The 141,598-nt window shown below is 46.1% G+C and overlaps 2 protein-coding genes across 11 annotated transcripts; one reads left to right on the top strand and one right to left on the bottom strand.

Moving 5' to 3' along the window:
* The first annotated feature begins 34,796 nt into the window (after window positions 1-34,796).
* On the top strand, window positions 34,797-99,161 carry CHST13 (carbohydrate sulfotransferase 13). 2 transcript variants are annotated; one of them, XM_054838629.1, is made up of 7 exons: window positions 34,797-35,037; window positions 41,777-41,799; window positions 42,418-42,505; window positions 51,829-51,968; window positions 65,352-65,484; window positions 94,205-94,287; window positions 97,819-99,161. In XM_054838629.1, the coding sequence occupies exons 6-7, from the start codon at window positions 94,222-94,224 to the stop codon at window positions 98,662-98,664; spliced, it is 912 nt and encodes a 303-aa protein (XP_054694604.1). In that variant the 5' UTR covers window positions 34,797-35,037; window positions 41,777-41,799; window positions 42,418-42,505; window positions 51,829-51,968; window positions 65,352-65,484; window positions 94,205-94,221; the 3' UTR covers window positions 98,665-99,161. The 2 variants fall into 2 exon arrangements, with proteins under 2 accessions (XP_054694604.1, XP_054694603.1); XM_054838628.1 differs by lacking the exons at window positions 34,797-35,037; window positions 41,777-41,799; window positions 42,418-42,505; window positions 51,829-51,968; window positions 65,352-65,484 and adding an exon at window positions 67,385-67,623.
* Window positions 99,162-107,447: 8,286 nt separating this feature from the next.
* Window positions 107,448-134,477, bottom strand: SLC41A3 (solute carrier family 41 member 3). Of its 9 annotated transcripts, none has more exons than XM_054838408.1 (11): window positions 134,215-134,337; window positions 131,937-132,252; window positions 121,323-121,430; window positions 120,413-120,484; window positions 119,456-119,600; window positions 117,217-117,363; window positions 114,478-114,622; window positions 113,693-113,772; window positions 111,746-111,880; window positions 110,792-110,940; window positions 107,448-108,377 (listed from the first exon to the last, which is right to left on the bottom strand). In XM_054838408.1, exons 2-11 carry the CDS (start codon window positions 132,222-132,224, stop codon window positions 108,192-108,194), a joined length of 1,455 nt encoding a protein of 484 aa, XP_054694383.1. In that variant the 5' UTR covers window positions 132,225-132,252; window positions 134,215-134,337; the 3' UTR covers window positions 107,448-108,191. The 9 variants fall into 9 exon arrangements, with proteins under 9 accessions (XP_054694383.1, XP_054694382.1, XP_054694390.1 ...); XM_054838407.1 differs by lacking the exon at window positions 134,215-134,337 and adding an exon at window positions 133,329-133,483; XM_054838415.1 differs by lacking the exon at window positions 134,215-134,337 and adding an exon at window positions 133,329-133,480 and having other exon boundaries at window positions 132,218-132,252.
* Window positions 134,478-141,598: the final 7,121 nt, after the last annotated feature.

The raw sequence follows: 141,598 nt of genomic DNA, 5'->3' as shown, positions 1-141,598 counted from the left end.
AGGTAGCTCTATTGAATGTTTCTATCACTTCTATAGCAGTGACCTTAAGAGTGGCACTGTCAACATCGCATACCTGAAAATTTGCCTCTTAACAGGTCAGATGTTACAGTTTGAAGTAAAGTGGGTATAGTAGTAGTTTAGAAGTGACCTTAATCTCTTAAGTTGGAGTGGTTAAACTAGACACTCATCAGCTGTTTTAAAAAGTATGGGGAGATTAGGGTGGACAGCTAGTATCAGGTAATATGTTACAGAATTCACACAATCGGTACAGCTGAAATGAAACTTAGTAAACAATAAAGCATTCAGAAGGCTTTTGTATCATGAGATGGACAAGTTTACCTTGTGTAGCCATGGTATAGAAGAAGTGAAGGAGGAAACAAGTCAATGAATGGTAACTTCCTGAATTTACTATTAGTAAGCACTAATTGAGTTTTACTTCAAATTCAGATTTGATTTGCAGGTTCAAGATAATTGATGAATAATTACCACTTGCGTATCTGTAACTGTACTAATTGCAGATGTTCCATATGTCAAACTTGCCCAGGCTGTCAGCTCGCTCCAAGTGATACTTTACAAGCACTGAGCACTCTGTACACTTAGTCTTCAGCTTTAAACTCTCCAGTTAAAATATACAGTAAGTAGCTAATAGCAAGAGCAGTATTTTAAGTGAACATGTTGGTTGTGTTTCAGCAGGCTCACATGTAAAGTAAAAGGTGCCATGACAACAAGACATAGTTAAAAGCCAAACTTTTAAGCTCAATAGTAGGTGTTAAAGAAAAAGGTAGAATCTGAGAAGTAAAAACCTGTAACAGCCAACTAAATACCCCTGAATGTAGAGTCTGGCATTGTTTTTCCAATCTTTTTGTTTAATCTGTGACAGAATTAAATAAGTAGAATGGCTTCCTGCTTCAGTCTTTTCTAAAGGATCTATGTATTCTATGCCTGGAGTCTAGCTGTTATGTGACCCTAAACACTCAAGCTGTCAGCTCTCCCAAGTATTGGGGCCATATTGTTTCTCATTCTCAAAGCCCTCTTTTGCCCAGCACCTTTCAGGCTTCTTAGTAATGCATTATTTATAAAACTAAAGATAAATGTTAAAAATTGCAGGCCTGGTGTAGTGGCCAGGTGTGGGGAGAATGTCCTGATGTAGTTCTGAAAAGGCTTTGAGATAGCTTTTGCCTGTTTTCTTACATTGTGATTTCTACAGTTTCTGCTGGTCTGCCCTCTGACGAGAAACTTATGGAGAATGATGTACATTCCAGTGCAATGAGGTGTAACAGCTGGGTTGTTGGCTTGATAAAAGAAGTATGAGAAACAGACATCAGTTTACACAAGCTGATATGATCCTCTGTAGGCCAGGTAGTAAGCACTACTGCCTTCTCTACATGTATTTGCTTGAGTGACAAGAGTACACACTTAAAACTACAGGGAGAGTCTTTGATTGTTAAGCTATATAAGTAACACTTAAATTAATATCTGCTTATGTTGTCTTCAGTTTTCAAACTTGCTTTGATGGAAACTCAGCTAGTGCAGGTCTAACTGGGTTTAGAATGCTCTAAAACAATCTTTAGCTAACAAGGAACAGATGCCTTGTTCTGAAACTCATTTGCTCCAAATTGTTGGTGAGTTCAGTAGTACAGATGCTCAAGCAGTGACACTAAAGGCAAAATGGTGTGTTTACATTTGTGTTATCATAAATGTTGTTCACCAAATTCTGAAGGGGTCGTCTGTGTCCTTAAAGTACTCTGATATTTATTCATACTGTGATAGCAGGAACCTTTTATAGACTGCAGTTGAATCTGCTCTTAGCTGAAGCAATGTTTTGTCTATATCACTGATAATTATGGCACTCTGTATCTGGACTGTAGCTCTTGAAATATGAAACAGTGGATAAACAGCAAAGCTGTGTGGTTTTTTTAAATTATTGGTACAATTTATCCTTTGCAGGTCTAGGAGTGGTTATGATTATAGCTATTGTAAACATGGAAAACACTTCATCATCAAATTAATAGATGGCTTTCCACATAGCATGAATTTTAATTATATTTTGAGCACTGTAATTTGTCTTGAGTAACACGAGCAGCTAGTTGGCTCGTGCAAGAACTTTGGGGGCAACTTGGAGACAAAAGGGGGAGGTGAATGTTCTGTAATAAGCCAGAATAAGACATGAAATATTTTTCATGTGTAACTGTACTATTTAAAGCTTCAGATTCTCACTATTCCCCTTGGAGTGGCTTTTGACAAAGACTAAGTGTTTACCTTTCTTCAGCACATCTCAAATACTGGAAGTAAACTGAATTTTTTATATTTTTTTTTAGCTCTAAACTGGAGTTCCTGTATGTTTAAATCTTGCACTTGTCAAGTCTCTCCCTGAATATTGGCAAGGGAAAAATTCCTGGATGTGCCTTAAAAGAGGTGGGAACAGCAGAGGAAGGAAAGGTCAAGTGGTTTAATTAAAATAAACAAACAGTGGATCTAATGAAGCAAACCACTTTTTTGTGGGTTTGCAGCACTATATAATCTATTCTCAAGCTTGTAATTCAAGTAAATGAAGAGACAGGTTAAGAACTCCTTAAATGACCTTTTTAAATTGACAGTACACAGTGAGTGTGTTATGTGAGTGTATGTGATTGAACATCTTCACCCCCATTAAAGGTATATGAGCTCACAATTTGGAGCTGAGTTGCAAAGTTTCCAGTGCTGCCTCTAAAAATAGCAACCATCCTTTCAGATAATTTCTTTGCATGACAAAAACAGGGGCAGTCCTGTGCTCAAAAGTGTTATGACAAGATGTTTGGGAGGCAGCACTGGTTCCCTGTTAACTGGAAGGCAGAATAGAAAATACCATTTGTTTATTTTGCAGAGCCCATGTCACTGGTCTGCTGGTTACTTACTTTTGGACCAGCAAATATGACTAAGTTGTTTGTGTGTGCACTGTGGTGCTTCCTCTGCACGGGGAGAAATTATCCAGGTACCAAAACCAGCTGCATATGCGTCTACAGCAGATGTATCTGGGCAGGGAAGAAAGGAATGACTGTCTTATCTAGAGATTCAAGTAGAGATAGCAGAGTTTGGAGGGGGTTTTGAGCTATAATTTTTTTTACCAGTTTTTCTTTAAATAACTTTCCACTGGTATGATGCTTACAGTCCAGACATCATGGTGGTGAAAATGTAAAAAAAAAAATTATTTGATTTCTAAATATAAAAAGTTGTCTTAAAAAACCGAATTTTTGGAAGATTTAATTTGTAATAAACAAGGATTGTAATCAGTTTAGCAGCTTTGTTGTTTTGTCCACTGAATGGACACAAGTGCTGTTTCTGTAGTTGGTTAAAAAAGGTTTATTGCAGTCTCCTATTTTTTTCTGAAATGCGGGGGGGGGGGGGCATGTGTGTATCTGTAGTATCCTACAAGGATTTCTGTCTCCAAAGAAATTCACTTTGTCTCCCTTTCCCACTACACCCTGCCAGCAGAGTCCCCAGCTGTGATTGATTTGACTTGTCTGTTTCTGCTGCTCTGAGTAGTGTGCCTGCTAACTGTAGGCACATGTAAGTTGTAACTAAGTGGACTGAGAACCAAGGTTTTGTGAACCTAAGAGTGTCCGGGCAAGAAACTCCCTCTGAGTAGTACTTACACTGTTGTTGCTGCTTGCTTCTAACAGAGGCTGGTAGTTGTGGGTAGATGCTGGCACGGTTCACCACCTTCTTGCCTTGTAAAAATGTGACTCTTGGAAACCTGGCACTGACTTCCTTATGTAATCTTCCCTTTGACATGCTCTGACTTGGGGCTTGTGTAGTGTGTGGGCGGAGGACAACTTAGAGCACTGATGGGGTCTGAACTATTGCAGGTGGTGATTGAGTGGAGTCTTGGGCTGGCATTGTGTGTTGGCAGGGGAGAGAGCCCATGCTGGCAAAGCTTGGGCAGAAGGGGAATGAATTGGTGGGGGTGGGAAGGATTGGTTTCATCTGGGATTTTTCACCTACCTCTTCCTTTTTTCCCTCACCTCAAGCAGGAAGAAAAATCATGGTAGAACCTCTACCACCTTGTGGTTAAAACCCTGTGCAGGGGCTATATCAGCCAGGTTTGTTGCCAGGTAATGTCTGCTCCTTCCATCCTGTCTTTTCTGGGTGTAGGTAGTGATATCAGCAAATGAGTGGACCGGGAAGCTAAGATTTTACTATGCACTGTTCCCTCCCTTTGCAGGCAGAACTTCCCTTGGCCTGATTCACTCTGATCCTCTACCTATCCCCCTTGACAAAGATTATTGCCTACCCTGTGGGTTATGAGATCTTCCAGCCTCTCTCCCCAAAATAAGAGGCCCCATACTTTCCCTGGAGCAAATACCTCTACAAAACTGCCCTAATTCTCTTCCCCTTCCTCTGTCACTTTCCAGGCTTTCAGTTACAGCTGTCACCTCCCCATTGCATTTCTGCTGCTCTTGAATGTTAATTTTATTGACCCTTGACAATCCCTTCCCTCCTCCCAGCTGAGGAACAAGCTTTAGAAGGATTATTCTTCTTGAAGGTGATTAAAGGTGCTCCTTGATTGCCAGATTGGCATCTGCATAACATGCAAGGTCTCTGCTGGGCCAGAGAGGTGGAGAAAAAACCCTTGGGAAACAGGCCAACTGCCTCCCATGTTGGATGAAGCATCATTAAACAGCCCCTTCCCTTCAGGCTCCAATTTATCTCTCCCCTTTAGTAAAGGAGCTTCTAAATTAGGAAGCCTGAGATTCTGCTATCAAGATGTTCGCATTTAATTTAGTTCACATTCTGCAGGGGTTTAAGTTCACCTCACTGATCCTGACCTCAATCAGCAGGAAATACATGCTTTTAAAATGTATTTGTGTCTTGTACTTGGGTTTGCTTATTGGGGCAGTGACAGTAAAGGTTAGAACTGCACTTTGTCTTGCATCTATGGTGTGACTGTGTTGGTTACTTAACATCTCTGAGGATAAGCGTGTATTGCGTGAGTGAGAGGATTAGTTGTTTGCACAGCATTTTAAAGTTATAAAATGAGATGTGTTAAGAGCGATGTCACTGATGGGATCTGTTTCTGGCTGATCACCAGCAGTTGTGTTGGGTCTTGTTAGGCACCCTGTGAGAAACTGAATTCCTAGACTTCAAATTCTTATGAACAAGATGAGATGGGTTAACCCTGGCTGGCCACCAGCTGCCACCAAGCTGCTCGCTCTCTCTACCTCCTCACCAGGACCATGAAGAAAATACAACAAAAAAACCTCGTGGGTTGAGATAAGGACAGGAAGACCACCATCAATTACTGTCACAGGCAAAACAGACTCAACTTGGGGAAACCTAATTTAACTTACTGCCATTTGATACCAGAGTAAGATAGTCTTGTTTTTATTTCTTACTAAAACCACCTTCTTCCCTGGCTCAATTTCACTCCCAACTCTTCTACCTCCTCCCCAGTGGAATAGGGGGTTGTGGTCAGGTCATGATACTTCCATCTCAGCTGCTCCTTCCTCACGCTGTTCCCCTGCTCCGGCATGGAGTCCCTCCTAGGTGATACTGCTTCCCAAACTTCTCCAGCATGGGTCCTTCCCACAGACACTTAGGGTTACACTTCTGCCTTCAATCCCTTTTCTAATGTCAAGTACAAATAAGTAGTTAATGCTTTTGAGCTGGGATTTTATGGTTTGGCACTTTTCCTGTGGTCCTGCTACTGTCCACAAAATAGTATTAGTAGGGCAGAGCTGTTACGGTTAGTATCACACCATCTGTGCATTGCTCCAGTATTCCAAGAGTCTGTACTTGTAATCAGGGATTAAACTAGCTTTGCAATTCGTTCTGGTGGGATATGATAGCAAGCCTAGATTGCTCCTAAAAAATTGCAGAAGATTGAGCCTTGAGTTACTTCCTTCCAGTACAGCAGGAGAGACAGCTGTATTTGTCAGACATTGAGAAATCAATACATCTCAAAAGTCAAAAAGTTCTAAAGACAAGTTCCTGAGCAGAGTTTGGGCATGCTTCCCTAATGTGTTTGTTTTCTTCTGTAAAAAAACCAAGGTGGGTTTCAACACTCTTCTTGTTACCACTAATATTTTTTTAGTCATTTTTATGTGTAACAAAATAGGAGACAAAAAAACCCATCTCATTTCTAAACCTAACATAAACAAACTGGATTAGTTGCTTACACTTGTGCCATCCCTTATAAATATCTGTTACTTTGTTTCATTTGAGGTCTTTTTTTCTTTTTTTTTTTTTTTTGAGCTGTAATAGCTCAAGGAAATGGCAGCAGGGAGGGGGAAGCATAAGGCAAAGAACTGATTTAAATGCAGCTGTCCTCGAAAGCGCTTTGGTTTGTGTCAGGGAGCGAGCAATACATCGTGCAACAGAGGGGGGCCATGTTCATCTCTGACTTTGGGCAGCACTGTGGAACTCCCCGTCGCTGCCTCCTCTCCTGACTTGGTGGGCTAAGCTACGCGGAGTGCTCACCTTGCTCTCTTTTCATTGCTTCTGTGCTGTAAGTAGGTGATTAATACCCCGAAGATCAAAATTTTTTTTCCAGCTAGCCCTAAAAGCAGTAACATACAGTTAAAAACTTACTGATTTTCAAAGTGAAATATAAAAATGACAAGGTGGTTCTTGTATTAAATTGTTTCTTTATTCTTGTGGTTTCCTAAGTAACCCTTTTAGAGTGATGATACTTTAAATGCATTCATTAATTATTACAACATGAAAGATTATAAACTTTAATTTGAGGAGTTCTTACCTACCGGGAAAGAAACCGATAGTCTAATACTCTTTATTGTTGATTTGTGTTACACTACAATCAGTATGCTACTACCCTAATCTAAGCAAAGAGGAAATACTCCACGGAGCCCTTCTTCAGCTTCAGTTGTTGCTTTGTTTGTTTTGTTAGGTGAGCTTAAGTAGGCATTAAAGATCTTCTTTCCTGCCGAGCTGTTTCTCTTCAGAGATTCAGCAGTCAATGCAGAGAGCAGAATTAGTCTGTTTGAAAAGTCTGTACAGCTTGTATCCCTGAACTGCAGAAGACATCCTGAAGGAATGTTCTGCTCTCATTCAGTTCGTGGCACTCGTGTTTAAAGCTTTGTACAATTAGTGTAGAATAAGTAGTCAACGCTTCTGACTTATGAAGCCATAGGGCATCTCTGAAAAAAGCAGCTTGCATATTAATCTAACTTGATTTCTAGATTGTTACACAGGGTGTTGATTTTTTTGGATCTTAGTCTCACTCAAGGCAAAACAGAGGTGTTTACTCTCTTCCCAATTTCTAAGCTATGCCTTGTCAAACTCTGTTTGCAGGTACTGAAATGAGGCTTCTGTACAAGAGCAAAATGCATAAGCAAACTTTTGTCTTACGAGAGTATTTTTCCATGGTGGTGGTTCCTTTTCTGTATTGTGTGCTCTGAAGGTAAGATTAATTTATAGATGGAGGGCAAGCCCATGAATCCCGTATATAAGGCTGTAGTATCTGGCCTTTAGGCACCAAGAAAATGATGCAAAATAGCTGCAGCCTTTCTGCTGAAAGCCTTTTCTTGTTTTGGTTTTTTTTTTTCAGAACTAATAATACCATCACAAAAGAGTATCAATAAGGCCTTTTAAACTGCACTTTTATATATTCCATTGTAGTTTGCACAGATCTGATCTTACCAATGTTACTTTTAAATAAAACATAGCTTCAACACATGAACATCTGGTGTATGAGCATAGCTTACTGTCAGCATATTGAAACTTACTGATTTTTGTTGAATGTCACATCTGCTATGAAAGCACGGGGAATACACTATTTCAGCTTGTTTCTGCCCATCAGAGCACCATCTTTTTCTGTGCCTGTTCTTTGTACTCTGGTCTTCTTCCAAGGGCCCTGAAATGAAAAGAATATGCGCTGGAGTCCATGGGATGTACTTTTTCATCTACTTCACATTTTTGAGGCAACAGTGACATTATTTTACTGAGCTATCATTCTTTTAGATTGATCTGCTTTAATTCTAAGTGTGTCTGCTAGCGGTATCTGCTGTCATGTGCCAGATGACCACACCAGCTGTAGTCAGCTTTTCAACAGGGTCTGAGCAGAGGGGCAGGTATTGGAATCAATGACCCTCGTCCATTCGTCTTTCCTCTAATTTTCAGAAATAAAGCTCCTGTGAGTCTGTAAATACTGGAAACCAAAATGATGTATGATGTCGACTTCTTATGAATATGGATGTTGCTAGAACCTCTCCTTCAGCTCCAACTGCTAAGCAAGTCAGATTCTTCTCCTTTGTATATTAACATTTGACCTTGCAAAAGTGCTGTTACAAAAGGACATCCAGGATTCATTTTCTGGGAAAATAGCAAGTTACTAAGCTTAGGCAGCGAAGGCATTTGGCTGCTCAACAAATTGAACTTAGCGTGCCCTAACTCAGATATGTTTGTATTTTTCAATTATCTTCTCAAATACTTATGATAAGGTGTCAATGGTTTCAATTGCCTGTCACTTCCCAAGAATGTCGCCCATAAACTTATGCCTCTCAGATGTCTGAGGGGAAGTCTTTCTGATACACTCACTCTTAGGCTGACCCAAACCTTGCATTTGCTAATAAGCAGGAACATCTGGTTTTTACTGTCAAAACAAATGCTAAACATTAGAAAAATGTCAAGAGTTTATGATATCAGGTAAAAAGGTCTTGGGCATTTTTAAAACGTCTTTAAAGGTGTAAAAAACTCTCTAAGACACAGCTTCAGCTTCTAATTTTTTCTTTTGTCATTACAATTTTTTTTCCTTTATCCTGTGATTTCTCTGTGTTCTAATGGTGTTCTCATGAAAATAATTGGATGGAAGTATTCTTTATCTTCCTTAGAAATTAGTCTTAATTTGTGTGATTTGATATTTTTAATAAAAACAATAAAATCCTCAAATAAAAAGGGCTGTTTGCATGTGTCATGGACATACCTAGGCTGTCACATGTCTCCTTTTGTGCCCAAATACTTCATTTTTGTTTATCTTTAAATCCTTAGATGGGGCAGTGAGACGATAGCAGTGGACATAATGCCAAAGTTTTACAGGTGTTGGTGAAGAGATGAAACATTTGTTTGAATTTCAAGAGACTGGATGTGACTCTTTAAAGGAAAAATATTTATATAATGAACTTGTGAATTTCAGCATTAAAGGAGGATTTTTGGAGGTGCCGTGATCTCCCTGCTCACTAAGAGTTTAAAAATGCTAACACAAGGTCTTGCTTTTCAAGTCCTGCAGTCAGATTTGGTGCTGCTGTTGGGAGATACCTCCAGTTCATCCTTCTCAGCTCACAAGATGAAATTCATCTTGGCATGATTTCTGCTGTTAATTTGCATATGGGTTTTTATTAGACTGACTCCACTAAGTGTTTGGTGTTGTACTGCCAGCAAGGTCTATTGCCTTCTTTCAACAAGAATCTGACCACACTTGATCATTTCTCCTAACACTGTGAAGGTCAACTTTCGGGCTTCTGTTGACAGCATCCTCTTCTCTGACAGTATCTTTCATTTCCAAAACAGAAGGAAAAAACCTACCTTGCCCAAATAAAACAAGAGTTTTCAGAGTACTGCTTTTCTAAAACTGCTACTGTTTCAAATTTGGGAAGGAAAAAATATTTTTTGTGGAAGAAAGACTTATTCTAGGACTGGTTTTCATTAAGTGTCAGAAGAGCAAAACCGTGTTTGGCTAAACAGAGATAATGGAAAGAAATCTAAATGTTTCATATGATAACTACAGTAAGAATCTGCAGTCTTATAAGATTAATACAGTATCTAGCCACACAGCAAAAACTTGAGGCTTCTCCTACCCATCAATTCTAGTGGTAGTGTTATTTGGGAACAGGCATGTAATACCAAAACTGCATCCTATCCATCATTTAATTATTACTGATGCTTTACTTACACAAAAGTTCAGTATAAAAAGGGGCCTCTCCCATTAAAAGACCTCCCCATTAAGTTGTGAATACTTGTGCTGAAGCTGAGATATGCAATGGACTTTAAATTCACAGCAACAACAACAACAAAGAGGCTTGTAGCATATTTGCAGTGTATCTTGGCAGTAAAAAAAAAATAGCTTCTCCCTTTCTGAAGCATATGTAACTCATAAAATCTGAAAATTGCTTTGAAGCATTGGCCTTGTACAGAGCTATACTGTGTAATTGGCTTTTTCAAGAAACCTCTGCATCATACGCTTTAAGGTATGTACTAAGTGATTTAATAGGATATGTCATTTTTAATTATTGTGGAAGAGCATTCAGAAGTCTAAAAATGCAAGTCATGTCCTCTTGGCATTACCGCTTCTAAAAGCATTTTTATGTAACCTGCAGGAACTAGCACGGTATTTTTTTATCCTCTAAGTGCATGATAGTTTTACATTTTTGTGATCTGCAGGATGAGTTCAGTACATGATCCAAGGTAAATTAGTCTTAACTGAGCTCTCAGAAAAACTGCTGCCAGTTTCTGAGCTTAAATGGTCTAAAATTAGCTCAGCCAGGTCTACAATACATCACTGTCTTAGGACATTCTAGTTCTCTCCACCCTCCTAATATCTCATGCAGTATAATCTCTACTAATGGGGGAAGAAAAAGCCGTATCATTGTAATCGCCCCATCCATACCATAGCTGCATCTGATTCCAGTGACCAACTGTAGCAAATAATGATTTGGGGTTTTTTTCCTTATCTTGAGTTCTCAGCAAGTTATTGGAATTTTAAAATGACCCAAGAACCTCTTTACAGGAGAGGGTGATTTGCTTTGAAAGTGTCATGTGCAATTTAACCTGCAGACTATCGTAATTGACGTTAGCTACCTTTGACAGTTATTTCATGATTTTCTTTGCCATGTCTCCGCTCTAGCCCTATGTGGTGAAAGGATGCTGACACCTGACAAAGAAGAATCTGCTGTGCTGTTGTTCTCATTGCAGCTTCCAGGAGTTTGAATGGTTTTATCCAGTTTTAGATTTGTCAGTAATCCAGTCCACACAATGCAGGTGGAAAATGGAGCAGAGGAGTAGTGCCGGGAGCTGACAACAGGTTTGTGGATTTAATGGGAATTGCAAAACACTGAAATATCCTGTTCCAGAAAGGAGCCTAACACAGGTGCGGTTGGGTAAAGCTCTGAAGTTTTGGATGAGTAGTAGACTTGTCAAAGAAATGAAATGCCTGGGAAAGGTCCTTGCCAACAAAGTAGTCTCTTATTGCTTGTAGGAAGAAGCATGCCTTCCAACAAAGTTGGAATTGGCTGTCTTCTACTAGATTTGGTCTTTCATCATCTGCAACACTTCTATCAATGTTTGAAAGTTTCCAATACTTAAAAATGTATAAAGTGTATGCTGCTACCTGTTTAAGTGTGTCAGCTGGGGCAAGCTTCTAGCATAAAGTGGAATTGTAAGACTTCACTTGGAAATAACAAGGCCCGTTCTTCAGCAAAGGACTAGCTGAATGGAAGCTTGCTAATACAGACCTAGGGAATCCTTTTCCATTAATGAAGCTTCAACTTTACATTATAGTTTTCCCTTGCTATTTTTTTCTTTTTTTCATGGCTAGGATTAAAGCATTCCCTCTGCACCCAGACAAGATATGATCGCTCTGTATCCTTGCTCCCGTCCACCGTCAACTTTCTCTACTTTTACCCCAGTGGAACAACTCACTTTGGATGCTGTGGTACATCAGATCCTACGCAGCCAGGTACTGGTTTTACTTTTGCCCTTTCACACTGTATCTTGTTCAAAACGTTGCTTGTTTCAACTTCTGCCCTTAGTTGCTGATGTGTCTTGTTCAGCTGTCTCTTCTTCCTTTCTTGACAGAAGAAACACTAGAAAGATTGATTTCTAGCTGAAACTAGATTAGCTGATAGTGTGGGAATTTCCAGGCTCTTTTGTGATTACCTGTAAAGCACAGATTAGGTATGCAAGAGCCACTTAATCTTACCTGGGACAGGTAAGTATAAATATAAAGACAAAGAGGGTGAACGAGTGCTTGAATAGGAAAGCAAGAGTTACTGATTCTATGCTGTTGCTGCTTGCTTTCTCTGTAAGCCCTTGTACTTGTTACCTGAACCTGTTTACGGCAAATGAAGCGCTGAGAGTCTCAAATTAACCAAATACTTTAGCATCCCTTTGCTACGAACGTCATGTTATAGAAGAAGTTATTCTGTAAAAGCAGTGGCTTGTCTATTAAGGAAGCTGTGCTGTTGTAGCCTTGTGTGTTTCCCTCCCTAATACTATTACAAATACTCAGGTTTTTATGAGTTAATATAAGCTTTCACCTTGCTAATACTGCTGGACTAAATTAGAAGATACAAATACCAAATTGTAGCCTCATTGAAGATGAGGGAAACTGAAAAGAAAAAAGTTTTGATAAAAGAATAAGAGTCAGGAAATTCATTTCCATTTTAATAGGATTTTAGTTGCATTCTGAATATGCTTCAAGTGTAAATCCAGCACTTCAAAAGTTTGTATTATAAATAGGGTTGTATTTTCAGAGGAAGCATATGTGTTTTGTCTCCTGAAGCACTCCATCTATCATGTAGCACCTTGATAGCTGATTTGTGTATGCAAAGAGGATTGAGTGCATAATTGTTTATTTACATAGATTGCTGTGGGATTTGGAAATGCCACTAAAAGTTCAGAGTCCCTCTGTATTGTAAAGAGAGTTTGTTTAGGGTTATGTGAAGATGCATTAAATGGCTAATGTCTGTGGGAATAAGGCTAATCAGAGAGCTGTATTTGCATAAGCTGTAGTCACAGGCATCCAGTAGTCTTATCTGGTGCAAATACTCAAGCAAACACTGTTTAGTTTTATTTTCATTCTATTTCAAGACTAAATTTATAATTTCTCCCACAATCAAGTCATAAGGAAGAAAATCAGATAGCATGAGTTTCACTAAAAAAAAAAAAGCAATACTTTTTTCTCTCCAGACCCCTTAAGATCTTGTCTCCCCTAAGTAACAAAGCAAATACCGTTTCAGATAATGACTGAATTTTAAAACAGGTAGCATTTCCAGATAGATTGTTTTACTGTTTAATAAAAACAATTCCGATATCACTAAATTGTGATTCCTGTATAATATAATAGTGACTCTTAGATACTGTCATTTGCTTTGTAGTGGAGTCGATTACCAAAGGCTATTCTAATATGTTTCTAGGGAATCATCAAGTGATACAGAGAGACAATTCCATTATCTCATTTGTATCTCAGGGAGGAAAAATACAAAAAAAAAAAAAAAAAAAAAAGGATTGCATTTAAGATATAAAAGGTAGGCCAAATTGTTACAGCGCTCACAGTATGGACTGCTGTTTCTGCTCACTCTTTCTGTCATAGTAAGTTCTTATCTCCCTTTTCAACAGAAAAGCTTACTGCATTACTGCTGTAATTCTGGCTAGGGAAGCATCACTTCTGCTGGTGTGCTCAATGAGTTGCAAAATTTCAGTTAAAGCATCAGCACAACAGTTAATAGATGTCACTCATGCATAATGCGAAGGATTAGTTTGGATTAGCATCCCATTGATGTTTGTCTCTGGTGACTGGGCGCCTTGGACAGCTAGCGTGCGAACATTTTGCCGTACACAGGAAGACTGGGGATGGTGAGGTGACCTGCTCTGCTGCTTGTGCCTGCACCTGTGCAAGGTACCTCCCCTCTGTTTACAGTATCAAACCTATAGATCAAGATCTGGAGCACTGAGCAATAGACTGCCTTTCAAAGTCCTGTTGTCATTTCAAAAAGCTGTTACTCTGATCCTTTGGCAAGGTACATTCAGGAGTGCCATGGAGCAGGTGGAGAAGCAGTTAATGTGTTATGGAGTACCTGACATGTCCAACTGTGTCTTTCATTCCCAAGGAACCGAAGGCATTCCACAAGTGCACAAACTTCTTTTTTATCAGAGATAAAGAAACCTCCATCTCCTTCCCAGAGGCGAAGTTGCCAAAGCAAACCGGAGCAGGTCGGTCTGCTCTCTCTGGTTCCGATAGTTCTGTTCTCGTGGCTCCGATACGGATCTGTGGGTGGTAGAATCAGAGTCAAATCCCTTTTCCAGGAATTCAGAGCAGAGATTGGAAGGAACTGGGAACTCGAGGGAAAAAAAAACCCTCATCACTACATTACAGTAATATAGGCTGTGGATTTCTCTAAGTCTTTCCAGGTAGAATTATTTCTATTTTCTACTTTGTTGTAGATAGATTACTTAGTTGTCCGTGAGAATAAGATGGCTTTTAGGCTAAACATTAGGAATTGGGAAGCCTGACTCCATTCTTCTTCTCTTATCTAGCTTTGTAATGTTAGTCTTCTCACTTGTATTTAAAAAGCTGGGGGGAAAAGACCAAAACAAAACTACAAAAACAAACCAAAAGAAAACCCCACCCAAACCCAAAATGCACGTGTCTTGTCTCAAGAAGCCTGCTTAGGATGCTGTCCCAAATCCTCGCTGAATATGGACTTCCTGACTAACATTTTAATGAAAGATAGGTGAGTTGTAAAGAGTTTTGATGGCCTATGTGTCTCTAGTGAATTTTAGCACAATACTAGTCTTCTGTGCTCAAGAAATTAAAATCTAATGTGAATCCAGGGAAAGTTAAAGAGGGGAGCAATAATGCGGCTTCTCAAACTGAAGATATCCAACGTGAATAGCGGTAGCTTTGCCTTAGGAGTAAAGTGGCAGAAAGTAAGTGAAAGCTTGTTTACAGTAGGATTTTAGAGGTTGCTTTGCTGTTCCAACTTCTTCAGTAAATTAAGAACAAAGTATTGCTAAAGTGTGGCTCTGTTAGGATGCACAATTAGTGAGAATTGTGTTTAGTTCTCAGTAACTACTATATCTGCTAGATTTATTAACAAGTCAGTCATGCAGTCATGGCTTGTTAAGCCTGACCAGTATAGCTTACAGTGCATTGGGCACTAAGTGAAAATCCTGCTAGACAAATTCATTACTGTACCCTTATCACGGCAGTTCTCACTGCAATTCATGCTCTGCCCTCAGTAGTAACTCTGCAGCACCAGAAGTCTCAGAGGGTATGTAAAGGTGTATTAGAGGGCAATGGAGTTTAGCTCTGCATCCAAAAACTGCTGAAGAATTGTATTGATGGTTCATGAGAAATTACCAAGTACAAACTGCATCCTGTAAAAGCTGTTTTGCTGCTTATAAGAAAAGTTTATTAAATCATCTGTTTTCACTAAAATGAGTGTGTAGAAGCGGATTGCAAGTACAGGGCAGATCTATTTCATTGTTTGTCACTTCTTTTTAGTAGTGGTTTATTTTAAAAGGTACTGCACAAGCCCCTGCCTCTGAGTTTCATCTTCAGACACACCATAGATTTAAAAATTTTCTCCCAGAAAATGGTGAAAGAACTACTTATGTAGCGATAGGAAAAAAAACCAGAATCATTCTTCCTTCTTATACACGTGTACTAATATATACGTGCACTCATACACCCAGAGGTGTAATAATCCCTGTTTAGTTACCAGGGCTAGTGGGAGACTCGTGGTGGCCCTGGGCAGAGACTAAGGGGCAAGTGCATTGAATGACTCATTGCCTTATCTAACGTAGCTCTGTGGGGTCTCTGTGGAGCCCTAAGTAATTGTTATCTGACTCTTCCCTCTCCTGGAGCCAGTATTAAATTCAGAATCAATAAAGGAAGTTGCACCATAGCTTTGAATGAATAACGCAGTGATTTTGCAGCACTGTGTAGCTATTGAAAGCCAACAGTTTGTTATGATTCAGTGGGTGAAGAGACATTCACGCAGCGCGTGTTGTTCTCACATGCTTGGCAATGTGCACAGCTGAAGTTCACATAAGTTTACTACATCTTCATGATGAAATGAATGTTGGGAAGAATATTGCTGATTTAGACGTGGCTCTGCATAAATGGGTGTGACCCTGTTGGGATCCTAAAGGTACCAGGAGGCACATTGTGCAATCTGTGGGATCGTTGCACATGAAAAACTTGTTATAATATTCAAACCAAGAGCTCAGACTGAACAGGGCTGATCTCTCCAGGCATCAGGAAATGCTTGCTTTCTTGTACTGAGCACTCCTGGGCTTTATTGCAGTAGCAATCGGAGGTGTGAAGATGGAGATATGAGTTATAGTCACAATTACAGACACTCCATTTCCCTGAAAAGTTTATGGAGAGGGAAAATCACAGCATCATAGCAAAAGCAAGGGTATGCAGAAAAAGAAGGGTATGCACAAAAGTTATACTGAAGTTTGTGGCAGACCATAAAATTAAAACACTGAGGTAGAACTAAGGAGATTTTAACTAGAGCAAGATGAACATTTTCCAGCTAAATGAGCAGTCAGTAAGAGATGTGGACTTGTCAAAACTTAAGTGTTTCTTAGGAGCATACCAGCTATGTTGAAATTTGTGTCAGAAAAGAACCTAAAGAGCAGGATGATTTTTTTAATATTATTATTTTGTCCTGAGAAAGAAACTGCCCCATCGGTCAAGATTTCATCCGCAATGTGTGAAGTGCAACTACGCATCTTTGCGTTTTCTTATTCAGAGTGCTTGAATCTGAGTTTCCCTCATCCAAAATAGTTGGGAATTTTGGCTTTTCACTGTGTTTTAAGCACTGGCCTCATCAGCTTTCCTTTTCAAAGGGACATACAAGATCTTTAGAGTCATTAGAATTTGAAAGGGTGAAAATCCTCCCTTGTTCCTTGAAATACATAAATGAAAGAGTTGCATTGCCCATGCTGCTTGTACTAGGAGAAAAATACCTATGCTTTGACGGCTAAAAATCATTTGTAATTAAGGATAAATTTAGTCATGGCCAATTTATTAGACTTATTTGGTTTTGTGAGAAGATTGGGTTTTAGCTTTTTCTTTCCTCTCCCTGGTGTGCTGACCATGGCAATGTCGTTATATATTGTTATTAACGGTAATCATACATAACAACGCTTCACTCAAGGCGTGAGAAGACAGCAGTGTGAAACCAGAAAAACACATCAAGCTAAAAAGCGTTTCAGGCATTTACCCAGCCCTCTGTTGTTGTTCTGTGCTTTCTTGTGTGTTGCATTGGATTTGTTTACCTGTTTGGTTTGTTTTTTAAGCACCGAGTGTGCCAGGGCTTGCAGTTTGTCTGCTGAGTCCGTTCCTACCCTGATACAGCCCCCAGTAGACTGGGTGATGATTTTTGTGGGGAAAAACACCCAACATAATGACAGATCACTGCACTCCACTTGTGACTTATCCTGTATCTCTAGAAACGAGCAGAGACTGTGGCCTTCTCTAATGACTGAAACACAAGAATCATTTTCCCTGATATGGCATTCAACTATTACACTCAAAACCAACAAATACACTTATGTTACATGGATTCTGCAAAATGGAAAGTATCACGGTGTTTGGCAACCTTGTCCTCTAAAACTGATTACCTAAAGCACTCTTCTGAAGGTTTTGCTGTACACTTCCAGATTACCAGATGATCAGCAGCCGTGCTGCAAAGGTTTCTAGGTTCGTGACTGCATGTTTGGATGAAGTCAGCAATGGATGTTCCTCCTTAATCTTTTCTAGGCAGATTCGAGCTCCCTCTAATCGGGACCACGTAGCCATGTGAAGGCAGCCCGGAGCCTAAGCTGATACCTCCACCCTCTGAGTCCACCTTCTTCACTTGGATTCAATTCCACACTGGCCATAGCTCTCTGGCTCCTTCAACTTGTCCACAAAAGGGCTGGAGGCATGCAACGCTGCAACATACCCGGTATAAAGGGAACCGAATTACACCACCATCTTTCTGGGGCTTTTAGCTGTCTGAAAATATGCAGAAATACTTTAATTGCAGCAGGAGTAAATGTACATCCAGCATTCTGAGAATACTAATTTAACAATGTTCCCATCCTCACAAGGGCTTGAACAGCTAAAGTTTTCTGGGCAGGTGCCAAATGCAGGTAATGAATGGTTGTTAGCGCTTTGGAAATGCACAAAGCAAATGCTAAACACCAGTTACATTCTGCTACCCAAGTCACAAGCCTGCCTAGAGAACTGCCGGTGATAAATGTCCACAATTATAGTATATAAATACCAACAGGAGTTATTTAGGGTGGAACAAGGCAGGGCCACCTAGGAGTAATTAGGCAGACTTAAGGAGAAGAGAAAACTTCCTTGAGAGAGAACTTTTGACACTGACACACTTGACCAGAGAAATACTGACCATATGGGAAGGAATACTTTTGTCTAAGCCTCTGACAGGTTAAATTTAGTAATTTAGTATGAAAAGTATACCAAATGATTCATAGACCCACTGCATCCGAGGGCCGGATGAAGTGCTTCTCATTGCTTTCAAAATTGGAAATGGAGGCCACTCTTTCATTGCTGTTTTTGCTCTTCGTAGTACTTTGTTTGTGTAAGTCACTTGAGCATCTGCAAGAAGCTTAGTGATGCATGAGATGGGGAAAGGTTTAATATGTATCAATAGGCCCAACTGCATTTCCAAGCTGGATTTTCTCCGTGTGCAACAGCATCAAAAGTTTGTTAACAAGCAAGTACATTCCACTAATTTCTTTCATTTGTTCTCCTTATTGCTTTATTAGCAATTCCAGGATAATCTGTTTCAAACTAGTTTTACCATCCTTTTGCTGGATTAGTGATAGAACCATTATAATAAATCAGCTAAGGACACTGAAACACTTGAGGTCTGATCTCCTTTTGCACCTGGTGAGCGGATGTACAGTGTATGTACGGAAGCAGTACAGGCTGTAGGAAAAATATAGCAGCATCTGAACAGAAGGCATCCCTTCTCTTCATGAATTCCCTTAATTAGCTTGGCATAGAATTCGGTTGCCTTTCCTACAGGAAAAAAAAGTTTCTGCTCATTTATTCTTTGTTTTCTGAATACTACTGAAGTCATACCGTTTATATAAATGGGGGGGGGTTTCCCCAAAGAGGCCTGAAGTGTTTAAGCTTAATGCAGGCTGAGAGACAGGTCAATGAGTTAGGAGATTATTCCTGGGGAGAGGGAAGAATTTTTCTGGTCTGTGACAACACAAATTTGGCAGAGTATTTTGTAAGAAAGCAGAAAAGCTAGAGAAGGAGGTGAGTGACGATGAAAAAAGTGAATGAAGGGGTCGCAACGAGAACAGAAGGGGAGAAGCAAGCTGATATGTAAGGCCGTGGACCCGAGGTGCGGGAGCAACATTTGAAATGGGAGAAAATGGAAAGTTGGACACACAAACGTATCTGCTCCTTGACAGGACAGTACACTGGACACTGGCAAGCCCGTATAAAAGAGAGGCACTAAATCATCACGTGCAGGATTACGATGGACAAGCAACCAAAGCACGGGCTGCTCCTGACGGTCTATAACCACAGGACCTGCAGAGGAAGAAGACAGATCTTGTGTTCAAATGGTCGCATTCAAGTTAGCAATTCAGTTAGTTGTCTTTTATGGAGTCACTTTAGAGCCACCTGTGAGTCCTTTGAGTATGATTGACAATTACTGTGACTATTTGCTTTTCCATCTTGTGGATTGTGAAACTTTAATCAAAATTACTCTCAATATAATAAGCTTGCAAAAGCTGAATTCTTAATGGTTTTTTCCAACACTTTTACAATCTGATCAATCTTTAATAATGAGAGCCAGCTGAAAAAAAATACAATTTTCTATTCAGACAATGCAATTTCATCAAAAATGAATTATCTTAAGTGAATACATTGATTTAGATTAAATTTGATGGGGAAAATATCAAAATGAATAATTTTACCTTATTTCTTTCTGGCCATGTTGAAATATTTCATACTGGCATTTTATTCCTTTCATTTCAACTTCGATGATATTTACATTATTTTGATATTCCTATACTATTGCATATAAGAGTCTCAGTGATTCCAACTTGGTATGTTTTTTATTTGCACTGAAATAAATGTCAAAATGTTGGAATTTCCCGTGGGATGAGAATTGCACTTTCTGTTTACAATACAACGTGAAAAGAAATACTGTGCTCCAGAGTAAGTCTGACCTTACTACTTCTCAGCTCTGGAATGCCAGCCAATTTAATATCTGGATCAGAATTGTGTAATAAGATTTCTGAATGATTTATGCCAATCATCTTTTCATTATTTCCTCACCAATATTGGCAGTGGTAATTCCTCGTACACTAATGCATTTTTTCCATCCATCTAGATACAACTTATATGAAATAAGCTACAAAGGAGTCTCCTTGGAGCGTGGTTTCCAGTTTTAAAGATTGTTCAGATAGTTCATCTTTGTTGCTGAATTAAGTCCTATGCTGGTGAATGTATGATTTCTATAATCTCTGGTATTATCATCGAGATTTATTTTACAAAATGTTCTGCAGTGTTAATGAGTTTCAATCCATGTGAAGATAATGGCAATTGTTCTTATGTGCTTGCTCATAAAATATGATCTGAAAGCAATCAATGAGATGGTGAGACTTTCTTTAAAACAGCAGAATGTCAGTTAATTAGGAGGGGATTTCTTTTTTTATATTAAGCATATAACCTATCTTCATGTAAAGAAAGAAGGCTTCAACTTGTATTGAGGAAGTAATTAACACATTAGCTGAGAGTTAACCTGTTCAAATGGTGTTCCTGAAAGTAAAGGAAACTGAATACATTCTACGTTTGTTCATCAGAAATATGTCAATATAAAAATGTGTTTATTTGATACTTTCATGAAATAATAACAAGGTGTATAGACTCTTTCAGCAGCTTGTCTATTGGAGAGAAACTTAGGCAAACCCTGTGCAGCACCCTCTCTGAAACTTTGTCGGAGGTAAACTTCTTGATTAAAATGTTTAAATTTAGCTGTCTTAATTCAGGTCAGATTACCCTATCTTAAAGATGTAGTTTTTCATCTCTTAATAAGCTACCTTCTCTCAAAACACTGCCCAGAAGGTGAGATAATAGACTCCAACTTTCTTACGCGTCGTTAGTCCTGCTGGGTTCTCCTGTCTACCTGTTCTCGTAGGATGTACTTGGGAACCAGCAGTGCGACAAACGTAAGCAGCCTTACACAAAGCACAGATGGTGGCCAGAGCTTCCGTAATACTCTGCATTGCGCTCTCTAAACCTAAAGCAGCACACAGAGTAAACTGTTTTGTTATCAACAGAACCCGCTTGGTGATCTGAAAAACAGGCTGCTTCTATTTTGTTTCTCCAGTACGGATTTAGATGTGTTTGCTGATGCCTGCTGAGGGGTATGTGCCTGGTGGAAGTTTCCAGAGCACCTTGTGCATCCTACTCCACCAGAAATACTGCATGAAACCTGTTTGTAGAAACCCTGAGGGGCATATGCTGATTAAAGCCTCTGAAGTTTTGTCAGAAACAATGGAAAAAATCAGCATAAGTTTTTTGCTGTTTCTGTCATCTAATACAGAGTCAAACCTAAAAATGTTAAATTTATCTGTTTTTCTCTGATCAGAGTTACCCTATTTCTGTCTGCAGGGTAACTGGCCTGCCTTCCAAGAAAGAACAATTATTGCTCTGAAAAAAATGTTTCTGGCCTCTTCTGGGTACAGATTTTGTGTTCTTTTTATTTATTTCAAATATTACAACCTGGAAAGTTAGCCCACTGAGCAGGGACACCACAGGAATTCCTTTGCCATTTACAACTCCATCATCCTCTCTCTCCTCCTTGCTGCTTCGCTGCTGCGTGTCTGCTGGGATGAGCTGGTTCATGGTCAGGGCTGGGTGAGAGTGGGTCCGTTCTGCCTCGGGGGGAGGCCATTGGAGGATGGCTGTTTTGTGAAAACCTGCTCCTGAAAAATGTATTTACTAGATCAAAAACATGTTACCTTGGATTTTGTGCTATCTGACAGACTGATCTCATCGTAAAAACACTGTAAGAAAGTGGGTTAGTGAAGACGTTGTGTTGCTGGCTTTTAATATAATCCTTAGTAATTTTTTTATTCTTCTGAGTGGAATATTGTAATATATGTCGCTGTGTTTTGGATGCAATACTTGAAAATATTTTCAAGAAATCATAAAAGTAGCATCTCTCAAAAAACAACCTGCCTCTAAATTCAGGTCGTGCACTTTGTTTCACATGGAGCAAAATTTTGCAGCTAATACAAGCACGTTTGCTTGTTTCTGGTTGTTTGCCAAACTAAACCATCCATTACCTGACATGTCACTTGTACAGACAATCCGTGTGTGAACTGGGGTTTCTAGATACTGCTCTGGGTTCTGTAAACATAGACTTAACCGATTGTTTCAACGTTGTTTTCTTTGTCAAGAAGAGCTTAAACCCCATCCTCTGCTGGCAAGCTTCCCTCCTAATCGTAGCAAAGTAGCGTTGCTGATGTTATTGTAGTGTGGCTGATAGCGGTAGCGTTTTAAATGACAAGCTCTGCACAAGGCGCAGAAGAAAAGCCCCCGTGCTCTGGAACCTGCTGTATAAACAGATAAATGTATGTCGAGCATATAACCAGCGAGCCGGATCTTGCAGAGTAGTCACTTGTGGCTGTTACAGAAAGGATCTGTCGTCTTGTGCTGATGGAGTAACAGGCGAGGGGGGGATGCACCTAACGAAGGCAAAACCAGAGGCATGCAAGATGGACTGTCAAGCACGAGGATGTGAGCGGACGAATTCTGAGCAATTCTGAGGCAGAGCATGTGGATAAATATAATAAAAGATACCTAGTACTCAGGCAGGGCAGGGACATAAAGGTCTGGATTTGCAGGCAAAGATGGGAGGAGGGGAGGAAGCTTTGGGTACGATTGGTGCTGGGCGGGGAGTGAGGGGGGTTAATTATGCTCTTTGCAAAGAGTTGCAGCGGTGGGGTGGGGTTTGCTGGGGAAGTCGTAAAACATGAGAACAGCCAAAGGATAGGCAAACATTTTAGCTGCAAAATGTTGAAGGAAAACTAGGTACTTTTTAAAAAAATGGCGGTGGAGAAAAAAACAAAAGGAAGCGTGTATTAACAGTGGCGTGGATATGCCAAAAGAACGAATCAGAAGTCCTGAGACTGCACTGAGATTGTGAGCCTCAATGACAGGATAAATGCTTTATTTTTCCCATGCAAGCTGCCAGAAATAATAATTACGCTTAATTTATGGTTTTCATTTAAAGATATATTCAATAGTTCTCAAAAGACACTCCTATGTCCAAAAGCACATTCCACAAGCTCCTATCCCCTCTAGTAGGAGTAATTGTCCTCTTTTGTAACTTATAAAAACATGTTTGGTCTCCTCTCGTATCTGCCTTTGGTACACAAATTTAGCGAATGCAGACATTACTCTGCTGTTTGTTTTCTGGTGAGGTGAGTTACGATTACAACACAGGGGATGAGCACCTTACGTTGATACGATTTTTCTGCAAGTCACCATGAGGTAACGGGGAGCGTCTGTTTTAATGATCTTCACTGTTTAATTTTTTATTATGTTCAGCTGGTTTTTTTTATAGTGGTTGATTGAAGTTCACGGGGAAAGATGAATTCAAAAGACTTCAGGTTTCTTAGATCTGCTACAGCTTGCCAGTCACCCTGCCAAAATTATCCACTGCGTATTTCTTATAGTTCTGCGTGGTCTAAATTTAATTGACTGAAGATGAGAAGCATTATTAGGGCTCTGTCATTGCAGCCACGCTTCATACGTTTCACTAGCTGGAATGAGCAGTCGCTGGGTTTGTTTCTGACCTAATTCACAGTGATGTAAACCAGCAGTGATTTCACAGAAGAGGAAACAGATTTAGCTGGTGAGAAAGCAGAATTGGGCTCATTGCCGCTCCAGTAGCGCTCATTTACAGGTGAGTGAAAGAGTAAAGTCCGTTGTTAAAACACTAAATTTCAAGTATGTAGGAAGACAGGTACATCGCATAAGTTGTTCAGCTGATATAACAACATAATTCATCCTTTTATTTCACTGACTCTATTAAGACAATACTGAAAAAAAGAAAATAATCTGGGCTTTGCAGCCCAGCCTCCTTTATAATACCTAACTGTGTGACCAGAAGCAAAGGTCTAAAGATCAAAAAATGAACAGAGGTGTATTTAAGTTATGATAACTGGCAATGTTAATTTGATGTATTGAGATAGAATTCTAGTAGTCTCATTTTAGTAAATTCATGTAAATTAATTTATATGTTGATGTTTGGATTTGTCTGTGCATTGATTTATCAAGTATGTCTTGTTTATTAAATTCTTCTTACTGATAACAAACAATTACTACTTCAGGTACTTGATTTAAAACACGGTGGAGACCATTGTCAGCTGTTACTGTGCCATGAGTATAAATTAATACAGACCAGAAGTTTACGTGCCTTATACTTGCTCCACCAGATCAATATGTGAAGTAAGACTGTGGCATCCACCAGGATTGTGACAGGATCTCACCTGGAATACAAATGTACAGTACATGGCTGGCAGGACTTGGTTTTTTATGCGTATGATTTGTCTTACTAGCTGACTTTGGGAGAACAGAAGGCACTGTGATCTTAGTGGGAGCACGCAGGGAGAAGTCGAGGCTGTGATCCTGCCTCTGTTAAAATTGATTGCAATGTGATGGATTGGATCTCTCTCTAATTTGGGACCATCTCAAAAATTCCTGAGAGTCTTCCTGCAAAATGCAAATATGAGATTGAAACGGGGAGTCTGTGTGCTTATCCATTAGCAGTCTTTTTAGGCCTGTAAGACAGGAAGTAAAGAGGGACTGAGACACTTTAAACCAAAACCCTCACCAGACCAGAAATGTCCCGCTTCCAGTCAACACCAACAGTTAAATAACTCGAGAGCATTTAAAACAGTTGCTCGGACCGGAGAGCAGTAAGCATCTTTGCTCTCCTAGTTAAAGAAAACTCTGAGAAGTCACTGAAGAAGTACAAGAACGAACAGGGTACTTGTTAACAGACAAGTGAATAATTGTCCTCTGCCCTCGCAGATTGGAAGTGGTGGGTAGTGATTTGCTGCTGAGGAAGAGACGCAGTCGTGGTATGACATGGCACGCTGCTTTTCCAAATCAGATTTTCAATCTTATTGTATAAATATTATTAAACGAATGACTAAAAGTAAAGGGTCAAATTAAGGTTTGGAGTTTTCTTCCTTAATTACTTAGTTTCTTCCCTACTTGCTTCAATAGCTTTTACCTGACTGAGGTCAGCAAAAAGTTTAGTTGTACTTACAAGGTTGTTTCTTCCAAAATCATGAAATGTCTCCAATTTTCTCACAGAATTTGGGTTTATTTGCATAGTGTTTGCATCATATTTTCTTACACATTAGAATTTGCAAATTAGGATTTTCAAAATTTGGTCCAAATTCTGAAGAAAAAGACTCAGACTTGTCTTCTGACAGAATTTGTACCTTGGGCCCCTGGCCTTGGTGCTTGCAGAAGGACAAACCAATTATCAAACATTTCCAGTAATAAAGATTTCCGGTTTGCTTTAGCTTTTCTTTGCCTTTAAACATGTTTTTCTACTGTATTTTGTACTAATGATTTGTTGTTTTTTTCACAAGAGTGCTTGCAGAAGGCAAAGTTTAGCTAATAAACATGCAAATGTGTTCACAGGAAGGTTTGTGCCAGAAATTTTTATGGGTCGCTGTTCTGCTCTTGATTGAGTAAATCACGGTGGTTGCTCTGACTTTCTTCCTGTTTTCAAATTTGGTTAACCAGTGATGGAGCAGAAGAGAACTGGGGGAGAGGAAGGTTGTCAGCCCAACATCTACAGCAGGAAAGAAACATTAAAACAAAAGTCTCTCTGACTTTTCCCAAAACAGAAATCTACCTAACATGACTTTCCAGGTCTAATTTTAAATAGCCAACTGGAAGAAATTTCAGTGGATTCATGAGTAATTAATAGGCTTTAAAAAAAATGTTGCTGTGGTAAAATAATGTTTGGGAGACTTTTTGTGTGTGAAATTTTTTTCAGTTCTTTTTATCTCAAGAAATTAGTGAGCAAATTGTGTAATAGTGAAGCTTTACTGAAACGTGCTTCTCCATTTCAGGCTTTGTTATTTTACATACTTCTCACTTCTCTCAATAGCATTCTTCAGTTTCTTTATCTCTTTCTCTCCCTCCCCTTGGTCTTTGAAAGAAATATCTGTGGCACAGAACGCTTTAAGCACACAGTAGTCTCACTTATGGATTTTGAGTAATAAGAATGAAAAAATTCAAAGGTGTTATTGTGTTACGCTCCTACACTTACCTTCCACCAGCAAAGCTCAATATTGATTTAAGAGACTAAAGATGTGGACTGTGTGTACTGGTGCTGACCCCAGCATCACCTCACCCGTCCTCAGCCACGAGCTCACCCTTCCCTCTGCAGCATACGTAACCTGTGCAGGTGTTGCTGTAGGAGCCTGCTTCTGGCTCGTGTACGGGGGCAAACCCAGCCCTCATCTCTCCTCAGGACAAGGATCAAGAGCTCGGATTTAGTTCTTACGTTTTTTTTATGCCAGAGACAGAAATACAGCTTATTTCAGAGCTAGTTCAGCTCGTCAACGGGGAGAATACCACAGGTTACGTCACTCATGTAATATCCTCTACACCAAACACAGACTTTCCCTCCGTCCCCTCAAAATAAAATGAGTCTTAGAATCTGTATTGCCAAACATGAAATTATCCTGCAAGGAAGTGGAATATCAGGTCTGTATTCCCTAAAGTATTAAAGAAATTTGGGTCAGATTCAACAGGACAAATCTAAATGCTGTTGGGAAGATGTAATTAGATTTTTATACTTTTCTATACCTCTTTTATTTCTGAAAAGGCACATGGCTACTATTAGATCTCTCAGCAATAGTGTTTACAGCAAAAAAAAAAAAAAAGTTCAATTTGTGTGTAATAGGGAAACTTAATGCAGAAATCAATTTTTTTTAAGAGCTATTTAGACAGCACAGCAGGCCAAACAGAAAGACATCATTGTTGTGACTGACCTACAGACTACTTTTTTGGTAAAGAAAATTTGGCATGGTGATGCTTATTCTGTCAAAAGAAAAAGAACAAATGGAAACAAGACTGAAAATCTTATTAGTAAATATGCTGACAATGCCTCAAGCACCTACTTTTGCTACCTTGTGATGTGGTGGGGCTGTCTGTAGATCCAACTTGCTAAGAAATTTTCATTTAAGTATCAGTTGCTGTGATAACAGCATGAAGAGCAGATCAAATGGATGCCAGGACCAGATGGGTGTCTCTAAGAACTCCACGTATGTGAACGATTGGTGGTGATCCAATTCCAAAAGGTTATCAACACAAATTTGCACTGCAGCTGACTTAACGTTGCCTTCTCCAGGGGTCTGGACCTTATTTCTGGTCCCCAGGGGTTCTCATGAACTAGCGGCCCTGGGGTTTCATCAGAAGCTCACGGACTTCCCACAAAGGAAATGCTGGTGGATTAAGAGAAGTGATACAGTTTCATTCCCACATGTTTATGCTGCCTTCTCATTGTCTAGGGCTGGGCTGAGCTGAGCCTTGGGCTCTGTCAAAATGTTGAGTAATTATCACATGATAATCACACACTGCAGTTTCTCCCAGGCTTAATGTGATTTCTGCACCGTAGTTGCTTACAACCCACTTAAATTACACCCACGTGTAGTTTAACCAATATAACTTATTAGATTTAATTTTCTATGGTCAGAGCTGCGTTACGTACAAGGTTCATCGCAAATATTTGATCTTTACTGAGGTCTTTTTGGTTGTTTCTTTTGCATCTAAAACTGGCTTATTTGGTTCTTATGAATTGTTGAGTTAAAGTCATAATAATGATCTGGTGCTTACTGTTTAGCAAAATCCTGGGGTTTCCTTACTGTTTTGGAAGGTTTGGGTTTCTGTTTGGTTGTTGTTTTCCTGAGAAATGTGTGAAGGGAGTGTGTGTGTCGTGGTTTAGACACAGTTATGTGGGCTGGGCCAGTCAGCGTTCCAATTTTATCTGGAAAGGGGATGGGAGGCAACTCCTTAAACATTGCTTATTTCCCTTCCTCTCCAGCCTCCTAAATATGTTCCAACAGGCTGATTTGTTTAATCTCAATCCAATCTCAAGTATGTTGGTGGTTTTCAGAGAAATAATGCTATGTCAAAGATTTTGGGGTACGTGATAAAACAAGATCCTGCTGTTCTGTAGTCAACGCGTGTCCCTCGCCCCCTGGCCTGGCAGCAGCGTGTTGGCACTTCACAGCCATGCCCTTGGGTAGATAAGGAGGTGTGGATCTTGACTAAGAGGGGTTAAAGTCTACATTTTTAAAAATACATTTTATATTTGATAAAAATACATTGGAAGGCCATTCCCAGAATTGAGGAAAGTTCTCTTTTTTTCTCTTTAAATTGCTGCATACTTAATAATTTGGGGTATTCGCGTTAGGCAATTTATGCCTAGCTGTGCCTACGTGGGTATGTCATATCAAGTCGTCCCCTGGTCTTCAAGCCTATTGCTTCATGGCCTCACCAGAAGGTGTTCAGCCCATGCAAATGGCGACTCCTAACATTTTTTTGTCCCTAGTCAGCAAGTACAGTTCTAAAAATGTCTCTGGCAGGAGACAGGGAGTAAGACTCCGTATCAATTATACCCTGTCAGCTTTGCCAACCACTTAAAGCAATTAGATCTGAGAACATGCTGGCTAAATTAACATGGAGTGCATTCTTTCTTCCTGCACCTTGCTCGTCTGTATTAGGTTGTGTTGCAGCTGGAGATACACCACTAGCACAAGGTAGGCATCAGAGAACACGTTGTGCCTCCAGCAAGTGCTCCGGGCTGTTTGTGCAGGGCAGCCTCCCAGTTTCTCTGGTCGTGCTCAGCAGATTTGTCTGCCCATATCGCTGAAGTGAACCACAGTCTGCTGGTCCTCACAAGAGATGGGCTGTGCTCATCCACAAAGAGAAGTTTCAGAAGTGATTAATTCCTGTATTTTTAGCTTTATGCTTTGAACATATAGATGAAGAGAAAGTACTTGGCAAGAGATAAAAAGCTGGAGAGGTGCAGACTAAGAGAAACAGCAGAGCTCTGAAAAATCCCTGGAAGCAAACAGGGAGACCAGGGCACTTATGTGATGAGGTCGGTGAGAGAGACGGTAGAATAGTCTCTTTACGTACTTCTGGATTTGGAGCTGATCTCATCTGAATGCAGCAGATCTACACACAACTCAAAGCCTTGTAAGATCCACACCTTATGATGGAAATGGTAAGAGTCCAGCTTCAGTTTAGTATTTCCAAAGGGCCAGAGCTCAACCTGTGAGTTTTAGGCAGGCTGCCGACTCGGCTGGCTCAAGATGCCACCTCTGAGTGTTTGTCGGCAGGCTGAGCTGCCGTAGAGTGCACGTAGAGCCATGGTGTTTAAGTCCCCGTGGTAAAATGTTGCCTCATCTTCAACTGAGACTGGCTTTGCCTTTCTAAGGTTAATTTAGTTGTTGCTTGCTGAAGTTGTTCACTGCCTCGCAAATGGAATAAAATTACCAGGTGATGGATTCTTCCTGTGTCAATGTGATAAAAAATTATTCCCTGGAGAGGAATCCATACGCAGTGTCTGTGTCACTTAAAGCTCCATTCATGACCTATTTTGGAGAGCTGATGGGCCTTAGGTCTCCTGAGCCTCATCTAGTCTGGGATGAGTTGTATTCACAGGCAATTACTAAATCAGCATTAAGATTGTTTCGTAGATCGTCTTGATTCCTTGATCTTCCAGTGCAAGCAGTTCAATAAAGCTCTGGGCTGTTTAGAAGGATTTGCTGGCTCAGAGCCTTCTTGATAACACTCCTGCGCTTGTTTCCTGACTGCTTCTGAAGGTATCTTAGAAGCTTTTAAAAATTATCTTTGTATCTGGCTGTGCAGTTAGAGCTTGAAGTTTCTCGCTAGCATGTACAGATGTTTCTTGGATATTTGCAACCACTAGAAAATGGGAATGTGTAAAAAATCCTTCCCATTATAAGCTAATGGATCTTCCCTTTTCTTCAGATCTTTTTTTGTCCGTTTCCATCATCTGCAAAACATACTGCACCATGCTGTCAGTGAGCAGCCCTCAAGCAAAATGTATCCATCGCAGAAAATTAGGATAATCTGAATTTCTACAAGATTCAGATCTAGCTTTTTGAATCACTTAATGCTGACCTTTTCACAATGTTATAGAGCACCTGTGAATTGGAATAAATGCCCAAATAAATACACAAAGTTTATTCTATGTAAAAGGTAAAGAAGCAAGGCTTGCTATGTAGATCCAAATCTGAGTTGGAAAAAAAATCCCTCTAATTCTAACATCTATTTAAATGTTGTCTTGAGTTTGTCTTTTATTTCAAAAAATGTATTTGTTTTTACTTTCCACCATTCTCTGAAGTGGTTGCTGTCCATACACAACAGCGTTGGGCTATTTAGTGTGCAGAACCCAGGACAAATCACACTCTTTTCACTTTTGCACTGAATGAGCTGCTGAAAAAAGAAAATAGCAGCATCCTTTGGAGGAAAAATAAAGCAGGGAAGGGTAAAGCAGAAATGAGGCAGGGTTCTTAGGAGTCTTGATTTGGAGCTCTGCAAGCATATTCATACATAGCGAGGGAGGCTTTAACCTTAATAGTGTCCCCTTTTACTACGTTCATAAAATATTACTCCTCATATCTTTATCACGTTCATCCATTCATACCAAAAGGGAGAAGAAGCTGCTGTTGCTGGGGTCACTGACATTGACTCCTGCCTGGAAGGTTTCCCGGGAAGAGAATGTAGCGTATGAACAGTCATAATAAGGCAGACTAGAGGTCCATATAGCCTCTTACAGAGTCCGATATAGAGGAAATGAAAAGGACAGGGAAAGCATACCATGACAGTCTTCCAACACGTCTTCATAGCACCCAGCGTGCCGTAGCATTGCGGCTACTTGAGCTTTAACTAGGACCTCGGATGGATTTTTCTGTCTTGAGTTTGCCTAATTGCTGCTTGAACTTGTACTGCTGTGAAATACAAGAAATTGAATTCTGAATGAGCTGCTACATTCAGAAACATAAGAAGCAGTTCAGAGTAAAGAATTTATCCCAGCAGCTAAGCCTGCCACCATGTGCTAAATATACTTAAGAACAATCCTTTGCCGCAGATGGCTGGAGCTGGGTGGTCGGCAGTGGAAAGAAAGAAGAAAAGAACCTTGTGTGAAATCCGGAGCCAGGGCGCAAATTTTGCAAGAACAGCTATTCTGCTGGCCAAAGACTGGAAAATTTCACATCCTGCTTTACTAAAGAGACTTGCTTCCAAAGCAGGGATTACTGCCCACTGAAGAAAAGTGAACCTTTCATATTACACCCCCACAAAAAATGCATCTATCGATTAGGCTGTGCTTAACTGGCTTTTGAATAGGAATTTTCTTTGTGATGCACGTTGGGTTTCTGAAGAGAATTTCCTTGAAAATACTAGACACAGTAGCACTGACGTGTTTCTTCCCCATTCTCCTTCCAGCTAGTTCCCTGGTACCCTGCTCTATGTACAGCCCACTCACTAAACACACAAAACTAAACTGGAAAAGTAAATGATGCTTTCATTGTGAAAGTTCTCTGCTCGTTTCTGTAATTGCCATAGGTTTTGTTTTTTAAAAAAGAATCCGTATTTGCAAGTTTTTCATTGAAACTTAGATTTTGATGAAGGCAACGAAGAGAAATTTTCATGGAAGAAAAGGCCTTTTGATCAATTACAGTTACGAGGCTTCACTTACTCGTTATAGATCCTTTATTCAGCCTCTAATCTTTTTTCTAAGGAATATGGGAGAAAATTCTTACGTGTATTTTTATAGTACCAGATACTAATAACTAAGATCTAGCAAAATAAAAGATTCAGAATACTTTTTCAGAAGGATGTTATGGATGAAAGCAGTACGCAAGATGAAATATGCATGTCTCCTGGAAAGTAGATGGCTTGTAAGCCTTGAGTTTTACCTTTGCATTTTTAGTGTGAATTTTTTTTTTGCCTATTCTGATATAAAAAGGCATAACACAATATATTCCTGAGACTGTTTAGTACAGCTGATGGTTTCTCTTGTGTACCATTCACGTCTCACCTAAACATCATATTTGAATTTCACTCACTGATGGAAGAATATTTTTTCCAGTGAGACATTCACTGCCGTGAACTATTTTTTAGTATGTGCACCATTCAGGTGAGGATGTGTGAGCTGGAATCTCACGCTTTTGAGTGCAGACAAGGGTGGATTTCAATGGCATTTGGGGTTTTTTTTATAAACATCTTTCTTATAGGAATGATGATTTTTAAACATCCTGAAATCCTGTATTGCCACTACACAGCCTGATTAGTGCTCCGTCAGAAACCCTCATCGTCACGTTCCTAGACTCAACTCACAGCAGCAAAGAGTAAAATCAACTCAGGGATTACCTTTTCTTTATCCAAAGGAATGGTTGTGACAGACGATTTGAATAATCGCTGCGGCCAAAACTTGCAGGTGACAGGGATTTGGAAACTCCTAGGTTTGGAATCTCCCTTCGTTCTTCCTTTGTCAACTTATGTTTGGAGATGCAGCCTGAGGAACAGGTTTGTATGAAACCATTTTGCATTGCTGTACAAAGTGCAGCAGTGTGTCATGGGTGTCTTCCTCCAGCCCTGCACCCACTAGGTCAGAAAGCAGAAATGCTGATGAATCATGTTTGCTTTGGCAACCTCCTACTTGGGTTCCTTCTCCAACCTCTTCTCTGAGCTGGGTGCTTTTTCACACACAGGTGGGACAGCTGGCATCTACCAGAGCTTCATCATGCTTTTCTCTGCTCCTGCTGACATCTACTGGTAGAACAATCTCAGCTTGTGTCTTTGCAGAAGGTAGTTCAGATATACATCAACTTTAATATATGTACCTAAATGCAATGTAGAATTTATTAGTATAAAGGTTTCTATATTAGTTTGGGTTATTCTGTGAGCAAAGGAGGTAGATTTGTAGCAGGAAGGCAGGGTGCTTGACAATACTGAAATAAGAGCAGAATAAATCACTGCAGCGGGTTTTATAGGCAGCACTTCAGCTGAGCTATGAATAAGTGGGATTGTGCTATCGTCGCCTTGAAGGCTTTTTTGTGGCTTTGTTTAGTTTACTTGTTCTGCTTTCCTTACAAAAAGGATCTTTTGGTAGAAGGGGTCACACTATCAGAGGTTACTGAAAGCCAGGCTCGCTATGGGAAGCTGAGATGGTACTTTTTGCTTATAATCAATGCTTTCTGGCTTTGGCATGTCACAAGCTGTCAGTTTAGGGACCAAGGGTAAGGCATGCTTTTCTTTCTGCTAATGGCCTGTCTTATGTGCTTTTTTTTTTTTTTTTTGGTTTCTGACACTAAAAATTAATACCCTGATAGAGAGACCTTCAGAGTACACCAAGCAAAGAACAAGAAGTTGCAAGTGGAGGGGAAAAAAAGCCAAAAAATATTTTTTTGGCCTTTTTGGCAGCAAGGAAGTTGTATTGGGATAAGGCACAGACTTCATCAAAAAATAAAAATAGGTATTTAAGGATGATATCCCTGTCCACATTATTAGTGATAATATGTTTACTTTGGTCTATGAATTCAGAAGCAAAAGGCACTGTAATGATAATGATTTAGCTTTGGGGGCTTGAATTCTCTTCATGTGCCTGCAGCTGATTTGGCTTTACCCAGGGTTACGTCCTCTGCTTGTCCGTCTCTCATCTTTCCCATGTAAACTTGCGCAAGGCGCTATATGGCTCGGCTAGTGTTTGTGAGATTTTTGAGGAAGGGAAGGCATTTTTCTGCTGATATTAAAGTACTTGATTGAAGACCCAGCATGAACATTGTCCAAATTCTCTATGCCTTGCTCCTGAAAGACCTGAACTCACTGGGGATATTCATTGACAGAGGAGGAAAATCAAAGCTATATTCAAAATGCTTTCTAAATGCGACACCCCCTCTGCTCAAGAGCTGAACTCGGGCTTGCTCAGTTCTTCTGAACACATGCATCAATATTCACACAATTAAGCACAAGAGACCGGTCGTGTGATAAGTTTTTATCGATCCTGTTCTGAAGCTCTGGAAAAAGAATAGAAAAGGCTTTTAAGGTAGAAACAAAGGTATTCTCCATCGTCGTGAGGACTTGCGTTGGCAGGACATCCCCGGTGGTTTGTGCTTTTAATAAGTTCCTACAAAAGTCCTAAAGATGGTAGCTGAGAGAGAGTACTGCTAAGCACAGCAGAAGGGGAGATAAGAAATTTAAGCTCTCTGTATTCAGAGGTAAATTTGAAATAGCCAAGCACATTGATGGCCTGCTGAGAACTGGAGCTAAGACAGACTTCTGAATACTGTAAGGCAGATTTAGTGCCACGAGCAAGAAATTATCCTGGGCGGGGGGAAAATGGGATCATACAAGAGTCACAGAGTTCTGGAAGAGAAATTAAGATTTTAAGAAAAAGTTTCAGTCTGGTATATTTTCCTATATTTGTACATTTGACTTTGCAACAAGCAGACATAAAAACTCAACACAGATTTGGATTTTTGAGGAGACGTGAGATGTAAAATCCTCTTAGATTCTGTCTGATCTCATTTATAATAATAAGTAATTTAGATATGATTCTATAAAAATATACTTTAGAGCTATATTCCTACCTATTAAGCCGGATGTTGCTATGCTCACAGTATCAGTTCATTATACAATATATGCTTAAACTTGTCCTTTAATTATAGCTTAGAAGATTATATCCAGGAAGTTTACTAAACCAGGAAGTACTGGTCCCAGAAAGACACAAATGCCAAACCAAGAGTTTCCTCAGTGACGCAGGTACATACTATTGCAAATGTAGGTGTTTTTCCACAGCAATCTTCTCCATTTGCCACCATTGCTCTTGTGTAAGAGGCGAAAAAGCCCCGATGCACTTAGACTACAGTTGGGCAATGAAAGGATGATATGGCTAAAGAAAACTCACGGATGATGATAAAATAGAGAAAGTCACCTTAAACTGCTGCTTTACTGGGATGTGCCTGTTGGAATGAAGCCGTGTTGGAAAGGACTTCAAAAGTTTTGGTGTTTTACCTCTTAAGAAGAATAGTGTCTATATATGATTTTTTTTTTTTTGATATCTCAAAAGCAAATCCTACAGATTTCCTGAAATTGTCCATACCAACAGGGGACAGAAAAGAGGGGAAATGCTCCTGAGAAATGCTTGCAATAAGCAGAAGGTTCCTGTGATCCAGATGGACTGTTCCATCCTTGGACAGGTATTTTCCACAATTGTTATCTACTTGGTATATCTTATAGGGAATGACACACTTGTCGCTGGGCTGAGACTCTAATGACCTGTAGCAGGATAAATTACGCTGTACTCTCACACAATTATTTCCTTGAAATATGTTTATTTTTCTGTGCACGTAGACTAGGATCACAGGCTGGTTAAAGACACCAAGACTGTCTTGTGAGCGCATTTGGCTGCTCCTGCAGGCAAGGTCAGCTATTTCTGTTGTAGTTACACATAAATTAGTAGACTTAAGGATTCATTTTCACAGTGCAATTTATAAGAAAATTAATGAATCATCTCTTGATAGATATTTTAAAGGCGAATGAGAAACCTTTTGTAATTAAGTGCACTACAGTGCCTGTCTGTACTGACTGCCCTCAGACCCAGGCAGGCTGTAGGCCTGGGAACATGGGCACTGACCGATGTGCGGTGGCCAAGCCTGAATGTTTGCCTGTGTGTGGCCCCACCTGTGTTCCTTGTCCTCTTTCCCTGCCACAAATATTTACCTTGCTCCTCCTTCCTTTCATTTCTACGGGTAATTCCTTGCCACCTCCTTCCACTACCTGATAGTTTCCCTGTTGTCCTCTTGCCCATAAGGAGCAATCCAGCAGCAGGATTGCAGGGATGGGGCTCTTTCCCAATGTAGCGTGATCCTGAGAGGATCAGGTACCCTGCAGCAGGAGAATTTGAGCTTGCTTTCCACTAACACTTGTGACACCGACTGACCACCGTGTCACGTTGCGGTATCTTGGAAACCAGCTTATAAAAAAAATGTAAATTTAAATAGGGCCGTAGATCTGTTAAATTCAGTAACAACATAGTCCTGCAGTACAGGTCTCCATGGTGGGCACAGACGATGCTGCCACTTTTTACTTCACCGACCAAGAAAGATCAGTATTTTGTAAAGCCGTAGCAACTGACACGATGTAACTACGGGTACTAATTTTCCGGAAAGAGCAAGCTTTTGGCAGATGATTTTCCTGCAGTGCTGTTCGGCAGCCGGAAGGTGGGGCCCGGGTTTTGCTGGTTCATGGTGGTATGCTAATGGTTGCACGGGCACTCATCTCCGGGTTTACCAGGTGCAGTGGAGATAAAGCAGCAGCAGATTGCGGATTAAAGTTGCGAAAGTAAAACACTGGGAAATTAGAGGAGTTCATAGATCACTCTCAAAACTGAAGCTAGTAGGTCGGGAGGTCTCTTGGTACTGCTGGCGAAGGCTTGAACACCCGGGTGGCCGAGGTAAGAAATAGGGGAAAACAGAACTGCAGGGAACCGAACTGAAGCAAACTTTGTGTAGCTGTATCTGCCACTGCTTCTGAAACTCTTTGGGGCAGTAATTAACTGGGAACACTACGCTATACAGATTTCAGCTTAAAATGTATGTATTTTCTATGTTCACAGTAAGGAGCAGGCAAAGTCCAATAGAAAAGCTGCATTTGAATATAAGGCGAAACTTACTCATTTACATTTAGGTAAATTAAGATCAAAACCATGGAAGGCCTCCAACAGAGCTACTACGGGTTATTCTGTCGTAATTGTGAGCGGTCATCTCCAGTCTGTGAACAAACCGTGAGAGACTGTCTGAGATTCATCACATACAGGAGTAACAGTGGTACTTGGCAGCTTGCAGGAGGTTTTAATTCTAGGTTGATAAACACATAATCATGCCACAATAAAACTTAGAACAACACTGCTTTAGTACCCACAAAGAATTTTTTCCTTCCTTAAGCTGGTGCCTGGCTTTGGTGCAGTCTGGGCACATCTCTGTTTAGGAGCACATAGAAAAGGAGCATTCGGATGTTTGGAAAATTCCATAACTGCCCAGAAATATCTGCTCTGAGACAGCATTGCTATTAATTTATCAAGTATGCCACTAGGTTAGCATATGTATCTGCTCCAAATGAACCGAAACTGCTTATTTTGTAGTTTATAAAATTGCATCCCCTGAATGTACTCCCCAAAATAGCCTGCAGGTAAAGGTCTGTGCTAACACACGTGGTTAGTAGCATATCCTAAATAACAATGAACTTGGGTTCTTCCCCAGAGAAAGTAACTGTAGTCTTTCGCTAACTACACGATGGCACCAGCTCCTAAATATTTGTGTCCAGCATGTTACATGCTGCACCTGAGCCATTCTCAGCTACTGGGTCGAAAGATAATAATGAGATTGCTACAATAGTCAAGGGCTTTATCAGTCAGAGGTGTCATGAGAAGCCTTCCCCTCTGCCCTCATCCCCCACACCTGAGAATGTATAGATATATTGCACAACTCGCCTTAAAACCTACTGATAATTTACACAGCACTTTTGCCTGTCAGAATCAGGCCCTAGTAGGAATTACCGATGCCATACAAACTGTTATCTTCCTCTCTTACCCTCCCCCCCCCCCCAATTTGCAGGTGAAGAAGAGAATTAACATCCCATTTTTAGTTATCAGTGCCGTGATGCTAGTCCTGACATTGCTGCCGGTGCTATAAAAGCAGGTCAGTCTCCCTCAGGTTTGAGAGCCTAGTCTTTGGGAAGAGTAAGTAAAAGCACTCCTCTAAGTCAGGTAAGGTCCTTCCTTCTCAGCTCACTTTTAATTATAATTGCTACCGTCTTCTTTTCTTTGCGAGGGCTGCACATCCAGTTGGGGATCTGGCGAGCTGATCTCTGACAATATCAAATGTTCTCAGAACTCTTAATCGAAGGCAGCCCATGAAAGCACCCCGGGGAGCGCTTTATTCTCTGTGTTTAAAAGGACATGAAAGTACAATAGTTCTCTTTATATGGGTACAAAGCAGCCAATTGATCTTGTCAGTTTAATAAATAATACAATTGCTTCCATCAGACACTGTTAATAGACTCCTGTCTGGACTAATGTTGTACAGAATTGTACAAGTACAGAAATGTTATCTACCTCCGTCTGCCCTGGATCAACCACCTCCCCCTTTATCACCTAGAGGCAAAGCTTCCAGCAGTTGTCCCTGAAGGGCATCAGGTCCCCTGATCTTCATTTCTTTCTTCATTTTAATGCGTGTTCTTGGAAGAGACGAGCTAATTTCCTGATGCATCTGTTGTCTGGCTGGTTTGTAGCATCTGTACAGATTCAAAGAAGCCTGAGAATGTAAAATAGGCAGCAAGTTTGGGGGTTGTGTTTGTTTGGTTTTTTGTTTATTTTTTAATCATTCAATGCCGATGCGGTCTCAAGATGCAAAATTTGGATCATGCTTTTTAAACATTGCAAAGGTGCAGGGAAGCTTGCATGCAGCTTCTTACCTGGGGTATTATGAATACAAGGACCAGATATCAGCAAAATTGATACAAGGCTTTGGTTCCAGAAGCTCACAGCTCAGGGGTTTGGCATGTTTCTGGTTTGGTGCCAGCATACCCAGATCATGCCCTTCCACGAGTTTTCCACTCGGCGTTTTAAGTGGGCCCTGAGTTTTTGCATCATCAGCACTGCTTTTTAGGTGAGCATTAGATGGGATACAGACACACCAGTGTTCATTGAGAAAGTTATGCTTTGAGGATAGTTAATTTTACAGTAGTGACGAATTTTACATTTTTGCATCTTTATCTGCCTAAATATTTGTTGATATACATATGGTGGTTTTACGGAGATCTGTTTTTAGGTATATATATGTACACACATATGTATAAACCTAGTCTTTGCTGTCAGAATCCCCACATGTCGTTTCCCCAGATGACGAGAGACCAGACATGCCTCTCTAGGTGCTGCTGAGCTCTCCGACTCAGCCTGTCAAAGGAGATACTGTGAGTGAAAAGCTGACTGATCCCCTTCCTTGTGTTTGCAAGAAAAATACCTCTCATCTTAATGCTGGAATCAGTTATTCAATTGTTAACAACATTTTGTTTATCTGTAGTAATCTGAGTGAATAACGCAATGACCAGTGAGTAAAAAGAGCTGTTGTTGACAAGTTGTTTAGATTCTCTACACCTTGGTTGTCCCTGCGGTAAAAGGTAGGTGGTAACAGCGCCAGAACTCAAAGGGGCATTAGGAGGATAAATGCATGATTAACAGTGAGCTGCTCGGGTATTTCAGGTACTGGGAAAATATATGAAGCCAAGAGATTTGTATCTAAGCAGGAAGATATTCTGGTTGAGCAATGAGGTCCTACAGCATCAGAAGTCAACAGACTTGGGATTCTTTTGGATCAATGGGGAGAGCGTTTTCTGGGAATTGACTGCTTCATCCCAAAAGCCTTTTTGCCTGGATCCCTGTGTCATCAAGTCTGCTTGCATGATATTGCTTTTGAATTGTTGTTGCATTGCTTGCAGAGAAAATACTCACGCTGCTGCCCTCCTACTGACGAACTCAAATGTGTTTTATTTTAAATTCAAAACCTAATTGAAATCCAGATTCCTTCACTACTTTTAGATATAACTTCAGAAAGAAAAAAAACAGTCCTTTGAATAATAAAATGCTCATGTTGAAAATCAGTTTTCTTTACTCCCACATCCATTTTGAATTCAGGCTACTGTGTTTGAAGGATGAGACCAAATAATGCTTCTAAAGTCACAGCCGGTATTTGAAGGCAGCTCTGTGCTCTTCTTTGAGTGCTATTGATGCTTTCAGCTGTGGCATGAAAGACCTAGAACTCTGATCTCTGGTTTTGGCAAGTCAAGTCATTCAATTCAATTTCAGAACCACGCAGCTGTGAAGCTTTACAGTTTTTGATGTTTAAAAAGGTAGGGATTATTTCTGTTCCCTGTGATTTGTGAGCAACCGCTGCTTCTGTTAGCAAACCCAGGAAGAAACCTGTCTGTCTGATGTGCATGGACTGTTACTGATACCTGCGCAAACACCTGAGTAGATATTACACATCTGGCTGGCATGTCTGAGATCAAAGCGCTCTCTGATGCTCTGCTGCCCTTTGAACAGCATTTAATTGGCCATGAGACTACATTTTAGGACCCGGGACTGAGCTTTGCCTCCTCGGGTCACTGGGTGAATGCAGTTTAGGTCCGTAGGAAACTTGGTGGTGTGCTCAGCCTCCTTTCTACTGGAGAGAGGACTGTGTCGTTATTCCCATTGCTCTGGTTCTCTTACCTCCAGAGGGTCATGGTAAAGATGCTGAGTTTGCAGTCCCTGTTTTTTCTTATGGGGGGTTCCTGCAGGTTGATTGAAGCACATTAGCATGGACTGTTCAGTAGGGATACCCCAGGTGTCCTCTGCAGAGAAGATTTCAGGCAAACCTGGCCGGCCTTCCTGATCTTACAAGGCTTGTGCCAAACCCTTCAAAAACCCAGTTCCCTGGGGAGCAGAGAATAGCTTACGAGTGACGGGTGCTAGCCTGGGTATGAAGCTGGGATTGAGGGTGAACGGACAAAGCTGGCCTTGGCAGCTGCTCCTCACCTACTTCCTCCCGCCGTGGGACGGGGACATTATCTAGCAGCCTTTTGCCAACCAACTTTGTGCTGGTCCTGTCACGGAAGTCCCATTTGCACTGGAGAAGAGGCAGGGACTGGTTACTGACACAGCCTCTGCTGGCACTGGTGCCAACTGGGCCAGGGCTGGCTCCAGTCCAGAGCCTAATGGCCTCCTGAACTTAGCACTGAGCCCAGGCTAAGAGATGAGCCCTGAGCTTGGCGTTTAGTGCCTCACTAATGCAGACAACTCGCCTCCCATCCAGTTTGGACGATGGACGCAACTGGTGCGTGGCTGTCAGTCCACCCCAACAGCTAACCGCAATGTCCTGCATTTCCAGCACTGCAAACCAGCCTATGCCATGAGCTCACGTTTGGGGGCTTCTCCCCAGGGGATTTCGGTACACGTTCTTTTATTTTCATTAGAAATAGAGGTCATTTGGTTCAGCTGTCTGCCAAAACAAGTGGACAATTGGAGAGCTGGGATATGAACGCAGGCTCTGTTCTGCAATCAAAGCAGGCTCTTCAGGACGCTGTTCCCCCTCTACTAAATAATACAGCATTACAAGCGTGCCTGTGTTGGGCTGCTGTGCAGCACGCATCTTGCTGCAAAGACAGCAAAGCCAAACTGCTCTTTGCTGTACCAAGGGAGAAGCACAGTGCAGACTTTGCTCGTGGGTTAAGGCAGAGCGTTGGCCCTGGTTGTTTCCGCTCGCTACTGGAGGAAAAGGATCTGGCATTGTAGAGAGGGGCGTACCAGGTATTCTGTGCAGGAAAAATGGAGCGGCTGCATGCTAACCACACATGATGGACTGCCTGCTGCTAGCTGAAGTACTCTGTTGTGCTTTGTTACTGAGTAGCTCTCTGTGACTCATGACAAGAACGCTCTGCTGAGGATATTTATTGACTATACGGTGCAAAAAGCTGCTTAGGTCCTTCATGGATAGATCTGAGATCCAAGTCTCTTTTGTAATGATTTCACAGCCTGGACAGATGTTGGATGGATGCGTGGCAGGGAGGTGGGGGTGGTCAGAGCAATGTGAATTGGCAGTGGATGTCAGGACACTGACAGCACTCTGCACGTGACGGGTGTGAGGAAGAAGCGGGGGGGAGGGTGGAACATGGACAGATGTGCTATGGAAGGGAGAAAGCAGGGTCATCCCACAGGATGTCACTTCTGAGCAGGGGACTCTGCTGAGGCTCGGTTCGGCAGTATGCTGCACACCTGCTGTTTGCAGCCAAGTCTAAAGGCACCGAGGATATCAGTGCCTTGCAAGATTAAACTCTTTGATTCCAATCTCTTTAGCTGGAAAGCATGTTGTTTTATCTAATGCTTGTCTCTGTCTGTTTTAGGCTGTGGCGCCTGCTGAGAAAAGGTATGCATAATGAAATGATTAAATCACGCGTTTTCAAATAATCAAAGTCATGCTGTTTCAGCTATGCAGAAATCCTGTTCCTCTTATGAGACATCTAGCCAGATTCTGAATTTCTTTTGGACTTGATATTTCTTAGAAGGACTCTGAATAAAAAAGAGAATCTGGTTAGGGCCAGTTCTGCTCTCCTGTATGCCCAGGGCCAGATATGATCACATTCATATTCTTGTGTCGCTGCAGACAGAAAATAACTTTGCAGTCTGATTTTATGCTCTAAAGAAAATCATTCACACTGTGACAGCACTTCAAAATATTTCAATCCTTATTCTGTATATGCTGCTGGCTATGACTGCAGTGCAGAAAAAAAACCCACTTCGCTGAATCAGTAGTTATGGGAAGGGGTAAAGTTTCCAAATCACTCTTTTCCGTCTTGATTTAGTAACTAATCCCTCATTCCTGCTGTACCTCCAGTTTGAAATGTCTCCCCTGAAATTCTGCACTGCTCCAAGCTTTGGCATCCTTGACACACTTAATTGCTCAACACTGGTTAAATATTGTGCATGGTAAGGTAAGATGGTGCTACATATAGAATCACCTCCTAACTGTAGGAAATCTCCCTAGGGAAATGTACCCTGGAGCAGGTAGTGAAGGAATTGAATCAGAAAGACACTTATGCTCAGAGTCCAGAGACTCCTCCTCATCTACCAAGGTAAGGTCTCTTCTTAAAAGGATGCTTTCAAGGCTGATTGACCTAAAATGAAACCTTGTGCACTTTTTTGGGTGATGGGCATGTATATGTTCCCATGTTCTGCTGTTTGGGGTCACTCTTAGGAGCATGTGAGAAACCAGCTGAAAACAAACAGGAGCGATGTTATCAAAGAGGACTCTGACCTCCCAAGGTCATGGAGGTGACAGTGAACTGGTGGAGGTTAATAGGCTTATTTTAATGAAGGGACTGTATTTAGAGGGGAGGTGGCACAGCAAATACAAGAGGGCTGCACCATGAGATACTCAGGTTGATTTTCGCAGATCCTAAATACAGCCTCGGGGAGAAGAGCAGCGAACAAGTCCCTCCTCCTTCATAGTGCCACATTTAGGAAACTGAGTAACAATTGCACTCTAGCCAAGAAGGCAAAAAAATTTAATTGAATAGCAAAATATCAGATCTACATTTCAAACAGAGGAATTATCTTTCTGGGCCAAGCAGAAGAGTTTAATTTCGACAAAAGGAGTTATAAGAACTCATCTGCTTTACCATAATGGAAACTGTCACCACCAGTCTCATTTTAATTATGGAAGTGTTGCTCCAAGAGACTTCTGATCTGCACGTGCAGTTTTCCATCTCAAAACCGAAACATCCCAGACCAAATGACTCTTGCAGTTTCAGAGAGCCACACTTCTGCGCTGCAGTGAAAGGGCTGGAGCCCATACGGCTGCACTACTGGGATGCCACCCTTGTTCTGGCAGATCAGATACGGAAGACAATGTGGTGATAAGACAGAAGGCATTATGCCAGCAGAAAGCGTTAATCAGGGACATTGAAAATGGTAAACCTGAGTAGCTATAAGCAGACAGAAGATGGTGATGAAAGAAAAGGAAATAATCAAATTCTGCATTAAGACAGAGACAGCTTAGACGACTGCTTTCCTTTGCATTCATCTTCTAAAATGAATTTGCTAGTTTTACTCTAGATATGGATGACAGAGTTAAAAAAAGGCAACAAAAAATAAACAACCGTCCCCCCCCCAGCTTAGCAGCAGTGCAGAACAAACCCAGCGTGCAAAAAGCAAAGAGCAATTTCTTCTCTCCAGCTGAACAAAGCTGCATGGTCATGCCAGTTGCCTTCAGCTTTAAAATGCTTCTGCAGAGCAGAGCTTGCCACTATTCTCTTTTGCTCTGCCCAGTGTGACTCTTCGGGACAGGACACGATGCTGCCATGGAAAACCCCACCTTGACAGAAGAGCTCGACAGCTATTCACAGACCTCTCATGTGGAGCACAAACCTTTTCCCAACTAGGAGTTAATGTCACCAGTGCCAACGTTCGGCCTCTTCCTTGCAGAGTTCTGCCTCATTCACTTGGCTGCTTTACCTCCTACTTGAAACTAAAGCCTTAACTAGCAGTCAGGCAGGACGGAAGAGCTGTGTGGGGTTTAGAGTCTTCAGTACAATCTATTTGAAAAATGTCTGTTACTGAAAGGTGTAAAGCCTTTAGCAGTTCAAGAGTAGAACGACTTTGTGTAAATAACAAATTATACCAGTCCATATTGGTTTTTCTTGTATGAGCAATTCCCAGATCAAATGTGCTCTTTCAACAAGTCAAAAGGTGATATTTCTAACTGCAGTCACTCCAAACTCTGAGGAGCTAAAATGCAAGTTTTTCTTTCTCTGCTCCATCACTGCTGTAAATAAAAGCCTCACATTGAAGCCACACCTTACCATTTTGTTGCTGATCCATAAAGCTTACTTTTTAGAAAAGGAAAAAGCTTCCCAGCTCCATAAACCTGGCACGACTATGAAGAGCAATTTCACATTAAAGACATAGTTATGTGCAGTGTTTATCCTCCCAAGCATCCCAAGTGCGCTGGTGTATCATGCCCCCTGCTCCCACTCTCTGACCTACAGACTCAACTTCCAGGGGACAGGGGTCCATGAAGTCTCTACTCTTCTCACCAAGTCCGCTCTGCTTGAATCAGACAGTAACAGTGCATACAACATTGAAGAGAAACACAGAGCACAGTGGAGGAAGAGATGAAAATGCACAAGCCCTTGGGATCAGACGAGCCCACTGTCAAATTGGTACCTCTGTTCTTTATGCGCTGTTGGGCATTTAGATTTAATTCCCTCTGTTCCTCCCCGAGGCCCACCGAGGTGATCCTGCTTCTGCCAAGTGATCAGTGGCTGACGTTGCTTGTTTGAGATCTGCTGGCAAAGCCGACAGCAGTGATGTTTGCAGCTCTGCGCAGAGATGCAGGTTGAAAGGAGACCTGGAGTGGCCCCCACAACAAACTTGCAGTAGTGTCGCCTCAAGTAACGTTGTGCAGCCAAGATGACAGATTTTAGGAAATGAATGAATGTAACATTTATTCTTGAGGGCACTCTGGGAAGATTCTTAACATCTTTTTTTCACTAACAAGAACGACAAAATTGGCATTTCAAAATACAGAAACGATATCAAATACCAAAGGGACATCCTATTGAGAGAGAGGAAATCAAGTTGATTTGACTCCAGAAATCAAAATTGAATATTTTGAATGTTTCTCTCTGTACAACTGATATAATGTTTTTTTTAATATATATTTCCAAACAAAAACTACAGTTCGATTTTTTGGTTGGTTGGTTGGGTTTTTTTAAGTATTAATTCCATATCTTGGTCATGAAGGTGGAGTGAATGGTGCTAACTTTCATCTCAGACTTTCCTGAGGAAACAAACTTATCAACAAAGAGGTGATGGTGACCAGACCTGGACTAACAAAGCTCTAATATGGTACAGCACGTTGTCTGAACCTACGTCAGAGCCCAGCTCACTTTTTTTATCTGACCTTAACCTCACGTCCCTGTGCCAGACTGGTGGCACAGAGCCCCGTGGTTCCCAGGCTGCCATCAACAGCAGGGTTATCGATCAGCCTCAGATGTCCAGACCCCAGAGCAGAGTCATCCTGAAACCCTTCCATGGGAAGGAAACTAATTTTGAGCAATTCCTCTGTAACAAGTATAACTTAACAGCACTGCGTGCTTTTCTTGTGTGCGGCACAAGCCTTTCTGCCCCCCAGGGTTCCTTCCAGTCTTCTCCTGTTCCAGATCTCCCAGCCTTTCTGCACCTGCATCTCTTCTTTGAGCTCCTTCCTTCCCAGCAGGACCCGGGGAGGGGGTGGGGGGCTTGCATCCCTTTTTTCCTGATTCTTGTCAGTAAGAGGATGTCCTAGATACCAGGTTAGAGCTGAATACCAGACATCCTACGTCTGCAGGAAAAAGGGCACTGCGTGGTTATTTCCCCTGTCTCCGCTAAATGCGTTCTGCCCTTCGTATTCAAACAGAGCACTTGATCTTTCTTAGACAATTTATCTCTCTCATTCTTTCCTCTTACAGTCTCCCACAGCAAGGCCCCAAAAGTTATCTAATAAACATGGATGTTATGACATCCTCCCACAATAGCTCTAAATATCATTCAGGAAACACCACCTAATAAACGATATAATTACTGCAAAGATGAAAACCAGCACTCCTGAAAACACACAGTGAGTTGCTCTTTATCTTGTCGTACAAATTATTTCCATTTTTTTCTCGAGTGCTTTGTTTTGTCTTTGCTTTTCAGGCTCTCCTTTTTCCTCGTCACTTGTGATCATGTGCAAGAAATGTATATCTCCAGGCACAGAAATATAAAGCGCAGTTGTTCTGAGCTGCCACGGGAATGCAGGTCCACCCAGTTAATTTTTTCCCATTCTACTGGGTGGAGTGGCTCTGCAGATCCACTCATATACACACCCTTTCTTTTTTGGTCCTGTTAATTATTTTAAGCCACTCTTCAGGTTGGTAGCATAGCTTATTACTGTGGAAAATGGGCAGTTTCTCTCCTTCTGTGGTGACTAGTAAGTTATGAAAAGCTTTTTAGCTTGATTTATTCTGACTTCTGCCATGTCTTGCTGATTTATCTATTATGCTCTCAAATAAGGCCAATTAAACCCAGCAGTTAAACCAGACAGACAGAAGGCCATGCATTTCCCTACCCAAAAGGCATTTTTGAAACAAAAAGACTCGCTTTAAGCCAGTAAACGGTATCGTTTGCTTTGAACTAAGCACCATACAATTATTGTTGACTCTGTTGTCACGGGCCCATCGCATTATCACTCCGCTTTGCTTTGTTACCGCGTTCAGCCGAAGCAGTGAAATACAAAGGAGAAGGCTGCTCTGTCAAGTGCTTCAAGGATGGGATTGCTGAACGCTGTATTTTAATAATCTGCCTTGTTCGCATGAGCCGAGCCAGCCGCAGCCAAAGCAGAGAGCAGTTGTTGGCCAACCAAAACACAGCTGCTGTAGCTCATTTTGAAGTCTACCAGCCTTTCTGCTGTCCCTTTCAGAGATTAAGCTTAATCTTCTGTAGGCGAGGCTTATGTCACCTTATTCAAGAACAGTTTCACTGACAGCCTTGGAGTTTTTTTCCTCTTTGCCTCATATTTTGCGGTTTTGGCAGGGGAAACAGCTTTAATAGCAATGTACCCAGGCAAAAAGCGAAACTGTGTAAAACCTGTGTGGTTCTGCCACACAGCCAGCAGCCAGGCCACGCGAGCAGCCAGGGAATTCACAGGCTTTTGGAGAAAAATGAAAGCTGATATTCTGGTATGCTGTCAAACCCAGGTAAATCCAACCATTTTGTGTGATTTGGGCCGATGGGCACATGCACAAAACAGAAGCTGTGTTTTAATCTGAGTTTTATTTCCTTTTTTTTTTTTTTAATCTTTCTCCAAAACACAAGTAAAATTAAAGTGTGGGAGAGGAGGCAGTTGTCTAATCCGTATGGATCAAAATTTCATAAACTACTGAGTTGCAGCAAAATGAAGCAGCTGAGTCCCACCAGCCTGCCTCTTTCTGTGGCATCATCTGCGTTGCGCGAAAGCCAAATCAGAGTTATAAGTAACTCCGCTCCACTGCCAAGAACCTCGTCGCGTTGGTTTATCCAGAAGGGCTTCTGTACCAAAGATAGCCTCTGGCGTGTGGGTTACGTTTCAGGTCTGCTTTTAGGAGAGAGCTGCTCCAAGAGAAGCTGAATGTCTGTCTTCAGGTCTGTGATTATTGTAAAAGCCTGGATTTGAGCTTTTTTTACTGCCTGCGTGTCACAGCACTTTTCTAATGACCACTGGTTGCTGCCTCAGTCGAATAAGTTTCCCAGATTAACCAGGAAAAAGAGAAACCCTCCACCCTTGGTTCTTTTTCATTTTATAATTATCTGCTGTTTCTCTAGACTTACTCTTTTATCCTTATGTTTTGCTCTTGCCTGGATGTGCCCAGTGCCTTGCAATTAAAACAAAGCGGCTCTATATAGCTCACAATTTAAGATCACATGCTGCAAACCCTTGCTCGTTAGAGCAATCCCGCTGGAGTGAATAAGGCTGTTTCACATCAGCTCTGCTTGCCTGGTGAAGTTTAGTAGGTTCTGACCTTAAGTTGCATGTTTTAAAACGTCAGCAAAATGTTCTCTGACTCACTGTTAATAGTATAATTGCTAATCTGATGAATCTCTAAAAGAATAGGTCAAAATATGTTTATATAACAATCAGAAAACTTTCATTCCCAAAGGGAAGAACAGTTGTACTGTCAACATCACTTGTGTTTTGGCCTGGAGGTGTCCTATGTGCTGGCCAAAAAATAATAATTAAAGGGACATGGTCGACATAAAACTAAATTTATGGAAATTCCTTACCTGTGCTATTTGGCAATGCACTAGGGTGTTCAAAGTGAAGAGTTTCTTTTAAATAAGTTTGTTTTGCACCACTTTTAGGCTCTTTGTTCTTTCTGCAGTGCTTAGTTTTAAGTATAAAATCCAGTTTTTATGGTTTACACTTCTAGTTTGTGTTTGATCACTCAGTTTTTCTGTGCTGTATGTGTTCTGAATTTAAAAGACATCTGCTTCTCTTCAGCTGTATCCCCCACTGTCAGTCTTTGCTTCCTCCTGTTATATGCATGCTAAAATATTGCTGGCATGAATATGCAAGGAAAGTAAATGCAAAGCCAGCACCACAGATAATTGCTGATCCTTTTAAAGTGCCCAAACCTCTCATGAGGTCTTTGATGCAGAGGCTGTTAAGCAAGACAGACTAAGATTTGACTGCTCTTCTTGCAAGCAACAAGAACAAGCATCTGCAATTACTTTATGAAAACAACCACTGGTGAGAATTACAAATCAATACATGCAATGTGCTTGGTTTATTTTATTTTAATGAAACCCTGTTTCACGCAGCATTTGGAGATTCTCAGCTGCCTTGTTAGATCCCTGGCATCAAGGCACGGTGACAAAGGAGCGAGCCACCTCCTCTGCAGCCGGCATCATGTGGCAGATGCTGCAAGCGACCCTGCAAATTTTGCTGATTTATTTTTTGGTGTTTCCCTTGAATGGATGGTGTTGCAAGTTACTCACTGGAAATCACAACTCACTTGGTAGCCAAGTGTTTGCGAGTAAAATTGCAAGAGATCTGCATTTAAATTAAAAGAAAAAAAAATGTATAAAAATGCGTAATGCAGGCGTGACCCTCCTGCCAGCGTCAGATCGGGCCAGACAGAGGCCGAGCTGCGTTTTAGCATGCAGGTTGTATGGAGCAGACGTGCCCCGTCCAGATGTTGGCACCCTTCCACGCCGAGAGAGCCTCGGATGGAGCGGGGGGAGTCGACTTCCACCCCCACGCTTGTGTGCGGAGGGCTCCGACCCTCAGCACCAGGCTCAGCACCAGGCTCAGCACCACACTCACACAGCCCGACGGCCTCTGGCCTGGAGCCGACTTGCATCTGGCCAGCAAAAAACTCAGCCGGAGGAATTCATATCCATCTGCGCCCACGGCCCGTTACTGCTCAGGGTACAGTTTGAGGTTAAAGCTAAAACAATCCTTTTTCTAGGAACAATGCCCTGGGCAAGGCCTGTCTGATCCAGAAGATTTGATGTTCTCAAGAAAAAAGAAAAAAAAAAAAAATTCTTCAAAGCCATGCCTTTCCCCCACTTATAGGGGTTATAACAAAAAGGTCTTGTGATCTTACATGGTCAATCACAGCCCGAAGGCTGTGCAATAGCCTGCTCTGTCCGTGAACTCCTTGTAACAAGCACAGAGAGGGAGGAAAGCAGCCAAAAAGCAAAATGCCAGCAAAAGTGTAAGGTCAGCTTGAGTAGCGGATATACTTGAGAAAACCAGGGCCTGCTCGTACGGATTGCTCAAGCTGGGATGGAGGATCTGCGCACCAAACCGGTCGCTGCAGGGAGCCGTCCCTTTCTCTGCAACGGCAGCAGGGAGAATACAACCCAGACGAGGCCAGTGCACGCTTCCTGGGATTCACCAGCGCATTGTGAAATAAATACTAGAAATATTTCGGTTGTGTAAATGTTCAAGTGGGTCAAAAGCCAACGGAAAGTGCTCTGCGAGAGCCAGGCCAGTCGGCCCGACGTGGCTGGCAGTCAGCAGGCTTTGTAATCAGCAGATTAACGACCTCCAGAGAAACGTCCCCCCACTGATGATTTACATCTGACTGATTTCAGCCATACATTCCTCAGATGCGGTTCCTCTGAGTTTGCTGTGATCGGCAGGACGGCATGCGTTACGTGGGACATTTAGGGAAATTCGTTATGGCCGCGGCGCTGACGAGGGGGCGGCTGGGAGAGGCTCCCGGCAGAGCGGCACTGCTGGGGGGTAAACGCTTTTTCTCCCAAGCGCTGGGTGCTTTGTCATAGCTGTGTTGCTCCTTTTTGGATTTTTTTTTTATTTATTTAAATCTTTTTCAGCCTTGGTTTGTAATTCTTCAGGATAACTAGTTTGCTGTTTTTTTCTTCTAGAGCTTGGTAATTGCTTGGCTTCTTTCCAGTTGATGCTCCCCATGCACAAAGAGGGAAGTGTGCTCTTCTGTATTAGGGCTTTTAGATATATTCCTTCCCTTAAATGAAACCAAGAGGGGGGTTGTCTGCACTGCATTTTGGAGGGGTGACAGGGGGAGCCTACAATGCCCACGAGGTTCAAGGGTGAATCTAGACAAAATTACAGGCACACGCAGGGGATGTTTTCGGGAGTACGTGGCGCCTTTGTGGATCTGAACAGACTTGGCAGCTTAGCGCGGCGTCGGTACAGCTGCCGGGGGCTCGGTCCCTCCAGACACACGCAGGCGCTCTGCAGGAGAGGGTCCTGCTGCTCGTGGGCGGTGGGGGGGGATCGGAGAGCACACTCTGCTCTTGGCTGCTCTTTAAAGAGCAGCATAACCTCTCCGCAGATAGAGGTTGTCTTTGTACTAGAAATGGCATTATTCCCTATGTCAGTCAGCAGCATCCTGAGCAGGTTTGGATATTCCCTGATATAACAACTTGGGTTTGATCTGCACCGGACCCGGTCTCCTGCTGCAGCGGGCACGCTTGGGAAAGTGCAGCTTTTGGGGTTAGAGTGTTCCCAGCGTGGGGACAAAGCTCGGTGCATCTCTGCAAAATCCTCCTGCTCTCATAGTGAAGGCATGCTCCCCAGGAAGAATGCCTTATTGTCCTGAAATTTAGCTAGTTTCTCTGCAACATTTCATTTCTAATGTCGAAATGCTTATCCAAGCAGGCTGGCCTGAACAAAACCACTGTGAGAGCTTGTTTGGATTGAATTGTACACGTGCACAAGGGAGAACCTGATAAAATGATAAAAACCCAGGCTACGTACCCGTGCTCCTGTTTTGCTGCACTGATAATATAATATTTCCTGGGGCAAGTTGAAGCAAAGTAACAGGTTTACCCTTTACTCTGGAAGTGAACTTAAAGTGAACTTACACTCTGAGATGTGTAAGTAAAAGAACTCGAATGGAACAAAAAAAAAATTGGATTAGTAGTTGGAGGTACCTTGCAGGAGATAAGTTGTCAGGAGTCTAGCTGATTTAACATTAAAACCCAGAAAGCATAAGAGGCTGTAAGTTAGCCATGAGAGATCATTAACTTCCATCTCCTTTCACCTATGGAAAATTATTTTCCTCTCATTCTTCTGTTTTCTGGCCCCTTTGAATGTAATCAGATATAACTCAGCTTTTCAATTCAGTGAAACCTTTTAATCCTGCCTGTGTATGAAACACTTCATACCATAGTGTGGCACTTCGTAGTAAATTAAATTAACTCTTCTGTATACTCTTGAACTGTGAGAGACCCTCAATAAATAAAATAAATCTGCAAATAAAGAGAATTTAGTAGAAGGCTGAACGTTTTCCATTCACCTCAGAGAGATGGAGATCAGCGTTACCCTCACGTGCCTGTGTAGGTGCCTGTGTAGGTTCAGGCAGATGCCTGACTTCTCTGCAACTCTCTTTGTCTCCTTTTCCTTCAGAGCAAAACCTGCTGTCTTCTGAAAACATCCTGGAGACAGCGACTGCAGCTTGCCTGGCTGCTCCAGGCAGCCCCGCATCCCTTCCCATCCACGCACGGCGCTGCAGGAGGACTCCTCACACCTTCCGGGCAATTCTGCAGGTCAGTAAAACTGCCAGAAAAACCCTCCAGGTCCATGATACTCACATGGGATGGGTGTTCAGTACAAGCCAAGAGCAGGCTGCTTTTGATGGCAGTGTGCAAGCTTGCAGCGCAGGGGTTTCCCCGAGGGTTTCATTTTGGAGGGTTCCTCTGTCACAACATGGGGTGCTTTTTGGAGCGTGTGTTTGAAACCATTTGTCTTCCTGCAACGTGTGACCGCTGCTGCCCTAAGAGGGTGCAGGACAGGCAGGGATCACCTGCCAACAAACACCCTCAAATAAGTGATATCTGCTCATCCTCAGAGACTTCAGAGGCTTCAGCACTGAGCACATGGCTCTGCTGCACCACTAGCCTTCCCGGGAGGTGGGAGAGGGAGACTGGTTTGATAATAAACCTGGATGTCTCACAGAGAAGGTTCTCTAGATGGGGATTAGGAGGGAGCACAGAGTAACTTTTTGGAGTAAACTGCTAGGAATTAAGTCACCTCAATCCTCTGCTCTGCTCTGCCACTGACTCATTCTTCCATCACAGTCGAGTCACTTCACCTTGATGCAAGGATTGGTGAGAAAAGTCTGTCTCATGCCTTTCTAGTAATGGCTCGCTCTGCTTTCTAATTTGTCCATGTTCAGTTGTTGTGGAGTTATGGCTTTCATGTTTGAAGAGGATAGTGTGGGTTAGAAGTCCATGTTACAAGAGCCAAATGTGCAACAGAGGGTTTAAAATGGGAGTGAATATGTAATTGGTTAAAGAGTGAGTTAAATGGAAAGGAACCTGTGGTAGGGCACAGAACTCCATGTTCTCACCTCATCAGCACACAGAAGCGTTTATGGGGCTCCTACAAAGCTTTCCAGATTCATTCTATGCTTGGCTGCGTACTTTTTGCCATAAAGAGCCATAAATGCATCATGTTCCCCATGGCATTAATTTGTCTGGCAACATGGCCTCTTCTGAATCAAGTGTTATCATAGTGGCATCACTAAAACCCTTTTGGAGCACGCCATGAAGCACTGAGTACCGCTTTTGCAAAGCTGAAGTGTGGGGGGAACTGCTGACACCCCTGGGCCAGTGGGCTTTCCTCCTGCCTGCGCTGGCTTTGGGAAGTTCTGCTGAACGTGGGAGCAGAGCTCTGCGTTCACAGCTGCTTCCCTTTTGGTTTTACGCAGGACTCGTGCACGATGGTAAACTGGGAACAGAGCTTGCCAGTGAGTGTGGCTCTGGGGGACTGCTCTTACTTTGATAAGATGCTTGGGTGGACTCTTTTACACATTGTTTTGATGTCTGATGCCAAAGGGTATCGCCCTGCAAACTCCCATCCCAGTGAGTCTTCAGGGCTCTTCGTGTTTGAACTTGCTTTGACGATTCACCTGTCTTGCTTAGGTAATAGCTACAATATTCCTCTAGAATCTGGTTGAGGAATTTAAATTCAAAACCCAGGATGCTGTCATTATACTAATCTCTTTTTACTCAACTCCCAATCCAACTTGTAGGCTGGTGCACCCACTGTGTGCTCCTTCTGCGCACCACTGCTTTCCATCATCTCCTTCTCTAACCTCAGTCCCCTACACAGCTCTGCCTACGTCTTTATACAAACTATACCCACGCCTTCATCCTCAAGCTTCTAATGCAGAGAAGCCACAATACCTGTCTATAGACCCAGCGGTGTCCCCTGATGTTTCCACTCCTGGCTTCTGTCTTGGAATGGGTAATAAAAATGCTGCTCATTTCATCTTTATTAAGCTTTTCAAAAAGGCTTGGAAAATGAGATGCTGTCTATCTAGGGGGTCTCCAAATTCATAGGTTCAGTTGACTGCATGGATTAGAAACCACCTGGAGGGCTTTTTTTTGATCTGTGAAAATTTAAATTCAGCAACCAGTGTTTCCTCTGCAAGAGGGGGTGAAATTACCACCTCTCAATTCCAAGGAAAAAGCTGCTTTCCTTGACTTCCTTACAAAGCTTTAGGTGTTAGTGATTAACGGTATCAGCCTTCATTTCTGTCTTTGTCATCGCAATACCAGATTTTGTGCTTATGGTAAGTGATGCAGGTACACCACCTATTGTTAAAATAGACTAGTGCTTCCAGCAACAATAATTCATTTCAGCTGCTTATAGTTTTGCCAAATTGCAACTATTTGGGCTGAAACTTTCCAACCAGAGGTTGTCTGCTTCGTGCTGATTAATTTGCTTTAACTTTCAGCAAAAACGTTTCAGCTGTTCTATGACCAAGATTAAGGAGATGCGTTATTGAATGTTGTTCTTACTACTTACTGGGTTATGGTAGAGGTTTTTCTCCTTTTTGTAAAAGAAATCCTACCACCGACATGTGTTGGACTTGAAGCTTGTCATGTCTTGGATGTGCTTTCTGGTGTCAGGCAGGGCTGTCCTGAGAGCCAGTATGAAACAAGTGGTAAAATCACAGCCCGTTTCATTGCCTCCTGTTACAGTCTGTCTCCTGGATATCTTGCTTTCCCTGCTCCGGTCCTCTCTCCCACCTTCCAAGCCGAGTCGCTCGCTGCTGTCCCCTCTCTCCCTCTCTTCACCAAATCTACGCAGGGTCTCGCTTCTCCTTCCCCTCTGTATGGTAGGGCTGAATCCTTGCAAATCTGCCCTTGGGTCCCGAATGGGGGGACAGTGATACGAGAGCATCTCATGGTCAGATGTACCTTTCTGCCCTCCCTGAAGTCAGCAAATAGGCTGATTTTAGTTGATTGTATGAGTCTGGACAATCACATTTTGAACATTTCCCCGTTGTTACCACCCCTCTGGAGTCAGCCACCAAAACTGGGACATGATATTGCCTTTCCCACTTTCTCAATACCTCCCTGGCTGTCAGGTTCATTCTGCTCTCAGAGTACCGTTCTGGCACTCGCCTCTACCCAGACGTGTGTAGGGGTCCTGGGAACCAGGTAATTCAGAAGCTGAATTGGTACCAACTCCTGTACTGTCAGAAATGGCAACTTCTGCATCTGGAGAGGGTTTGGACACTGATCTCCTGGGAAATGCTTGTGCTAATTGGGTTTCTTCAGGTTTTTTTCAGATTGATGATTGATTTTGCAGCCAATATTCTTGAGGGCAGGTGGGTAGAAGGACTTTTTGCACAAAAGCAGATCTCTGAAGCTAGGTAAGGAAAGATCCCCCCCCGCTATTTTGCACTTAATATGATTTAAAGTTGGCAAGAAAGGCTTGATACAGGAGAACAGAGGTATTCACATCTGTCACTGCAACTAAAGGGAGCTTTCTCTGTCTGCAGCCCAGAAAGTCAGGTGCATTTGCTTTCACTGCCGCTGGATCTTTCACCAAAGTACTGTTTTTATAGCATTTGGTTCCCCAGCAGGATTTCCTGCTCTGGTTTCCATGAGATTAATTGTTTCAAAAGCTGGAGTGGATGGAAAGTTTTGTTGGCTATGTCCATATAGAAATACCACCACTTCTCTGTGCAGGAAAAGCTGATACTTTTAGCACTGCCATGTGTTCCTGTACAGTCTAATATTTCACTCAGCTGTTACATATTTTTACTTTATTCAGCCATTATTTAACACATTAAGGAAGCACATGAACTGGTTTCATGTTGCTATTGATTGATACCTTTTCCTTGATAATCTTCTCATAGTAATTTTTAAGTTTCACTGTCACATTCACAAATGTCAACATGCAGTTGCAGATCAGACTTCTTTGAACTCAGGACAGATATTTGAGACACTGCGTTCAAAAGGAGGAGATTTTGCTTTGTGTCATTCATTGCCATTCCTAGCCTGGGTCACAAAGGGTGGGATTTAGGATTATGTTTCTCTTTACTGTGCACTTGTCCTGGCTGATTGCAGAATACTTTTCAGAGTCTTCAGCTGAGAATGGTTTTGTTTTCTTGGCTTCTGCACAGTCCAGTTAAGATTTCATTGGAAAATATTAACTAGTAAAGTATATCCCTTCTTCAGCGAAAGCTGTAGCAACCACATAACTATAAATTCCTGTGTAGTCAAACAGTGGCTCACGAGATCCATGGACTCATGCCCACTTTGTCAAGCTTTGGAAATCTTGAGAGGAGGTCCTGGAAAGCCAGCATTGGTCTTGACTGCATGGCTGGCTGGTTTAGCACCGTGAATCTCTGTCGGGCTCTGCAGGAATAGTTTGGTTGGCTACAAACCAACTACCAGAGGAAATATAGCTAAGAGAGCCGAATAGGAGAGGACAGTAAAGCCACATATACGGCACTGCAGTGCGGATGAGAATTAACTGTCAGAATAACACAGCTTTATTACATTTTTTCCCCAATTCCTAATCTTTTCCTTGCATGAAGCCAGAGTTTATATTCTGGGCCAGCCATATATCTAGATAATGTATAATCATGGTTCTCTCTCATTGATTATCTTACCGCTCAGTTACAGCTGCTTTGCTGGGCAGGAGGAAGCTTTCCCACATGGTCTGTGGACATCATTAAAAAGCAACACGAGCTTGGTGCTTTCGGCCCGGAGGGATTTGATCCTCCTTCAGCACAGGGCTGATGCACAGCAGCAGCCACTGGATCTCACCAGCTTCGTGGTGCAAAGGGGAGTTCTGAATGGGGGGCCTCAGCCTCCACACACCATGCAAGCTTGGAGGAGGGCCATGTTGCAGTACTGATTTATATTTCATTCAGAGCATGTCCTTCTCTGCCACCCCTGCAATTTGAGCAGCACTTTTTTATTTCCTCATTAGTTATTAGGTATTTCTAGTCTTGCTTTGATAAAACCAGGAGGCTGGGGGTGGCTTTACATCCCCATCTCATGTTTGGGAGAACCCTCTGAAGGGCTGGAGGACTGCAGTACTGAATTGTTGGGCAGGGGCATTTCAGGACATAAGGCACAGAGAGGCTGACTGAAGCACTTTGTTCACGCTCCTCCACTCCATTAGCTCCAGGATGCCAAATGGAAGTAAAACAGAGCAAGCTTCAGTGCAGTTCTCAGTGCTTCGGGTTTTAAACAGTGCAACGTACACCTGAGCTACCTTGTACTGTGTCCGGCTGGTGTTTTCTGAACACGCCCCCATTGAAAGAGATAATTATGTTTTGTTCAAATTAATTTCTGAAGTTTGAAAAACGATTTCTTTTTAAGACTGCCCAGTTCACTGAATTGCACCTCTGCACAGTAGCATATTCAGTTTCTGCTGTAACCTGCTACTGCTGCTTTTAGCTGTAGCTTTAACCACAGAAATAACAGCCAAAAAAAAAACCAACCCTACTATTTGCTTCATTTTTTTTCAGTGACACTGGCTGCACTGTTAGTTGGAAAGAAAGTTTGGGGAAGGCATATGACTGTGCTTTCTTCCTCAGCTAAGAGAGGCATTTAAATTCTCTCTGGCTTTGCTGAAATCACAGTATTGCTGAGAACATCTGTAGAAAAGAATTAGCTTTTTCTCTCCCCCCTCCTCACTGAAAGCAAACTTCAGAGAAGGTCAGGCTCATGGGTCTTTCTCTGGATTATTTTAGCTACACTGAAAAGGGTAGAGCTGGAAATACAGCAACTGCTTACAAAGTACAGGAGCTAGCTGCCATCAATATATAGATTTGGTAGCAGTCAGACTGTTCTTTAACATTTTCAGCAGTGCTAACATTACAAGACAGGAGCTCTGAGAGAAGTCTGGCTCTGAGCAGTGCAGAGCATCAGTAACTCAGCCAGCCAGACTATCTGCGCTTAAACGGGAGGTCACCTTGCAGGTCCACCTCCTCCATGGTCCCCTGTGGGAGGGTGGACAGGCATATTCCCATGGACTGCAGCTGACTCGATGATCTTAAAGGTCTCTTCCAACCTAAATGATTCTATGATTCAGTGATTCTAAAAGCATTTGGAAACTAAGACTGGGACTCACAGGCTTGTTTCTGGGAGCACATGATGCAGAAACTCATGAATCATCACTCCATACTTAATATCTGCAAGCAGAGGCTAAAGCATTACCTGCAAACCTTTGATCTAAGTTGTTTGGGTGGCAGTCTACAGGGCTACTTGGGCTGTTTCTCCTGAATTAATTGTGGTACTAACAAGAGCTCCAGTCACAAATCCAATGCCGTGTCCCCTTCTGTCTATGATGGACTGTGCAAACACTGGACCAAAGTTCTTGCTTGAAAGATTTCTGTATAAAAGAAAGGAGCCAGCCAGCTGGGCTCTCTCTGCAGTGGCTCAGAGACTTGGAATGTGCTTTCCCCACTCCATACTAAGCTGATTTGGTAACTTTCCAGGACTAAACTTCTTGCAAAAGACACCTCTGGATAGAGTTTCTGGAGGAGGCAGACACCATGCCTCCTAGATATGCCTCCTAGACATTCTGGGTAGGTGGCTGTCTGATTTTAGCAGTGCTGGGGTTTACTAATGCAGGCATAATTCAATTAGGGCACCCAGAGGATTGGAGAAAAGCCTTTATTATTTTTAGTCTAAATAAAAATAGTATCTCAGGCTTCCTAGAATAGTGAAAACACAGAGAGTCATGGATGATGGCTGGACAAAGAATATTTATATGCTTTTTCAGCCAGGATTTCCATGAAATAGAAGCTGTTTAGGTTGGATTTGACCAGCCCTGTCATGTCTAGGCATATGCAATTAGTTCTCTATGCTTAAAATTGCAGTAACTAACCTGGGTTTGACTTTGTGGCAGTACGTGCAGGGTACAGCCTCACAAATGGTATTTAGATGATGATGATTATTTTAATCATACCCCTTCAGTAAACAAGAAACTCTGTTTCAGTCATGAGGGAATGCTTCAACAGTACTAAAGGGATTTAGGAACCTAAAGACTCATCTAAATGTGGTCAGTGAGGGCAGTACCTAAGTCACACAGGTTTCTTTGAAAACATTGCTCCATTCGTTGTCATCTTTCATTCTCCTCTTCCTCCAGGGCCAGGCTGCTTTGTTGTAGGGAGTCTCAGCAATGTCAGTATTTCTGGATGGTCTGGTTATGCTGTCAGGACACGGGGTGCTGAGGGGAGAAGAGACAGACTTGCCCAAGGTTCCCTGATGCAAGGGGGACAAGAACATACAGGAGCTCTGTTCCTGCCTATAACACAACGTTTTAAGGAGAAAGGGAACTTTCTCAGCATGCTCATTCTGTGGTTGAGGAGACTTTTATAGCATTGCTCTGACCACTGATGGCAATTTATGTTGTTATTTATAGGCTGGGGTATTTTTTTCCTTCCCTTTGTATTTGGAGCCACGTTAGATGGATGTGTGCACAACAGCAGCAAAGTGAACGCTGCAGGGCAGAGAGCACTCTCCAGCACGCAATGCCACCAGGCTGAGGAGCTGCTTCGTTTGGGCCACGAGCACTTCTCGCCACAGTACACCCCCTCACTCCACGCTCAGGGACAAATTTGCCTTTGCTGAGGCCTAGGGAGTTGGAGAATGAAACACCCCAGATCACAATCTTGTGCTCATTGCTGCTATGCTAAGAAAAGGGACTTTCCAGATGAGGTACTTAAACTAGAGTTTAGTTGAAGTCTCTCTCATGCTGTATCTTGGCTGCTGGTTGGTTGCAACTTCTGATCACAGGACCAGATCATTTGGTCCTGGGGTTCTGGTCATGAACAAGTCAACGTAAATAGACTGAAGTCCAGGAAACAGGACTTTTCACAGAAATTTCTGAGCAGTCTTTGCTACCTGCTCCGCTCCAAGGTTACCAGGCTTGTTGGTGCTATTGAGTCACACACTTCCAAGCAAATTAAGCCCAGCTTAGAATAAGCTGGTTTATACCTTTTGTGAAGGTATAAAAGCATACTGTTAACAAATTTCTTTCTATCAAATGTATGCATAGACTTCCTGGATGCGGTCCCTCGGCTGGGATAAAAATGAATACAGTCTCTGAGCAAATGCTTACAGCAGCCAAAGATCTAGCCTTTTCATTACAGGCTTCAAACTAACAGTTCTGGGCTTGCAAATATATCAGCAAAGGCGCTGTGCCTGTGTGGGCAAACACTCCCTCCCCCTTAGTTATCACCAGCTTCAGCCAAATGGTTTGAACAGCAAAGTCCTGAAATTGCCCTGAAATATGGAGAGATCTCCTGATGGCATCTCCAAGCCCCTGCTTCCCCATTTTGGGAATCTTTTGAATGCAAACTGTGCCCGGGCTCCAAGGAGAGAATTTCTTGTTCTGACAAGCTGTAACTATGGTAGCAAGGTCTGCACATGGTGCAGGTCTTGTGCCCATCTCACCTGCCACTGCTGGGCAGGTCCAATAGGACCTGAATGCAGACAGAGGCTTAACAGATCAAGGACTGGCCTCCCAAGTACCCTAGCAAGGTCACGACAGATTACTGTGAGGACTGGTGTTACCCAGTAATGCAGACTCCCCACCATGTTCCCCGCAGTTGTAGATGGTAGGAAACCAAGATGCAGGCTAGTTTCTCCTGTTCTAGAAGAGCTTCAGGGGAGCAGGTAATAAAACTCAACTCACTGGGTCTCCATGCATTGCAAAGTATTTGAGAGTTAGCTGCTACACCAAATAAACCTCTTCCCTTCCTTAGCCTTTGCCTGCCTCATCCAAGGGATTTCTGTCTGGGAAAAGGCCTTCCTGGACCAAGGCAGGAACCCCCCACAGGAGAGGAGGGCTGTCACAAACCTCTCCCATCCTCCACTCCAAATGCAAACTGTGCTCCTGCAAAATAGGTGTCTCTGCGTCCACGTGCATGAAAACAGCTCTTCTCATCGCCCCACAGAGTAAAGTGTGTGTACAGTGAGTGTTTGTTTTGTGAAGGGGTTTAGAAACAAACTTTGGACAGATGTTAGGCACTTCTGGTGCACAGCTGGAAGGCATCGCGATGTTACACTGATGAGTGCAGTGAAAGGGAGCTCGGTGGCGTGTTCATGCAGCTTTACTGTTTTTTAGAAGATGTTCATCAGTGTAACAAAAGCTGGCAGCTCCTCCACTGCCTGTTACTTGGCTTCGGTACCGCGGGTATCTTGTTTGCGATGCTACGATACTCAAAACAAAGAGATTTGTGTGATGCTCTGCTTTCGTAGAAGCTACCAGCAGCTCCCAGAGGCAGGCTGCCTGGCTGTTGTTTACATGGATGCTCTCCAGTGCTAGTGCCACCAGACTACCCAGTCAAAACATGCTGGCATGCGTGTGGCATTTCTACTCACCAGTCTGAGCCCAGCCACTTCCACCGGGGGAAGCTCTACATCCCCAGAGAGGATGTCCCAGTCCTGGCATGGATCTGGCCATCATGAGAAGGGCCTGTTTTCTTTGGAGAAGACTGGCTGTGACTTGTTTTTAATCCCAAACTCGGACAGTAGAGCAGTGCTCGTAATTCCCCAGGGACTTAAAGATTGCTGTGCCACACTGTGAGGTGATGCAGCAGGGCGTAGGCTGCAGTCAGGCTTTTCTGTCTGTTCAAAAAATTACAGGCTTGGGCCTTTGAGAGCCCATCCTGCCCTGAGGGATTTGGGTATATAACTATAGGAATATTTGTATTTCTTTTTCCCCACAATAGCATTCGATGTTATTTGTTGGGATTTGCATCACAAAATAAGAATGAGACAGAGGCTATTTTTACTAAATAGTGAATATTCAGTGGCCACCGATCCTAAGAAACCTGCAAGAGAAGGTAATTTGGGTCCCATGAAAAGTCTGGCAATGTACCTGCCCTGAGTTAGGTATTTGTGAGCCAGGTAAAACCCTATGGGCCCTGCCTCAGGAGTTTTTACCCTTCCCTTCAGAGCCCTCATGATGTTGCAGATACAGTTTTTCCTTGGAGGAACCAACATCTTAAGGAATGAGAAGGAGAAATTCCCACCTCCAGAGGGAAACTTGAAACACATGGTTTTCTTGCAAGACCTATTTGTGCTTGAAATGTTCAGACTCCTCTTTCCCAGCCACCAACACCAGACTGTAAGAAAGAGCACCGAGTATACAAGTCCCTGCTCTGTGCAAAGCTTTGCTCGCAGGAGATCTCTGTGACACAACAGAATAACTTCTCTCTCCATCACCTCTCTCTGAATTGTGTTTCCTTGCAATGCAGGAGAAGCTATGTATTGAGTTGTCCGCCATGCACCGACATATGATGGGCAGGACTATAGCGGTAGCTCGCTCCAGGGCTTTACAGGGTTCTGTTGAGCACAAGGGTCATTAGCTAACTCCCACCTCAGCCGTGCAGCAGCATTACAGCATCCCTTCCTCTTTGTATAACCCCGCGTGTAGCTGTTACAGGGACGGCAGACAGAGCTGACCAGTTGCGGCCAGCGCTTTGGGCAGCAGGGAGAGAGGCTGCGGCTTTCTGCTGGGAATGTGCAAGAAACAGCAGAGCACGAAGCAAACGCCGACCGCAGGAGTCTCACACTTCTAGTGGGAGGCTTGACAGGTTTGCTGCTCTTGCTGTCGGAAGTAACTGCTGTTCCCAACACTGTGCTAAGATCAAGGGCAATTGGCTTTCCAGTGTGTATCTGTAAACCACATCCCTTCCTCATACAAGCCTCTAAATCAGACATCGGCAGAGAACAAGCTCCCAGCTGGTAACAGTATATAAACTAATGAAATATAAATGCCTGGTACAAAAGGCAAACATGGTCCCTAGCTGCCACCACTAAATAAAATGGTTGATGGGGGCTTCCATCGTACCAACAGCATTTCCAGTAGATGCAAGCATTGCAGGGAGAGAGTAGTCCTCAGAGCCTGTAATTTCATTTGTTCCCATCACCACTGGTGCTTTTAAAAGAAAACAGCTGCTGCTGTTTTCTTCCTTTTTTTTTTTTAATTGTGGCTGCAAGAAAGTTAAATGAATGATTTCTTGAAATCTATTTTGACAGAGGCCACCATTTCATGATGAGAAGCGAGAGCCCAGTTTTTAGTTTCTTGGACTCTAGCAAGATTTCCCAGGAGATCAGGAGATAATTACAAAAGGATCTCTTGGAAGTGATTAGCATTTTGTTTGGGAACAGAACAGCCGGCAAGCTATGGAATTAGCCAGGTTACAATATTAACTACTCAGGACCAGATGCTATTTGCACTATCCTAACCCATAGTACTCTTTTCCTTACGAAGCATATGATCCTGCTTAACTTTAGGCAACGTATGCTGTCATACTCACCAAATGAGAGGGACTCCCCAGGTTGTGGAGCGTGTTTGGGATCGGCTGCTTACTGCCTGCCCTGTCCCCCTGAGCCCAAGGAGATTTCTCAAGGCATCGGTGCGACTTTCTATGAACAAGTGACAAAAGCTGGCCATAGATTTAAAAGATCCACCAAGTGCCTTTTTTATTATATGTACTTTTAATTCTCCAGTTACCTCTCCAGAGGTATTTAATGTAAATTCTACCTTTTATCCAACCTGTTTCTCTTATATACTGAGCCTGCAAACATTTACTCCAGCACTTAATGGTGAAAAGTCCACCCCAGCATGATTCTCTGCTGCTTTGAACTACGGCTGTTGTAAATCTGTGCAAAGTGGGCATGAACACTAGTGTTTTGATTAAATAATATTTGAAAACCCACATTCTGCAGGTGAAAAGGACTACAGGAGATGGTGGAAAATTCATGCACTGCTTGAGAAAGCAAGTGTTCCAGCTTGGTGATATTACCAGGATTGACCTTTCCCGGCTAATACAAAAATGTGACAGAACCAGGTGCCCTGCTTGTCTTTCAGGGCAAAATATATTGGGTCCCACTTATGACAAGGATGGTTCAGATAAGGTGGTAGGAAAACCTTTAGAGGGTTTGTAGAGCTGGAAGGGATTGCTTGGCAAGATCACAGGGTATCCATCTCTGGGAAAATTCCAGAATAAGCTGCACCTACAAGGTATCCATCTCTGGGAAAATTCCAGAATAAGCTGCACCTACATCTGCTCAAGTAGGGGATGAGCTGGGGCTTTGCAAGGTCCCTCTCAGCTGACGCATTTCAGTGATGCCATAAAATTTAAAACAAAGCATTGAGTATCAGGACGCGTTGGGGCTCATAGACATCCTGGAAGCAGGGTGATGTCTAATGCAGTGCTTAGAAAACAGAGAGGAGGTTACCCACAGTCATTTCTGTAAGTAGCTCCCCAGATGTTGGTTTCTGAAGAAAGCCAGTACTGCATCAGTGTAATTCCTTACATATCTGCCCAAGCCTTTGCTAGGTTGGTGAAATCTGGGGGCTCTGGCAGCAAACACAGTGTGCACTGGTGCCTGGCCACCAGCAGATGGAGGTCTCACCAGCATGAGGCCAGGGTAAACTATTCCCGTGGCATTCAGGCTCCAGAATTAAATAACTGGGTGCAGAAGCAAAATATGCCTAGAAAGGCTCCTTTTCACAGTAGCTGAAAAAACAAGACTTGTTGAGGAGTTAACAGATTCCTCAGTTTCCAGCTGAAACTAGCTGATGGTTAATTTCCATTCAACGTGGTCATCAGACCAAAGCTTGGAGTTAATCTCTCTCAGTGGCACCAAGGTCCTGGGAAACAGTGAGGCATTTGTGAGAAACCTGCTGAGAAGACAGTAACGAGCATTGCTAATGAGCCAGGAGGGAATCAAGTATGCGCTGCACCAAAGGCACAGCATCTTTCTGCAGGCAAAAAGCACTCCCTCTTCACCTACAAGTCAGAGGCAGTTCCAGGCCTTGGCAGTAACAAATAATTTATCTCCACATCGTGTTATTAGTGCCTTTTGACCATTATTCTTGGTTATCAATATTGCCTTTACAGTCATAAATAGCTCCAGCCATGGTCTGAACCCCACGGTGTGAGGCACTGTGCAGACAGGGAGCAGGATGGCCCTTCCACGGGGAGTTCACAGCCTGGCAGGGAAGGAACCGTTGCCAATCTCTAGAAAATACTCATTTCTCAATTCTTCCAATTAACCTGGCAAAGCGGCAGATTAAGAAAGCTAGGCTCAGTACTCGCCCACGGACAACTGCCACGCTCATTTCATATGTGCTGCTGAGTAGTTGTATTTTCATGTGCGCTTCATGCCTCAGTTATTCTCCAGTCACCAGTGGGGCTTGAGGAGGAAGAGAGGGGGCTTCTCCAATGCAGAATGAATCTGATGATTCCCTTAGAAATAGGCTTGGGATAATAATTTGGGAGTCTAAGAGCTTAAGCTTAATCCTCTGCCCGTCTACACCTCTCTTCTCAGGTAAGCACCAGTCACTGTTGTCTACCTTACGGGCTGGGGTTTTTTTCTTTTCTGTATGGCGGAGCTGCAGGGGAAGGGGGATGGTACTCTTGTGCCATCAGCATGTGGGACCAGGGAGTTTTCTCAGACACACAGAAGTAGGCAACAACAAAGCCCTGACCTCCCAGCAGCTGCTGTCATTGCCACCCAACAGGTCTTGCCATAATGTACCTCTTCCTCCTCTAAAGGGTGTTTTAGAATTGGAGCCGATCATACTTGCAGCTGAGTCCAAGTAGAATTCCTATAAAATCTTCATGGCATGCTTCCCCTTGCCTCATCTAGCCCTGCAGATCTGAACAGCACGTTCACCTCGGACTGTTGGAAGACCAGCCTTGCATATCTGATGTGATCACAGATGGCCCTGGCCCTGCCCTCTGGGTATGAAATACAGACAGCAGTCAGCAGGACTCAACAGGTCAGTGTCTGAGTTTCAACTGGGATGTTTAATTGTATTTTCTTTTAAAGGAATGCCCAACTATGGGTGAAGTTTGGTCACTTGGCACTGCTTTTATTTCTTCTGCTGAACCCAGGGAATTTGGGCTAAAGGGATGATTATTTTCCTTAGCTCCTCTGAGGACTTGGTCCATACGTTCCGGTGTTTCAGTACTGGGAGATGCAAATAGTGAAAAACTCACCTACTGTCTGAGTGCACCTTCCAGCTCCTGAAAAGCTACTGGAAGGGGGCTCCCACTGCCCGGGCTGGATATGTCCTCAGTCTCTGAACCTCACTCTGTTCCCTTGAGAGGTCCAAGGACAGCACCACCAGACTTCCCTTTTGCTGTAGTGGACACCCAGAGAACCACTCTAATGCTGACAAAACTGTTATGTCTTTATTCCCCTCTGAGGTTGCTGAAAGCCTCTTCAGAAACAAAACCAAAGGGAGGTCGCACTTTGTAGTGTGTCCCCCTCACAAGGGTAATGCCTGTAAGCAGAGACCAAAATGTATTCACACACACCAGTCCCTCCTCGCCACCTGGACTCAGCCAGTCCCTTTGCCCCTAGGGTCTCTCAGCCCGTCTTTGTGTGTAAGGCAGATCCCAGCTCTTTGCACACTCGCCACGGAGGCCAAAATCGCTGCACCACTTACAACAAAGCGCAACCCGCATCTGCAGAGCCATTCCCAGCCAGCAGCTGTGTCTGTCTCTCCCTGGTGGCAGGGGTTAAAGTCCCCGTTCCACACATCTGACAGGCACCGGGCTCAGGAGCGGAGGTTATCTTTCCAACTGGTTACTGCAGACACTGGTGTGACCTTGCAAGGAGGTGTAAGTATATTAGGGTCTCAGCTCTGGTCTCATTTCTATTGTCCCTCTCTAGACCATCCAAGAGGGACTTTAAAGAGCTGTGTAATTCCATGGTGATAACTCAGCTTGGCTTGCAAGGCACTCCAGCTTCCTTCTCTGCAATGAATTCCTTCTCCTGGTTTATTGTGCCCTAAATGATGGCAGAATGAAGGCCAGCATGTGCACACACCCAGGCTTGCTTTGTCATTCTCAGTGGCTCCTTCCTGAACTGTGCTTTTTTCCTTAAAGCTAAGTGTATCAGGGATGAAGAGAGAAGCAGTGATTGACTGTTGTCAGTCGGAATCCAGCTCTCAGCCTGACTTTCTAATTTAGCAAGCAGCCTTTGAGTAGATCTTGAGTGTTTTACAGAGGTGGGTCAACAGCATTACTGCTATTTCAAAACTGGGGCAACAGAAGCTCAGAGCTTTATTTGCCTGCAAGTACAGAGCCTGGAGGTTAGAGGACATGGTAAGAGAGCTTTGTGCTCTTGCTTTCCAAAAACACGCAGGGATGAGTAGAAATTATGTCCTCCTCCTAGATAACTTTATTGCGTGAGTTAAAATTAGTCAGAAGCATTATTGCTTTCAGTTAAAGTCTGCAGGGCCAGGGGGTTAGCGGAAAAAAAAATATATTTTAAGGCCACAAAACTTTGTGACGCTTACAAAGGACTGAGCGTTCTGAGAAAAGTCATCAGGAAACTTGCGAGCCCCGCCAGCACATCAGTAACTCTTCCCCTGCGAGGAGTTTTAAAGCCGTCACGGGAGTTTGGAAGGGAAGCGCGTGCTCCGAGCGCCGGCAGGGAGCGGACACGGCACCGGGCGAGGAAACCCCGCCAGCACCGCGCCGGCCCGGCCCCGCCGCCGCTCCCCCTCCTGCTGCCACCGCCGCTCGCCGGGGCTGGATGGGGCGAGCCGCGACGCGGCCGCCGGGCGCCGAGCGCCAGCCCCGGCGCTGCGGGGCACTCGGGGGACCAAGTTCCCCTTCCCGCGGCTGAGCCGCTCCGGTGTCACTTCCTGCCGGGGAGGCGAGGCGAGGCGGCCCCGGGCGAGGCGAGGCGGCCCCGGCCCCGGCCGCGGGGCGGGGCGCGGAGCGGCGCCCGGGGCGGCGTGGGGCCGGCGGGCGCTCGGCCGGGCCCTGTGGGCGCGGGGCGCTGCGCTGCGCCGCCGAGCCGCGGCGGAGGATGCGGAGGAGTCGGGCGCCGCGGCTGGCGCTGGCCGCCTGCCTCGGCTCGTTCCTGCTGGTCGTCTTCTACTTCCAGAGCGGCCTCAACCCAGGTGGGTCCGCCGCTCCCCCCGGCTCCGTGCCCCGGCTCGGGGTGCCTGCGCTCTCGGCGGGACCCCCCGGCGGGCCCGGCCGGTCCGTGGGACGGATTGCGGGGGGCTGGGTGCGGGCGTGCCGCGCCACGGAGCGGGTCGGGGTGCCGGGCACCGCGGTCAGCCCCTCGCCGGCTCCTAAAATCACTTCGATTGTCGGTGAGAGCCGGTCTGGTCCGGAGGGGCCGATCCACGGGGGAGTTTAAGTTCGGGTCAGCCGGTGAACTCGCCCGGAGGTTGTACGTTTCTCGGCGGAGACCATTGAACTTCGCTGTTGTGTTTGCTTGCAACGTGTGACCGACTTCTCATCACAGCGCTGGTGTTTTGCAGTGAAATTCATGTTTCATTTTAAAGCGAGCTTCTTTCGGGTGGCTGTCCCGTTCCGCGTCCCCGCGTTCAGAGAAAGCAGGGCGTGCAATTGTGTGCAGCTCTGAGGCGGTGCTGGGGTTAGGACAGACAGAGGAGCTGCGCTGTTCCACAAGTGCCTGTTTCACACCCAGGGCCACTAAAATTCCTGGGGAATCTGGTTGAATTGCTCAAGGGACTTCTGTAAGTGTGTGCTCTTAGAAATATCTTCCACATTGGGAAACAATTCAGCAATAACAGAACTAAAATATAAACAGTTTTGTACTGGAGAGGTTATTTATTTCCCTGCCTGCTTTGTGCTCTTTGGGGGAAATTAGCTCCTCTTTCCTAATAGATGTTATTGGGTAATTCCTGTAGTTTTAACAATGTACTAATGTTTTCTGATTACAGCAGCGATCCATCAATGGGGCCTTTAAAGTTACATCTTAAAATTCAGAAGACTGATTTGACTGAAACGTTAGTGGAATTTTATCAGTGTGGGCTAAATGAAATGCGATTTTCCTTTTATAGGGGCTGCTCCATCACTTTAATGTGTTTTTTCCTAAAAATACAAAAAGGCTTAACTTGCTGGCTGAATAAGATTGAAGAGGAGTTAGGTTTCGGCAAGCATTTGTTATTTCTAGAAGAGCACGTGAAGTTTGTCAAATGAATTCAGTAATCCCAGAAGACCGCAATCAGTATTGTATTACTTAGTAACTCTTTTTTTTAAAGAAACGATATATGCATCTTATTATAGTATTGGGACTGTTCAGTTAAAAGTGCAGCATTGAATCGGCTTTAATCTCCAGGGCTCCTAACAGAGAGACGATTGCATTTTACATTGGATTAGCTTTCTAGTATTTGACTGGAAAATGTGGCTCTTTTCAGGACTCTGGTTTTCAAAAAGAGACTTCTGTGTGTCTGAGTCAGCAGAACTTTCTGTGCTTACTTGACTTTAATCCCTTCATGATCTCAACACGGTTTCACTCAGAGTTCCCGTCAGGTCAGAGCAAACCAGGTGACGGTAATGGTGATGGCATCTCACAAGGGGTTTGGGGGATTTTGGGTCTGGAACGCTCCCTTGGGAGGTGCTGGCCAGCTGAGGCTTTGGAAAATGCAACACCCTTAATAGGCTGCAGATCTGTTGCCTTCATATGGAGCAAGTGTGATTTTTGAAAGGTCCTGTAGATGGTGACAGGTCTGGGGTAGGGATGCTGACCTGGTGGAAACCAGTGGTGTTTGTCACTCAGTGGAAGCCCGTTTGCGAGCGTGGTGAACACCCTCTGCAGATTTGCCCCTTAAAGGTTCACAAAAGAGGTGAATTAAAGTGATATTCATGTTCTGTAAAATCTGGTTATTTTCTAGCCAAATAGTTGTCACCCTGGGTCCAGCCTTCAGTTTTGTGCCATTTCTTTCCCTTATTATTTTTCAGTTTACAGTTTTTCCTCTCTTCTTTAGTTCTGTGAAAAACACACTAGCAGAGAAAAGGTCATTACCAAATACAGAAAAGAAACAAGCTAAAAATTGCTGCTGGTTTTTTTTTATCCCAAGGGAAAGCAAACTGAGGCCAATTACTTGAATTTTAGAAGTTACAAGTTACAATAATAGGTAAACAATTTGCAGACAAAAATGTCATCTTTAAAGTGATGGTTGCCTTGAGGTTATTTTGAGTTCTAGTTGTCTGGCGTAATTTCGTTTCTATATAATAATAAAGAAAAATGCTAGGAAAAGCAGCAGTGCCATGAGTTTTACCCGGGAGCAGTCAGATCCTTTTTTCTGTCTTTAGCAGGATTCCACAGGTCGTCTGTCCTGGGCCACCCACAGCCCATTACATGTCACGTGCTGAATTAATCCTTGCTAACGGCACGTAGAGATCGAACCATCCTGTGACCAGGACGAGGAATACAGCCTGAGAAGAAAGATGATATAACCATAAACCTTTAAGTTTGCGAGTGCTCAGGTCTCACTCATCTCGGGGAGCAGGACTTAACTCCTCCGTTTGCATTTCCCACTTTTCACTCCCCCCGGGCAGTTGTGGGCTGGAGCGGTTTGCACTGAACTCCATGGCTGTGCTGAAATAAGGCTTTCTTGTTCTGCCCTAGGAACACCCACACACCAGCGTGTGCTGAAATAACTCGGCTCCTAAATGCCGCTGAGTTGGTTATTTTGGTGCTGGGCTGAATGTGTTTGTACTGAAGTCGGTGGCAGAATCCCCCGTTGTACCTCCTGGAGGGAGAAATGGGCTCGGGTGTGTTTTTTTCCCACCTCGCTGGCGCTCAGGAGAGGTGAGACAAGTCTCAGTGCTCCCCAGGAGGAGCATCCACGTGTGGGTTTGTGTGCTTGAGCGTGCGCTGGCTTCATATCCCCAGTTGTTTGATGTTGGCTTTCCTTGCCTCTGGCTGTACCAGTGGGTGACCATGGGGGCTGCGGTCCTTGTCCCTGGCGGTGGGGTGCAGCTGCAGCACGTGCACTGTCCCCTGCTCACTTCGGGACGGTGATGACTGTCTGTCCTGTTGGCCTTCAGCTGTCTCCAGGCTCACAGACACACGGCCAGAGGCACAATATCTGCATCGCAGGAAGGTGTTAAAGTGATGCTGAGCAGACTGGCAGGTGGAGTTTACAAAGACTGCCACAGTGGGTAGCTACGGGGTTTGGCTGGAGCAGTCACCTTTAAGCATCTCCAGGCCCTCCTGCATCTGGACTGGTGATGTAGGCAGGTACAGTCAGCTCCCAGGAAAACCTCTTGCGATCTCAGCTTGGTGTTGGGAGTGATGTGGTCCATCGGGGGACTTGGCTGTGCTGGTGTGAACCCCCAGCCATCCAGGAGGTCCTGCCTGGCCTTGGCGTGATTGTCATCCATCTTCTGAGTTGATCTTCCTCTGCTGTTTCCTCCAGGGATGGCGCATCGTTAGTGGTGGCTATGCTGACTTCTGCACACCGTACATTTTCTGCATAGAGGAGGTGGGAATAAGCAGTGGGGCTCTCAGACAGTTGTTTCATCTAACTCCAATGGTAGCGTGTCTCGACTGGCACAGCGGTAAATGCTGGAGGCTGCCGATCCTTGTCTACATCAAAGATTTGGTCACTGCTGTTCTCAGGGGAACCACACTGATTTTAGCAACAGTGGGGGAGCTGAGGATGACTAGTACAGATGTGGGGTAGAGAGAACGGAGAATATCTGAAGGAGGCAGAGGGAGGTGAGGGGCAGGTGGTACGGCCCTGCGTTCATCTGTGTCCATGGTTTCTGCTGACCTTAATTAAAACTGCTGTGGGGCCATCCCAATCGTAGGTTTTTTGGGGAAACTGTGAGTAGGCAAATGGTGATGACATCCAGAGAGCTGGCAGTTTTCAGGCTGCTAGTGAGGGGCCAGAGGGATGTGTGCATGAACTTGCAGTCTCCTTAGCTGTTAATAAGCAGCTCCTCCATCCCAAAAGAACATATTTCCTAATGAGAGGCGACTGGGTGCTATACGAAGCATTTTACATAACCTTCCCCCTCTCGAAGCTTCCATCTCCTCTGACCAGTGTTATTTGAGAAGAAGTCCCCTTGCAGTCCAGGGGACAATCCCAGCAGTGTTTGGAGGAAGAGGCACCTTTGGGAGTCTGAGGCAAGGAGGGAGGCTGAGGTCATTCAGTCTGATCCCAAGAGACCCTTGCGTAAGGGGCGGGCTATTCCGTTCTTGCCCTGTCCTTCCTGTATCAAGTCCAGTGACTTGCGCGTGCTGGAGGTGACTGTGGGGGACAAGAGCAGACCTTGCACGAGGCAGCCAGTGGGATGGGGAGTGCTCCACTTCCTGTTGTTTCTGGTTTGTTCCAGCACTGAATCACCTTCTCCAATAAGAAGGAAGGAAAAACCCTCAATCTCAAAATGTTGCTTTATTTCTGCCCCGGTTCTGTCTGACTGCAGCATCCAGCTGTTGCTTCTTTCTAGCAGCACTTGTTTAACGCCGGCTTCTGCCCTCCCCATGTTCTTTCATGACCTGCTATCAGCATGAGTCGTTGGACTTCCGTGGGGTTTTGTGGGTTAGACATAGTCAGCCTTTGATCTGACTCTTTCACAAGAGATACCAGAACAAGGATCATAGTAGCACCAAGGTTGTGATACCCCTCCAGAAAGGTTTGCGGGCAGGAAAGCAGCAAGGTCCCTCTCTCCATCCTTATCTGCTCCTGCGTCAACCAGTTGGAGCTCCTCTGGGCACTGATAGAACAAAGCCTCCTCCAGCTTCTCCCGGAGTGGAAGAACCACTTCACCAGCCCAAGAGAGGAGGAATGGGGTGTTACAGGAACATGGGCAGCAATGCCAGAAGCCACACTACCGGCATGTAGCACGTGTCACAAGCAGAAACTGTGCCTCATCATTTTGGTGTGGTTAGCAGCCCTCTGATGTGCCAAAGTGGATATGGGAGATACCCATTGCCACCACTCCCTGCCAGTTTTGGGATGGTTTCTGTTGCACAGCCCAGCATCTCTCAGCACCGGCAGGTCCTGGAGAAGCTCTTGCTTCTGATCTTTGCAAATCTGGCCTTTCACGTTTTCTAGGCTATGCATCCAAAATCAGTGGTTACTGTTGTGAACTGTCAGTAAGCCCTGACCTTGTGCTTAAAGATTTTTCTCTTCGGGGGGGGGACACAAATCATTATAGACTGATAGAGATTACAGAGTTTCTAAGTGATTTGACTGAGGTCCCATGGAGCACTAGTCCCTGAACCTACAAATGCACCTACACCTAGCCTGAACAGACCTACTTACACACTTAGAAAGGGTTGTCAATCATTGGAGCAGGCTGCCCAGGGAAGTGGTGGAGTCACCATCCCTGGAGGTGTTTAAAAGACCCGTAGATGTGGTGCTTGAGGACATGGTTTAGTGGTGGAATTGGCAGTGTTAGGTTAACAGTTGGCCTTGATGATCTTAAAGGTCTTTTCCAGCCAAAACGATTCTATGATTCTATGATATTAGCAGATCTTTACAAACCAGAAATTTTTTTTCAGAACAGGAAAGAGCCTATTTTAGACCTCAGTTCCTCCCCATTGTTTAAATGTATTTTCAGCCTGAAATTCAGGCGCTGCCTTGGGACGTGAGCACAGTTTGGCCAGCGAAGGCTTTCTGAGACTGGGTCATGTTTGCAGCTGGCTGACACATGTCCTCAGCCTTCCAGATAACGAGGGCTACGCTGCCTTCGTCCTGGCTAACGCTGCAAGTGCGGGCAGGGATGTGAAATCTAAGAGGCCCTCTGAGATGGTGTTGCTTTTTCTGGTTTGTTTTGCTTGCTTTTGTCATGGGGCAGTTTTGCCTGGCTCGGATTCCCGGTCTCAGCACTGTGAAGCCCAGGATGCAGCCGTTGCCCTTTGAGGAGCCAGCGCACAAGTGCAGTGCTCAAAGTACAGCGACGTTTGCCAGCCGAGGCGTTGGGCAGCACAGGCTGGAAAGCCATCAGATCTCCCGTGTTTGAAGCAGATGTGAAATACTGTAGCCATGACCTGTCGTGGTGGAAAAATCTGCCTGGTCCAGTGCTGAGAGCAGGGCAGTAATGACGCCCATCTGCTCCGGAGGGCCAGGCTTTTCATGAGGAATGCTTTCTCTAGTCCTTCGTGGCTTTCTACAGTTTCCTGAGAATCTCTGATGCGTGTGAGAGGTTTGGGAGGGGGAAGGAGGGGGCTTAGCGTGCTGGGAGTTAACTCTGTGCCTGCAGGAGAGATTCCCGTCTCGGTGGCTCTGCCAGGTGGATCCAGCCTTTACTGGCCCCGCATCCCTCTGGCATCCCAGCCTGGCTGTTGCTCTCTGGCAGCACGTTGCACCTGAATTTTCTGCTTTGTTCCCACTCCTCAAAACCCAGCACTCCTATTTATCCTGCAAAGAGGACTCCACAAAAACATCTTCTGGGAGCAGCAGGACCTTTGCCTGTGTGTTGGTGCAGGAAGGACCTTCTGGTGATCATCAGACAGGTCTGAGGCTGGGAGATGCGCACTCATGCAGTGGCCGGGGCACTCCTGGGGGTGCTGGGGTTTATTAAGTGCTGGATTTTCTTTCTTGGTCCTTGCTTCCCACAAGCATCTGAATGGAGAGCATGACAAACCCTCCACCCTAATCCCAGTGCAAACACAGCTGTCTTCCCAGGACTCGCTGTCAGAAGCCAAGACACTGCAATGGCATTAGGTGCTTAACTCGCCTTACTCCCCCTCAGAGCTGAGTACCCAAAGAAGCGCTTAACTCCCCAGATACCTCTGTGGGGCCAAGGGGGGGACGTTTCACGTCCAGGCTTTGAGGCACAGCTGGGAAAATGCCCAAAACCTTCCTCGTTAAAAGGCAGTTAAAGACTATTAGCGATCTGAGAGGGAGGGAACATCTCACTAGCTCCGGTGGCCTGGAAGGACTGGGGTGAAATCGCCGTGCCTGGGTCCTTTGCACTGATGCTGAGAACAGAGACAAATGGAGCTCCCCTAAAGGTTGGGGGTATTTTTTTCCCCTCAGTAAAATTATTCGTAGGTGGAGGGGAGTGACTGGTGTCAGTGGAGGGTTGAACCCCATATTCCCAGCCTCTGCTGTTCAGTCTCCTCTCTCCCGTACGTATACGTGCACCTGCGGAGTTCGCGCTGCTGTAAACCGGGACACCCCGTCTCTGTCTCCTGTCTGGATCTGCAGCTTTGGGACAGGCCTATATTCAACTACAAGCCCTCTGCGATTTCCCTACTGTTTCGCGTGGATCTTTTAATTTTTCCCTTCTTCAAATACAACTGTCCCCTTGGCAGTAAAATCATTTCAGCAGGGCTGGATGGTAGGAGTTATTGCTAAATGCAGTACCTACCTGCGCCGCTGCCCTATGCGGATGTCCCCCTTCCCTGATGCTCATCTCCAGATGCCAGGATCCTTCACTGCTGGCTGTCATGGTTTACTGTACACAGCCCAGTTTTTGCTCTGTTGCAGGTTTGTACCCCATGTAATTCCAGTAAATTATCCAGTAAAATCAGTTGTAGAGCTCTGATAAATAGGGTTCAACCCCCAAATGTCTCCTTTGCAGCCTGGACTTGCTCTGTTCTCCATTTCCCAATTGCCCCTGGCTTCCCTTGGGAAGCCAAAGTCTCAGTCTAAGTCAAAGCCCTACGTGAGCAAAGGTGGGAAGAGTGAGTTGCTCTGTACCCCCAGGAGCTGGGTGGCCACTGCTCAAACTCCTCTTTCTGCATGTCCTTCACAGGAGATTGCCCAGCACAGGAGGTAGCACTGGGACGTGTGGTTTGATTTTGTTTCTCTTATAGTTTTAATGAGCCAGGGAGCAAAGCTGATGCTTCATTTATTGTGTTGGAAGGAAAGTGTGATGCTGTGAGGGAGTGCGCAGCGTGCATGAGAATGGGGAAGGGAAGGCGAGCGAAAGGACACGGTGTGAAAAGTGGCTCTGTGCGACTGAGGTCCTGCGCAGAATTGATGCCCAACATTCCCTGGTGCCAACTGCACCGCAAGCCTCGTGCTGTCAGGAGATGCGGCGTGCTGGCTGGTCAGCAAACAGGGGCTGCAGCGGCACCAGTCAGGCACTGGGATGTCTGCAGACTTTGCAGGAGGCACCACAGCTGGTTTCAGCAGCCACCAGTGCGTGTTCCCCTCTGCATGGAGCCAAGCAAGCCAAGGAGACCTAGTAACCAGACAAACCTGCAGCAGCTAATATCCTTGACTGCCACCCCACCATTTAACAGCCCCCAAATTTCTGCTCCCCTCTTGCTGGGCTGGATCTGGCAGAGTACAGTACTGTCCTGAAGCGTGCTTTCAAGGGGTGTTGATTGACCTACGGTCTTGAGCCCTGCAGACAGGACAGTGATTGCAAAACCAAACACGCTGCACACACGCTCCCCTGCAGTTGGCAAACATAGCTCAGCGTAAGCCCAGGCATTGCTGTCACTTGCCTTGGGCAGCTGCCTACAAAATGGCCTTTCGGTATGAAAAGTGGGATCTGGATCCCAGCTGCACCACTGGAGATCCATCTTGAAGCTGGTGCTATCCTGCTGACCCACCCAGCCTGGCAGGACATGTGGATGTGGGGACATCTTTACGCTGGCTTTCTGGTGGACAGGTTAGTGTGAGGCAAGCTGAGCTCTCCCCCAACATTTCTTTTGAACGCTGTCAAGCAGGTTTAATTTTTCCCGGGCCCTTTGCAGCAGCTCTTACTGGGGTGGCTGAGGTGAATGTGCTTTCTGAAGATCCCTGCCTTGTAACGCTTTGCAGCTCCCACCTTTTGAAGGCTCAGAGGCAAAGATCTGCAGAAGCCTCAATTTTGTTTCTAGATAGACCAGATCTTCCTTGCCTTGGAGAAGGAATTAAAAATCTGTTCAGCTTGCAGAAATCCATTCCCTTAAGCTTGCTGGGATGGCACTGAGCAGGTTTAGCTTTAGGGCATGGAGGCATCCAGCCTTGAGCCAGCCAGTGGGGAATTCCTGCAGCCTGGCAGAGGAACAGGCTGGTTGGCCTGGCTGCTCCTGTTTTCCTCATAGTCCCTCATAACTCTTAATATTTGAATGAGCTTTGATTAGATAAAACAGTCGTACATTTATGGGCAGGCAGACTGATGGGAATTTGGCTAGGAAGAGCTGGGAGTTGGTCTTTCCTGGGAGAACAAAGCAGTTTTTGTCCCCATTTGTTAGTACTGCAGCAGCTCTGTCACCCTTGGGTTCAGCAGCTACATCCGCAGCCGAGGTGGCTCATCACCACCTACCCATGCAGGAGAGCCTGGCCGCAAAACCCACATCCTTTGGCAGCCTATGCTGAGATGAAAATCACCATTTGGTATTAAAAATGGTTGAGGACCTGGTTTTGAGGGTGTGAGTGCACGTGGATTCAGTGTCTGCCTACTTTTGCTGTCCCACTTGCACACACTGCCCCGTGCAGTCTCCAGTCCTTCCCTGTGCAGCTGCATGAGCTTTACAGCTGGGATCTCCGAGCACCAGCCATTCCCAGCCACATGGACCAGCTCCCTCAAGCCCTGTTTGCCCCCTGTCAGCATGTCCTGCTTTCCCTCCACCTTATCAATGATCCTCCCTGATGCATTGGGGCAATGGAAGACAAATGCATCCAGTGTTCCCAGCGGTGCTGGTCTGCTTGATCACCGTCACCAAACCCGTGTGGTGGTGTGTCACATTGCGAAGCTGTTTCTGCAGCTGGGAGACGCTGCAAACCACACTGCCCCGGTGTCGTGCTTGGGTGAGTCTGTTACGTGGCCATGTAAACAAACTGTGGCTGAGCACAGGTGCTGAGGCCTGCTGTCCTGAAGAAGCACCCGATGCTGGTGAGACCCAGCTTTTTCATAATGGACTTAATTTTCATAGACTCCCCCAGAGCATTATCCAGAAGAGATCTTCTAATTTCTACCCAGAAGGTCTCTTCTGAAGGTGTCCTTGTCTCTGCAGTGGCTGAAGTGGCAGATCAATCTAGCCTGGACAGGCGCTGGCAGCTCTACCCATGGCGCGTGTGTGTGGAGGAGATGTGCCAGCGAACGTTTTGGACCTGCACGGCAGTGCACAGGGCATGTCGTGACTCATGGGTCCCTTCCCATCCCACGTCACCTCTGTGGTATGGAGGGATGCTGAGGCCACGAGTCCTGGCTTCTAGTCACAACAGTGCTCGCAGATTATTCTTCTCTTTGTAAATGCCACTTGATTAATAGCCCTCCTTCTCCTGGCTGCTCTCCCAGCCCTTCTGGGGAGGGAACAGCAGCAGCAGGTTTGAGCCATCCCCTGGAATGGTCTCTCCAGGAGCTGCTGTCCCTGAGGATTTGCAGCCTCACAGCTAATGTGAAACGTGACCCAAGCCTGCTCTCCGGCCAGATGTTGCCTCACTGCTCTGTGCCGTGCGTTACTGACCTTGCAGGAAGATGGGTAGTGTTGACATGAGGTTCAAAGGTGATGTTTGTTTGGAGCCCGGTGTGGGTGTCTCTGGGGCTGGCTCCTCTGTTCCGCAGAGCTTCCTTCAAGGCAGGGACCTGGGAAATTAGCACAAACTAATTGGAGGTCAGAAGCTCCTCAGCAATTCCCCATCCCCATTCTTATTGCGATGCCCTGCAAGCGTGCGGCTCTGCTCCCCCTCCCCTGGCCGCGGGGAGCGTCTCCACACGGTCGTGTTTCTTCATGGCACAGGAAGGCGGCAAGTTCAGTCCTGCGCACGTCTGCAGAGCCAGGCCGTTCCTTTTAGCGAGGGTGCAGGGGTAGCACATTCACAGCTGGGTCTTTTCCAAGTTTACTCCTGGCAGTATCAGACTGATTTCCTTTAGCTTGGCAGGATCAGCAGACACAGGCACTGTGAGACTGAAACTAGACTGATGGTGCTGGTGGAGTTTTGCTTCAGATGCCCATGAACGGCTGCTGCTGGATGGGTGTAGATGCAAGATTCCCGGTTCCCTTCCTCCTGAGGTCTCCATTAGACCTTCTTCATGCCCTGTAAAAAGGAAAGAGATGCCTTCAGAGCACCTGCTGCTAAGAGGCGTTCTCAGGGCTTAACCAGCATCAGGGAGATAAATCCAACAACCCCTCAGACAAGTTGCTACCAGTGATGCTGGATCTGTTGCACCTCAGTGCTGCAGTGACACTGGAGATGTTTGTATCCTCTGTTAAACATGCTGGCTGGGAAGACAGGGCTCTCTGGTGGCCTCAGGCAATGCCCACTGCTAACTACAGCAGAAGTAGGCACAAGGAGCTATGCAATGAGAAGTTATGTGCTGGAGATGGTTGTCCCTAGTCTCCAGCAGGCTGTAATTAGCTCCTGTTCTCCTCTGCAGGCTCATGCATCTCTTCAACACATTGTAAAGCCTCTTGCTCTGTGTGTTGTGGCAGTGAGTCTCACAGGTTAATGACCTGCTGTCACGTAGACGGGCAGGACACAGCCCCTCAGCTGCCCTGCTGAGAGTGGAGGGGCGCGAGCTGTGAAACAAAGCCGGGAAGGGAGCAGCTGTGTGCAAGGTGGTGTCTTGGGAAGGGTTTGCATTTGTTCCAAGATCTAGTTGTTGGGGTTTCATCAATTCCAGATGCGCGGAGCTGACAAGATGGGTTGAAACGTATTCAGCAGGCAAGTCGTTGAGCCATGCGATGTTAGGGAGACTTCATTTTTTCTTATCTGTGTAGGCAGCCTATGTGCAGAGGGCACAAACAGCATCTGCCCAAACCAGACCTGACTGCAGGCAGGTTTTGAGCAAGTCCAGCCCGATCCCCCAGCACCCTGGCCTGCCGCGGCCTCAGCAGCTGAGCAGAAGGCAGCAGGCTGGTGCAGATGGGCTCTTGGCTTGGTAGGTCCATGCGGCCGTCTGAGCCCAAGAGCTTTCTGCAGCCGTGGCTTGCCTGAGCCTGCCCCGGCGATGGGAGCCTGCTGGGGTGCAGACACCACCGCAGTGTGCAGGGGAGAGCTGCGTCTCTGGTGCAGCCTTGCCAGTTGAAAATCAGCCCCCCTGCATCCCAGCAGGGATCTCTGCCTCGGCGCTGCCAGTGCAAGCCCTTCTGCTGCAATTCCTGTCGAGCAGCAGACTGGAAAGGAGGAGTTTATTGACAAGGAATGGAAATGCTGGCAGTTCAGGCTTACATTATACATGCAAGCAGCCAGCCAGGGCCAGGAGAGCGACAGGCGTAATGGGGAAGAGAAATTGCTCTTGGAAAGCTTCTAGCTTGGCTTGTAGGAGGAATTAACCATATGAAAACAGAAGGTTGCATGGTACTTATGCACAGATATTTTATTTGCTCAGAGAGGCCATATTCTTGCTGGATACTGTTAATTTTCTGTTTCTTATAAAGATCCTAATCACAATCCTTGTGACAGCGGAGAGCTAGGCACGTTGCCCCAGTGAAATACATCCCCCCACCTCAAATGCTTGTGATCCTTCTATTAAACCTTCCTGGTAGCTACCTCAGGCTGGTACTAGGTGACCAGAGCCTCCTGCCACCAAGAGGACATGTGGGTTTAGGTGGAACCATTGAACGGGACAATGTCCAGGCTAGCTGCCGTTGGCTCTGGTCCTGCTCTGATCCCCAGAGCCGATGCTGTGGCATTTGGCAGGTTGCTTGAAGCAGCTGGATTCTTTCTTTGCCTCTCTGCATGATTTATTGTAAGCTAATCCTATAGCTGTCACCCTTTTCCATCACTTGATTAGCGTTTCCCTGGCTGATCCTTGACTCAAGTTGACTAAATTGGAATAAGAAAGCCTACAGTGAAAAACAGAGCCTGAGCTGTCGTCATCTCTGGGGAGGAGGGAGCCACAAAGCCGCGGGCCCGCTGTGCCCACCCCTGTGCCTGGGTATGGCTGGGGACACTGTGATGGTCCAAGAGGTGCAATCGGTGAGAAGTGCAGAAAAATTACCTTCAGAAACTTAAAGGCAAAGTAAGCTGTGTGAGAAAGGAGGAGTCGAGAGAGGAAAGAGCTTTCTTGAGGCTTTATAGAAAACAAGGAGCTTCCATATGTAATTTTAGTATCTTCCTAATGGCAATGGCAATAACTTCTTCCTAAGTGAACCGCCCAGGATCTTGAGCATCAAGAGTAACGCCCCAGTGGTTTTAAAGCATCTGCAGCAGCCAGATCTCTCAATCATAGTCGCTTCTGGAAGCAGCGACTGCCAGTCCCTACGCTGGCTTGAGTACAGCCAGCACTCACTCAACAGGAGTCATCTGGCTGAAGCCTGGACACACCAGGGATTTCAGGTTTCAGGAGTCTCTTCCAGGCAGTTGTTAAAGGCTGGGCAGTCTCCTGTTATGGGGGGAGGGAAAAAGGCAAAAAACAGTTAAAAAAAAGTTAGAAATATTATTATTTTCCTGCCCAGTGTGTGTGACATGCAGCAGAAATCTAAACTAGTGCAGGATGTTCAGACCCAATCTCATGTCGGGAGTTTAATGTTCTTTTTGTAGCAGCTTAAAAAAAACACATACATCTGACGACACCCCCTCAAACCCCTCAGCTGCCTTGTGGCTGCTGTCTGAGCAGTTGTGTACAGCATATGGAAGATGGAGTTGGCTGCAAACCCGTTAATGCTAAATCGTCTCTCAACTCCAGCGTTAACTGCAGAGTGCTGAGTTTGCACTGCAAATACGAAGCTCTGCGGGCTGGGTTTGTCGTCCAGGCACGAGAACCAAACACACACACGAGTCCATTGTCTCTTTTGACATGCAGGTGCTCCTGCTTGGGAAGTGTCCCTCCGAAGGGCGCTGGCGGGGGCTGCACGCAGAGTGACGCTGGCTTCACAGCAGCTGTGAGCGCTCGCATGCCTCAGATGGTGAGAAGTCAGCACCAGTTCTTGTTAAATCTGTAAGAGGATTAATAGAAATGGACAGTGGAGATTACATTGTCAGCAGTGCTTGCCGTGTTTCTTTGGAGTGCTTTCAGCAGAGCCCCCTCTTTTTTAGTGGTTTGGAGAAAAATACCAATAGCTCTGAATATTGGACCACTGCCCCCCTCCCATCCCACACCCCATGTGGCATTGAATGGGGCATGCAGGCTGTGGTGCGGCATTGGGTGATCTCGCCCAACATCCTGTCTCCAGTCGTGGTCTGTGCCAAAGAGACAGCAGACCCTGAGGAGTGAGAATGAAGAAGATGTCCATTGGAGAGGTATTTTCTGGAGCCTTTCAGTGGAGGACAGGGGCAGTGATGTGAAACAGGTCTTACTGTCACATTTCTGTGCCAGCCCTGTGTGTCACTGGTCAGGAAGTCCTGTTCAGGTGTGATTTTTTGGTCAGGATCTTGGTCGGGACATGTTTGAGCTAGAAGAGAAGGTACTGAAAAGTCGGTGACAAGGGGCAGTCAGCAGGAGACTGCGGTTGAGAAGGGGATCAGGTCAGCTGCAAGGCTGCTGCTTCTGTCTCGCCAACCCTTCAGGAGGCATCTGCCGTTGTTCCTTGGCACAGTGGCATTGCTTGCCCTACAAAGGTTGCCACAGCATTTGGAAGGCTGGGCTGAGGCATTTTCCTATGAAAGTCAATGCGTCTGTGATGAGCTGGATCCAGACGGAGAAACCTGAAGTCTGGTGGCACTTTGTGCTGGAGGCCAAATGAATGTCCCGTGGCTGTTGTCTGCAGTTTTATTGCATCCAACGTAAGTCATCAAGCATGGAAATGTTCATGGGTAGGTGACAGTCATGAACAAGGGGCAGTGCAACCCCGCACCAAGGAAGAAGGAGCATCCATCTGCCTTTCGCCAGCAGGCTGGAAACCATGGGAGTGCACTTAGGGCTCCTGGGCTGTCCTTATGCCTGTCTGCCCTCATATTTCGGTGTGTGAGGGCCCCGTACTGGGAGTAATTTGCACTTTGTGGACGGTGTAAGTGCCCCAATGTCAGACAGAGTGTAATGCAGCTCTGCTGCCACTCCGTCCCCGATGCTGCATGCCAGAGGCACTCCCGTCCCGTGAGCCCCAGGCACCGGGTCCCAGACAGCAGACAACTGTGTACAGACAGCAGAGATCTCACGCACAGGTGGAGGCAGGTGTGCTTGGGTTCTTGGTCCTGGTTCAGTTCCCTGAGGCTGTGCGTTTCCACCCCCAGACATTCACCACAACCACTGCTGCTTCTGGCAGGCTCGTCTGTTCCCTGTCTGGCTGGAACGAGAGCAGGACGTGTACTCACCCCTCTGCGTGGCTCTTCCCATCCATCACTTTCCATAGAGAATAGCTTAGGCCCTTCGTCCACACCCTGAATTAACATTTCCTGGAGGCATCACACCCCCTTGTCCCTCTATTGCCCATGGACCGATGCCTTCCAGCCAGCAGGGCACATCCCGAGAAGAGTGAATGATTTTTCCTGTTAAAGGCAGTGCGGCCCGTCGAATTATCCGATGTAAAACAGTGACTCATTGTCCCCTCTTAGAGTGTGTTTCTTGGCGAGAGGGAGACTGTCCTTAGTGCCAGGGAGCCTGGCTGCCGTTACCATCCAGTTGTGCCACACAGCCCCGGGGCTCTGGAGAAGCTGTGAGGTGGTGATTGCTGCAAACACAGGTATTATTTTTAGGGGGTGACACCTCCTTTCATCTCCTTCCCAGAGGAAGTCATCTTGGGCATTGAGGAGAGCCCATGCACAACTTGTAATGGTGCGGTCAGGGGATCCCCAATACCTTCAGATCTCTGTGTGTGTAGGAACTGCGTGGTTTGAGGATGGAAGTGCTGCAGAAGGGTTTGTCCCAGGGGACAGTAGCTGTGGAGCATGCGCATTTGGTGGAAGGAGATTGGAAAATGCTGCTTTCCTTCTTGTCTAGGAGATTTGTACAGCTGGGCCTCCTCAGAATGGGAAGCGTCACCTCAGAGGTCACTGCCTGTGGTACCTCTTCTGAGGGGCGTGACTGGGAAAGAGGTACTGAGGGTACCTCATCAGCAGAGACCTGGGCTGAAAACGGGGTGCTGGGATGGGGTGCCCCATCACCCTTCAAGATCGATCTGCGGCGGCTTGGAGTTGGCCTTAAGTAGCTTCCCAGAAAGACAAAAGAGTAATTTGGGGAAAAGAGGGAGATTTCCAGGGGAGGAGAGTCTGTGTGATAGCGGCTGGTAGGACCCCTCCATCAACTCCATGGGAATGGGACATGTTTTAGCCAGGTACTGGAGAAGAGGAAGAGGAAGGACCATTGTGCAGCCTTCATCCCTCCTCTGCACCGCTCCCTCATCTTGCCCTGAAATGGTATTTTATCAAGGCATCTATAACATCACTTCTGGGTGACCCTGGTGCCTGTGGTGCTGCAAAACCACCTTCTCCCATATGCAAATGTGTGCAGGTTCATCTGTCCGAGCTGATGGGAGAGGAGAGTTGTCTTTCCCTGCTGCAGGTCGTGGTGCCTGTTGTATGTGGGCTATTCCTTGTGTAAACCTCCTCATGTGCACGTCCTGTCTTGCCCCGCTCAGGTTTGCCTCCGAGCTGCTTTTATTTGTGGTTTTTCCCTTAGCTTTGTGGGTAACCTCCTTGCAACGCACCTCTGTTTAGCTCTCTGCAGTTTCTGAGTGCTGGGATGTGAGCGTGGGGGGGGTTAATTATTTGGTTTGGCTGTTTCAAAAGGGCTAGGGGGGATGGTAGAAAATGTGCAGTGGTGGAAAAAAAGCCTGAGCTAAGCTTTCAAGCATCCCCATGCTGCTGGGACTCAGTTCTGTCTGATCCAGCCAAGTTCAAGTCACTTGGTTGGTTTAATTTCTGCTGAATGAAAGAGCTTTAAGTCAGGACCACATGAACCCCTGACTGGAGCCTTCTCCCTTCCCGTGGGGAGCAGACCTGGCAGGCTGGGCTGCTGGTACCGGGGTGTCTCTGGGCACGATCCTGTACTTGGCTGATTCAGCAGGACCTCTAAACAAGGGCGTGTTGCACCACCTGAGCCAAAACTTCCAACAATCTGTTGCTCAGGTCCGAAGTGAGCAAGTACTTGTTTTCCAGCCCACCGTGTCGTGTGGGTGCTGTTGAGCCTTACACAAACTCACCGCAGCAGTCTTGTAGTGGTAAGAGAAATTAAATACCTTTCGTTAAGCCCTGTGATAGACAAGCAGATGAGCTTCAGACTCGTGTGCGTTTTACTCCCTATCCCTGTATTTTGGTTGTTCGTGCTCCTGGGGGTGTGTGACACCAGTGACAGCTGCCAGGCTGCTGCGATGCTCCTTGTGAGAGATGGCACTTGGCTGGAGCTGGGGCTTTGCCGTGGGGGATAACTGGGCTGACAACATCCAGGTGGTGGCTGTGCTTGAAAATAGAGTTGTACGGCCTAAAACCAAGCTACCTGGAGGCAGTTTCTGAGCCTGAGAGTTAGGATGCAGTGCTGGTGAGAGAAGACACTTATCCAGTGGTGTCAGAGGCACAGCTGAGCTTCCAGGTCCCATGCCAGTGCCTGAGGGCTGTGGCTCAGCTGGTGACACGGAGAGATGCCATTAGATCACATGGTGGTTTTGCAGGGGACAGGGACATGCCTGCCTGCTGACCTGCTCAAGGAAGCAGGATCACAGTGGTGACTCTAGTCCTGCCCTTCTGATATGCCACATTAGCCTGGCTGGGTTATCTGGGAAGCGCTTGCTGCAGGACCCCTGCAGGGGTACAACCAGCCACAGACCTCGGGCTCCCCTTGGAGGTCCTGTTCCTAACGCTCCCATTGCTTGTCCCTCCAGGGAGAGGTGTACAGGATCGGGACGTTAGTTGGGTCCTGGCACAGATGCGTGGGCACCCTGTGCAGTTCCTTCAGCCGTCCCTAACCAGTCAGCTCAGCGGTATCCTGCCCCTTGGCTCTGCTATAATGTGTGGAAATGCTCTGGAGCAGGCGAGGGGAAGGTCCTGCAGCTCCCCAGGATGCTCTGGGTTGTCGCTGTGCTGCAGGCAATGGCAGAGGAGCTGGCAGGGGCAGGTCTGATGGAGAACGGAGGATTATTCCCTTTCCCTAACAAGTGAGCCAAGACACTACGCCGCCTCTACCTCAGCAGAGAGAAATGCCGAACCAGCCAGCCCTTACCGAGGGTTGGCCCGCAGAGCAGAGGGCAGGCTGTCAGGAATAGGCCGGGTTATATATTACCGGCTTGTTTGTCAGCGGGGGAATATTGGAGGCGGACGGCAGCGGGTCTGCCTGTAACCACACTGCACGGGGCTGCGTTAGGTGGCAACCTATTGCCTGTGTCCACAGAACCTCCTGCACCTGCTGATGGGAACGAATGGTCACCTCTGTTCTGAGCCTCTGCAGGAGGCTGTTGTCACAATGCAGAACAGATGGAACAAGCCATAACTGGGGAGAAAAACACTGTGCAAAGAGAAGCAAAGATGGGAAAGGCCACAGAGGCATTTCCCAAGCTGCAGAGGATGTGGGTCTGGAACAAGAAATATACGTTTGTATTGTAAATATTAGAGCTACGGAGTTTTGTGAGTTGATGCCAGCTCCCCTCCATCACTCCTCCTGCTCACCACTTGCTGGCACAACCCCAGGATAAACAAAAGAGGTCAAATACAGCATTCACTCCAAAGGAACCTGTTGTCCGCCATGTGGAAGCTGTGTGAGGTGGGCTCAGCTGGGGCTGTCGCAGGTCAATATCTGAGCTCTCCCTCTTCTGTAATGCGACTGCTTGGCGAGCAGCGCTGTGCGCGTCTTCTGGTTGTTCTCCATAGGGCTGGTTACTTTTCGCCATTGCTTGTGCCCATCTGAACATTGCTGGTCATCTTGAAATGCTCCATCTCCCCAAAATGCTTCATCCTAGATGTGCTCTGCTGCCAAGTGTACCTGCCAGAATGTGGCGTGGGTGCTGCCCGCTACCTCTGAGCATGCCCAAGGGACACAATCTCCTACCCCCGAAGTATAAACAAAGTGCAGAGATACCCATCTGCTGTCTAGGGGACAAGCCTCAGCTCTGGAGATGTAGGAAAAGACTTGGCCTGCTATCTGGTAAGAGAGCCTTCCAAATCCGCTCAGCACCGGTGGCTCCCGCAGGCCCTCGGCAGAGGTCCGAAGGCTGCCAGGCAAGTCTGAAACGCCTCGGGCATCCCCTGGTTCTCTCGCCAACCCCCTGTATGCCCAGAAAGGCAGCGGTTGGGGCTGCACTGCAGAACAAGCACTTGCTTGAGGTCTTTGTACGCAGTCGTCGTGTTATTGTTTCACTTTTGGGGGCAGAACGGCTCCTGTCATGTCCTGCAGATTCAGGGATCAATGTTCTTAGCTGTGGCTGATGCGCTTGGCCCTCCCCCAGCGGGAGGTACAGCTCCGGCATTTGCATTGCCACTCTGCTGTGCAGCCTCAGCCAGGTCTCTGGCGTTTGCCATCCACCCCAGATTTCCCACGCTATGGCCTCAAAAGTCCTGTGCCCCACATCCAAAGTACTTGGGATGTTCCCTCTTCCCGTGCGAGCCATGGGAATACGCATTTCCCAGTGGTGCCACAAGATGGTGAGAGGCAGGGTCCCACCTAACCCCTTGGTGGTAGCTGCCGGTGTGACACAGCAGTGTGATGGGGGATGCGGGCTGCTGTCTGTTCACTGTCTTTAAGAACAGCAAATCAAGCAGGCACTGCCGGCTGGGCAGACGGCAAGGCGCTGGGACACGTCTTGCTGCGCTCTTGCGTCGTGGTCATCATGGCCTCGCACAGCAGCCATGTCCCCCCTCCCCTCCCTGACTTGAGTTTTTCAGGGCAATGCATCAAGCCACTGAGCTGGTTCTGGGAGCAAACACCTGGATGAAGCCCAGCTGGTTACACCTCCTGCTTCTCGTTTCACTCACAGCTCCCCAGCAGAGGTGGTTGTGTCTGAATTTGCAAAGCTGAAGGATGCATTTAAGTAAATCAAGCATGTGGTTCTGTTAGAGTTCTTTTCCTTTCTTCTCTAACATTTTAATTCAGCCCCTGTTGTCTATATCCACAGCTTTTTAGATGCATTAAAAATGAGCAGTTACAAGAATTTAAGTAGATTGGATTTGCCTCTTTGCCAAAGGCAAAAATTTGCATTCCCAAATCAAAACCTTCCTGTAAGAATAAAAATAGGAATGAGTTTTGGTTTTAATTCCCTTAGCTCTGAAGATGCATAAGGATGCGAACGCCAGAATTGCCACACTTTTTCACAGCTGACTGCAGCATGCAAGAAAGCAACCGGTTGCTAATTTGATTGTCTTCTCCATCAAACAGAGGTCACTACTTCCAGCAGTGTGGGGGATTTTGGTGTTCGTTTATCCCACATCACCCTCGTTTTGAAAAGTATCTTTAAAAAAACCAAACAGCAAAACAACAACCAACCCTTCTGCTTAGGTAGAAATAAAGCGAGTGTTTTCTCCACCAATACAAACACAAGCATAAAAGCCAGAACTTCCTAGACTTAAACTTTGCTTCCTTGAGACCAGCACTGTTCGACCCCATAGCTCTGATCCATCCAGGCAGGGCAGCTCTTCACACCGACCACGGGCCACTGCCCAGGGGTTCGACTGCTGCTTCCACATGTGAGTTCTTGGCCTCCATGCCCTGGACCGTCTTCACACAGTCAAAGTGTCCGGCCGCCAACCAGGCAGTGTGTCCCAGGCTTTGCTATCAAACCAGGAGGGAAAAGTGAGCTCAGACTGCAGGAACTGTCTGGATCTATCACTGCTACTGTCAAGCTCAATTTTCTTTTTTTCTCTCTTTTTTTTTTTTTCCTCTTGGATGTTAAAATTGAAAATTGGACAGATTCAGCAGCCAGTGGCTGCAGCTAGGATTTGGCTTTGAATAACGCAGTCTCAATATCCTTTCTTAAATTAGATGGCAGGATCCTTCTCTGTGTCTCTTGGGTGCAGTTATTTTAATAGTGAGGAGCCTGTCTTCATGAAGCAGGGCTGCATTTCTACAGTCAGGGACGAGCGAGCCATCACTGGTACAACCGAAGCACTCGCTCATCGCCCATGACAGGTGCCGGAGAAGAGTCAAAACCAGCAAGGTCTGGAAAAGCTCATCGCTGTACCCGCAAAGAGATCCAAGTCCTAATTTCTGGCTCTTCCAGTGACTGACTTTAAGCAAGTGCTGATCCCTTTACACTATAGAGCTCCGGCTGTTGTTTCCCTTTTTGATATAAAGTGGTAATATTGTTCTTATTTGTTTCCCACCATAAACTCTTCTTTATCCTATAAATACAGTTCAGGGGCACAGCTGCGCACGTGCCATGTGTGCCAGGCAGTCAATTCGTGTCACAAATACCATTTCCTATGTTCAGATCCAGAATCCACCACAAATCCATCACAACTGTGATGGATTCACACCCTCCCTCCCTCAAGTTCAGAGGTGGTTTTTTTTTGTTTGTTTTTTTTTTTTTTGGTCTGCGAGAGCATCTCTCAGATGCCCCCACGAGGGACTGCCCTGAGAGCTGGCTTTTCCTGCGTTACAAACAAGCACCTATCCCACTCACCCGCTGGGAGTCGCAGGCTGTAATTAACACTCAGACTGATCATTTTGGGTGGCCAGGCACCACAATTATTTTTTCTCTTTTTTTAGGTTTTGCGCAGACACAACAGGAAGCGAAGCTGGGGCTGTGAGACAGCAGCGGGGAGACAGCGGTGGGGTCAGGATTAGTTCCTTGGGGCCTCTGGGGTGCATACTCACATGCAAGCACGCATGCTCTCTTCACTTTCCTTGGCTGGAACCTACTGACTCTCCAGGTTTTAACCCTCTCCAGTGCTTCGTATTGGAAACCAGGAGTGGAACTTTTGGCTCCTTGTGGTCCCAGGGTCCAGCCTGGAAAACGCCTGAAAGCTCCATCCTCCAGCCCAAAAGGAGCTGGGATTCCTCCTGGTGCATCTCAGCCAGACTCCCACTGATCTGGGGTTTCCAAACCTCTTCCTATCTGGCACCTGAGCAAGCAGGCATGATGTCCTGCATGTGAAACACCTCCTGCTCTGTTGATGATCACATCCCAGCTCATCTCGTAGACACATCCAGCCCTCGCAGCCTCCCATGGGGCACCAAGTGCTGGGATTGCCCGGTCACGTCACAGCCCTTCTCGGCAGCTCTGGATCTGCCTTGGTCCCGGGAGAGCAGAGCTGTCAGTGCTGCAGGTGAAGGTCACCAATGCTATGGATAATAGCATTCATGGGGGTTTTTTGCTGCTAGGGCAAATATATCATCCGATATGTTTCAGGACTTCATTTGTTTTTTTATGACTGTCACACTGGCAGCTGATAGCCCAGAACTAATGCATCTGGGACCTCCCGCCACTTCCAGCAGCAAAGTAGCAGAAACTGCTGAATTCCAACATTGCAAATCAAATTCTGTTGAATTTCCACTCCCCCGGTCCAGGACAAAGCTTCAGTTTCCCTGGTTGGCGTTTCAGTCTTTCCCGGCCTGGCGGTGTTTCTCAATGCTTTGTCCGTCATCACTATCTTTCTATTTTTATGTCAACTCATTCCTGAAGTATTGATCCCAAAGCCAATCTTTGAGATATTTTACTAGAAATCTGCCTTCTGCCCAGCATTTCCCATTTAAATGCCGCCTGCTTTCCAGTGGCTTGTCCCCCTTACAGTTCACCTTTTAAACTTCATCATCTGTGTTTGAAGTACTTATTTCCTGTGGTATGTCATATCTCATGCATTACGTATATCTGGGTGAAGATCTACCACATATGTTTTATGCTTATTTTATAGACAGATCAGGTTGCATGGGTGCAAGCTGCGCTTAGTAAATGCCATGTTGATTTTATTCCCCTTTCCAGTTGCACCCACATCTTTTGTTTTCTTTCCTTCAGACTGTTTTCTAAAGCCCTGGTAATGCTGATGTCAGCCTAGCAGGCTTGTTGCTGCCTGAATCCTGTCTCCTAGCCAAACTCTTCAACTCAGGCGCTGGATTTGCTGTTGTGGTTGCAGAGAACCTCCCTCCGCAATTAAGAGTCTGTTCAGCCAAAACAGCAAATTCTTTCACTGGTGCTTCCAGAAGTCTGGGATGGGCATGATCCAGTCTTTCCCTCACTTCACACATGTCTGGCTGTCTTCGCAATCAACTAGTACACCTAAATATTTACAGCTTTAAAATCTATTCCCTTTTCCAAAGAGAGCTGGCAAGTCATTGAAAACCCAGATCCTGCTGCGGTATTGATGTCACACCGCTGCAAGAGAATAGCTTTGGTTTTGATGGGCCAGCACTAAAAATCTGGGCTGTAGGGGGGAAAGGAGGGAGGGAGCGTGTTGCTTTTTCAAGCTCCAAAGACTGAAAGCACTTGTAGCACAGGAGACTCCAAAATGTGCCTGAGCTCCCTTTCAGGCTCATCTCATTCAGTGGTTTCTGGTCCATGTTACTGCCTTAGCGTGGGGTTTTCAGTCTCTTGCTCTGCATCACTCCTATTCCCTTGCCTCATCCTTTGAAGATGCAAAGGACAGATGTAATATTCCCTTCTGCCCGTCTCAGTGAAAAATCATTTGGGATTTGGATCATGGACATACACTGTCTTGATACTTGTTACCCAAATGGTGATCCAGCAGTTGCCAAGGGTTGATGTTTTCTCCTCGTTAGAAACTCGATATACCTTGGCTAAGTGACATCCCTGCTTTCGGATGCAATTGTGGCGATGCTAAATTTCCAAGGATTACCATTGCATGTGGTGGAATCTGGGAACCTCAGTAACAAGCTATAAAGTCAGGAGGAAAGCCAGGATGCAAAGATTTTGGCAACTCCCCCATGATTGAAGATCCTGCTGTACTCAGGGCCGTGGTGCCAAAATGCAGCATGAACCATTAATTTACTCTGATGATACTCCCTCCTCAACACTGTCATATATTTCAGTATTCCTTGGCCTTCCCAAACTTCTTGGGAGTCCCAGGAGCATCCCAGGGATGGGTAAGCCAACGTACAGGGGATGGGGTGACTGACTCACTCTCAGCATGAATGGGTAGAAGAAGAGGGCTGTGTAAATGCCATTGCCCATCTGCCCCCTTCCTCCTCCCTCCTTCTCCCATTCCAGGCTGCCTCCCAGATCTGATGGAAGAAACAGACACAGATCAAGATTCGAGCCTTTCCCCAGCTCCCCCTGCACGTTTGGTTTCTCACGCCAGCTGTGCACTTCAGCCAGCTGTGGAGCCCCTTGAGCTCAGCCTTGCTACGGTGGGCCATTGCCTGCTTGGGGCAGGCAGTGAAGGCGAGGACAGGATGGGGAGAGACCCCAGGATGGGAGAACACCGTGGGATTGCACGATGGGGTGGTTGGGATGGAGCAGCCACGGAAGAGGGGTTTGTGTTCAAATGGCGGCTGAGCTGTGTTCATAGAGCTGCATGATGAGGACCTGGGGTCTGGGATGTGGCAAGGACTGGGAGGGGACTGCATCAGCAGAGATGCTGCAGGTGCTGGGGCTGATGGAACTTTTTTTTTTCTGGGACTCTGTACAGCACGAGTGTAGCGGGGATCCTAGGAGGTTTGCTGCTATCCATCTGGCTTGTTCTCTGCCAGACCTTGCACTGGGGAAAGGCCGGAGGAAATCCATTTTGCAACATTTCTGCTGGGACTGTTGGTGAAAGTCATGCGAGGTGCAGCAGTCCCTGGCCAGGCTTGTTCCCCTGCCTTAGCAGCACCAAAAGGCACAGCCCAGAGCAGTCAGAGCACGGATCTGACCTGCCCGACCTCTGCTCGCTCCCCACTTTACTGCAGATCTGCTTTTTGTTCACCCTAAAGAGGCTCCTGCTGAGCCAGTCCGCTCCTCCTGGGCCATGACCTGACCCTGCACCGGGTGATGAAGCCTTTCCCTGGGAATGCGTTTCCATGTGCCCCTGCGCAGTGCCGGCACAAGCAATTTGCATTTCTAGCAACTTCAGGTCAGCCTGAACCCCCCAGGGTTTGCTTATGTCCCTGGTAAGAAAGGTTCTGGTTGATGCACGTGTTAATCTCGAAAACAACGCCTCCACGTTGCTTTTACTAAATACAGGACAAGTGTCTGTTGCAGTGCAGGGCGCTTGCAGACAACCCACAGCGGGGTCACACTCTTAAATCAAACAGGAGTTTATCAGCCCTGGCCGGGAAGGGGAATTCGAGTTTAATGCTCTCTGCTTGCAGATTCAAGCTGCAGTGAGTCGAGTTTTCAAGGTCAGTCTAATTCCCTGTCATTTGCAGAGGGCTGAGCCTGGAAATGTGAAATGGGACTCCTCTGGGACGAGCATCTCAGCGCAGTGCTGTGCGCGCTGGATCTTCCACTTATCTCTCATTAGCACAGACGCCGTTTTACCCTCTTGTGGGGTAACTGATACAGGGGATTGAGGAAGAAACCGTACCTTCTCGTTGAGTCACTTCTCGATCAATCCAGTGCTGCAGGAAGTCTCATTTCCCATGAACACGCAAGTGTACATGCGCTGCTGATGAAATCTTGTGAGGTCAGGCAGTCATTTCCCCCTAATTACAGCTCCAGGAATGAATAATGTTTAGCTTAGACCCTGGTGACTTTGTGCTTTGGAGCAGTTTTCATTTAAGCAAAAATATAAGCACATGAAAATGAAGATGGGATTTGGATTTTTTTCTTCTGGTTATTTTGGTTAAAAGATGCCATCTGGAGCTTGTATAACAAATTTGGTTTTGTTCGGTGATGGTCAGTGAACAAAAAGATTCAGAGGTCCAAATTGTCGTGCAAAAAGCATTTGTGCTAGAAAACTTCATGTCAGAAATTGTTTGTGAGAGATGCTTTTCCCTCCACCACATACACCCCTCTGAGATTTTAGAAGGTCCCTGTAGGACCAGGAACTTGGAGGACTGGAAGAACCTCCCAGGCCATCATCTCCTGAACAATGTGTCCCATCCTTCCCCTTTAGAAAAAAACATCCTCTTCCATTTTAAAACTCAGTGTGATTTCTTCCGTGAAAGCCAACACTAGGGCTGCACAACCCGATAGTTAGAAACCACCTTCTCATATGAGAATTGTTTTGGCATTCTCTGCCAATGGAGAGGGTCAGATACAGGAAGCAGAGGATGGGCGAGAGGCAGGACACCTGCTCGGTGGTGTAACTGCAAGCAAGAGCCTGCACCCCTGTCGTGGCTAGCTCCGTGCATTAGGTTTGGGATATCTACATGGTTCTGCCCACGCTGTGCTGGAAACGGGTCCCTGGGGCTGAGGGATGGCAGCTGAAGCGGATGCTTCATAGCCTGGAAAGTGGTTGCATCCCTCCATAATTTATGAGCATGAGAACTTGAGCATCTGTCACCGACTGGGTGTCCAGCACCGCATTCATGGCCAGATCCAGCCTCGGGTTTGGTGCTGCAGCAAATAGTCCTCCAACATCAAACCAGCCAATCTGCATGGCAGGGAAGGGGTGAGGACTGCTTGGGTGGCTGTCTTCAGCTTCAAACACTTGAGGAGATGTTGCTATTTGGAAGGGGGGGGAAGGAGGAGGAGAAAATAGCAATAAGAACTTACCACAGTTAGACGAAGCATGTGACCAACTTGTCTGTTAATGATCGTGGCTCTGAGCCTGGAAATGCAAACTCCGAGCCCGTGGGGACTCAGCACAGAGCGGTCGGTGTTGGGTCTGCCCCTTATCTCTGCCGAGCACAGACACCATCTCGCCCCTTGCAGGCCCACACCAATGCTTGTTGGGGTCCTGTCGCCTCCTGGATCAGTCCCTCGCCAGTGCAGCCTGCAGGCACTGGCATTTCCCAAATGCACATGGATCACACTGTTCCCAGTTGCTTTTGGAAGCGTAACAAGCCATTGGCTTTATTTATGGTCTTTTATTTGTTTAAAGGTTAGGCTGGGACCTTTTGAACCCTAACTGCAGGCTTTGTTAAAAAATAAGAGAAGCAGCTCCCCTCCGCCAATCCCTCTGATTTTTGTCACTCCTTTTCCAGCCACAGAAGATGGGGCTATGAGATCCACCTGGCAAGGGAAGGCTGGTCGCAGCCCACTCCAGGCCCTGTACGAGAGTGACCAGGTAAGGGGACAGGGAGAGGGAAATGGGGGGGTGAAGAGGGAGTAGGGGGTTGACCCCTTCTTCCACCCCTCTGGTGTGTGGGGCACTGTGCCATCTCCCAGCACGCCCAAGGTCCCCACACCTGAACCTCTGGCTGTGTCCAAAAGAGAAGACCACACAGTTTTGGGGAGTAATTGTTGGTAAAGAGCTGCTTATGGCCCTTGTGGTACTTGGGCAAATGGTTTCATTACCGGTGGACTGAGCTATAGCCGGGCAAACCCAGGAGATTTTGCTGTTTGAGGATTTCAAAGCCAACTCTGGGCCATCCTCGCAGGGCGAGAGCATCATTGCCGCGCTTTCTGAGCTGATAATTGATAGATGCTTCTATGTTGGGTGCTATACACACACACACACATGTATCTACACACATATATATATATATATACACACATACATGAAGCTGGACCCAGCCATGAGGGGGTTATAATCCTGGGACATCTCAGGCCCCTCCATCACCCTGAGCTGTGCCAGCTACACCTGCTGAGACAGGGGCAGCCAGGCACAGTCTGGGCAGGCAAACCCTCCCCTCCAGGTGGGCTCAGCGGGTCCCTCCCCACGCGAGGGTCTGCCGTAGGACAAGCCATGGTTGCTGCTTGGGGCAGGGAGCACTTGTCCTCGCCAGGCCCCAGTGCATGCAGCCCAACTGGCATTGGTGACCTGGCATCAGGGAAGGTGTCCCACTTGTCCTTTAGCAGCTCAGTGGGAACTTGGGGGTTTGTGGTTGAAGCTGCAAAAGGTGTTTGTTTCCTTCTACTGCGTTCCCCGCCCCAGGCGGGCAGTTTTCCCCCCATGCAGCCAGACTTGTCTTTGCAGAGAGATCCTCGCCCACAACTTCTCTGCAGGAAGTCCTGCAGGAAACCGCTCTCCAGCTGGTGCAATGGGCCAGGCCACGGCCACATGCCCCAGCCACCAAACATGCCCCGTATCTCTCTGCGTCCACAGGACAGTCATCTTCTGCAGCCCCCAAGAAGCAGAGGGCACTGCTGGTGGTCCCTGCAGCTGGCTGCCATCCCCGCTGCCTCCCCGCTGCCCATCGGCAGTGCCCGCTGCAGCTGGACCGAGATCTCCTTTCCATATGTGATACTTTGTCTTACTGTCTAGGTTGATGCTTTAATGTCTATAAACAGCCGAATTACATTTGCTCTGGGAAAAATGGCAGATGTGAACTTCGTTGGCCATGATGCTGGCAAATCCTAACGCTGCTGGAATTTTGTGATCTTATTTCCTTAAAAGTGATACTTAATTTCTCTGGCTTTTAAAGAAAAGGAAATGAAGGGAGCAATTTTGCTCTGAAATAACTGCAAGACATGCACTTATTCCAGTGGGCGGCTGTTGAAAAGTAGTCACATTTATTTGTTGCCATGCCTGCAGACAGTGTGTCTGTCTGTCTGTCTCTGGTCCAATAGTTTTGAATTATGCAAGTGCAGGGAAAACCACCTGAAAAAAAAAATCACATTATTAAAATGCCTCTTTTTTTTTAAGCACTTGCAAAAAGGGTTTCCAATTTTAAAAGGTGATGGAGACCCTCCAAACAAAAGAAATTTCTGCTGAAAGGTGACTGTGTTGCAAAGAGATGTACCACGAGAATGCCTCTTCTGCCACAATTATCACCTCTCTAGGTGCTATATTGTCTTCATATCCAAGTAGCCAACAATGTCAAAGTCATCTCTTGGTGGCAGTTAGAGTCTGTTGACCTGCATTTCCTCCATCTGAGCATTTTCATTTATCATCTTCCCCTTGGAAGGAGCAGGGATGGGATGCTTTCTCCTGCCCCTGTCTCAGGTTACTGTCCATGCAGGCTCTTGGAGAAAGTGGTCACTAAGGTGACCTGGACAAGGTTCCTTCTTTAGTGGAAATGAGATCCAAAAGCGTCTGAGTGTGGTTCATCCCTTGCAGGAGGAGCTGTTTGCCCAGACGTTAGTGCTTCTCTGAAGGTGACGGGTCTGATGGATCATCCATGGGATGGGCAGTTTGTCTCAGGATCCCATCTCCTAGCAGGAACTTTACAAAGCCCCCATCTCCACAATGCCGCCTCTCCCAGGCTCTAGTGCTTCCCAAAACTCCTTATGGTCCCCCAGGGAGAGGTGAGGGTGCACCTGAAGCTTGGCAAAGGGTGTCCTTTGGCATGCATAAGCAATGACAGCTGTCAGCAGCAAGGATGTAGGGACCAAGGAGGTGGCCTGCCCTTGACCTTCATCTTGAGGTTACCACATGTCTGCAGGCTGCAGAGACATTTGCTGTGGCACCCTGTGATGCCAGCGGGACTGTCTTCACAACCCCACAGTGGAAGCCACCGTCATCTTGCAACATGGGGGTCATTGCATTAGAGCAACAGCTCCATGGGGTCAGAGCCGCCCCAGGTTAGGAAACGGGTAGTGAAGCCGTTAGCGGTCTTAGCGGTCGTGGCCAGAACAAGGCTGTTGGAGGTTCCCAGCAATGACCTCAGGGCTGAATGTGAAACCTCCCAACCCTCGTGAGCAAAACAGGGAGGGAACGGGCAGGAGGAGGAGGAGGAGGGGACCTTCCTCTTCTGAGTTCCTGGAAATAATTTCCTTCCCCAGATGTTTTAATGACATTTTGGGATTTCTGATGAAAACCATGACAGGAAGGGTCATGTTCCCAAACTGGAGGGGAGTTTCAGCTGGGGCAGGGGTTGGGGGACTCTGGGCTCCTGGGAAGCCAATGCAGTGGCTGCCAGGCCTTAATGCAAAGATGAGAAGGACCGTATATGGACTCCTCATCTCTGTGGATAAAGGAGACTATGACCAGAGCTGAGGCATCAGACTGGCCTGTGTGGAAAAAAGTCCCTCAGGAGAAGAAATCCAAAGCCCTCAGGAAGGGCCACCCCACCACTTCCAGCAGCACCTCACTCGTCTCCATCACACCGTCACCCCACCTCGCCTCCAGCTCCCTGACTGCTCTCCAGGGTTCGACCGTCAGCATTAAAGACCATTTTCCTCCACCTGTCTCCCTTTGCCTTTCCTTGGCAGCACACCTGCGCCGTTTTCTTCACGCATGCCCACGCTCGCGCGCCATGTTCCTGCCCCTTGTCTGCGGTGCTCACAGCGAGCCCGCGGTGTCGGCGTGCGGGGCCCTGCGCCAGCGAAGGGGCTGCGCTGTTTGCCCTGGAGGGGTCGGGCCGTGTATGCCCCCCCTGGCTGGCATAAGGGAGAGCTTTAGCCCAGTGTGGGGGGTGCGGTAAGCAATGTTCGGTTGTTGACCCTCTCTGCACTGCCTGTTCTTCCCTCACCCTCTTTGACTTGTCTCCTTACCTGCCTCCTCATCACATTTTATTCTGTCTTTAGCCCCGAGCAGGATCAAGGATTAAATGCATCAAAGCAAGTTGTGTTCAAAGTCAACGCTGTCCCCCAAAATCTCACATGGGTGACTGCCAGATCCAGGAAAGTGGAAGGGATGGGGACAGTTGTGTTGTAGGCTATGATCAGCTTGGGCAAGCTAGTGACCATCTCTTTTTTTTTTTTCTCTCCCCAGTTTGAACAGTCATCACTGCAGGCAGTTCACCAGCAGAGACGGGAGCTGTTGAGCAACATCTGCAACCGTTACACCCGCAAGCGGCGTCTCCTGCAGCCGGATGACTTGCGGCACTTGGTGGTGGATGATACGCATGGGCTGCTCTACTGCTATGTGCCCAAAGTGGCCTGCACTAACTGGAAGCGAGTGATGATGGTCCTGACGGGGCAAGGCAAGTACCGGGACCCACTGGAAATCCCCGCCAACGAGGCCCATGTCTCATCCAACCTGCGCACCCTCTCCGAGTATAGCATCCCTGAGATCAACCACCGCCTGCGCAGCTACCTCAAGTTCATCTTCGTGCGGGAGCCCTTTGAGCGCCTGGTCTCAGCGTATCGCAACAAGTTCACCCGCAGCTACAACACGGCCTTCCACAAGCGCTACGGGACCAAGATCATCCGGCGGCACCGGCAAGAGCCCAGCGACAAGGCCCTGGAGCGTGGGGACGACGTGCGCTTCGAGGAGTTCGTCTACTACCTGCTGGATCCCCGGACGCAGCGGGAGGAGCCCTTCAACGAGCACTGGGAGCGGGTGCATTCACTTTGCCACCCCTGCATCGTCCACTACGACGTGGTGGGCAAGTACGAGACCTTGGCTGAAGATGCCAACTACATCCTCCAACTGGTTGGGGCCGACACAAGCGTCAAGTTCCCATCTTCATCCAAGACTACCAGGACAACGGATGACATGACAGCCCAGTTCTTCCAGGACATTAGCCCCTTCTACCAAAGGAGACTCTTTAATTTATACAAAATGGACTACTTGCTCTTCAATTACTCCATCCCCTCGTACCTCCGCATCCGATGAGGCAGGGGCTGGGAGGAGAGGCAAAGGAGAGCTGGGTAACTCTCATCTTGCCACAGTTCCTCTCCTCTCACCCTGAAATTCCTCTTGGTTGACTTCTCCCCCATGCCCTCCCTGTTACGGTCTGCTCCACATCCTGATGCCTTGTTCATGCACAGCCTGGAAGGAGGACTCCTCTCAAAACACTGGGGCTGGAGCTTTTCCTTCCCTTTCCCTCCCACCCTTCAACATCTACAGAGGATGGTGGTGGGACCAGACACTATTGGGTAGGAGGACTTGCCTTGGCTGGGGACTTTCTTTTAACTAAGAGACTCCTCTGTAGATCCAAGTCTTGGGAAGGCTCCTTTTTCGGGCAGGATCCCTTCAGGTCTTTCTCCTCCTTACTGGGCTGTTTAGGAGCGGACATGGCATCTCGGGAGGCAGGGTGGAGCGTGTCAGAGACTTGCATAGAACCAGAAATAAAGCAATAATTTAATGTAAGTTTTTCCTTTCGTTTAAAATTGCTCCCACCTTTTCTTTTCGCCTCGTTCTCCTCCCTCCTCCCCCAGCTTCCCCCGGGGAAGGCAACAGTGTGTTGCTGTGACCACACATTTCTCCCTGACAAAGCCTGGCAGGGATTTTTGTTTCTCCCCTTCCACGTGCTCTCGGTTGGGATGCAAAATACTCCAAAGAGAGAGGAGCAGGTTTGCAGCAGGTATGAGCTGATAGAGACACAGCGCTTTCTCCTGAACTACAGTAGCAGAGCAGACAATGCACGTGCCTGTGCGTGTCTCTGGATTTCGGGTCAAATCTAATAAATTCAGGCCCCACACCTGTGTTTTAAGAGCAGGTAATGACTTTTGCAAAGCCATATGTACAGCACGGGTGCAGGTGTCTGCTCAGATGAAATCACATATGTCCTCCACGGTGCCCTGCCTACAGGCCTGCTGGGCTGGCAGGACGCAGCTGGCAGCACTGGCTCCTTGTCCCCAGCCACCATCTGCGCTCCCATGTGCGGCCGCTGCCTCCGCATGGGGTGGCCACATTGCACCGGGGGACCGAGAAAGGTGCTGGGGCAGGTTTGGGTTGTGAAGTGCTTCGGGGAGCATTGTGCTGGGATGTGCGAGGTCACTATGGGAAGGAAAAAGTGATGCTGGACTGGGAAGGCCAGAGAAGAAGAGTGTGTCTGTGCGTGTGTCTCTGTGTGTGTCTGTATGAGAAAAAAATGGAGAATAAAAATGAGGACAGAGACACCTAGAGGAAAATTCCCCTTTGGCTGGCTGGCTTTGGACAATTCATTCCTTGAAGAAAAAATGGGGAGGAGGGGGCAAAACACAAGAGAAAACGACAAACCCAGTCCAAGGATTTTAAATTAAAACCAGTTGAAGGAGCTGTATTTCTTTAAAACCATATTTCAGTCTTTCCTCTTCTGTTCAGCTTTGGGTCGGTGGCTCCCTTTGTAAATAAACACGCCAGTAATAGAATTTGCTGTAGAGTGTATCTGCTGGCTTGGCTGTGAGCACTTGACTTATTAGTGCAATACAATGGGAGGTTTTATAAAACCCCGGTGCTCTCAGGCTCTTTTAAAAAATAATGTTTTCATCTAACAACTTTCGGCTGTTATATCTTAACCTTTTTCCTCTCTGCCTCTGATCGGCACCTATCCACTGACACTCCCTCCTTGGTTGCTTCATTCAGAGATTGGGTTTAGCAAAGCAATGAAAAAAGTAAATAAAATTGCTGGTGATCCTGGCAGTCTGACTGATTCTCCCAATCTGGAGTGGAGATCTTGCGGAAATGGCCTTTCTCGTGCTATCTTAGTATCTCCCCGTCAAGCTGAAACTCAAAGCACAAAAACAGATTATATGATGCAACAAATTTCATCTGCAGCGTTCAGGCTTGGAGTGCATTCCTCCTGCTTTCTCAGGAGTCTCACGTTCCCTGCTTAGCACTGCCTCTGCTTGGAAAAGTCATTGTTCAAGTCACCACAAGCTCTCTTCATCGCTTTTGGTCATGAATCATACTTTGGGGTCAGCTTCAGAGTCACAAAGGGATGGATTTTTTTTTTCTTTTTTTTTCCTAAATACTGTTCCCTGCAGGTGGCTCTTGAAAGCTGATGGCACTGTGAGTGGCAAGGACAGATACACAGACTCTCTCCCCATTGTGCTGCCTGGGGATGTTTAGACAGTACCTGGCCGGTTGGGAGCCCCTTTGTGCTCTCTTTGGAGTGAAGGAGAGGGAACAGCACGCTCTGGGCTTTGTCTTTTAGCCAGCTGGTTTCTCAGCTTTCCTGCAGTGGTGGCGATTTGGAGACAGTCCCGGTCATCATGGCTATTTGATCGGCAGCCTGTCCCCCCGGCACCCCCATCAGACCTGACCCCGTGCCCCAAACAACAGCAAAGCCACACGTGTGTGGAGCAAATGCAGCCCGCCAGCCTCAGCCATGGTCTGCCAAGGGCAATACCCTGCTGAGATTTGCTCTGTAACACGGTGTCTTTTGGGTCACATAGGACCTTTGGAAATACCCACCTTTGGGCTTTTTCTTAAAAAAACAACCAACAGCCACAATCCAACCCGTTTAGGTCATACCTTTGGCTCCCCCTCTGCCTAAACATTGCTTTCCAAACCAAACCTGCCCATGCGAACAGAAAATGGCCACTTTGTATTTCTGAGGCAACCGCCTTCAGCCTGGGCTGGAGCTTTCCGGCGCTGGAAACACTTTGCCCGTGCCAAAGCCGAGCACCAGCGGCACCGGCACCAGCGGCACCAGCACCAGCAGCCGGGGCCGGGAGGCTGCGGGGCCCCCGGCGCTGGGCAGCCCCCCCCGGCAGGCACGGCCCGACCCTTCCCCGGCTCGCACCGAAAAACGCTGCAGGACTGGAGCAAAACGGAGTTACGAGGACACCGTGTGACTGGTGATCCCAACTACAAGCATTTTAATTTCCTGTGAGACTTCGGGTGCTGGGAACCATTTCTTTAAGGGGCTCCTAGTTGGGTTTTGGGGTTTTTTAGCTGTTTCACTGCATCCCTTTTTCTTGCCAGGGAAGAAAGTATCAAGGTAATCTAGGCCACCTCTAAAGTGTAGTTGGATTTGGTTTTCTCTTCTGCTTGGGACCGAGAATGTGGTAGCGCCTGATGTGCAACAAGGGCTTGAAAAGCAAGGAGCTGCCGGGGAACTGCCCCCCGGGAGATGGAGCAGGGCATAATGCCCTCGGCCCTGCCCGAGCACCCCGCTGTGAGTGGGGAGTGTTTCCAGGAGGAAGATGGTGATCCGGTGATGAAGGGCATGAATGCACCACCGGGATCCAAAACAAGACACAAACATGACCCTGCTGCTTAGTGGCAATGGGGCTTTGGTGCAGCTGCCCTGGGGGCCACATACCGTGTACTGTGCTGCGTTTTGGCCAAGGTTTGATGACGAGTGAAGACTCTTCTCGAGCAGCTCTGTGACCAGCAAGGTGAAGACAGGACCAACCAACCATCCTACCAGGAACAAGCAACAGCTGCTGTCACCTGGAGAAAAAGGAAAACCCCAGGGGCAGCAGGGGCATTTCTACCTGTGCACAGACTTCTTTTGGTCCCCTTAAATACAAGCCTTACACTGCCAAAAAAACCCCAACTGGGTATTTTTTCATGGAAATAAACCTTCCCTGCAGGGCAGGTGCTGAGGGGTAAGTGCAGCCATTACCCCCATGGCCACACACCAAGCTCCCGCACCTGGGGCAGGCTGGGAGCAGCTGGGCTGGGGGACAAGTCTCACAGCAAAGCCGAGGATGCTGGTGGCTGCCAAAGCAGCCAGGTGAGAGCACTTGGGGGTCCCCACCGCACTAAGTGCATCAACCCTGCCAAAAGGAGCAGAGGCACCCAAGTGAGTGGCTGCAATTAGATGCCTACCCCATAACCAAGCAGGTCGTCTGGCAGGGTGCGTGGGGCCAGGCGCTGTGCCTCACTGCCCAGGCAGCGCCCAGCTCTGCACAGGCTGGAGTCCTCGGTGGCACTTTGGCAGCCGTGGGTTGGGGCAGGAGGACCAGGGTGGCTGAGGGAGAGCCACCGCCGCCAGTGCTGCCAAGGTCACCCCGGCTCGACAAATGGAAAAATCCAAGTTAGACGTGGTAATTGCACACAGCTCAGCCTCAGGGAAGGAATAACCTTGCAAACTATTTAAACCCTCCCTTCCTCATCCCCCCCATCAAGTGCCTATTAAAAATAAATAACTAAAGAAACAAAACATGGCTGTTGTCATATGAAGTAGCATTCAGACTTCCGAGTTGCAGTGTCTGTGTCATGCAGCCAACATGGGGCAAGTACCCCATGGGCGTACTCTGCGAGGGGCTTGGGGGGCAAGTGCAGACCGTATCCCCCAGCCCTCTTGGAGGCTGCTGGTACCATGGGGGTCCCATCCTGTTCTCAGACACGCTTGGGGATGAGCAGCTGCAAGTGAGTCAGGCTGGTCCTGGGGTTCAGTGCAAGGCTTGGGATCTGCTGGGGAGCTGTCAGAGCACCAGGGATACAAAAAGCAAGAACAGCCTCACTTTTAGATGTGCATATGTGCACAGACATACAATGTAAATAATGATTCTATTATAATGTATAATAGAATTATTGTGAATAATTGAAATATAGGTGATAATACATGCATTATATATAATATGTATATGTGTATAAAGTATGTATTACAAGAATAATTAAACAGCATTTGTGATTATACTTATATATGTTGAGTGATTACATTTGTATATGATTGTAATACTTAATAGCTATTTGGTTTATGCATGTCTGTATATGTATGTGTGTACAACATCATATTTATTATATAAACACACACATACCCGCCAACATAAAAGAGAGAGCACCTTCCCTTCCTGCAATGTTGAGCTTTGCCATGGTCCAAGGTGACTCAGCAGCTAATGGCGAGCCATCCCCTCCCTCCGAGTGCCACTAACAGCTCTGCATGCTGCAGCCTGCAGAGCGTGGCGGGCACTTTGCCTGTGCTGTGGGTATTTCATGCTACGGAGCCGCTGGCCCCATCCCTGGTGGCCCACATGAAGCTGTTGAGTTTCTCCTTCCAGTGGAACAAAACTGAGCTTCAGTGATAGGGAGGTTTCCTTCCAGAGCTTGCTGTGCAAAAAACCCACACATTGGGTTGTTTACCAGCCGGAGGATTAAATAGACTTCCATTGAAGGGAAAAAAAAATATGCGTTTTCAAGTATGTCTTGGAAGCGGTGTCACACTTGAAGGAGGCTTTTCAGACTTACTTGTGCTTGCTGGCTGGCACTTCATTTGTCCCTGGTAAGGATGCTGCATCTCACACAATGTAGAGTTTCTGGAAAAACACTGTATTAGGATGGAGGCAGTGAGTGGAATCTGGAGGGGGGGAGGAAAATAAATGCTTTGGCTGTTCCTGAAAACAACCCCCTGCTCCCATCTCTCTCTATGGCTGGTGACAGCCCCTTCTTTGCTTGCAGAGAGAAACCCTTCTGCAGTCAGGAATGAGGGAGCCCCTGACCAACTTCCTCCCCGATGCGGCAGGGATCTCCCCGATGTCCCAGCAGCCACCCCACCCCAACACGTTGGCCTTGTGGTGGTGCAGGGCAGGCACCCATCCCCTCCCAAACTCCCATGCCCTTCCTTGTACCCCCATCCCACAGCACTGACATGAACCTGAGATTCAATTTATTCCGAGACAACTAGTGGCTGATCTCAGGACCGAGTCCAAACCTCACTGCTAATACAGTGTAAAGGGAAAACAAGGGAGACAAAAATAATAAATTTTACATTTTTTCACTGCCTCCTACTACAACCTGGATCAGCTGGCTGATGGCTGCACAGGGCTTGGAGGATCCAGCCCAAAGCAGGGGGTTTTAAATTTATTTCTGCTTTATTCAAAGACAGCCAGTCTCATTCCTCTGCTGACACTCCACTTTTTATTTCCCCCTAGAGATGAAAAGGAGGTAAGCCTTCGACGGGGATCTCACAGCATTTGATGGGTTTCTCAGTCCAGGTCAAGCGCTGAGCCCAAATGGGCAGGTCAGCAGCCAAGGACTAGAGAGCAGCAAGAAAGGAGCTCTCTTCTCCCACCTCCTCCTTTTTAAGGAAGTTGCTTATTTGTAAGCTGTGAGGAATAAATACAAATAAAAGTCACTGTCAGCTCAAACGGAGGTGCTGGTGGCTGTGGTGGGATGGCTACAACCCAGTGAAAAGCTGGGCACAGTAATGCCACAGACACAGCAGCTGAGAAGCCGGGCCCGTCGCTGGCAGGGACTTTCCTGCTGGGTTAGCTTAAAGACAGAAATCACTATGAAATGTCCACACTCCATCTGGGCTCTGCTACCCACACAGGTTTGCTCTGAAGCCACGTGAATTTTGTGAAGGAAAAGGGAGGAAAGCAACCCCCTCCCCAAATCTCCCTGACAAAATTACTCCAATACACCACCACGGGGAGCATAAAACCAGGTACGGCCTGCTGGGATGTACTGAAAGCTCTTAAAAGCTGAGGATCCTGCAGGCATTTAAACCCCAGATCTCTGTTTTTAAGGGGAGGGAAGGGGGACGATGCCTGGAAAACTCAGCTGCGCTCGGTGCCAGCGAGGCAGCCAGTGCCGGGGGAGGGAGCAGCGTTGCCCGCTCGGCACAGACCGATCGCTGGAAGGGCTGGGGGTGCTTTCTTGGAGGAGCAGGTTCAGATGGAGTTACAGGAAGCCGTGCTCCGGGGTTACGTATAACCTTTGTTAGCAAAGGCCCTTTCTCATTTGCACAGGGAAAAAAAGAAAAGGACGAAAGAGTAAACAGGCTGAACAGCCAAATAACTAGCCTTTCGCTGCCCTTAAAAAAAGGAAAAAAAAAAATCCCCTTTTATTGAAACCATTTCCTTTGGTTATATCATTTCTCCTGAGGCTGGAAGCAATTTTCAGTCTGAAGTGCATTCCCTGCACTAAGTGCACGGGCACGAGGCTGACGCTTGGCTGCCCACCACGGGGTACCCTGGAGTACAGCACGCCTCGCTGTGCCCTTTCTCATGTCCCCACATCAGCTCGCAGCCCCAACACCCCCTCCAAGGGGAGTACCCCCAAGCCCAGCGCAGGCAAGGTGCAGCATAGGTCACCCACAAGTAGGACACAGATGGCATCCATTACGTGTTCCCATCCGTGTCCTCTGTCAACAGTGACAACCAGAACAAACCGAGCTCTGCCCAGAAACCCTCTGATGAAGGTACACACCAGTGCCAGGGCTTTGTTGCAATCACGCAGCAGAGGAGCAGCTGTGTGTTGGGCACTGGGAATTGATGCTGGACGAGGGTGACTGTGGTCCCTTGCAGTCTGCACCAGCCATGGGCTTGAGTCTGGGGCTTCTGGGGGATCAGAGGGAGCCCAGGCAAATCTGTGCTATTAAAATAAAGACTTTCACATGTCTGGGACTCTGCAGAGGGCTGGGGTGTCCTCAGCAGCTTGGCCTTAGGACCAGCCTTACCTGATTCACACCAGCAGCAAAAGCATCCAGATCCAGAGAGGACCTCTCCCCAAGGCTGTGGGGACATGCAGCAAGGAGGAGAAAATACGGTGTTGAGGCAGGAAGAGTTATTTGCTGGGACTGCTCAAGCCAGTGCCAAATTTGAGCTAATAAAGGTTTACAAAATAAAATGCTAAGCTCAAGTTATTAAAATATATATGTACGTATCTGCTAACGCAGCCCCCTCAAACTGGGACCAGCAATCAGACGCTTGCTTTGCTTTCCCCGCAAGCCCCCTCAGCTGCTGCTGCTGCAATTATCACACGTGGGTGCTCGGGGCCGACAGCGGCGCAGCCGAGCAGAGCTGACAGCACGCAGGCTGCAGCGAGAGATAAAGCAGCGAGGCCCAAGACGGGGGAATCGTGTGCCTCAGATGCTGAAATCTCCCCCACCATGAAGCTGGTGTGCGCATACTCTCCAGCTCAGCCAGCTTGGGGTAATTTATCCTTTGTAACAAAAAAAGGAAGAGAAGGTTTGGAGAGGGGGGAGGTGACAGCTTATTTTTTTTCAGGGAGTGCTTTTCCCCATGCCTGGCAGCCCAGAGCTGAGCAGCTTTTGCTGTTAGGGACCTTCAGCCACATGTTATCCCATGCAGGGGCCTCAGCTTTGCAGCTGGGAGATGGGAGCAGCCAAGGCACCCAACACAGCTCAAATACCCAACACAGCTCAAATCTAAGTGTTTAAGAGCTGGCAGGCCCTTGAACAAGGCATCTTTCTGCCAGCAGGCTGGGGGGGCTTGACCTCCCCTTTTCCCTCCTCCAACACATACAAAGGCAGATTATTATTAAAGCTGTGGCCTGGTGGCATTTTTCAAAGGTTTGATCCACGTCCTCCACTCCTGACTCTTGGGCATCTTATTATCTGGAGGACCCTACTGCTTCTTCGATTTCAGTGAGAATTGGCTGCTTTCAGCCCCACAAGCCTCCCTGACGTGTTCCTGGTAGCACAAGATAGCCGCCCTGGAGTGAGGACCTAAGGAGTTATTTGTCAAATCCTCATGCCAAATCCTCATTCAGCCCAACACACACACGAAGATTCTAGAGTCGTCACAGAGCAATTGTTAATGAGTGGATGGCGACTGTGGGAGAGGGAATGGGCTTTAATTCTAACCTGAAAGATGTGGGCTGCAAAAGGCTGCTCTTTGTTAGAAAACACTGATTTTCCTACAGCCCTATTAAAATTGTGTTGTCCAACCCTGAATGAGGACAAAGAAGCGAGCAAGAAGTTCTGCCTGACAAATTTGAACTAAAACCAGGCAGAGCCATGGCAAGAAAAAACAACCCCCAAATCCTCAGCATTACCTTTTTTTAACCACTTTATTTGTGTGTTTGTTTCTATAAACATTTTAACTACTGGACATTTCATAAACCGTAAAAACAAACTTTCCTACCCCCAAAATGCAATCAATCCAGCTTGTCAGTCAGACAACAGTGATGCTGCCAGGGCAGGTAGGTGGTATCCTTAGATAATCTCCTGCTGGGAATGAGCCAGCGAGGAGCAGACTGTGTCAGATCCTGAGCGTCTGAGCGATGGAGAGGAGACAAGTTTAAAGACCTGGTTGCTCTTCTCCTCCAGGGATGCAATGGGAGAAAAAAGGAGGACAAATAAAGAATTTCCCTTGATGGAAAGTCAGAGTCCGATGGAGAGGTTGCAACATCCACAGCAGGATGGGATGCTGTGACCTCGGCAGGCTTTGGAGCAACCTCACGGGCTGTGTCAGTGCTAGGGACTGAAACCGATCAAAATGCTCATTCATTACAAACAGCCCAGTTGCTCCTTAGCACCTTGTTTGCTGGGCGCAGGTGTGAGCAGTGGGCATTGCTTAAAACCAGCTTGCTCACTTGCGAGGGTGCAAGTCTGTGGGTGCTGATCCCTTGGGGTGGGCGAGCCCAGCTGTAAGGCACAATGGGGAGGAGAGATGGGGCATCAGAAGTGGCGGGGGAGGCCCAATCCAGCCGGGTGACCCAGCACTCATCGCCAAGTACGCTGTTGTCCTGGAGGAAAGCACCGCGTTGCAAGAGTGATGCAGAGCAGCGCTGGTCTCTCAGTTCCCCAGGTTCATGTCTGTGCCATGGACGAGCCAAACCAGGCGGAAACAGATGGCCAGGAAGCCAGTGCCCAGGAGATCCCCCAGGGCAGTGAGGTAGGGGATGGAGAAGTTATCCGGGTCCAGTGCCTTCCTCCACATCAGGCGCACAATTAGGTCAGCCACGTAGAGCAGGATTCCCACCTGAGGAGAGGCGAGACAGGCCCTGCTGTGAGGCAGCATGAAGGTAATGCACAGAATCCCTCAGCTCACAGCCAAAATGGCATGGCCGAGGTACCAGAGCTAATGGGCAGTGCCAAGAGGGAACATCTTCCCCAGAGAACCGCTGTTTGCACTGGGATGGGTGTAGCTGGCTCACTCCCTTGGGCACCGCATTGCCTGGCATCACCCACGGTGTCACAGCCCCCTGCTGCTAGCTGCAAGCGTGGGGACCACGCTTTAACTGCTCACCAGCATCACATGGCCCAAAACAGGAGTCTGGCCAAACCACAAGCATCTCTCAAAGGTACGGTTCCCTCTTCCCACGCCATGAATGGGAGTGCTCCCATTCACTCCAGCAGAAACAGGGCTGCTGCAAATATGCAGGCAGACCCAAAGGATAAGTTTGTAGCCAGATTTTTTTTTCTCTTCATCCTTCTTTTTTCCATTAGAAATTCAGATTGCATCTACTTTGTTTTTCCTAAAAGTCTCTGTGGACAACTGGAGTTTGAGGCAGTTTTTACATCAAAGTTATCCCAAGCAGCACTGACATGTTAAAAAAAGAAAACCATTTTTTTTTTTTTCATCTCAATAGTTTTAAAATCTTTGTTGTGATTTCTTTTAATTCCTATTTCATTCCTGATTCTGATAAACAGATGGAGGAAAAAAATACTTCGGTTAAAGATTAAAGACTGTCTAGTTAATTGAATTAAGAAGGGAGAGAGAGTCTGCACTCCACATCTGTGGTCCCTCCATGGGAGACTGCAGCACAACAGGAACCAAAGACAGGCGGCGTTTCCAAAGGTGAAAACAGCAAGCTGGGTGGGGGGAGAGGGAGGAGGAGAGATGGGGGAAACAAATAACAGAATCACAGAAACTAAAGCTGGATGGAAACTCAAGGGTTTTATATAGACCATTCCTCTGCCTGAATACAGGATCAAATATGCCCACATCTTTCCTGATGGACGTTTAACCTATGCTAAACAACCCCCAAAGATGGAGATGCCACACTCTAAGCAATCAGTCTCATGGCTTTTTTTTTTTCCCTGTTCTTGTTTTTCCCAAGGTTTAACATAAATCTGCCTTTTCCTTTCCATTTGAAACCCATGATTTCATGTTTCATCCCTAGTGACCACAGAGAAAATGTTTTTCTGTCCCTCCCCACAGAAACTTGGTCATTTAAAGGTTGTTAACCAGATTTTTCTCAAGCCTCTCTTCTTTGGACTAGCTAACCCCAGTCCATTCAATCGTTCCTCTGAGGTCAAGTTTTCTAGGCCTCTGATCTTTCTCTTTGGGCTTTCTCCAGCTGACCCAATCTTCCCCCTCTCTTTCTTTCTGTCTTTCTTTACAAAGTATAATGGAGGGGAAGAAAGAACCAGGCTGAGCATATTCTCCTCCACTGGCCTCCATGGGAATCTTTCAGGGTCAGTGGCGTTGCTGGGATTCTGCTCTTTACACTGTCATTTATTCTGCGTATTTTCACGCTTGGCTCTGGTTGAGGAGTTACCTTGATGCATAAAGAGAAGAATAAATATTTTCCTTTACAACTACGGCTGTGCTGCTGGGCTTAGGGTTGTGCAAAGGTCGAGAAAACCTGATTGTTTACACATGCAAGGAATTCACCCACAGACACGAGGCTGCTTGTAAGGCAAAGCGAGAAGTCAGCTACCTCACCCTGCAAATTAATGAATCACTGATTCAAAAGGGCAAGTGAAGTCAGAGCCTCTGTGAGTTTAAGCAACAGCTGCATGCATTTCCGAGTGAAACACCAAAGTTTACAGGGCAAGCAAAACAGCAAAAGGCAACAGGCAGAACACATTGGATGAACTGCCCTTTGCCTACCCAGAACTTTTACTTTTGAAGATGAATTTCTCAGACCTGAGTTTTCCCTTTGCTTTTGACCCATATGGCCCGGCCCAGAGGGATCCCTAGGTCTTCACTATGATATGTGAAACTGGTTTCCAAAATGAGAGGGGAAACCTGCTGGCTGCGGTCCACAGCCTCTCAGTTGCCTCTTACTGGCATAACCAGTGGCAGTCTAGAGATACTCGGGGCTTAGAGACTCAAGGAGTGAACACGGTAAACCAAGGTACCACCTACACAAAGAGGTACCTCCTTGCCAAGTGTGTGTCCGCACACTTACTGCAGCTCAGCAGATGATGATAACTTCTCATCTCCTGTCTGACTCCTCACTCACCCTTAATGGTGGTCATGCTCATGTGGGTGACCCTGGCAATTTGGGGGAAGTATTACTCGATCCACAGAAGATACATGATGCTTGGTAGGAAGCGACTGGAAATGTGGGCCACTGCTGGAAGTTTGACTCCTGTTTAGCCTGGAGACTGGGGTTTTTTCACAGTATCTGAGAGGTTCCTTTTGGATGAGAGGTTGGGGTTTACCTGCAGCAAAGCAGCAGTCAGATAGAACATCACAAAGGTGAAGGACAGAGACGTGTGGCCTCCTTGCAGCAGATGGATGGTGTAGAGGAACACAAGGTGCCCTGGGATAACCAGGAGGAACAGGACTCGGGCTGACTTGGAATTCACCTCTGCAGAGACAGAAACAGTGATGACAGCAGCTGCAGACTGTGGGGAGGACAGGACGCAGATGCATATTTTAATGCTGGTACATAGACTTGGGGCTGTCTCCTCCCACCGACCACATTGCTAATGCCTTTTCTAGATCACGCAGCAATCTGGAGCATCTGCAGTATCAGCCCAGCAGCTTTGTCTGGCACTGAAACTATGTGCCAAAGACGTGCTCCATGCTGATCCATTCAATTTCTTCTGAAAACTCCTCTCAGCTGCTCTCTGCCTCCCACTGCTTCTGCTCTGCCTTGCTGCAACCCACTTTCCCAGCTTTTAGTTTGCCTTAGCAGCAACTCCCAACCTAGCAGGGAAAATGAAGAGGAACCTGCAATCTAAAAAGACAACAGACTCAAATCTAGTTTTGCTAATGCTTAGGTTTATCCATTGCTGAAGATGGAGGAATTGCTGATTTTCAGCAAGGTTATGCTCTATTCACCCCTGTGTCCACAGGTGATGGCTCTAGGCTGGCCATCTAGTTAAAATGACTTTCTATTAGATCAAATCTGAGATTCTTTTTCAATTACTTTCTTTAGTGCTCCCTGAAGGACAGTTTCTTTGCCTGCCAGTGAGCAAGTATACCACAAGCTTTTTTTCAAGCTGCTCACTGCAAAGATGCTTCCACTCTGATCTCAGTATCTTCCCTGTAAGGGGGAAAGGGAGTTCTGCCTTTTGAAACCCACCTAGTCCTTCGCCAACCAGGCTTGGTAAAGGAGCTATCTGTGATGAGAGGCCTTGAGACATGGACACCTAGAGTTCAAGGTCTACCTGATGAGAAGAATGTGGTGCATGGGTTGGGCCAATTCTGCCTCATCTTGTATGGCAAAACTCCAGGCATGCTCCAGAAGTGCAGAAACGTGGAAATGCGGCTGGCCTGGATGGCAACCAGATTCCCTCCAACACCTATGAGGACAAAGCACAGTAAACCTGTAAACCACCTTCACTGCAGCAGGAAACATCAGTCTAAAACCTAGCCCAAGGTGAGGTGATCTGCATTCACTTACAAGCTCCCTGAGAGCAGCAGTGAGAGAAAGTGAAAACCTGATCCCACATGTCATGGTGATGCTGTGCTATTCACTTGGCCGGAACAGCTCTTAAAAATCAAGAAGGCTCCAGTGATCATCTCCTTCTGACTGTTTCATTGGAAACATCTTTCCTTGCTTTCCAGCACCAGCTGTAAATGCCGCATGGCCTCTGAAGATGATGTAATTGCACCTGGTTTGACGCAGTCTGTGAGCAACACAAGCAACACCTGGGGAAAGCAGTGCAGGCAACGGAAGATGCTGCTCACGGCCACTTCTTGGATTTACTCACCCAGAGAGCCATTATTGTTTAAAAGACAACAAACATCACAGAGAGTGATTATATATGTCTGTCTGAAGGCATCTAACACACTTGTAAAATGAGAAGGAATCATATGCGAATGAATCAGAGCCCAAATATGTTAGGTAATTAAAAGGCAATTAATTCTCTCCAGACTGATTAATTCTAGCAAACATGAAAAAGCAGCTACATTTTCCAGCAGAAAATAGAGTGATGATGATCTATGGAGCAAGCCTCCACCACTCTGAGTATTTGCAGGGTAGAAAAGCCACAGAAAAGATAACAGTGAGCCAGATCCTACAGGCCTCTTATGTTTTCCCTTCCTTGAAGAAGGAAATGCTCCATCATTAAATGTGAGATTTGCCAGAGCGGAATCAAAGTAAAAATACTAACAGTAGCTCTACATAGCTCAAGATGGGAACTTTCTAAACTGTGCACTGCCATGCTTTGTGGGACTCCTCTGCACATGCAAAGTGAAGAGCTAACCTGTGCAAAGACATGGAGCACTGCGTAACTCTGCCACCAGCTCAGCCAAACAGGTTGCCTGCCCCCACAGAGCGACGTCTGGGTCAATCACTGTTCAACTAAATTGCTGTTGACATACTTTCCTAATCAAGCTCTTTGGCTAACTATGCTGGAAAGAGTTTGTCAGCAAGGTGGCTGTCTTTATGCAGATTCAGTAAGGTGACAGCTGGGTGACACCCTCTGATGCTGCAAGAGGACACCACGCTTTGAGGGGTGGCATGAGCCTGCCCTAGGAACGTGGGCTTCCCATGGAATGGGCCTGGTCTGCAAGAGCATTACAATAGCAGAAAAATAACCCAGTGGATCTTCAGCGATGCCAGGATCCCCAGCAGTTTGTACCGGTATGTGTGTGTATAAAAGTACTGTGAGTCTTCAAACAAATATACACACAAAATATGTTGATATATATATTTAAAATCCCTATATATAATCCATATTTATAATCTTTTATATATATAGACACACATACATAATTAATCTTTATCAACAATCTATACAGGGGATGATTGCACAGCTCAAATTGCTGAGTGGAGAGAGACAGGGAAAATGGATTTATTGTGACATCCTTAGTAGGTTGGATGTTATGAAAGTAAAGGTGTCAACATAGCTCTGAGACAACTATCAGATGCTATTAACCTTTCCCACAGCTCTACCAGTATTTTCCAACCCTGTCTGCTATTTTTCTCCAGAGATGCTTCAAGATATGAATAAGCAGGGATGTAATGGGGACCAGTAGCTTCACTTCCACTCATGATGGGAGCAGGGACTTGAACACAGACTCTGTGTAGGGGCAACAGTCGATACCATAACCCTTGGGGAGGGAGGTATAAATAAAAGCATGCATATAACCCCCCTTGCCCAACCTACCATTAATCACAGGTGTGAAAACTGCCATGCCTTCAAAGTTTGGGTCAGTTACAGTTTTGTCCAAGATGAGCCCACCAATGCTGTTAAAAAAGGACAGGCAATGAGGTTGGATCAGTCTCTCTTCCCAGGGAAATTCCTATGCTGTGAAAATAGCACACTGAGTTACTGCTTCTTCTCCAGTGCCAAGGCTGGATTATTCCCCATTTACTCCTTTAACAGCTCAGTTTTCATCAATAGGTAGCCTTACAGTTTTTTGTTAATGGCATAATGAGATCAGGAAGACCTCCTTGCCCACCCTTGAGCAAAACTGATAGTAGCCAGGGAAGCTTTATCATCCTCCCCAAAAGTTTTGCTACACTTCTATACTGGTCTTAGCTGGTTTTAGTAAATTCTGTCCCAGATCTCAGCTGCGTCTGAAAGATGTAGCACAAGTGGAATGAACTACCTGTTCACCAGTCTTCTGTCTTTACAGCTGGATAAAAATGAAGTTGAAGTCTGACTATTTGTGATCATCATCTCCCTTTTCGGTATCCTGGCTTGCACCCACATGGTGCATGGATGTGCAAGTGAGACTTAAAATTATGACTTGCTTTTTCCAGTCATTTGGGGGCTCCTTATCTGCTATCTCAACAGCCTGCTGGAGGGCCACCTATGGCTAAGAAGCACTGGAAAAGCACCCTTCTGCTGTCCCTTCCAGTTTCACTTTTGATGGCTTTCTAAATGAGCATGGGGTCTCTCCACTGTGTGCATACACATGTGGGCTTGGGGTCCGTTCCTCAGTTTACCTGCTGATGCTCATTGCAACAATGACCGGCTGCCATCCAGATTTCAGGACTTCGGCAAGGGAAGGACTTTGCTTGGCGATGGCAACCCATAGAGGAATCATGACGATGAAGACAGCACAGATCAGGGGAGAAAGGTATTTTATATCTGGCAAGGAAAAGAAATCTTGAATTAAATGCCCCTGGATTCACAGGTTGCCAAAATCATATTGCACAGTCTGGAAGAAAGGCAGCAGGGCTGTCGCTCCGACTGTGTTATGTTAGCAGAAAAATCACATGGACCAAGATACTCCCCACACAACCACCTCACTCCACCACAGAAATCCATAATTAACCCCTGAAACTCACTGCTAGAGAATGTTATTGGAAAATCAGCAGGATTCAAAGCAAGTTATATTTGAAGATGAGCAAGTCTCCAATTCCATCTCCAACTAAGCGAGACAAGAAGTTACAAAATTTCTGGCTTCAGGGTACAAATCAAACAGCAGGGCAAGGGAGAAACTCCTGTGTGCAAGCTGTATCACGCTTACGACAGACACCTCACGCCTTCACCTAAAACACGAGGTAATAGGTACTTTTGGTGACAAGCTAGCAGAATTGCTGAGCAGCTGGTCTGCTCTATAGGAACAAATGCTCTCTTGCACGTATAAGCCAGTTAAGATCCAGGGTTTCTTTCCTGCAAGCTTACATGTGTTTCCATTAGGTGCTTTTTCCATTTGGTAGGGGCATAACCTTGAAGTGACCTTTAGAAGCAAAGGAATTAAAAAATAAGTAGATGTGCAGCAGTAAAAGAAAATAAACATGACTCAGAAGCATGAGAAACACCTTCAAGCAATGGGGATAATGCCAACCCTTTTGATATAAAAATGCTTCTTCAACAAAGCTCTCCATCTGGTCTCTGTGCTGGGGCCAAAGCCAGCGGGTTGTAACGCAGATTTTGCAGGTAATCTGGAAGACAAAGCAGGCTCAAAGTGTGCATTTTTCAAAATGACACTGCCAGAGCCTCGGGCTACCTGGATGAGACAGTACCGATGTGCTGATATCTTCCATGAATCAAGGGCTCTTACACAGAGAGGTGCACCCTTTACGTGTGGCTTTAGTCGGCACTGAAATGTAACCACTTCTGGGGCGTGAGTAACTGCTGTTTTGTCAGTGCATTTTACCACCTGGAGTCATTTAGGACAGATGGGTTGTATGACAGACTTAGTTGCTGTACTGGATCTCATACCTCCACTCCTTGTTGTTTCAGGCAACTAATTCCTTCTTAAATAATGCAGACACAGAGCACTGGAGTCTATCAAACCTTATCAAAGCCCACAGAAAGACTCCTGGTAGGACAAATGGACTTCAGTCTCTACATTCCAGTTCTGCCACATTCTCTCACATACGGCCCATAAGCAAGCTGCAACCCTTTGGCACAGTTTGTATCCCCATTATGCAGGACTGGGAAGGACAAGGGTTGATTTTTTTTAAAATTGAAAATCTTCATTGGCAAAAGGGTATTCCGCAAAAGGAGATGGTACTGCATCATATGGCACATAGTACTCCAAACTTTACAGACTCACAGGTTATTTTTGAAGGACCCAGAAGTTGTCACAGCAAGACCTGTCCCTGACTACACACTGGGGAGAGAAATGGATTTATTCAAGCACCATCAACAGTGCCTTCCTCCTACCTGCTTCACTTCATGCTCCCCTTACTAGGTGTCTGTGTGCTGAATATTTTCCACCTCAAGAGGCTATTTAAACTACTCTGCAAACATCACAAATGCTCTCTGGTCACAACTACAGAGGTTATCATGTTGTTCTGCCGTGTGCTCCCTGGGAGATGTTATCAGAGGCGTAGTGATTGAAAGACAAACTAGCTTTACAGGGGCAGGTGTGATGGCGTCATGGAAAAAGCACCTCTGAAGCTCAAGGAGGACTGGACGGAAGCGAATCGTGGGCCTCTCCCTGCAACGTGTGCTCCTTCACTCCCTCACTGGCATATGGAACGAGTTATGCAAACTGAGAACAGCTGCCTCGCTGCTTCTGCTCACAGTCTGAAGCAACAGTTTGGGTTTCAAATGGTATTGACTTTGCTGGATCTTTTCATTTTCCTGTTTCTATTCTAGGTTAGGCTCACAGTAAATAGCCTAGCACTTTACAAGCAACAGTCAGGCATATATCACCAAGTCGCAACATGTTTTGAGCTTTTCAGTGTCAACAGGTGCCCAAGTCTTTGCCAACCAGCAGCACAGCTAACCCCATAGCCACAACTCCTACTCAGAGTCCTCTGAGCATAAAGCAATGCAGCACTGCCTCCCTCCCTCCAATTTGATAGTATCTTGTTCATCCATGACTCTCCACATGAGAAGATACAAGAATATTTTACGAATGCCAAAACCGTGAAATAGCTTTGTGAGGAAGAACCTGTTATTACCCATGCACAGAAAGTAGTTATGCTTGGCTAGCGACAGATGCGGGAACAGAGTCAGTGTCACATATGTTAACCTTCTGTTCCAAAGCTATGCAACACATGTTGGTCATTTCTTTGACAAATCCCAGTTGTGCTTCTTAGACTCTGCCTTCCAGTATGGTACTAAAAGAAAGCCTGGAAAAAGCCTCTTTGGTCATTTTTCTACCCCAGTGGCAGGACAGCCTCCACTCTGAAACATCCCAGAAATGGGTAAGCGCCCTGCAATAATTTCATAAGGATTCATCCCTCCCTTGCTGAGCTGCAAATCCCTGCTAAACACTGTACCTATGTATTTGAAGAGTGTACTGCTGATTCCCGCCAGCAGGGAAAGGGTTATCAAGTCTCCAAGGCTTGCTGCTATGGGTGTGGCGACATTGTCTGGATTGATCCCAACTTTCCTTGCTCCGATGATCACGCCAATCATCACCAGACCTAGAGAAGACACAGAGCAGGCATCAGAGAATGAATCCTGCTGCGTTTCACCCCAGAGCTGCTGTTCTGGTTCCCAGAGGGACGCAGAGTCTGGGAAAAGCAACAAGCAGATTGCCCATAGCGGTACCACGCAGCTGGAGATTGGACATCCCCGGGAATTTGTCCTCTTGCTTTCACCAACCTGAAGGGCATGACTCTGCCCTTATGAACTGCACCAAAGGCCCAGAGGCACACAAGCAAATTCCAGGGATCAAAGGAGATACCAGCAGGCAGCCCAAATGTAGAAGCTCCCTTCCTGAGCAGCCTAATCTTTGCTGCCTTGAAGCAGGACCAGGCATGAAGCACTCAGATAAGCACACAGCAGGCATGCGGCAGCCTCCTGGTGCCATCCCCTGCTCTGGATTCCACAGCACAAAGATATTTTCCATATTAGACCAAAATTTCTCTGAGTTTGAACCACCAAGGAGCAACAAGCTTCCTTACAGTAGCCTGAATTAGCCTTTTGGCCTGGCCATCACACTGACTCCTCATGTCCCAGAGTCTTTGGGGCCATTTTAATTTCCAGTGGGTGGATGCTGATGCTGTGAGCAGCTTCAGAGTCAAGGAGTTATGGAGGTGGCCCACATCACCTCTCCTCCCCTGTCCTCTGAGCTGCACCTGGAAAATTCAGCTGCTTTTCAGCATTGTTGGAGAGGAGGGAAGTTTTGCTTGCTCAGGTAAGTTAATGAGCACAAACCCCAAACCTTGATGAACATGTGGGAAGCCCTCACCCATCGGATCTCTCACAGGCCTGTGGAAGAGCCACCTGAAATAAACCTTGCCTGGCCAGCCTCCACTGCTGCATGACTAACAAGGGCAGCCTTAAGACAAGGCACATGACATCCCTTCAAAGTCCTTCTGTGGCTGACAGGATGCACCAAAGGAAACCTGAGAAATGGTGGTTCCCTCCAACTCACAACCTCTCTGTGCCTGTTCACACAGGCCCACCAAAACTGAGCGTTCACAGGAGCATCAGCTGTCCCCTAAGAAATGCCACATGTGCACCTTCCCTGACACAACATCCCTTATACAGAAACACATCCTCACACAACATGGCATTCTCCACAAAAGCCCTCCCAGACACTCACACTCCCCTCCCCACAGCACAGTTCATGCTGCTTCCCTCCCTGGTCATAAAAATAGCAGCTTCCCGTCATGCACACCCACACACAGGCCACCTGTGACCATGTCCAGGGAAGAAACTAATGCTAGCTGAAAGCCTGTGATGGTAGGGCAGCAAAGTCTCTCTGTATCACACCGAGCAGGGAGATTGAAGGGAAGAGTTTAATGAAAGCCCGGCTGCTGTTTTTCTCTCTTAACATCCCATGTTTTTCATCAAAGGCATCTACAATCACCCTTTGACTCCAGCTTCAGGATATGCACTTGCTCTAACTTGTCCCTTTCATTTAGAAAACTCGCTGTATCCAACTCCACCAGCTCCCTCTATTCAGAGTGTCATGCTGCCCTCGTATGGCAGACCTACAAACTGATCATCTTCAGGAGACACGGAGCAGCTCCTACCAGGCCACCCATCGTGTTCCCCCTGCAAGGGGAGCGGACTGCCTGGCTCAGAGCTTACAGCAGGCGAGCCACAGGGCGGGCCACAATCCTCCACGGGGTATTGAGCGATGCAAGTCCATCTCAAGCATAGTCTGGAGTTGCCTGCTAACAGACTCTCAATACCCTGCTTTGTGCATGGCATTAGTTCACTCTCCCCTAGGAGAGGGCCAGTGTAGATGGCTAACGCAACACCCAAGACACGTGGAGAGTGTGTGCTTGTGTGTGTACACCCATGCATAGCATATGGCGTTTTTCATGTGTCAGGTGAAGCGGGATGTTCTGACTGCTGCTGTGGATGCAGAGAACCCAGCGAACAACAGAGCCCGGGAGAAGAGAAGCAAAGGCAGGATGCAGAGGGGGTAAAAGCAGCAGACATAGGATTAACGCTTCCTGCCAGAACAAAGGGATGTCAGCTGGGCCTCCCTGGCAGAAGGGACAGGTTTTTTTGCACCTGAGTGCTGCATGTTTGACCTGAGGAACCAAAACGACTCACCAAGAGAAAGTGCAGCTATGAACGCTGTGGTCACACTGCTGGCACACAGCACAGCAGCCTGGCTCAGCTCCACAGAGCCCTTGGAGATGGCTCCCAGGATCACAGCAGCAACAGCAGCCAGAAGTCCCACCACAGTGGCCTGGACCTGGGGACAAAAAGACAGCTGGTGAGCAATCATCCAAATCTGCTCCGAGGCAGTCCTGGCTCCACGCGACCACAGCATTTCCACACAGCTAGGAGGGCAAAGCCTTGCAGAGATGCTGATTGCTTATGTATTTAAGCAGCATCCCTGTAAGTCTCCACTACATTAAAAAAAAAATTCCTGACAAAGTTTGAAGAAAAACTCTGGAGGCCTGCAAAGGACAGATAATATTTCAGCAAAGGACACTGAGTCCATCAGCAAAGGAATAGTCCTGGTCAACACAAAAATGGGCTCCCCATCAACACAGCACTCCTAGCAAGCTGAAAGCTGTGGAAGGAGATAAGGGAAAGCACACAGACACATGTTGCAAGCCCTGTGGCCTTGCTATGTGCAACCTCTAGGCTGGTTGCTGGATTTTAACAAGCAGAAAGAGCTACAAGAGGCACACTTCTCCCATCTCTCCCCTCCTGCCCAAGGCTGATTCCCAAACCCTGCCAGTAAATGATGAGCTTTATCTAGGGGCTGTTGTGAAACAGGGATTGTGCCGCAGCTCCCCCTGTAAAAGGAGTGTTTTCGTTATTTCTGTTTGTCCACAAAGGCAATGAATGTCTAGATGTGTTTTGCAGCTAAACTACAAGCTCTGGGGCCTCACAGAGCTTTACAGGAGGTCAAGTTCTGGGCTCTGCTTGGCTCTGTTGAGAATACCTGCCCCAAATCAACAGCTCTGGATCCAGCACTGCTGGGAACAGATGCTGCTGGGCTGCAGCATAGCAAGAGAAAAGGGCCTTTTTCCTCTCCCAGCTGAAGTGACTCACCTGGATAAGGGCTAAATTGCAGGTGGCCATTTTCCATTGCTTCTGGGCATCATCCATCTGTCCGGTGTTAGCCTAGAAGCCAAGAGAGACACCCTGAAAATATGTTCCTGTGGCACAGGCAGCTGCTGAAGGCAATTTCACCTGGTCCCCGTGGGAAAGTGGCTGCTAAAACTAGAGAGGCGAGCACAGGTCGGCATCTCCCAGCCGTCCCTGCACTTCCTTCCAGACACATCTCCATTATGCTCCAGCCCAGTGTCCCAGGGGCATCAGAGGCTCACATGGAGGTGCACAGGCATTGCAGGGCACCCAGCTAAAGGTGGAGTGGGCACATCCATCGCATCCTGCACAGACCAAAGGCTGAACAAATTAAACTATTTTTCCTCTTTCATTTCCCCTAAATTGCTCTTCTGTTAAGCTCCAGTTTCTCCTGAGACATGCAATACAAACAGCCCAAAGTAAACAAAACTGCTTAGGGAGATAGGAGAGATCAAATCCAGAGTAGCAAAAGCTACTGCAGGGCCCAAGAAGCCTCAGTCTGCTCCCCCCAAAGCAGGATTGCTGGGAAGCCCTGGGGCTCTCAAGGATCAATACCTACAGAAAAGCAACCCAATAATGAAGCTGACAGCTGTGGAGCCCTGGCTTTGTCTCCTTCATGTGTCACAGGGCCCCAAATATCAGCAACTGGCCACCCAGGGATTAACTGACCTTCAAAGAGCAGATGAAAATTCCCTGTTCCAGTTAAAAAATGAGGGCAAACACATTATTTTAACACTCACACACCACTACTTTCTACTTAGCAGAAAAGGGCATGTCTCATACACACAGTGTGGTTATATAAAAGCAGAATCTCCTGATGTCTCCTGCCAGTCCCCCCCCGTCCCCACACACACACCACCTTGTTAACACTCACAGCAGTAGAGAGCCTGGATGCCAGTGTCATCTCAAGATTACCCTTCAGGCCAACCAAGGCAGGAACCAGGATAAAAACTTCTGTAATTGTCCGAAACACATCCCAGTGCTGGAAGGAAGAAGACAAAGGCAACAACCTCAGATTGTGATGCTGACCAGTCCAATGCCGCTGCCTCAAAGGGAAGTGGGTTCCCACCTCGTCACCTGTTCTACAGGACTCTGCTGTGCACATAGGGGCAGATGCTGCCCTGGGCTGGTTGCATTTTGGGAATGAAGGAATTTTTAGCTGGCAATATTCTTTCTGATCTCATGCACAGCAAAGTGCTATCCTAACAGGGAAGGAACCTTCTTCCTGAGGGCAGCAGAAGACTTCAGAAAGCCACAAATTAAAATGTGTCTTTAGCATTAGCCAAGAACAACATGAAAAATAATTAGGGTTCACAAGCCAAATGAAATACAGCATGCTCACCATCCTTTGTACTGACACTAGATACAGGAATGCCTATTGCTATCCAGACTCATAAGAATAAACACAAAGATCTGGAAACGATCTAACAACAAAAAGTTGTGTCTGTCTTTTTTTACCAAACTTCCAACTAAGCATCTAAGACTGGTGGTGGGAGGGAAGGAGATTTTTGTATCTCTTCTCCACAGGCAGTTACTAAGTCTTCCTGTTACCAAGCATGCTCCCAGCACAGCTGGAAAAAGGATTTTGAATTAAGATATCCCATAAGCCTTAACTGCTGGGCCAATATCTTGATTATCATTGCTCCTCTGAAGCTGAACTGTACAAAGCTGTGGAATCAGCTGCAACACTAGAAATGATCTGAAACCTTAGGAAACTTTGTTGATTAACATGTCTTCTCTAATTTATATACCATACAGTGCCTTGGGACATAACTCATTCACCCCCTGTGCATTCAAGGATGTTGGCAAAGTCCCAGTGTAGCTGGAGAGACTCACATCAGGTTGAAATCACAGAACGGAGCAGCTTACTGTGAAGTACAACCAACTAGCCCAACATTTAAGAGCAGAATAAAAGAAAAAGAGAGCAGCTGCAATGAGTCAGATCAAAGGTTCATCTAACCTATCCTTATCTCCACCAGCAGTCAAATTCAGATGTATAAAAGAAGAATCTAGAAGTCTGACAAGTAGATAGGTTAATTCTTCTGTGTATTTTCCAGCCTTTGACTATCTGCCACAGCTGAGCTGCGGCAGTAAGTGGGGGCCTGTTTCTGCACACTTACCAGTGTTGAAAGGATTTCTCTTTCAGGTATCCAATCTCCCCCCTCCAACCCATGTGCCATCCTGTGGCAAAAACTTCCATAGTTTAGCTACACATCATGTGAAGGATCAACTTGTTCGTCAATTCTAACTTGTCACTGGCTAGTATCATATGACGGCCCCGGATTCTGGCACTAGAGGACAAAACAAACAACAGATCCCTGCCCACCTTCTCCACATCCACTGGGGTTCTATAAACCTGAAAATCCAGGAAGTTGGACAGATTCGGTAAATGTCGACACATTCAGCCGTCAGCCTGTTGGGAAATACATACAGGGTGTAACGGCTCGGTGTTTTGCTGTGGTTGTGCCATGGGAAGCTGTGGGAAGCCGGTGGTGTGGCTGTCTGCTGGGAAGACCTCACAGCTTCCTTCTGAGTCAGGATGAATGAAAGTGGGGCTGAGCCAGCCCTGAGCACATGGTGCAAGACACCTCTCAGAGGTGCTGATAACAGGCAAAACATTATTGTTAATATAAAAAGGCACATTTCCTGGCAGTGGTGACCTGGAATCAGGCATATTTCAAAATGTTAAAAGTTACTGTTGGGTAAATAACAGACTTGTTTGAATTTGTTAATACAGAACTTAAATACCTGAGAAAAGCTATGGGCGGACATCTCTTTTAAAGATTCAAATCCCCCTCTCCTCTCTCTCTTTAATTAAGAATAAAGATCCAAACACATCTTTGACACCTTCAAAAGAAAGAGGAGAAAAAACAGACTTCATAGTCACAATGTAAAAAACCCAATCATTTAAAATACACAGGCGTGCAGACATTCATATTTAAGATCTTGCATGTTTTGCACATAAAAAGACATACAAATAAAAAGCAACAGAAAAACTCAACTGTTTGCATTTTCTGTGCGTGTCACCTTTGGGAAATATGACTTTGTTATGTCAATGTAAGCTCCAATCCTTGCGTTCATGATGAATTTTGCAGGTCTCAAGCCATCATAACAGAAGTTTCAGCATATGAGGTATGATTTTTTGGGACTCTGCCCTAAATACAATTACACTGAAAGGCTTTGAACAATTAATAAAGAATCACATAACTGTACTAATAAAAAAAGCTGACTTAATTGCCTCCATTTGAGTCTCATTAGTGACTCACCAAGAGCCTAAGGACAGATTCATAATGATTTATACTGCAGTAGCCAGGACTCCATTGTGTTAGAGACTGCAGAAATACAGAATAAACAGATGATGCCTGTGCCATTGCCTTGCAGGACCGTCAGTTGGAGAGGCAGGTGAACATGGCAGGTAAGAGCTGTGCAGACAAGGAACTGAGTGAAGACAGGTGGATTAAGTTGAGGAGTATCTCTGTCCTTCGAGATGAAAACTGGCCTAGAAGGAAACATTCCCTGTTGCATTGCAAACCCACACAGGGACACTGGGCCAGAAAGGGACTTTTCCCACTTCACGTTCCCATAATGGAGTTATAACCCTAAAGCTCGGCTCTGAAGAAACTTGGTTACCCCACGATCCACTGCAGCTGGTCCCCATGCCAGTTGGATCTGCCCATGGGGTCCACCAAGGAAGAGAGGCTATGATGTACTGAGACAGTCTCCCCAGCTGCAGTCTAGCCCTGCTGTCCCTCCTTACGCTGTCCTCACGGTCCCAACTATGTCCTGTTACCTCTCCAGGGCATCCATCCTCCCATGGCAGCAGCTGAGAAACCTCAGAGGTTTTCCATTGCCCTGAACAATTCAATAGAAAGATCAAAAGATCCTGGACTATAAAACGCAAGCCAATTCAAAATCCTTTTCAATGCTAATCATCTCATGGCCTTTTATCAACAAAGGACAGCGATATCTTATGTCTAACTTTTATTTGGACTGTGTCCCACTGCAGTGGTGTGGAAGGGAATGAAAGGGAAGCCTTCCTCCTGAATTTTCTGGTGTGAAATCTGATCATCCAGCTTCAATCTGATTCTCCACCTTACTGTAAAAGAGTCGGCCAGACACTGGCAGGGCCCTGCAAGGTCTCCAGCAATGTCAGTCAGCCCAGAATCCGGATCGACCAGCTGGCCAAGGATCACTGGAGCAGAGATGGAAATGTCCAGCAAGAAAAAACCCATGCCATGCTACCAGCCCTGCGCAGAGACTGCATTATCTGCACAACCAGGAAGAGGAAATGGCAAATGGCTATTCCTTTGGGCATACTTTTACTACAGTATGAGAGATCCACATTTGAGCCTTGGAGTCAACTGGGCTAGACAAACGTCTCTTGTTAATTTTTTTTTTTTTAACAGTAAGATGAACAGTTTGTGGTTGCATCCCAGGGCAGATCAGAAACTGCTAAAATCCTGAAAAGTTTGATAGGACACAAACAAGCAATTTCCACTTTGTTCTCCTCTTTACAACAAGATCAGCACCGCAAATGAGAGCGCCAGCTGGACTCCCACAGAACCACATTATTTCAAGATATTTTGTATGTAACAAAACAAGGGCAGCACCATTAAACTCACATGTATGCACTGGATACCATCCTTGAGCTTGCCCATATATCTCTCTGTCAAAGGCAGACACAGAGTTTCCTAAGAATGTTTTGCAGTGACTGCAAATAGGGCAAAATGTTCCTCAGTCAGACCATCCCCTGAAAAATGGGTAAATCACAGACTCCTGGACTAGAAAAACCTGTAGTTTCAGTAGCGTGAGCCCTCATGATTACCAGTATGAGTCTTATGGTACCTGGCCTCAAGCAAACAAACTTAGTCTCAGGTTTTAGTTGGACAGGACAGTGAGTTTCTAGCTCTCACACTTGCAGGAAGAAAAGCTGAAAATAAGCAGCTCGAAGACAAAAAGGCACAGAAAAACAATCCAAACCTTTAAAGGCTAAGGTCTCTGGATTTTACCAGCTACTGGTTTTGTTTTTAAATATGGGGTTGTTGATATCACAGCAGCGTACCTCACCAACGTCTCTTCTATGCCAGTTGTGACTCTCAATGCACTAGCTCCCTCCTCTGGGAGCTGAACCCCTTGACTGATGACTTGTTTTTCAACACAGCTGGAAACATCTTCACCAAAACATACACTTCCTATTATTGTGCTTCATGCATGACCCCATTTCTAAGAGTCTAGTGAACAAATACACAAAGTAGACTGCACTCTAGTATTTAAAGGACACATGCAACATAGGTATATATGGCTTGTGTTTTCCATCAGTTTAGATACAGTTACAGTGTTGAACAGAGCCCAATTCTTAGCAAGTGTGTTTGATTTCTTTCAGACAAAGACCTATTCACCTGCCAAGGGTATGGAGTGGGTATGTACTATGTCTTTATCCTTCTCTGAGATATCTAGCCAAAGATAACCGCTAACTATTAACATAACATCTTGTGTAGTTTGAGAACTTCTGTAATGCTGCAAGACAGGTCTGTGCCTAAGCACAGCACAAGGTGGAGACGACAAACACAGCATAGCAACAGCAGTGCCACTCCAGTTAACCCTTCTTTGATATTCCTCATATTCGCTTTAGTTCAACTTCTCTGCCTTCTTTGTTTCTTCCAATGCAAGAAAAAACAGCAAGGTATTGTCTTTCCAAACACTCAAGTATCCATATTTAGCTCCTGCTGTGGTACTAATGCCAGAGAATCCAATGTACTCCAGTGAGCTCAGAGTGCAGGATATATCCTTGGGAAACCCTGCCAGCCTTTTGATTTGTAAATCCACTGGTATGAAATGCCCAAACTAGATCAAATTTTGCATTTCTATTTGTGCCATTGGTACAAAGGAAAGACAGATGGGATAGATTCTGGTTGTGGGCACAATAGTGTAAATCCAGCAGTGGTCCTTGGAAGTCAATGGAACTTCCAAATTTATGCCCACCTCAGAATCTGGCCAAGAAGCACTCAGTTTGTAGGCAATGCTAATCTTTTTATGCTGGCATGCCTCTCATCACAGTATCTAAATGCCTTCTAGACCAAAGATTACATTAGGTTGTTTGCAACGAACTGAAAGCATAAACTTGTCTCTGAGTGAGACAGGTACTTAGTAACAACCCTGACCTAGATCTCCACATCAGCAATTTTTGAAGGAAAGAAATAATACCATGCAATAGGGGAATATGCCACAGTCTGATCCCAGCTGCTTCATAGCAGTCATCACCGAAGTGCTTAGCTAGATACAGTAAAGGGAGCACCCAGTCTAACACACTGAGGGCAGTGTCAGGCAGCCTGTCTGAAAGCCACTATCCCACTTTACATGGAGCCCATGTACCAGTCTAAAGAAGATGGATAGTGTTTCTCTAGCACAGGGAAAGCCCACAGCCATCCTGCTGACTGGCTGCTAGGACCACACACATTAAAAACAAAAATACATGAATACTGAAGGTCAGTGAAGTAGCCCACCCTCTCACTACAAAGTTGCCTAACCACATGTACCTACTTGAACAACATCCATCAAGAGGCCAGCAGCTACCATGCCCAAGCCAGCCAGAAGGAACGGCACGAAAATCTGGGAGGCAATGGAGAATGAAGTCTCTGGAAGAAATCCACTGGCTGACCTGGTCAACTTGCAGGTGAAACCTCTCAGCTTCTTGCCATGGAAGCACAGTTCCAACTGTAACTGGGTGACCACCATGGTCAAACACCATTACCCCATGCTCAGCAGGGCAAATGAGGGGAGATTAGGACATCGCACAGATCCTCCTGGTAGCTCTCTCTAAAGTCAAAAGAAATGTTTTTCCTCAAACTGCAGCAATGATGCCAAATTGCTTTAGCTTCTTCTCCTCCTAGGAGCACATCCAGAGCGTTGCAGCAAGGGTATCCTCCAAAACTGATTCAGCCAGATTGAGCCCAGGTGGCGGCAAACTTGATGCACACTATTTCTCCAAGTTATATCCAGAGGGGAATTAAAAAAGAGAAAAGAAGATTGCAGAGGTGTCTGTGGACGAATAGAAATGAGCCCACACCCCATTCAGCTCCCACCACCTCGGTAAAAACCAGTAAGACCTGCTCAGGCTACAGCACTGAAAGAGTGACAGGTCATGCAAGAATCCCTCAGCGTGCTCAAACGCACTAGTGTCCTTTCTCCTCAGGTTACATTTCTTGTCAGACTGCGGCTTGCTTTTGGTACGATGGTTTAATATGTAAGTCTGCTGTGAACCAGTCCCAGTTCCCTCACTCCCACCGTAAGAAATGTTGAACTTTTCTCACTGTCCCAAAACTGAGGAGGTGGGGGGTTAACAACCAGGATCCAATCTGCTCTCCTTCAAGGTGAAGAAAGGTCAAGGAAAACATGAGTCCACATTTCTCACGGCTGACGATACTATGCAGGTCTCATCCCCAGGCAAGTGACACAGCTAAGCCGGCTGGTGAGAGGAGATCTGCCCTTCTAGACCCAAGCCCCTCTTGTCCCCTCCATGGTCTCCGCGGGATGTAACAATCAGTCTATGCCAGCTATACCTCTGAATGACTGGCTTTCAGGGGGAAAAAAAAAATCCAGAGAACCAGCCAATAAGCTTCAAAAGCGAACACCCTTATCTGCTGTCATCACTTCAACTTTCTGCTAGTTTGCAAAGGCCAAGATAAGAGTCATAGCCAGAGCTTATTTAAGGTAGCTCTGTAATCTCACTACACTGCAGGCAAGGGAGAGAAAGGGTGAACGTTTCCACGGCATGCTGTGAGCTGGTCTCCCTTCCTGTCCTAAAGAGAAACGCTCTGCTTCTGCAAGCTCCGGGGAAGATACTGTTTTTGAGAGAGGCGTTCTCACCCCAGAATTTCCATGGTCAAACAGCTGACACAAGCTCAAGACCCAGAGCTGCATCATGGCCACATACAGCCAAAGAATTTGTATCCTGCTCCGTGAAGACTGAAGTGTATTCTTCAGCTCAAAGTCATGCATGTGGGGAAGGGAATCAGGGTATTCTGTTGGGGCTTCTTGCTAATAATTAATTTAGGCAAACTAATTGGACCAGAGAATCAAAAAGCTTTAAAAGCACAATTTAGGATGGAAGGGCATAGGATTAGTTTAGTACATTGGCAACTGAGCTTTTTCACTATTCAACCACAGGTTCAAATCCAGCCATGCCCCAGTGAAGGCGAAGGAGTGAAAGCAAGTATTCATTAGCAGGCATGAAAGATTCAGGTTTCTCAGTCCAGTTCAAATTCAATGTTTAAATTACATTGCCTAACATATTTTGTACTAATCAACCCCTTCCCTGACTCTCTCTGCAGAGAGACATAAAGATTAATGACTTGTGGACACTGTCCTTGCAACAGGGTCCCCAGCTTGGAGCTAAATGCATTGGCAGGATTGGACAGAACATGATAAACAGGGAACCAAGGAATTTCTCAGCCATTTGGATGGTACGTTTCTTTTGGTCTGAATTCATGCAAACCAAGGCACAGAGCCTAAAGGGCTGAGATGGCACAGCAGATCTTTTTGCAAGGACAGCAGGGTGGAAAACAAACCCTAGATACAGATGGGAGACTCTGTCCTTTGCTGCCTTCTAGGCTGGTATTTTGGTACAGCCCCTGAAACCTTCTCTACTCACGGTTGGCTTAGTGTGTACATGTCTCTTCCACCTAACAATGGTCTGGTTAGCTGAAAGCTAACAAGGGAGTACATTTCAGCTAATCTAATGGGAAAAACAAGCCCACAATAGCTGGAAGAGGGAGGTTAATAAAAATCCTGTAATAACCACACATGACCCAACCTCTTTATACCAGCCAGGAACTGAGAAGTGATGGCATGAAGGCCCAGTTCTGGTTAGAAACTCACAGAGGCTTCAAGGAAATAAAGGACGACCTCTGAACAACTACCACAGGTTTTCAAAGGTCTGATAATGTGCATACCTAGTCCCATATGTCGCTACGTCTGCCAACTAGATTGCCAACAGGCAGAAACGTTAATGTAAAGGAAATATTAATGAGCCTGAATGACTCAAATGCCATTAAAAAACCAGCATCAACACATTCTGTACTAAAGCATCAGCCTGGCAGGGTTTATGAGCTTATCACGCTTCAGCTCTCACTGTTTCTAAGCAAGCACCGTAAAAAGCCTTCAACCGATGAATCAGTATGCAGAGAAGGTAATCGGTTCAGGTGACCTGCATGTGTACATTGGGTCATTGTATTATGCAGTTAAGGAGCCTCTGATAAAGATCCACACCATATTTGTCAGCAAAGAGATGCATCATATTTTCCTGGCAAAGAGATATATCATATTTATCCGCAAAGAGATGCATCAGATTTGAGAAGAAAGACAATGTTGCTGAACAGCAGGAAGATTAGAACTAGTTGGGAAAACCCCTCCCGACTCATGGCTGCACCACTTACGATGGCAAAACCCCAGGAGCTACGCTGCTGCCCTTCTCTGCACACAAATACACTGTATCCCTATGCTTGTGAACTAGCCAACAGGTAGCATTGCCCTGGAGGAGCAAAAGCACAAACGGCCTCTTTGGTGGGCCCTGACCCTGATCTAGGGCCTCCATCCACTGCCACAGTACAAAAAAAAAAAAACAAGAACAGAAAGATGACAAATGCTAAAAAATACAGTTTCAGCGGTACCTTATCGTCCCTGCAAAGAAGGGACAGGGATACCAGTGAGTGCTCTTACAACATGGCAGTGTTGGCAACAGACAGCACTATGCTGACACCTCAGACCCATGGGAGGACAATGCTTTTCAGGGACCATACATCCCAGTTGTTGGAGTACTATCACTCCTCACTCCGCTAGTTCTGTCAGATCAGGCTGTGTATTCTTCCTGTTTCCTACCTTGCTCTTCTCTTCCCCGTTTTAGGAAAGAGAAGAGAGCTTATGTGGAGAAACTGAGAGCATGCAGATGGAGAGTGTCTGGGGCCCAAAGCCTTGCAGCATCTCCTGCTGCCCCACAGAAACAGCAGCAGCAAGTCCACAATGAGATGCGCTCTAGCAGTTCATGATCACACATGAAAAGTCACTGTGCTAACTGCCAAAGGCCTGCTTTTCCTATCAGGTGTTGCATGGGTTGATTTCCCAGGCTCTGAGCACTAACATCAAAGCTCTTTGTGATCTCTTTATTTGCATAAAGCAGAAACCAGCCTTTTGCGGTTTCAGAGGAGTATGACGTTTGCTTCACATTCTGTTTGTATTAGTGGCCCAGTCCTTCCTAGAAAAAAAATACTCTAAGGGAAAAACATTGAAAGAAAAACATTCCTCTAACATCATAAACCCATCTGCAACCTGTTTCACACTTTAGTATCTCACAATAGAAGGTAACATGCATTTAATGCCAGAGATCCATAGGAATAGGCAGGTCTGAACAGTCTGAAAAATAAAAAGGAAAGTGGCTGCTCAAGACTCTCAGAATGACATCTATGGAGACAAAAAGTAGTTCGTCACTGGGTTCTGGATTTGCCTTGGCGTTTTCTGATCTGACTAGAGATTCTGCTGGGTATTGAGTACATACTAAGGTCAGTTAAGGATACTGTGTCGCTCTTAAGCCTTTATAGCTCTTCTAGCTTAGGGAGATCAGCCCAGGGCTAATAGCAAAAGAACACAGCTCCAGATTTGTGAAAGTTGTCAGTGCAAGCAGAATAGTTTCAGTGTCACTGTATCAGACAGGTCAGGGCAGTCTGACCCAACAGCCAACTAGTCAAATAACAAGGGTTAATAAAAAGGCACACAGCGTGAGCATCACCTAGAGTGCAAAGGCATAGCACCTTATAATCTGGAAATTAACTGCAGCTTTAAACTGCCTAAAATTAGGTGCTCACCATTACCTTAAAGCTCTCTATTGCTGCACCATAGGAGGGAAGGTCTGGTCCTGACTGTCATAGAATCAGAGATCAGACTGGAAAAAGACTCAAGGATTTAAGTCGTCTTTTACAAGGCCTAAGAAAAGGATGTGGAGCGCAGGCTGGGCTGGGCTGGTTGTATGAAGTATTAACAGTGCTGGGCTGGCTGGCTCCTTGTGCAATGAAGCAGGGGATACAGGACTTTGCAGAGCTACATCCAGGTGTGATACAGCTGTGTCTACTGCAGGAAAGCTCTACGCCACCACAGCCCTTGGGGCTGCAACTCAGCCACCCTCTTCCCAGGACCAAGGTGAGATCTTTGCACAGGACTGTACCTTCCTACATAGATGCCTCAGATCCTTTGTGTGCTCTTTAATACTGTATTGTCTTTTATCTCCAGAGGAGAAAAAGGGCCAGAAAAACACCACACACTGTCTCCTGAGACCTACACAAAAGTACGTAATAGCTGACTTTGAAGGACATGTTGGCATTTGAAACTGCTGCAAATCCTCCTTTACTTTGCTATCCCCAGAGCAAATTCCCTGCCTAAGGGAAACAAAGTCCCCCACCTATCCCATTCCAGGTACATCAGATGAGTTCCTTTCCCTTACCTGAACATAATCCAAAACCATGCCTGCCAAGACCATGCCAAGCCCAGCTAGGAGGTATGGCAGGAGCACTTGCAGGCAAATTGCGACGGCTGACTCTTCCCGTGACTTTGCCATGGCCACTTTCTCCTCAGCCAACAGCTTCTGCGCAGGCAAAGAGACATCCTCTGCCTCCTGGCTGCCAAGTCGGCTCTCTCTGTGTTTACCCTTGCTCTTTGCTTTGTGCCTGGATCGCTCTCCATTCCTAGTCCTGCCCTCTTTTTTCCTCTGCCGAACTTCCTCACCTTTCATACTGGCTTTCTTGAATCACAAAGTTTTTCTGAAAAACAAAGTCAGAAACAATGAAATAGCAAAAGGGGACATCAGATAGGTCAGAGACAGGAAATCCTTTGGTATTGTGTCCACTCCACTAACTCGAAGGCAAGCCACCACCTACTCCGAAAACCCTAGATGCTCTGCTAACCCAAATAGTAGTACTTGGTTTACCTTCAACTTTGTATAGTGTCAAATGGTTAGACTTGATTATCCTAAAGGTCTTTTCCAACCTAAACAATTATATGATTCTATGAAATCAATCTCCCTTTCTGTAACTGCATCTGTCTTCCCAGGCCCATGTTCACGCTGGAGCGCTTGCTGTGCATCCTGACTCCAACCCTGAGAACACCTAGAAGGATGCAGAGGGTGCCGCACACAGCCTGAATTCTGGACCTAACAGCTCTCACACTGGGGGCTGTGAAAACTGAGAAGCCTAACAGAATCCAGCCCTTTTTAGGATCTGACCCTTAGCCATGAGATGGGAGCAGATCCTAGCAGATCCTAGCATCCTGCAGTCCAGTGTTGTACAGCTAGCTGTCCACCGCTCCTCAATAACAGGATAATTATTTGAACTTCTTTCTAATCTGGATGGTTTTTCTTCCTTTTGCGCCTTAGTTGACACGCAGGCACTATGTGACTCATCTATCTACAGAAAAGCTGCCATGACCCCACAGCATCTTGTAAGAAAAAATAAACATGCAAAATTGTTACCAGTCACCCTTTTCCTGCTATCACATCTCATTTCTTGATATAACTGTCATTCATCTTGCCTGCCCCACTGCTGGTCCAGGCAGTGCCCCAAATCTTTCCCCATCACCTCCTGCCAGCACTCATCCGGGTTAGCTGCTAGCAGATGTTCTCTGATGCTCTCATTTTCAGGATGGGTCCCTAAGCCCCTGTACTACCACAGGTAAGATCAATCCTATTCTTGCCCAACATCTGGGGAGCAGAGGAAACAGCTAAGAGGCCCCAATCACGGCTGGGGTAGGGGGGAGGGAGGAGGGATGGACAAAACAAAGTCCCCCTCTGCGGGAGAAAGAAACCCGGCCCCCGTTCCCCCCCACCCACCCCAGCGCTTACCGGCTCCTTGCCCTGCCCAGGGCTCTGCCCTGCGCGGGGCTCTGCCCGCAGGGCCGCGGGCGCAGCCGGGACGGTGCAAACGCGGGAAGCGCCCGCCACATCTGGGGCGCGGCTCCGAGCCCGCCCTGCGCGGCGGCCGCGGGTTCGAGCCCGGCCCCCGGCGACGGAGGCGGCGCGGCGCCGTGAGTGGCAGCCGACAGGCCGGCCCCGGCGCCGTGCATACACCGGCGCGCACGTCCGGACCGCGCTCTGCCGGCCGGCAGCTGCTGCAAAGCCCGTTACGCTCTCATTGTTATCATTATACCCCTTTCTGTACCCCAGCTGCCAGAGGGGACAGCTCGGGGGGGAAGAAGGTCAGGGCTTGCGCGGGGGGCAGGAGGACTCCCAGCAAGGACGGCTCCTGCTCGGCAAATAGCCCCCTGGAAGGAAGTGCCCGGGGTACCAGGGGTGCCAGGGTACCTCCTGCTGCCTCGCCGGGACGTGCCCAAGCTTCCCCGGGCCTCTGCTGCCCCGAGAGCCCGTGGCAGATGTTACAGGAAAGGGTGACAACCTTCAGCGCGGGCAGAGCGAACAGGAGGCTGCAATTAAGAGCTGAGGACAGACATTTCCTCTATGTGTGTATTTGGGTTTTTTTCTTTGGCATTTGCAAGAGCTCTTGTTGCAAGCTTCCTGTGCAAAAGCCTGCCACAATCGCAGCAAAACTCCTGTTGATTTGATTCCCCACCCCACCCCCCCCATACTAAATCGGCATGTTAGAAATGTGATTACAGCATCCATCACATTTAAGCACATAAATCTCATTAAGCACTGAAGAAACTGTACTCATGCAAGTCTCTTGAATCATGCAGCTCAAATTTCCAGAACAATTGAGGATATTAAATCATACCTCAGTACCACAGCAATCTTATATCCTGCTGAAGTCTCTCAGATGTCATGCTACACTAAAGGGCTCTTACTGATAAAATGGTGTCTCTGGGCCTGCGAGCTCTGGCTCAGGACAAGGCACACCGAAGCGAGTTGAAGGTTTTTGTAAGTGACAGTTATGAAACCTTGCAGCTGCTCTGTGCTGAGGGTGCGCGTTAACCGGTGAATGTCACTGCTGTAATGGCAAGGCTTAAATTTCAGCTCACTTGGTGTCATTTTATGTCTTCGCTTCGCAACTGATGCTTCCCTCAGAGTGGTCAGAAGACAGTTTTTCCTGTGAGAAATAAGAGGGGAAGGAACATGGATTAAAAAAATAGCAACTTTGCCAAGACATTTTTAGACCTGTTAAATGTATTCTGCTATCACTTTACCACTGAGCTTCAAAGAAAAATATCTACAGAGCAAGCGGAAAGTCTCCTGGGGAACTTGATTGACAAGGGCATTTTGGTAACGGTTCTAGCTCAGGAATGTCACCGTTCTACAACGGATCTCCCAGCTAGGTCCAACCATCAGCTACAACAGGAGCTCCCAGCACCCTGCCAGATCTGTGTACAGGAGACAACATAACCGTTTGGCTTGTGTACCATGTCCTCATGTACCAGTCTGAAATCCCTGGTGTATCACCAGTGGATACATATTTGAGAAGGCTGACTTTCAGCAGCGGCACAAAGCTGCACTTTCTCAGAAGTACAGCAGCAGTGTTTAGATAGATCCTGGCTTTGACGTAAGGGAACGGTGGCTGGACCTTGATTGCAAACAGAGCTCCTGTGACTCTTTAGATAGGATAGTTCAACTGCTCGCTGCAGTCTGGGAAGTGCTGGTTGGCACGAAGCTGAGCAACTTCATGCTAAAATGTTTTATCCCCCCACTGAGCCACAATTCACATGTGCTGCTTTTCTCTGCTCTCCCACAGACGTACAGGTAGTACCAGCAGTTACAAGGACATTTGAGGACTCGTTGCACTCATTCCTGTTTCTCACCACAGTGCTTTTAAAGACTGTTTCCTCCAGTAAGAAAATAAGTTTGTTATTCCCTTCTTCTCCTCCACGTTGCTTTGCTCCTGGACTTTCTTTCCAATAATTATTCCTTCAGCCAAGCAGAAGGGAATTTTACAGCTTTTTCCAGTATTCTGTCCGGAGATATGACTTTTTTTTCTTCCCCCAGTTTCCCATTATAAAATGGCATTTCTTCAGTGACTAGAGACTACTGGAGATATTTCTCAAATGCAAAGCTTGATTTATGACTTCAGTTAGCCCCGGTAACAGACTTAGTTGGACTGCTGGGCCATGCAAGCTCCCATGTCACCGCTGGGGACTGCTCCATAGCTCACTGGCCTGCAGTCCCATCATGGGACATGTCTCTGGACACCCAATGGCTGCAGCACAGGGATGCATAAAGAAATATGCAATCTCTAACCTTTCTCCTCCATGAGACAGTATTTGCTAGTGTGGCTTAAAAGTATCATTTGGAGGTCTGTGTGTAGACAGAAACAGGCAGTGCAAAACTGATATATGATGAATACTTACTGCCCTGTAAATCTGGGGTTTTAGACAGAAAATACAGCAGGAACTTCCTGGAGTTGGACAAGAAGGAAGAGAAGACATCTCTCCTTCTTTGCTTTTTCCTTTATGTATTATTTGAAGAAAAGTGAGTTTTATTTTCTGTTAGCCTTCAGACACAATAATTTCCAGATAGTTGAGTTAATTTTGTTCTAGTCTCTACCTCCTTCCCTTTCTGTATCAAAGTTCTTGAAAGTGCAGATGTTTTGTGTGCGCCAGTGGTACTCAGAGAAATTAAAAGTGCCATCTCCTACCTGCTTTTTCTCGTCACCTCCTCTTGCTTCAAGCACCCACCACTCGGTTACCATTCCCCTTGGGACAGTTGTTAAGCCAGGTTACAATCACAGACTTTCACTCAGGTTTCATATCTGGAAATAACCCAGCATAGGAAAGCAAAAGCAGCACAAAGATCTGTTTTTTGTAGTGGGACACATCTTACTTGACTTGCAGCACAACAGGCCTTTGTCAAACTACTCTGTAGAGGAATAAAGCCAGGCTCAATCACCATGCTTCTCCAGCACTCTTAGGCGCTGATGAGAACTACTTGCACAGGTTCTCACACACACTAGACCGACTCCCAAGGACAAGATACTTATATTGCATGAGGCCTTTCCACTCCCCATCTGCCGTTAGATGGCAGCAACTGAACGCAGAATGAGGGCACACTGCTCTGCAAGTCCTATTTATCCCACGGCTTGCGCAGGGATTTCAGGCTTTTCACTTCTAGGTCAATGGTTCAAATCTGGCCCAGGTCAGGAGGGGCTGGAGATCTTTATAATCTGACAGCTGCTCAGTGTCCTGCGCAAGAGCAGTTTGCAGGTTTTTGTTTCTGATCTTGTGGACGAGTGCCTATCTCATCACTGGCACTAACTGGCACCCCCGCTTAACACACCAACAAAGAGGTGGAAGATGCTCCAAATTCTCCCCCCTGCACTCCAGATGATTTGACAAAGGGGAACACTCATCTCTGTGCACAAGCCTGCCTTTGGTAATGAAGCCAGAAGAATGTGTTGGCCGCGTTCCTCCTGTAAGCGAGTAACTGCCCAAAATGATCTCATTCCGGACAGGAGGGTGACAGTTGGGGTCTTTCAGCAGATAAAATTAATTTGTTATTAATTTGGGATATGATATTCAGATAGACTAGTGATGGTGCAATGAAATCCTGTCGAACATGTTGTAACACATATGTTATTTACAGCCTCTATAACTGCAGGGACAAACTCCATCCAGAACTGCCTTACAAGGTGACCTAATTTGGAAAAGAAAACAGATACAGAATTTTCTCACATTAGAAGATACCTCACTGTGACTCCTTCCCTTACAAATTTAAAACCCTATGAGGGACTAGAGCAACTGATACTCTCCAGAGAAACCAGTGAGATAAGAAATGAGCCTAGCAAGCATGTGATTGTGATATAGTTCAAGCCTGTGTGTGTATCACTCAGCTTGTTCTGTTAAGATTTGAGGAGCATGTCACTACGTAAATCCCTTTGGGCAGCTGGGCACCCCTCCAATCCACAGATTTCCCTTGCTGCTAATGAATCAGCCTCTTTTGCTCACTTACCTCCAAAGCTTGTTCACTTGGAAACCAAGGGAGCTTAGGGAACAGGGTTCTCTCCGTGCATAACAATGACCTATTTTAGATACTTCTCCTCACGCGGTCACGAAGAAGGGGCAGCAAGAGGCATTTCCTGGAATCGGTCCTAAACAATGCTGGGCCATTTCCATTTTGAGAACTGACATTTCATGGTGCCAATGCCACCGGCACAACAGAAAATGCCAGTGTCAGTCAAGGATGGGATCCAGCTGCCTCATTCCAAGGATGCACACCCAAGCCCTCTGCATACGTGGTTACTATTCTCACAAACAGCGCCCTTCCCACGGAAACTGATAACACAGAATGGGAATGCTTCACAACACTCCCAGGGCAGGATGGCAAATGAAACCAAGGGCATGTTATCCACCTCTGAGCGTGTTTACATCGCTGGGCTTTCTCAGGTATCATCAGCAATATAGTAAGGGAAGCACAGACACGCATTGAGGAATCTCTCCTTCCTCACCAAGCCCTGTGCTGCTACATGCTCCCTGCGCTGAATTAGTGGTGTAGCTCGCTCTGACACCACAGGAAAGACGCATCTGGTACCCCAACAGGGAATGCTTGAAAACAGGAAATGTTTCATGTGCCACCTCATCTCCCGAGATGTGGGCTACTGCCCGAGCCTAGAAGGAAGCCAAACACCTAGTGGTTTTTCCCACAGTTAGTGTCCTGAGGCAAAATGAGAGGAACAAACACATTATAATGCATTCACTTTGTATTAGATTTAACCCAAACCCCAAACCTCACCATACTGAGTACAAGGCTCAGATCCCAGACTGGAACCCTGCGGTTTCAGCCCATCTGCAGTTGATACCTTGTAAGGCCAGAAAGGATCATTGTCTTGTGTGACTCAAGGGACATAGTACATCTTTAGATTAATTCCTGGTTGAACTGAAGTTAGAAAAGTACCTGACCTACAAAAAACCAGCCAGTGATGGAAAAAAGAATCAGCCACAAGGGTTAAGAACTCATCCAGTATGCACTTGTTTATGAGGCTGAATTTGACTGGTTTCAGCTTCCAGGCCCTGAATGCAGTTACATCTTTATTACTATATAATCTCATTTCCAAACTGCCCTTTCCCTTCTTGTGGTTCTCCTCGACTCCTTCACCTTTAGGCAAGCAGATCAGCTTCCATTCACTCACGTGGCTCTCCTCAAAACTCACCCCAATTAACTAACACCTTTCCAAATAATGTGCTACTGAATGGGGCCCAGTATTGGGAGGTAGTGCTGAATCCAGAGCGAACCAAACCTATCTGCACCAACCCAAGACTTTTTCCGTCAATCCAGTGACCGTTTTAGCCCTTCTAGACCTCTAAAGACTGGCACATTGGTCCATGGGTTTTCATAACTAAAATGCTGGGTGGTTGCATGTACAACAGGAGACCATTAGTGTATTACAGTGTCACCATCAGCCAATCAATACATTACTGCCTGTAACCTGTCAACCATCCTAAATGGATACTACGTTAATTTGAAGAGACCTGTTTTCCTTAAATAAATGTTCACTGCTGCTAATTACCCAGTTATTTTCATTCATGAGTCATCTCTAAGCTCTTCCATTATTTTGACTAATAATACTATCAGCTCTCTTAAAGAATGACACATAGCACAGCTTTTTTTCCCATCCTCCTGGAACATCCCTGTTCTTTGGTCCTCCTGCAGGGTCCATTTCTCACCACGACCAACAGTTAAGGCTACTGAGTAAGAGGCAGAGAAAAAAAAATAATCAGAGTTTTCTTAGCTACCAAGTAGCAGCTACTTAGTCTGTTTCATCGCCCAAATTTACTAATGGCAACACAAAATACGCTCTGTTCAGCTACTGTAATTTTTAGTACTAAAAAGGGAAGCATCTGCCTGACCCTTGAATATTCAATAGGATATCACAATGAATGATTACTCTTAGTCATCTCAGCATGCTTAATTTAGCATAACTGCACCTATGCCAAGAAACAAGATGGCTGTATTTACGCTAAGCACTGAAATTAGTTCCCTGTAGCGCACATCAGAACATGAGGTAAAAGCTGGCAGTACTCGGACTTTCTCTGGTTCCCAGTTTGTAGGGACAGCTTCAAGATAACTTGCAGAACCAGGTGTATGTTACACCTCAAGTGTCTTGATACAGGACACAGTCTTATGACTGGTAACTCTCATCTGGTTTTTTTAGGTGCTTTGAGTATGATGGAGAAGGCAGTAGGAAATCTTTCTGCTAGGATGGAACAGCTCCAAAAGTAGGTAACAGGAGCATCAGTTCTGCCATTTGGTTCTGCCTGGAAATGATATCTTAGAGTAAGGCAGTGATTCTTTTACTGCATGTTTATTGCAGCTGTTAAAATAAACCATCTCTGCAAAACTGAGTGTTTTTGAAAATGTTGGGCACCACTGAATATATTCAAAGCCATATCATTGCCCCCAAGGAAGAGGAACAAAGCTCTCATTCAGCATCCTTTCCCCACAGATAAATGCCTCTTACTTAAGAAGAATTAAATCTAGATGGTTATTCCTTAGGGCACAGCTGTGCTGAAGTGATTTTATTAAGTGACTCACAAATGATCGTTTTGAAACGTCTTTCTGGTTTGTTAGGATATTTCCTCAGGCAACTGTTTCATTCTTGCCTTTTGCCAATCTGTATTAGGAATCTTTGCATTGGACTTCTTAGCTGTTTGCTACTGCAAATAGCAGCAAACATCCCTGTCTGAACTCTTTCCAGAAAAGCTGAATCTTTCTAGAGAAAGGATCTGGGAAGTCCAAGCAATATTGTTTAGCAAAACAAGGTATGTAGTCAAAGTGATTTGGCCAGGTTTAAATAGCAGAGGAAATTAGTCAAGGGAAGAAGAAACCCCTTCACTGCCAAGTTACCAGTTATAGTTGTATCCAGAGCAGTAATGGCTAGGAGTCATTAGAAGCTAAGGATTGCTCGGTGGCATCTGGAATGAGTTGTTGGTCTCAGTCCAGCTCCTGCTTGACAGGTGTCCCAGAGATCACCATGAGAAATGGCCTCAAGCTTGGCCCAAGCCTACAAGTCTCAGCGGAAAACACAGGGCTTAAAGAGGACTATGAAGACTGAGCACAGACATATTCGTTACTAAAAAGAGGCTTTTAAAAAGGATAGTTATAGCCATAGACTTTCAGGGCCACCTTTTCAAAGTCACTGTCTAACAAGGCAGGTGCAGTTTGTGTACCCTGTCTCAAGAATTGCCAAATACATATGCAAACTGCACATAATTATTATGCAAATGCATTTTAATCACCAAACATCCCAATGCAAAACTCCCATAAGGCAGTATTTAGACCTTTTGGAAACCATGGGAGGCACCAAGCTCAACCCAACTCCCTGAATGTTGAGATTGACTTAATAGCATGTTTTGTAGTTCTGAGACAGAGTTGATCAGAGAAAAAACTCAAGCAGAAGCCTTGGAGAGGAATGTAGCTATAGCCTCCCTAACCACAGGGGGTCTCCTGCTACGGCAGCAAGGAGGATTTTGCCATTTGCCTATGCCCATACCACTGGTGCCACAAGCCACTGTCCAGTTTCCACCCTTATGCATGTGGCCTTTCTCCTGTCCACTCCATGTCTGAACAAGATCAGGGCACACACTGGCGCATCTCTGACAACACCCTCAAATATTATGCTCTTTACTCAGCCAACCCATGGACACCTAAGGAAACGTATTACCATTGCTGTAGAACAGACATCCAGAATTGTTATAGATTACCTTTAAAGAGCAAAATCTGTTTGTGGGTTGTAGAGCAGGGAAGACGTATTAGTAGCATGAGAATAATAGAGACTTATTTTCTCCCTCGGTAATGCCTTCTATCCAAGGATCCTCGAGCAATTTATGGGCTTCCTCAAGCAGATTATTTGTTAAGTAGTATTCTGAAAAGAAGATGTTACATAAATGTCCTGATTCTGTTGTTATTAGGCCCAAAAAGGCAGGTTATAGATCCAGACTCAGTCTCCTTCAAACTGCAGACAGTGCAAACACCAAGTTTTTATTTCTCCCCATCAATTACCATGCACTCACATGCTCCTTCTTGGGTTGCACAGCCAGCTGTAGGCCTGCACATCTGCAAACTCTTGCTCACGGTATCATTTATGTGTACAAGCCCAAATCTGACAAACTCTCCTCACTGAAAACCACCAGCAACAACTTTTTCAGCACTTTCAGTTCTATTTCAGTCATGACTTT

Source organism: Grus americana, chromosome 11 (assembly GCF_028858705.1).
Source record: "Grus americana isolate bGruAme1 chromosome 11, bGruAme1.mat, whole genome shotgun sequence".
In the NCBI taxonomy this organism is placed as follows: domain Eukaryota; kingdom Metazoa; phylum Chordata; class Aves; order Gruiformes; family Gruidae; genus Grus; species Grus americana.
This window is presented reverse-complemented; position numbering and strand designations above follow the sequence as displayed.

Coding starts and splice junctions, on each gene's coding strand:
- CHST13 (XM_054838628.1), top strand. CDS start 67,530: ATGCGGAGGAGTCGGGCGCCGCGGCTGGCGCTGGCCGCCTGCCTCGGC. Junction 67,624..94,204: donor CCAGAGCGGCCTCAACCCAG/GTGGGTCCGCCG, acceptor CTCCTTTTCCAG/CCACAGAAGATGGGGCTATG. Junction 94,288..97,818: donor CCCTGTACGAGAGTGACCAG/GTAAGGGGACAG, acceptor TTCTCTCCCCAG/TTTGAACAGTCATCACTGCA.
- SLC41A3 (XM_054838408.1), bottom strand. CDS start 132,224: ATGAAAGGTGAGGAAGTTCGGCAGAGGAAAAAAGAGGGCAGGACTAGG. Junction 117,364..119,455: donor CATAGCTGCACTTTCTCTTG/GTGAGTCGTTTT, acceptor TGTCTTCTCTAG/GTCTGGTGATGATTGGCGTG. Junction 114,623..117,216: donor TACACTCTTCAAATACATAG/GTACAGTGTTTA, acceptor TTTCCTTGCCAG/ATATAAAATACCTTTCTCCC.